The sequence below is a fragment of the Chlamydotis macqueenii genome, chromosome 1 (genome assembly GCF_036417535.1).
Source record: "Chlamydotis macqueenii isolate bChlMac1 chromosome 1, bChlMac1.mat, whole genome shotgun sequence".
Taxonomy (NCBI): Eukaryota; Metazoa; Chordata; class Aves; order Otidiformes; family Otididae; genus Chlamydotis; species Chlamydotis macqueenii.
Genome location: NC_141556.1, coordinates 33,405,026 through 33,549,204, shown reverse-complemented (window position 1 = coordinate 33,549,204; position 144,179 = coordinate 33,405,026). Strand labels below are relative to the sequence as shown.

Genomic DNA, 144,179 nt, shown 5'->3' with positions numbered 1-144,179 from the left:
GAATTAGATCATAGTTGTCTTCTAACTGGTGTTAATTCCCATTTCCAAACACTCTGCTTAATTTCAGCATTAGCAAAAATATATGAGAATGTGATGTTGCTGCACTCAGGTGTTGTGTAGGGCTGTATGCGGACCTCTGCATTACAAGAAGAATTGTATGAAAGGAAAAGTTGACTTCCATTAGCATCTTCCTGTTAAAAAGTATGCACATTCTAAACATAGTGCTTGGGAAAAAAAAGTCATCTATCTCCTCCCGACTGTGATCAAATTCTATACATTTTATAAGAAACAGTATGAACCTACTTTATGTCTCACTAAAAAATTAATATACGTGACACATATTTTAATAGAATATATGACTTTTCCTTCTTCTGGTGTAATCAGTCACAGTTTTGCCAAATTGATAGGGATGTCTGATTTGGCGGCAGCTTCTATAGGTATAGGTAACAGGACAAATACAAGGGAGTGGATAATCACAACCTTTACCTTAAAGAAAAATATCCATCATGTTTTTAACCTTTGATAACTAGAAAGTATTGCTTGTATTTTGTCTTAAATCTAGCATTTTACCATTAGTTTGATAATGCTTCTCTCTGTGTGACAAAATAGTTAGAATATAAAGCCTCTTCTCTTTTCCTCAATAGTATGGTAACAAATCCACATACTGGCTTATATTTTATTAGAAATACAGGGAAGGGGGAAATGGGATTTGCCAAATTGGGAAAGAAAAAAAAATATTTATCAGCTTTCAACACTTATTAAATTATATCATGCTCTGTTAGAAAAAAAATGTGGCTGTTCAGTCTTGTTTTAGAAGAGGTTCTATGATCCAAAAACGTTAGCATATTCAGCACATATAATAAAAGCATCTCTCACATGCTGGTCACAAGGATATACTTCTACAAAAGAAGTTGTAACTAATGAGTCTCTTTCTCCTTAGTTAAGAAAATAATTTCTATTTAAATACATTTGAACTTTCAAGATCTGCATCTTTTTATAAGCCATAGTTTAAAGCCTATGATGCAATCTGAAAACTATCAAACATACAATCTTCCTAGTGTGCCAGGACTTTGATTACATAAAAATACTTTGTTGGTTCACGATGAATATTCATAAATGGTATATACATGGAATGTATATGCACAGTATAAACATCATTGTGAAAAAAATAGCTCTATATTTATGGAATATTTAAAAAACCTGAATCATTCCTTTCTACCTCTTTTTATTTATTTTTTTTTTAAATAATGCCTGTTTTGGGTATATTATCTCAGTGTAATTTCTGCTGTGGTGATGTCTCTGTAGGATTGTAAATAGTTCCGCTGCAATGAGAACTGGGGAAGAGAGTCTATATTAGCTACTAGTTTACTTGATCATGTCCTGGAATATCCCTAGCCTTCAGTCAAACTCATTGAATTTCTCTCCTGTTTTAGAGTGGGTAGAGGCAGCTGATAGGCCTGGAGTCATAGTCAATGGGGATCTAGTCAAAACAGTCAATATTGTCCAGAAAGTGAGTCAACTAATTTTAAAGCAGGCATCTACTTTTAGTCAGATGAATCACTCTCTAGACTCCATTGATGTAGATACGTCAAGCTGGATGAGATGGATACCACCCTTACATTCCCTAGATGTTTCTGTTTGGGAGTGAACTGAAGCACTTGAAGTCTGTAGTGCATTTTGCATTACAGTTGCAATTGTGACAACTACTGTCTCAGCCTTACTGAGTTAGCTGTAAGTCATCAGCTTGGCATTGCCAGCTGCATACATGGACTCTACTATACATGAACTCTTCATGGTCCATACATGAGCATCTGGTGCATCATTTAAATGCAGTAAGTTCTTGTAGTGTCCTTACTAAAAACTGACTTTAATAAGAGCCACGCTTACACTTTAGAAAGCTTGCTTTTTAAATAGCTCCAAAACTTTTAAATTAAGTTGGCTGACTGATTCTAAAAAGTTTTCCAAGTGTTGTAAGGACTGTACCAGATCCGTATCAGAAACAAATTCTGGCGGAACATCATTATATAATGCATGCTAAATTCTGTCTGTGAATTTGTTTTCTGGCATGTGAATGGAGAAACAGCCTCATCTTCTTGTTCTGGACCTCCTACTACTATGCCCCTTCTCAGGAACAGAGAGAAGCATGGAAAGATTGGGTTGAAGCTGCTAAATATCTAAATAATATCTAATATCTGCTATATATCTAAATATCTAAAGCATATCTAAATATGCTTTAGATAGAAGAGGAAAGATAAGTCTGATGGATCAACAGGTAGAGCAAACGGGAAAATAATCCTGAACTTCTAAGTCCTTTGGCTTATTCCATGTTGTTTTCTCCAAACACTCTGCCCTTTTTTATCCCTATCCCCCATCACAACTGGGTTTTTTTGTCTAATGCCCAATTCCATACCTTCCCTAGCAGATTGCTGGCAGGTAGGGGAAAATCCTGGAACAGTGGATGGCCCAGAGCAGTGTCCCGCAATTCGTAGGTCCTTATATTGACCACCAGCACCGTGTTTCATCACAGACAGGGTAGCCCTTAAAGGCTTTACCTCCAGATTGGAAATGTGCCATAGGCATACAGAGGAGATATGAGCAGATATCCTCCACTGACATGTTTGCTTTGCAGGAATGAAGAACAGAGGAAAAAATTAGCAGAGGCATGAAATTTAAGGAATTGGTACACTGTATTTTTTTTTTGTTCATCATCTCTGAAGTAGCGTCATGTCTGGATGAGAGCTCCTCTTTCCTCCTGAGTTATGTCAACAGGCAGGTCATAATAGGGATGCTTCCACTCCCACTTACTCCAAGGCTGAAATCCTTGAGATGGGTTATTTATTCCTCTGCTCAGCATCCCTCTGCATAATTCTGGATGCCCTTTGCCTGGAGGAAGTCACAGCCCAGCTCAAGGTGCAGAGGCTTCCTTAATAGCATGGGAGGAGAAGTGGGAGTGGATTTCACAGAAACCTCTGATCAGGAAGCTGCCTGAGCAAGCCGGTGGGGAATGGCTGCATTCCAGGGATGTGCTGGGGAGCATATCCTGGCCAGTCCCAAACAGTATTTACTTCAGCTGCATTTGCCCAAGCACCGGACGGAGGGTTGTGCTTGAAGGCTGTTTCCGGATTTGGCCCCGCAGGTGAGGCAGGGAGGGAGCTTCCTGTTGTGGGAATATCATTCAGGCTTACGGGGTGAGCTAGCAGGTCTCAAGCTCTCTCAAAAATAATAAGGCTAGGATTCCTCGCCTTACGGCAGAAGTTTAGGTTCATATGGAGGTAAGTATTCCAGTCCCAACAGGTGCCTCACTGGAGACAGTGAAGCTCTGCAGTGCCTTTGAACCTTCTAAGAGCTGGTGCCAAGTAACAAAAATGTCTGGTATCTCTGCATTGTGCCCAAAATAACAGGCTAAAGCAGGTTTTACCCTTGCAGGGATATTTTTTTCACTGTGTGAATTCAGTAGTCTGGTTTTGCACCTGTGACAAGCTGAAGTGCTACTTGCCTTTTCCCTGGCCCTTGGCTAATTGTAGTTTGAAAATGTTGTTATACGATGTCCTTAACATGGGGGTTGTAATAAGTAAACAGTACATCCTGTTTACATGGTGACATTCATTAAAACACAAATATTGATGGTTTGTTCCACATTTTGTTCAGTTGTATTATATGCAGTCAATATATTTAAAGATTATTTCATGAAACCAGTTTGTTACTGCAATTTAAGGAAAACTTCACGGGTTCTCTGTCCACAATCTTGTCTACTTTAGGAATTTGTCCTATTCCTGGAAATAGATTTGAAAGCTAGAAAATGGCAGGGAATGTAAGTTTGCATCATCTTTGCTGACTGTCTGTCTATATACTTGTGTAATTAATTTTATGAAGATAGCAGCTTACTTACACCAAGTAAATACTTTTATCGAAAGAATGGAACTGTTAGATACATACATAGAAAAAAAAGGCATGCCAAGTGCCAGTGTTTGAAAAGGAAAGTCAAATTCAAATAGGAGAGGCTTCATCAATTTTAAATACTGTAACTACCAATAGTGTGTCCATCTTCAAATCAAGATGTCAAACATAAATTATCGCAGGTATTACCGAAGGAGAGTCTGTAGTGTTAGACGTGAGAACAAAGTAGATAACCTAGCAGCTTCTTCTAGCTCTAGAAACTTTGACAACATCTAGTCAGCGATGTCCCTGCTCCTTGCAGGGGGGTTGGACTAGATGACCTTTGAAGGTCCCTTCCAACCCTAACCATTCTATGATTCTATGATTCTATGACATGTCCAGCCAAGACCTATTACAAGGAGAAAATTCTCATAGCAAACAAGCTGTACCTTGCTGTGCTGTTTGTGGAGACACCACACTTCTGCTGGCTGGACCTACTGGAATAGCAGATAACCAGTAAGCTCCTCTTCTCACATTGCCAGCTTCAGTTTTGGCGAGACCTGCATCTTCTGACAATGAATAAATCTTGGGGCTGAGATGCCTTTTCTACCTTTTCCTACCAAGTGTGATTTATCTGCCCTATCCTTCCCAACTTTTGCCAGTCTGCTGTAATACCTGTCCCCATTTCTGTGTCCTGTTCCCATTCTCCTCAATTAGCCAATCCTAACTTAATTTATCAGGTTGCTCATCTGGGTCCTAATCTCTTTGTTTAGTAAAACCTTGTCCTAGGAGCTTAAGGCTCCAGTATTCTTGCCAATGACTTCCAGTTCCTTAACTCTGTTCTTACCTAGCCAAAACAAGCAAATTTTCTCTTTGCTCCCTGTCCTGCTTATCTCATTCCACCTGCTCCATCCTCCAGCCTCTCTTAGAAGTCTTAACTCTAGTCTTGCCCCTAGTCAAGTAGACTCCCTTGAAGAGGTGGTTCATAATAACAAAGACATCTGCTTGAAGTAGACAGTGTGAATACTCCATAGTATCAAAGTTATCAGAGGAACTATAAGCAAATATGACATTTCCTCAATAGGCTGAGGCAGGTTCTTAAAGCTAGTGGACTGCTGAAGTTTTCACTGTTCCTGAAATCTCTGGTATTCAACTTAACCTGAAATACCAGACAAATGGCTCTGCAAATAGTGACTGTGTAAAATGTTGCCTGCTGGAGAAGTTTTTTAAATGAATTCAAATATAAACACCTCTACTCTCTTACTTATTTATGACTGAAATCCTAGAGTCACAATCATAACTCTTTGCGGTGGAATTGATACCGTCACTGGTGACATAAGTAGTAGTCCTCCAGGAATGAATAAATAGACAGACCTTGTGTCTCGCATAATGAATATCCTATGTAATCTTTGAGTGACTCCACCTAGATACGTGGAATTTATTTCTAGAATCACTGTAAGAATGAAGTAAATGACACTGTGTTGAATGTCAGGATCCAGCTCTCAAAAGCATGGACCTTTTTCTCTTGGGAAAAGAGTAGAGCAGTTAAATGAAGGAGGACAGAAAAGACAAAAGAAAGGGAGTAGACATGTTCTCACCTGCGTGTCTCATTTAAAATTATATTACGTTTTAGTTAAGGGGGAGATCTAAAATCAATGTATCAAAATAGTATGTAATAAGGCATTGTTTATATAGCTCACAACAGTAGTAAGGAGACTCTTTAGCCTGGTCCCTTAAAGAAGCAAGGCTTATGAAATCATGCTGTTTGCCTTTCTCTGTCAGCTCACCCCCTGAAAACAGCATTTGGCCAGTTTCAACCATGAACCACAAGCAGGAGTCTCACAGCCACCAAGTTTCTAGAGGTTGTTCAGAATAGTGGGTGAGGTGGGCTTATGGGAGGGGCTGTTTTGTCAGAGTCCACAGAACTAGCTGTAAAATCACAGCCTAATTGCATCTACTCCAGCTGTCATTCAGAAACTTGTACCTCGGCAGCTTCCCTCCTCTTGTGTTCATGAGTTTGGAAATATGCTTTTATAGGCAGATAAACACCACTGAGAGAAAGGCTTCATATGAGTTTCTCTCTTACTGGACACCAAAAAATTCATATAAATAGTACGACACAAGAAAACTTGAATCAGCGTTTGTGCCTTCTTAGATGTTCAATCAGTTGGGCTTAAGACACAAATCCAAAAGGAAAACAAGTTTCCTTAGATTGATTTTCACTGAACTGTGGTTAATTAATCTAACTTTCAACTTTGGTTTCCAGCAGGACAATTACTATGTATTAGAATGATGGCTTTGGTGTCCTTCTCCAGGGAGATGATCAGCTTCATTATTTAAATAATCAGATGAAATCTGGGACTAGCAAATCATAATTTTATATTGAATTAGAATACCATGTCCAGTTTTAGACACCAGACTTGAAGAAAGAAGAGAATCAGCTGGAGACAGTCCAGGGGTGAGTGACAAGAAAGATCAGAAGTGTAGAAATTATAACCTGAAAGAAAAAATTGAATACATTATGTTAGTTTAGTCTGACTCAGAAAAGATAGAGCGAAGGCATTATAACAAAAGTGGTTGCTCCAAGGAGGAAGAGAACAATCTATTTTCCTTGCCTATGTTTGATAAAACGAGAAGTAATAGGCTCAAATTACAGCAAGGAAGATTTATTTTAGAAATTACAGAAAACTTCAATGGTGAGGATAGGGAATAGCTTGCTTGGCAAGCTTTTGGAGTTTCCATCTCCATCTGTAAGATCAGAGTACTGGAATAACTGTTTCCTGCAGGCAGGAGGATGTATTAGGTGTCTTCTAGAGGTCCCTTGTAGTTCTACTGTATGTTTTACTCTAGTAGTAACACTGTAGTTTAAAAGATAGGCTTCCTGTACTCTCCTTACACTATGTGATCCTTGTCTTCAAGCAGTGATAAAATCCTTCTGTAGAAAAGAGAGTAAACAATGCTGTTACTCCAGTAATCTTGTAATGAAAAATGGAAATACATCTTGAAATAAAGTACTTTTTGATATACCTTAATTTAGATAATTGTGCAGAAGTACTTGGAAAGTTGGCTGTAATAGGGGAAAAACATATAATGTGATAAAATCCATTTGTTTAAAATTACTTTTTCGGCACCTGTTACTGTTGTACTGAATGATATCACCGTAGATCACTCATGTGGGAACTTCAGAGATCAATTGAATAAAATTGCCGTAATTGCATTCAGAATACTATATATAGTTTTATATTTTTATATTATCATTCCTTCTATTTTAAAGATTTCGTTTAACTGGAAATATTGGAAGTAGTACTTTAGTTCTCAAAAATTATATGTATCACATGAAATCTATTAAAAAACTAAAAGGATAAAGTAAAGCATAGACATTTCAGTGATAACTTTAAAAATCCCTGTTACTGTCTTTGTGGTTGAATCCTCCAGAATAAAATGCCTGGGCCGAGGAGGCTATCTGCCAACTCACAATTCTCAAACACGTGCTCCTGACACAGACTGTTGAATCTATTTATTTATTTAATTCTGGACAGTCTTTATTTTTCAGACTTTGCATAATAACTTGAATGAGGTTTGGTTGCATTGACTGTAATATGACCAGGACGTAGCACTTCTACTGCAGAATGTCACAGAAATTTGACTCAGCTGTTCTATTTCTTGAATATTTGATTTTTAAATAGTTTAGTCCGTTCAATTGTGGAAAGTCTTCCTTGGACAAAACCAGCAGCAGAGAAGTTGGTTTAAATTCAGGGCAGCAATGCCCAACCCAAGGCACCTTGCCAGCTCCCTGGAACCTCTTTCCCCTTTAGCCTCTTAGGCCTCAGGAGAGCTTGGTCCCAAAGAAGGGCACCGTCAGCAGTCAGAGCGGTGCAACGAGCTGCCCCTGGTGCCACTGAGCTGGGCCTTGGGTCCTGGATCATAGGAAACACTGTCCTTCCTTGGGTTTCTCAGATGTAGACCCTGGGAGACCGGGTACCTACAGGTATTTATGGCACATGGACTGAATGTGGCTGCCAAGACACTTCATCTTGCCCCAGGCTGGCTTCAGACCTCCTTCCTCCCTTTTGCTTTCTTTTTTTTTTTGCTTTTTTTTTTTCCAGCAACACAAGTATAGATACATATGATGGGACTACATATGTACCATGGATACGTGTATATGATGTATAATCCTCTTCTGCCATTGAAATAGCTGTGGGACTTACTTGGTGGGTAAGGCTTAGCAACGTTGCCTGAAGCATAGGTAGGATGGATGGGAGACTTTGGTTCAAATGCTGCTCCAAATGAGGATGCAATTAGAAAACAGTTGTGTTACTCTACATGTCCCACTTATTGGGAACAAGGGTTCAGCTGGGGCTGAAGGCAAAGTAAGTAAGGAACGTACAGTTTAACACTACTTCCTAGATGTATCAGGAGTTTGGGTCCAGTGATACTAGAATTTAGGTGACTTTGTAGGGCTACAGCAGTGGAAATTGATGCACTTATTCAATGAATGGGAAGCTGAGCCAAAATTTTGGAGCCTTCACTAGAGTATAAGTGTTGGACTTGGATACCTATGCTCCTGCAGACATACCCTGTAGATTTCAGCACAAAGTAGAGTTATCTAGGTTAACTTTAAATAAAATTGGTCAGCTATTGGAAGCAGTCTGGCCTCAGTAATAGGCAGCTTTGTCCGTAGAAATTATTGGCAAGATGCTCTGGGTTCGCAAAACCATGTAGCTCCTACAGTTTTAAGTCGTTTTCTCAAGGCAAGCTCAATAGAACCTTGCCACTGGTATTTTAAAAACTGTCACCCGCTGCAGATTCCTGGAACATGTTAAAACACTGAGTGCTAACAAGACAAAAGTTCATGGTTGTCCATTAAAACAGGATAAACGGTGGCCTAGCCCACTGGGGATCTCTGCACCATTCAGCATCTTGTTGACGTGTTTAATTTCCTCATGGCTCTAACTCTTAAGAACATGTGTTCATATTAAAAATGCATTAAAATGAAAACAAGTTTAATAAACAGTCAATTTCTTAATTGAGAAGCTTCAGAGGAAATAGATAGTTGCAAGAAGCAAGAATCTTCACAGATTTTTGTTACATTTTTAAAACCAGCACCTCTATTCTGGGCATTCGTGTTCTCTAAAGGAGATGAGGCACATGTTCAAAGTGGTTTTACAGGTACATTTCCTTACATTCAATAGACACAATGGATTTTAAACAGTTTCATAGCAACGGATGATTCGTGATGGCCATTAACCTAGATAAGTGAGTAACAGTTTGGCACATCCTTAATGGTCCATAATGGTCTGTAGGTAAAAAATTCTTTCTCTTCATCTGTTCCTAAGAGGTGTTTTTTTGGTTTGGTTTGGGTTTTTTTTTCTTTCCCCTAGACTTCGTTGTACAAAGCAGATTCATGTTAATTTTTGCATTCAGAAAAAAAAAAATCATACCCAAAAGCTTTACGGTAAGAGTGTTTACCACAAAAAAAAAGGTACATGCTTCTCTGGAATGCAGTAGCCATAGTACATCCTAGCAGGTAATCAAAACTTTTTAGAGTTGAATATATACCTTGACAATAGCTAAACAGGCTTTCCTAAATAGTGGAGATATTTAAATGACTGTTGCTATACCTGTTGGAATTCAGAAAGGCAGTTTGACATTCTGTTTTTAATATTAAATTCCTTTATGCTGCTGGGACATGTCATATATCTTATGCAAGATAAAATACTGCTAATGCCATGGTAGAGGAGGAAAGAACTGCCATACCTGATGGATGGAGCTAGCCCAAAGCCCTGGGAAGTGCAGAACCCAAGTGCTCCAGGAAGTGCAGCATTGGGATGTAAGGATTAATGCTGGGGTGCTCCGTCCCCCTGAGCCGTAGGTGTTGCGGCACCGGAGCGGCTGTGTTGGCAGAGACTCCTGGTCGAGGCACAGTGCTTGCTGTGGGAGGAAGACAGTACATCTCGGAGGAAATTACACCACCTCTCAGAGTGGCATAATTTTGGCATAAGTACCTCACACCCCCCACTCACATGATTTACCTACCCTATGTGTGCCTTCAGTGGTGTAGCTACGTAGGAAGACTTTTGCAGCGCGTGCGTGGGCTGAATTCCATCCCCGAGACTCTACTAGGGTTTACTATATAGTAGCATAAAACTGTGTTTTAAAAATACCGCTTTAATACACTGTAATGTGCTACATGATATCTTGGATTGATTATATGTGATGCATATTTGCATGAACTTTAATTAGACTTACAAAAGTAAGAGAAATTTTAGAGAAAATTGGATTAAATCGTTTAATTCTCCATAGTTAAAGATTTTAAATTTTAATCAAGTCTTGAGTCTGAGACTAATAACTCTTAGACTGGATGTTTAAAATGATTAAAACCAAATATGTGTAGTCTAATGTGCACTATTACCAATATGTTTGTATAGCAGTAATTCCGAGAGGTATGAACAATAAAATTACAAATTTCAAAAGCCAGCCTAGGCCTTTCCCAAAACTGTGGGTTGGATTTTGCTGTGGCTTTGCCTAGCTGTATCGCGGGTGGTATCCTGTGCTGCTGCAAATCCAGATGGCTCTGTGCAAACTTCTCTAAGACACCCTTAGTGAACTGTATGGTGCGGTTCTTGTTCCCAGTGATGGGGCAATGCAATACCAGTCCTGGTGTTGCTTAATGTGTAGAACAGATTCTCTGTTATTTGCCTGAAATGCAGTCTTTATAGGAAAAACCATGAAAGAGGTGGTTTGGATTCTGTTCGGGTATTCACTGTGCCTGTGGTCACAATGCCTCCACACCTCAGGAGTGTTCCTGGCCCATATTTTGATGCCCAACATGGGGCATAAAAGGTTGAGATAACAAGAGATCTGACCAGAACGTGTTAAAGCTGTTACAAGCACTCATTATATTTATTTAAGATTCGCTGGTCACAATGTTGTATCATTTATTCGCATGGTGTGTTATGTCAATCCTACATATTATTATATTTTTCTTTGCTATCCTAATAAACTGTCTTTGTCTCAACCCACCAGTTTTGTTTTCTTCCTGATTCTCTTCCCCATCCCCCAGGGAGGGAGAGCGGGGAGCAAGCAGCTACATGGTACTCGGTTGCCAACTGGAGTTAAACCACTACAGGGACTTCATAAATTTTATAAAGTTTGTGGATTTCAAAGTTTTGTTCAGCTTGAGCTTCTTTTCCACCTGACTCCCACAGTTCTGGAGGACTTTGTGTTAGACTGAACATACAATTTATGGGTGGTGGAACTGCTGAGTCCCAGACCCTTTCAGGTAGTTCCCACCACCCTTTTAAGCCCCTTCTCACACAGGATTCATCTGGCAGATATTTTACATGAAGTGTCTTCTCACACACAGGTTTATCTGCTTGTCTGGGAATGGATGTGGCCATGTGTGGCTGGGATCAATTTTTTTTTCTCTTGTCTACTTACTAGTCACCATTCGTACCTGTTCATACCACATAGCAAGTTTTGATAGTAGCCATCATGTGCATGAAAATGATCTGGACTTTTAAGAAGCCTGCCTGTACTAGACATTTTGTTGATGGTCTTGAGGTAATGAGGGGTTGTCTTGGCCTAGCAAAAGGTATTTGTATTTGTTAATTGGAAAGAAGACAATAAAACCTTCTAAAAGTTGTTTTGTTGGATTTATGTATCTATAGAGAATCATGAGAATGCTTTGGTGATAAACAGTAATAAACTTTTAATATAATATTTTTGAAGTTAGGCAGTTGTGACTACAATTTTAATAACCTTAGTGAAGTCATCATTATTCTCAATCTAATAAGTTTGTTGTGACCTTAAGACATTACTAATATAGAATTATGTAAAAATAAATGAATTTAAGTTTGACTAATGAAATAAGATATTCTGGAAGTGCTGTGGAATACACAAGTATATAAACTAAACAGTTTGATTTTCAGTATGCTTAGGAAATAATTGTTCAAACCTTTTCCCAAGATGACATCTTTACTTTCTGTGGATCATCTTGTTCTGTCAGGGTAAAGATGCTGTTTCTACAGTGCTTTCAGTCCACTTTTGGAGTTATTTTCAGTCTGACTAGTCACATGTGAGACTAGGAAAGGTAGTAAGTGTCCATTAAACTTAATCCAATCTCAGTTGAATCTGGTGGTCAAAAGTCTTTAATATATCTAAGACTTCCACTGTTTTGCTAGATTTGGTTGAAATTGTCCAAGAGGTTGAAAAATTATCATGGAAAGTGGGGTTATAGTTGAGTGAATGGATAATGAGCCTGCTTAAACTTAATTTCCTTAGGACATTGTATAACAAAGTGAACAGTCTGCTGGATGGGGGCATCTTCAATATTTAGCATTGTAGATGTTTTGTTTCGGTTGTTAATCTTACTACCAGTTTGGGGAGAAAAAATTCAGTTTGCTTTACAGAAAAAAAAATACTACTTGGTCTTCATCGTGCTTGGCTTTTTCTTTGGAACACATGCAAGAGTTAAACTGAATATATTTTACCTCGAGTTAGCTGCAGTTAGCATTTCTGATCAGAACATCCAGTTCTTTCTTCTCTCTTTCCTTTAAAAATTATGTTTTTATTTCAACCACTTTCTACCAGCAGGCAAAGCTGCTGTTACACTCTACCCAGCTGTGAAATCAATATGATTTTCATTACAAAGATAACAGAAACTCTCTTAGAAAGACTGTGAATTGCCAAAGGTCAAATAACAGTCAGTGGCAGAGCTTAGAATTTAGATGTCCTAATTAAAAAATCTCGTGGTATAAATATATTAATGAAATGTACCCTGAGAAATGTTTGCATTTAAGATGGCAACAGTTTTAAACTATTACATTGTTTCTTTAATTACTGTAGTTCATGTAAGTCACATCAAAATATAAGGGATTCTTTCTCTGGTTTATGACCATTTTTTATAAAATAGGTATTAGCTCCTTCGTTTTTTTAGTTCACAATTATTTTAGTGTGATTAGATTAGAAAGTGTAACAGTCACAGAAGAGAGAACATATCTAGTGAGATTTCTGTCATATTGGACTCTAAAAATTACACATAAACCTAGTGAATGGGTGCATCAGTTATTTCTGTGATGTGTGACTTCATTAACAACAAGAGGAAGTGCACAGTCAAACTGAAAGCAGCACTTGAATCTTGCAGCCAGAGCAGCCAGTTCTGTTTAAATTAAAATCAGCGTTTTAAAATAAATGTTATTACTCTTCCTAAGATCATCCTTGATCTCTTGTTATTAAACCTTAATTTTTCCAGCAGTTAAGTTACATCTGCCTTATTATGGATGAAAATAACAGGAACTCAATTATTTTGTTACTTGAATTTGTTTGATATTCCTCTCTCCCATCTCTCTATTTTTATTGAAATTCTACCTTTTCCACCCCATATGCTAAAACAGTAATCTCAGATTGCCAAATACTGTGGGTTTTAATAGAAAAAGTTCTTCACCTTACAGCTGAAGGGTTTTTACGTTATTGTGCTCCCTCTGCTGGATAGTGCCTATTAATTTTTTAATCCCTGAGCTGCGCTAATATCCGTGTTCTGTGAGCAAGCGATCACGCTGCCTTAATGAAAGAGGTATAAAGTGGGAATGCCTCATTCTGGTCTCAGATGACATGGAAGGTGACAGTTGTAGGCTAGGAAAAATCCTGTTGCCTGGCAGCTCAGAGCAATTGCAAGCCTTTGGTGGACATTTGAGGAACATTTATTTACTATCTCTTGAACAAAACCAGATGGACGCTAAATAACCTTCTTTCATTTGTATAACTTAGAGAGCATGATGTTGATTCTTATACTCTGGTAAGTACACCAGTGTCCTCAGATGTCCCCATAATGTCATTAGCATCTCAGTCTTATTGGTGTGGTTCTCATACGTCGCTTCCTCCTTTGTGGAATCTTACAAAGTTGCGGCTGGGCCAGCATTTGCTCAGCGGAGGAAGCAAGCCCCAGCAAGGCAGGCGATGGCTCAGTCCTTTACCATTGCCACTGCAGCGAGGCGGAAAGGAGGAAGAGCAATACTCCAGTTTTGTTTCGTCCTGCTTTGCTTCTGTCCCAAGGGGCTGTGGCTGGTCTGAGCTCCCCGTGTAGCTGATCCCGTCCCACAGCTCTCTCTCAGGTGGCCTCCCGAGCCCCCACCATGGGGCACTGTCCAGACCAGTCAGCCCCTAGGTTCCAGAACGGCCTGACTCTTCTCTCTGGGCTGGCTGACACAATCAGACCTATGGAATGGGGATGGAAACTCAACGTCCACTTCATTTGCCCATCTGAGCTGCTTCTTTCCAGATCTTGTGCCATGGTTTTGCCAGGGAAGCTGGATACTTTTGCAGTCTCCTTCAGATTTAATGCGATAAAATGACGCTGCATATTAGTAACATTGAACTGGGAGTTATTTTTCAACTTAACTTGGCTGCACTTACAGATTAGCTCTCCCATATTTCAATATGGATCAGACTGGTAGCATATTCCTGAAAAGAAATAAAAAAAAAAACCCCAGTTGCTGGGAGCAATAACTTATTATGTAAAAACAGTAACTATTTGACTCCTGGTTTAGCTAGGGGACTCATTTTGGAAAAGGCATTATGGACAAATTCTAGTTAAGAATTTTTTCCTGAGATCAGTTTTAAATTTCAATTTCTGGATATATAAAGTAATATTCAAAGTCTTTGATTCTCCCAGACTGTCCTACAGTGAAGTAATCAGCATAATCATATTATCTATTACTCTAATAAGTAAATAAATAAAAACTACTTCCATGTGCATGTACACTTTCTTTTACAAAGAAGTTGCTTCTTCAAACCATTTCTGAAAGAACAAATTGGTTAAAAGAATAAATTTTCTGTTCCTAAAACCTTCAATTCATCCTGCTCAGATGAAAAGACAGACGTTTAATACATTTTGCTTTTGCTAAAATAATAAAAGCATGTGCTGTGGAATAAATATTCTACCTTAATTTAGCAGGGCCCAGACAAAATCAGCATCACCGTTTGCAGGACGGCTGGTCCTAGGATTAATCCCCTCCGTTGAACCAAGTTGGGGCGATAACGATTCTGCTGATGGTGGGGCTGGGCTGGGGCAGCTGGGAAGGGCTTCTGCAGAAAGGACCCTCTGTGGAGGAGCTTCCAGGATAGGGTTGAAAATCATTTGCCTCAGCTGCCTATTGAGTTATAGCAACTAAAACACTCGGCAGTGCTTGTCTCAGCAAGAGCACACACCATATGCTTTGGGAACATTCCCAAGCAGAATATTATCCTCCTAGCGCCCCGGTGAGCTCATTAATACTCCCGTTATCTCATTCAGTGGGACTAATCCAGCAGCCCCTGAAGTCGGTGAGGAGATTCAAGTTGTCTTTAGGATGCTTTGAATAAAACCTTAGATGAAGTTTGCATAATTTAAGTCACACCAGTGGAATTATTTTCTAAAGTTATAAATATTAGTTTATTTGCTGATTTCTTTATTCCAAGCTACCTGTTTTCCTCCATCTTTTGAAGAGCAGTGATGTGAAATTGAAAAAAAGAATGTGTTTTTATAGTAGGGTTTGAATTTGTGTACATTACTGCTATTTTCCTAAGGTTTTCCAGAGAAGGACGGGAATAATGTGTTGTCATTCCATATAACACTAATTCAAATGCACATTTATATGTTGGTCAGGTATTTTCTCCAAATATATGATCAATTCAATGGAAAAACTGTGAAAATTTTAAAGTTGATGTGGATAAAGGAAGTGCCAGATTAAGCTATTGTAGTTTTCAGTCAATTCCGGTCATTCTTTATTTCGTTCTGGTCACACAACAAATTTAATAGAAAAATAATCTTTTGCAAAATAACTTATTATATGTAAGAGAAGAATAATTGGGTTTTGACAAAAAGAACACCCTCTCAGATCCCAATATTTTTCCAGACTGTATTTCTTTATATGCTGGAAAATTTTATTTTCACTTCCATTCATTTTAACAGCAGGTTTTTATTTTTCTTTTGGGAAAAAAAGAAAAATAATAGTATGTGTGGGGAGTGAGGAAGAATGAAACGACGAACTAAACAGACAAAAGATACTATTTCAAATGAGTATATTTATGGTAGTGGGAGGGAAACTTAAACCAAACAAGAAGAAAAAACTGGAGAGGATCTCCTCTGGATTCCACTGATGTGGTAACAGCTGTTAGTACAGTATCTGGCCTTTTGAATTAAATATTGATAGAAATAAATTAATAAAACACCAAGTAAACTGAAATGTGTGTTCTGCCTTCCTAAAGCTCCTTTTCACTATCTGGAGTACCAATATCAACAGCCTTTTATACAATTAATAGTATTAAATAATGACATCAGCTGACAGGAAACAAGAAAGTTCCTATGGCAACTAAAAATAAGCACAGGAGGAAAAACGCATCAAATGCTGACACAGACAGCATGAAAGGTGGCTGTACGTAGATAATAGAGCAAGAGCATACACAGAAATCTTCCTTGTAAACATATGCATTTTGATAGCTTTTACTGGTAGGTTTTTTATTTGTTGCTTTTTTTTTTTTCCCAAAATGGGAATGTGATACCTTGGTTACAGCATCTACTTCTCGGTATCCCAGACTGTTTTGCCAAGATCAGCTCCTGGTTTATGACCTGTGAAAGGCAGGGACAGAGCCCCACATCTTCAGGAGAGCAGATGTATCCCCTCGGATTCATATACTGTTTAGAAAGCCTTTGGGTGCTTCAAATCTCGTGAACGCCTGACACTTTCTCTCAAGGTTACTCTTTGGTCCCTGCATATAAATAGTTTGAGAAAAGTTTTTTGTAGAAGCAGAAGTGCAAAATGTCTGGTAGAAATGTGACTTGTAGAAGAAGTAGGGCTGTCCACGTCACATAGGCACTGCTTAGGCATGCAACTGTGTTAATTTGAAGTTACACGGAGCTTGAGAAGGTGTAGATGGTGAAATCGGTGGTGGAGGGGAAGCCTGAGAGCGCAGCTGCAGCGCTGAGCCTACAGCTGGGCCACGTGCGAGCTGCTCCTTTCATCTCAGTGGGAGAACTAGTTTTGTAGACAATTTAACTCTTGAAATTCCTCAGTTATCTGCTTTTCCAGCCTATCTGATCTTCCTACCTTCACTTCTCTCATAAAAGGCAAAACCAACCCCCCTCTCTTCCCCACCAGACCTGTGCAGGGCAGAGAGCGCTGCACCCTTTCCCCTTTGCTCTCCGTGCTGTGTGGTTGTTATTGCCCCTGCAGACCCACCCATGCTCCCCCTTCTGATGCACAGATGTTGCTTTTTTCATAGTAAAACTCTTGTGCTGAGCAACACTGCGTCTCCACAGCAGGCCCTTGCCGGAGTGGCTCTGCTGGCCGGGGCTCAGTAGGGAGACAAAATCGCTCTTGGTATCTTGGCTGGCTCAAGATACTTGGTCTCTTATTGCAGGAGAACGTTCAGCCCTGCCCATAGGAATGGAATTGTATTTATCTCCTGTTAATTCTGTCCTGTTAAGTGATAAGAATGAGTTCGTTAGTGTTAACTCTGACATTATGAGGCGGCGTGGGAGAATGCCAAAGCAGGACCAAAAGCCAGGGCTGGGAGAAATGTGGTCGGACTGCCCTGATGCCGGTAAAGGTTTTTATCTTTACTCAGGGCTTTTGTGATTTCTGTTTTTTTATATGTCTCTGCTGATTGCTGACCCACATTTTGAATTCACCACTCCAATTGTAAAAGGCAACTCCATTGTTCCAAGGACAACTTAATTTTCAGTTTTAATACCACACAACTGAGAGGATCTCCTGGGGCAAGACTGGTGCTCAGCTATGGTGGACAACTGTATCATATAGTTGCTTCCATAGAATTGATTTGGATGTGCTCCTATATATATATATGTATTTATATATCCTTCCCACCCTGTTGTACCATGTTTATATGATACTGTATCGCAGATGTAACCCATCATTATGTGACTCAGTCTGCAAGTCAACACATGTAACCACAGGCATGTGGAGTATGAGTAGATACCGGCCGCCTGATGCTGTTACAGCTTACTCTGCAGTCTGGGTATGTACAGGCTGTTGTGAACAATACCCTGCCCCTGTGTGGACTGTACTTGCACTGCCTGTAAGTAACCACATGCACAGCTCCGGAGAAATTTAGGAACTGATCGTTAAGTGGTCCACAGCAAAACATCAGAAACTAGGTGATGGAGCCACTCAGAGAACCACATTGTCAAACTGGCTGACAAGAACAAGCGTGAACAGGCAATGTTTTGCACTGACATAATTAGCGCAGCAAAGAAATTAGCTGTCTTCTGATTGAGTAAAGGTGTATACTACACGTAAGTACTCCAGCAAACAAAATGCTTCTGAAATTATCTGAACCAGGGTACCACTGTAAAGGGAAATTGCACATTATATTGTAACAGAAATTCAGGGGATGGCAGCCGAGTGTTGGCAATTACCTCCGGATCCATAACAAACTCATTCTCATTCATGTCTTGGCTACTGGAGCAGCACAGCCTGCATCTGTGGGAGCTGCGGGTCTTGCGTTAGGGAACGTTCGGTCTCTGAACCGCGAGTTCCTGGTAGTGGTGTCGGGCAGGTACAGCCCAGAGCAGGAGACAAAGCAGATGGCACAACTCGTTCTGTCCTTCCCTCCTGCCTGCAAGTACCCTGTGCTCTTCAGCAGCTAGAGGAACTTATTGACCACTTCCCTGGTGCTGCTACAGAGCTGGGTAATTACAGTGATTACAATGATTAGATTACAATGCAGTTTTTCCTACCCTGCTTGTGAAATGCTACATCCCACCCTTTATTCATGGCAGATGGTAGATTTGCAGACTGTATGAATGGGTGTTGCAGGTGTAATCCTCTCCCCACCCCCCCCCACCCCCAGCTAGGATATATTCTTCACCTTGTGTGAACTCATAGGGCAGCAGAACAGACAGCACATCTACTTTGCGCAAGTCAGACTTCACATTTAATTTACCCTCTCATATTCAATAACTCTCTCTGATAACTGAGTTGAAAATAACAACAGACAACAGACAAATAGAACGTCGGTGACCTTATAATTCTTGTTCCTTGGGTGAATAGATAGTCTTGATTTACTGAAGAATCTTAAGACAAATACTAAGAAAGAAATAGAAGAAACTAAATATATAGTTTGAATGTTTGTACTAAACAAGCTCTAAAGAAGACATTGGGATTAAAAAGTTTAGGTTGGGTTATGTTGGTTTTTTTTTCCAAATACATTTTAAAAAGTAGAAAATGTGAAGGTATCTCTTAAATAATGGGTTTAGTGGTAACACGGAATGAAGTAAGGCATTGTCCCTAGCAGCTGTCAGACCTGTACTAAAGCCTGCTTTTAGTGGCTCAGTACGATTGCTGAAATGCTGACTGCTCAAAATGCCAAAATTTATGGAGGTTTAGATTTTAAAAACATCTGCAAAGCACACAAACCTATTTATATTTGAAAAATGTACTTCAAACAGTGCAAATGCTCAAAGAATTTCAGAAGTCTTGTTTGTGGAAGGGGTAAATGAAAGGCCATTCCTCTCTCCTGTGACATTTGTCATCTTTTGCTCTAATAAAGTCCAGTGCCATTGAACCTGGTGAACTTTTTGACAAAAGCATTTGGCTTGCCTACGCTGATGCAAAAATTTCTCCTCTAGCAACAGTGACAACTGTTTCGGCAAGTGCAACTCACTCAGATTAGTCGACCCAACACTGGCCACTGGGTAGACACAGAAGCTGAGAGGGAGCCTGTGTTGGTCATCGCTATTTCAGCAAAGTCAGTTGTTGGAACTGGTGTCAGATAGGGGAGGCAGAGGCACTCGCCCCGGGTCTGGAGCTCAGGTAACTCCTGCTGATCCAGTACATGAACAAACTCCTAAAAGAAAAACACTTCTCAGCTGGAGTGAAGTGAAAATGAGAAAAAGAAAGGGAAAACGGGAATGCCTTTGCGATATTAATGTATGGTGTAATGGATTTTTCCTTCATAGAGTGACTAGTGTTCTACTAAGAACTTTATGATAACAGATCTCTTGTTTCTTGGATCACTTGCAGATTATGAATGACAATTCTCTTTGCTTCAATGAATGTCTATATAATAAAGTTACATTGGTTTTTTTTTTGTGGATAGTATATTTGGAATAAAACACTTTACAGTGACTTTGTAAGCACTCGGAACAAAAACTTCAGAAACAAAATAAAATTGGACAGTGTACATACAACAAATCAGTCTATCTCTGTATGGGAGATCTCTCAGAAACTGAAATAAATTCTGAAATCAGCATCAAATGTTCTTTTGACGTAGCGGTCCTGTTGGAAAGAACTTTTTTCATTAAAAACAAATGTAAAATTTCACATGAAGCTGTTTCTCAGCTAATTTAGAGCAGGTTCTTTCATATGCTTATTCCTAAGGGATGCAAAACATTCTTGGCTACTATTGAAATGAAAGATCAAATTGTTTAGTACCTTGCAGGACTGTGCCACCAGTAATCAAGGCTGATTGCACGTTCGTGGGACCTCAGGCAATGCAGTAATGCTGTCTACTCAGTGACCTGCTATACTTAATAAATAAAGCCATCTCACTGGAAACTTATTGCATATGTTTAACCTGAAAATAATCAGAAATATTTTATTGCATTAGTAAATAAAAAATATTAATTCATTATACCTTCAAAATAGAGAGTACATTTCTTTTCACTTTCAGTACATTGGTTTTTTTTCCCTGTTCTTGACGTTTCTGTTTCTTCAGCAAGTGTAATTTGGAAGAGCAAGAGAAATATATGACTGATGAATTAAAATCAATCACAATAGCAAATTTAATATCCAAAAAGTTCTTCAGATATTTTGGAAAAAAAATCTGTAGTGATGACAAAATGTAGTGCAATGTTTAGTACTCATTTGCTATATTAAAGCCAGAAATGCACTGTAGCTTAATTTTCCTTGTGATTATAAATGGCTCTTAACTTTAATGGCAAGTCCAAACTATACCACAGCTTTTGAGATAACCAGGTTATCTTGCACATGCAGCTTAAAACGTACGTGGCAGAAGAATGTATGACATGCATAAGTCACTGTCCAGAGCCCAGCACAGGGCATAAATACCGTTCACATTGCACAGAACATATTTATAATGTTATGCTAATGTATGATAAGGAAATTTTTCAAAAAAGTCTAGCAGGAGTGTTTGAAATCTTCTTATTGTAAGTCACAGGATTAATTTATTAAGTGTGGGCTCCAAATCCCTGTTCCAAGTTGAGGCCCTTCAAGGCTTGGCATGCAGGGATGCATAGTGCCAGGGAATCTCCTGATCACAAAGGACACATGGCAGAGGAGAAGCTGCCAGAAACCTCCCTTTTGTTGAAGGGTGTGGTGGTAAGAAGGATGGAAACCTTCGAGGCTTGTATCCATAATCAATTGCTGGTGGTTTGAGCTGAGGAAAGGGACCTCCAAGAGTGCCAGCTTGCCTGGTGAGAGGCATGGACTGGAGGAGAGGAGCTAGGAAGCCCTCAGCAGAGCAGACTGATCCCTCAGAAGGGAGAGGTCCCTTTGGCTACCCCTGCGCTGCTAAATGAAGTGAGACCAGAGAGGCTCCTTGGACCTTTGGCCGCCAGGCATGGGCTGCCCACGTCCACCCTACACAGCCTGTGGTCCTGCGTCTCTTCCAGATGCACTGCGGCATCCCCATGACCCCAGCACAGAGCTGGTTTGCATTTGTGAGTTGGAAGTGATGCTGTTGCAAAGGTGTGAAGCTGAAGGTATGCATCGGGTTCCCCAGGCCACGGTGCGGGGCAGGGATGCCCGGGGATGCAGAATCTGCTGGGACAGCAATAGGGGTAGTGTCGGGCTGGGGGACATTGCAAAAATTCAATAGTATGGATGATCTCCAGCCTGGTACCTTGGCCCTCTTATTTACTAAGCAAGAGGCTCTAAACCGAAGTGACTGCCTCACCTAAAGGTTTAGCCTGACCTTTTTTTTTAGCTGTCACCCGGTGTTCATGGAAAAACTCCTGTTAAAGAGGACTGCTTTGTGAAATTGCATCAAAGAGGGATTTTTACTGTTTGTCATTGGATTGTATTTCAGTGCTAAACCACATCAACCCTAGAAAGATGTCAGGAAAAAAACCGAAAATGTGTCGCTTCTGTCATCCCTAGTTTTGTTTAAGTTTCTTTACATTAAAGCTCTGATTTCTGTAGGAGTTTTGAGGTTGATCTTGTTCTTCTCTCTTCTAGGTTTCAAGAATATAATGTTAGGTACTAAATCGGGTCTCAATGTTGCTTGTGTTATGTTAAGATACTGTAAAATAATATGGTCTAAATGATGCTCCTAGGAAAGCGTATCAGCACTTAAAGCCATAAGTTTGTAATTTTCAGTTTAGCCATCCTGCATTTTGTTATTATTTGCATGTGTTAACATTATGTATTAAAATAAATGTTAAAAGGACACCAAGCTTTGAAAGTCAAGCAGTAAAACATAATTCTGTGTGTGTGTGGGATGTTTCCTGGCTTTAATCTGTGCAATTTTAACTAGTTTCCTTTGGGTTTGTGCATCATGATCAGTCTTTAATAAAGAGAACACATACTGGGTTTTTTTTTTGCCCTTGCTGATGGACCTCTTCTGCTGAAAGTCTTTAGTGAGATACCTGGCATGGAAACATGCTTCATATAGATGGCCCATTAATGAACTCCCTATTTGGTTTTATCCTTGTTTTCACTTAGCATCCAATGCTGTATTCATTTCACATTGTGCAAACCTGCTGTAATGCAGAAGTATTTGTTTCCTTATGACTGTTCCTTTCATGTTCATCATTAGTGTACCCAGCTGTTTCACAAGCAGTAATGAACTTATTGCCGTACCCTTTTGCTGCAATGAGGAGTATTATTAGTCCCATTTTTCAGATAATAAACTGAAACAGAGGAACATAAATAATGACTTTAACCACAAATTTTGGACATTGAGGAAGACAACAATAGATAACTATTCCTCAGACTTATTTTTTGCAGAGCACAGCCCTCTCTGGTCTCAGATATGGGCATGAGAGCCCCGTGCTTGAGGCAGGTGTGCAGCAAAGGGGCCACAGAGGGATGACTTTGGGGAAAATGGCTTTGTGAGGTTAGCTAGGTAAAAGGGCTTGAAAGGGATGCCTTTCCCTTTCCCACTGCAGGGAGTGGTCCAATCAACACAGCCACCTTGTGTAACCTCCACCTTGGTTTCGTGTCTGGCTCCTGGGCCGGTGCAACTGGGAAAAGCAATTGCAGGGAAAGTCTTGTCTTTGCCTCCTTTTTCCTGGGATCAGAAAGAAATAGGCTTAGCATGGACAGACTCCTTGGAAATGCTATTTATCAACTGCTGCTAAGCATATGCAATCAGATATTTTCTCAATTATTTATGACTTGGCTACGTTTGAGCATTATACCCCTCCACACACATAGATGCACAACAAAAGGCTTATCCATCACACAAAGACTATTCAATGCCAAATTTCACTTCCTTGCCTCAAGTCGTCATACTGCCAGAAATTATTGACAGAACTGTTGTAGTAATCACTGGTAAATAGTATGATTGGCAAATAATATATTTTCTGCTGACTTTATTATTGGAAACAACTGGACAATTTATGCTGACACTCTTTTGGAAAACAGATATGGAACATTTCAGCCCCGACAGTTAAATTCTGGAAGAGTTTTGAACGACTGAAATGAAGGGTTACAATGGGAAGAGTTTGGCAGCATTAGCTACAAAGAGCTTTAGCCATTCAGTCTGCCATTTCTTTTCTGAAGTTGTGAATTGCAAATCACCTCTACCCCTAGTTCTCCCCAGAGTCATGGTCTCTGGTAAGACACCCAGGAATTTATTTGTTTCTTTTTAATATAAAACGTGGGAGTAGAGAGGTTGAGTAGCTCTAGTCTATAGTATGAAGACCACACTACTAAAAGCAGATATGGAAGTATATGAGGATAAAATAAAAAGTAGAAGTGAGTTTTATGTGCAATGTACTCAATGTATGTAATGAAATTTTTCAGTTTATTAATCTCTCTGGAATGAGTAGGAATAGTGTTATCGGTTATTTGCATAGCTGATAACTTCCAGTTGTAGACTCAGTGTAAGGTATTTACAATAGCAGTTTGGTTTTGTTTTGAGTTACGTGAATTTGATGTCAGAAAGATACAGACTGTAATATCTTATTAACATGAGTCTTGCCCACAAATGAAAAAAATCAGTATGTTCTTGTTAGGGCAAATAAGTTGCAGGGAGAGTACAGGGGGAGTATTGTGTGAGTACAGTACAAATGCTCTTTCTTTTACTTTACTTAAAGAAATCCCAATGCCATAACTTATTTTATAAGCTTGTAATTCTGGTAGCATGTGCTTAAAAAAAAAGCCAAAGGGCCTCATCTTTGAAGTGTTTCTTCGGCTTCGGGTAAAGACAATACTTTGTAGGATCTGTGCAGGAACTCTTTTAACAGCATGGGGTTAAAATGTGCTTATTTTTACATCTTTGGGAATTGTCAGTCATTTTGTACCTGTTTATTTCACAGTCAGATTCCAATTACAACCTGCTGCTAGGAAAGCTAGCCATGAAAGTTGGAAAATACAGCATAGAAGACATTATTATATACTGAGGTATCATCGGAATAGTTGGTGGGTGTATTTGGGAGGGGGTGAGGGAGAGCAGCAGCAAGGAGGTCTTTTTCATTTCACTTGCTAGGTGTGACCCAGTGAACTTCTTGTGACTGGGAAGATTACGCCAGCACGTTGCAGAAAACAGGTTTTCGCTATGCGGACATTCATTCCCTGACTGCATGTGTCAGGGGGAAATAAAAAAAGTTATGATTGATAATACAGAATTGATTGGACATGACAAAACTGTAAGAGTCAACAACCCGAGGCACGTTTTACCAATCTGGTGGTAAAATTAGTAATATTTAAGATTTGAGAGGTCTGTCTAAGAGGAGTCCATCCCTGCCGGAGATGGATACTTGGCTTTGCTAACATCAAAATTATTGATTTTCCTAATATCTTTCTTCCTTTTTTTTTTTTTTTCCTTTTATTTCCTGACACAGCCTATAGGCTGTGTCTCTGCAATCACTTGGCAGAGCACGGGGGAGCAGAGGGGTCAATGCTGTCCAAATGTCCTCTCACTGTGATCATGGTTAATAAAGCTCCTGTTTGACCTGTCCTAAATTGTACCTGTTATATTACACACTTACATTCTCCAGACCTCCAACACCAACCCGCAACACCAAAATTAGATGGTAACCAGGTTCTTATGATAGGATAACAAGAAAGTCAATTACATATTAAAAGAAAAATCTCCTTTTTTTCCCCCCCATCTTGTTATCTTCAGTTTAAAGACTTTTAGAGGTCTTTGCACAGTATTTCAGTAATCTTTATCTTCAAGAATTCAAGCAGCTTTTTTAGCCCAAAGGAACAACTTTTTAAGATATCTATTTTTAATAGCAAAACTACATCCACTTTCAACAGAAACATATTACTTGGAATTTATAATATAATATTGTTTCTCTGAGTCATCATAGTGAATCCACATTAGTTCATTATCACTTATGTTCAGGCTCAACACATTCTCTAAATGATGTTAGCTAGCTTGTGTATCTGAACATTGAAGTTTTACAAATGGTAGCTGCTACTCTGATGTAGAACTTGGATGGGGAGAATGGCCTTTGTAATTAGTATTTGTTTATTAAAAGTGATAAAGTCTTAGACAAGGCATTAAAGCAAGGTTAGGACAATAGAAACACACACTGAAAGGTTGTGAGAAATGAATATATTTCACTTTGTGTTGGAGCACCCATGATTGTCTTGAATGAGATCTGCCTAGATGCCACTTTCCTTGCTAATGCCACGTCCACACTGGCAGAAGGAGACTAAAGTGGCTGAAGATCTGCCTCAGCCTTTGGAGGGCCATGGACTATCCACCTGTTCTGCTCGTCCTGCTGTCTTCCCAAAACCTGAGGGCCTGGAGGAGACCCAGCTCCACCACCTGTGGTTTCTACCTGAGTGCCGGCAAGTCACTGACTGGCTGTGGCTTTTGTTGGGTTGAGCTCAACAGATGGGCACTCCCTCAGAATAACTTCATTTTAACCACTGAGGGGTTGTCTTCTTTTTACAGTTGTCTACCCCACTGCTTCTGCTGTCATGTCCTGTGTTCCTTCAGGTAATAGTTGCTGCTGCTGCTGGACAAGTGCTGCTGTCACTATACACATAGCTGTAACTACATAACATCATCTACTCAGACAGTGTGGAATTGAGTATATTTCAGATTTGTTGATATTAAGGCATATGATTAAAAGATTTTTAATCTCAAGGTACAATCGATAAACATCAGAGTTTATGTTCATGCTCATCAACATTAAAAAAACCCCATCATATTTTCCTTTAAATTGGAAGTCTCAATTGAAAATGAATATACTGGTCTTTAAAAATACTGTTTACATTCATGGCAATGACAGCCCGTTCTAAGGCCTAAATTTACACTGATTGTTCTATATATTAATGAGTTCCAATGGGAAAAATATCTTCTGTATCACCATGGCTAACCTGAGTTAAATAATTTTGTCCAATATTAGGTATCACATTGTATATGTCCCAACAATAGATCAAGATGTTTTCTGATTTTTTTAGAGATTTTTTTTTGCTTTGGAGCTTTTTCAGTTTCTGCTGGATGGAAGAAGCTTTTCTGAATTACTTCCAGTGGAATTTTTAGTTGTGAGATGCAAACATAATACTTTCTTCATTTGTGTTACTTCGTCTAAAGCTGAGAGACTGAGTTTTAAAAGCAGAATAACGTTTCTGTTTTGCAGTTTACAAACAAAACTCCAAATGAACAAGAAAAACATCAGCTGATTCTGAAAATTAAAGAATATCTGGATGCATTTACAAAGGTATTTTTGCATGTATGGCTGCTTTTCAGAAGTGGCTTGGCATCATCCTGTCACCGATTTTGACAGAGATGAAGCAGCTGGCCTACTGCAGTGTTTCTGAAATCCCAGAAGGTAATGAACTGCTTTATTAGGCACCAAATACCTTTGGAAATCAGGTGATGACCAGAAGCAATCTGTCAGTTCATTAATTACAATTAATATTTCTTTTATATAATAAACTAGTTTTAAATACAAAGCGTAGTTTAAAAAACGTAGGTTTTTTCCCTCTGTGTAAACAGCAGATAGAAGATCATGTATTTTGCCTGCAGAAACAATTTTAACAAGCTCTTTTTGTGCATTCTTAAAATTTTAGTTCTAACTTTCATCTGAATACTGCCTGGAAAAAATTCAAGACAAAATTTATCTCCAGAAAATGCACCCATCACTATTATCTGGCATAAATATATATATATACAACAAATCATCTGAATAAAGGTATGTGGGACAGATGAAAAAAATATAGAATCATAGAATCATAGAATCTTAAGGTTGGAAGAGACCTCCAAGATCATCAAGTCCAACCATCAACGTAATACCACTATGCCTACTAAACCATGTCCTGAAGTGCTACCTCCACATGTTCTTTGAACACCTCCAGGGAACATATGAACCGGTATTGTAAAAATACCAAATTTAGCGCAACTATAGCAAGAGTTGCAAATGATCATGCCAATCAATCTCACTGCAAACAGCGTGAAAGATGGTCTGCTTGCCTAGAGAGGGGTGAGAGCTCTTCGGGGAACAGCACAGCGTGCGGCACACCAGCGGCCCAGGGCATCATCTTGGTGGAGGGAGCAATGCCAACAGCAGCAGCATTGGAAAGCCTCATCAGGACAAAGGTAGGACCTGAGAGGGTTCGTTTTATGCCACAGGTTGCCGTGGCGGGGCAGTTACTGGGGCAGGACTGATGATGCCCAGTCTGTAGCTGTACTGGTTGCTGCCAACCCCATTTCAGCCCCTTCTGAAGGTTTTGTGTCACTGTTGCAGGGAAAACTTCCTCCATGGGAAAAAGAAGAGTCATGCAAACACTTACAGGGATGGAAAGCAGCACCATCCTCCTGGTGATTAATGCAGGGAGATCTCCCGTGAAATCCCTGTCTCTTATCACCTCCTCCCTCCTGCCAGCATCCTGCTGCTGCTCCCAGTGTGTTCTCAGGGCCTTCTCCAAGTCCTCACCTGATGCTTGCTGAAGCCACTGGAAATATTCCTGCCAACTTCAAGAGTCTTTTCCTTCCCCAAGTATGTGTACAGGGGCTGTAGCCTCTGAATCTCCGATTTCATGTATTATCCTGCATCTTTTTTTTTTTTTTTTTTTTTGAAGGCATGAGGTGGAAGAGACCCTGATTCCAAACAGCTGTAAGGAATTATTCTCTTCAGCAGGTCATGCCCTGATTTCACTCAGTCTTAAAATCAGCCTTTCTCACACTTCTCCTCTCCCAGCTCTGCTACATTTTCGAAAAAAGGTGGTCTGCTTCCCTGACATAGCAGAGGCTGTTTATCCCCAAAATGTTTAACACAAAAATGATTTGATTTGGGTAACACGATTTGGGCACACACAAGCTGTTGTATACACAGACATGTTGACTATCAGATCCATTTTCACTTTTTAGCTTCAAAAGGGACTTTCTTGTCAGTAAATCACATGGGATTTTTTTTTTCCAGCACTTTATTATTAGTGACACCTTTTGGGGGGCACAAAAAGGTAAAAATCTAGAGACATTTGCTATTTATACAAATACTCCATGCTTATTGCTCGTAAGGAGCAATTTAAAATGACAAATCACTATTCTATAAATCAGATACAGACAGACAACTTACTGGACTCCTTCCAAGGTACACTGAGACATGCATCAAAATATCAGCGTGTAATTACTTTCATTATGTATTCTAATTAATCTGAAAACAACTGAGGCTGTAAAGATTGCATCCTGCTAATTTTTACTGACATAAACCCCAATATTATTTATAGAATTGGTTGTCCTCTGTTTACTTGATTAAAATGTGGACTAATCAGGGACTGCTTTTCTAGAAATAGTTCTTGAATATTTGCCATCTTCTGAAATTTTCTTTATTTAGCCAAAACACAAGTGCATATTTTAATTCATAGTAATATTTTATACTTATGTCTGTTTTAGAACCAATGACTTAACTAAAAAGATTCCTAAACTAAAAGTCCAGTTTTTAACGTGTATCTGAAAGGTACGGTCTCTCCTATGAATGCATCTTCTACTTGTGGTATTCCTAAGGCATTTTGTTGTTTCACCACAGCCCTTTTCTAATAAGCACAAACAATTATTTTAAGTTGAAAATTATTTTGATAATGAACTCATCTTCACCTTTGACATTGCTTCATTGGGGGAAAGGATTTATGGCAGTTGTGGCCATATAACTATTTCTGACTCTGGATTGTCAACTAATTGAGACATCCTTCTTTGTCTGCAAATGCAATGATTTGACTGTCTTTATTATTTGTTCAAAACGTGCTTCCTTCTTCCTTTAAAATGGAGCTTCATTTTTCCATATCTGGAGTTCTGCATAAAAGGAAAAGAAATAGAATGAATCTTAAAATGTTGTAGATGTTAAAAACATTAGCTAATTAAATACTATTAAATAGCACATTTTAATAAAAAAAAATTAACTTTCACAAAAGATTGGGAAGTTAAAGGGAAAAGCTCGATCACAGCTTCTCGTAAGGGCAGCCCATGTTGTGAGTGGATTGAGGAGAAATCTGTTGCAAAACCTGAGCGCTGGGATTTGAAGCACACCAAGTGTCTTGCTGGCTGTCAGTGTCACCTGCCCGGCCTGAGGAGGACTTGGGGGCAGGAGGTGGCCTTTTGTTACTTCCTTTTTTTTTCCAACCTTGGGCAACAAGATATATTCATAGATTAATTAGAGAGAGAGCAAGTTGTCCATGCAGTGGATGAGTCCACAGTTCAAGGTTTCCTCCCAAGTCCTGCTGCTTTACTGGTCTGGAAGCTCCCCATCCTGTGTTGCGAGGGCACCCTGGCTTTGCCTTTGGGTTTCTACCTCTGGTGGCTGGGTGGGTGAAGTCACCTCCTCCTTTTTTTGAGGAGCTCTTCTGGCAGGCTGGTATCTCAGCCCTCTCCCGCTATTACTCTAGGCACACCGCTCTGTGTGTACCATCCAAAGTTTTTAAAAAGCTCTGATATGTTTCCTGATATGTACATCTCTGCTTTACAGATCAGTACACTTGAATTACATTTTCCACATAGTGATGTTTCCGATGATTCTTTGGGTTTTTTGTTTTTTGGCTTTTCTTTTTGCTAATAATCACAGTGGAGGCGACAAAGTTAAAGAATGAGGGGTTCCGGCTCTGACACCTGCCTGAGGTGAACATGATGCTGTATCAGAAATCTTCCAAGAAATCTCCACCCTTGGGGCACATCAGCTGGTGCAGACTTGCATGGAAGTTGAGTGCAGTAAGCGGGCTTGTGATGACCATGCTTTGGTGGGTTGGTTCTTCCTGGATGAGTACTGCTTGCACAGAGAAGACCACTGAAGACAAGGATGTCTTGCCTTAGTGGGCAGTGTACAGCAGGCCTCAGAACTCTTCTAGGGAGAGAGGAGGATATTGGTTTTGCCTACTTCTAATCCCGCAGTTTCTTAAACACTGAATTAATTATGTTTGTAATCCTTTCTTCCTGTATGAGTTTAAGTCTTCTCTTCTGCCCTCGTTCCTCCCTCTTGGCCCCTTCTTCAGTGCACCATGCTCCATTCAGGGCTTAATTACTCCACTGCACTTTGTGTTCCCTAATTTCAAGCCACTACTTTTTGTTTTGTTGTATTCTGGTAATGCGAATAATCCCCTTCCTTGGAAGGTATTTGTATTCTGTGATCTTGTCTCCCCTGAGCCTTCTCTTTAGCAGACTGTAGAAACTGAGTTTCTTCTGTCTGACCTAACTCGCTGGATACCTTGTAATGTTGTTTTCTCTGTGTGTGTTTTCTGTAGCTTCACAGCACTTCCAAGCCGTAGGGAGTGGAGTGTAGAGAATGGACCCAAACTGAGGTCCCAGTGCACTTACCCATATAAAGCACTCTATAGCCTGGATTACCTTTATGAAATAACAGTGTGCAATCACTCATCCCTCTTGACCCTTTTCTCCAACTCTTAAGGTGAAGGAAAGTATCAAGGAAAAGGGATATCCATTGACCGATCAACATATCGTTGATTTAAAATCTATGCCCAGTCTAAACCCCATAAGGTCATGATTCACCATGCAATGCCTATGTACTGTGACTGGATTACAGTTAAGCATCATTTTGGCTGAGCCTTATCTAAATTGCACTGGCTGAATACATTGATTCTAATTAAGTTATTAATGGCTTACATGGAGTGATTGAAAGCCTTTATCTTTCCTACGTGAATCTGTTCCTCCAGATGTAAGGTGGATGGGAAGTCTTGTGATCAACTGTAGTGAGGATACATTAGAGAACATAACAACCAGAAGTGTTGTGGCTCCCTCGTGTCTTGCATCCTTCTCAGCCAGGGACTGTGTGATAATTTACAAAACGACTTAATTGAAGAAGCTATGAATGTACAGTGATGAGAAAATTTACAGTGGTTTCTAATGTACAAAGGCACTGTCAGCAAGCACTAATGCCTCAGCTAGTTTTCCTTCATCATCTTGTTTGTGTTATTTATTTTTACACCGTGATGGTTAAATCAGTGCCGTGCGGGCTGAAGGCTCCACATACCTGGAGCTCACAGAGGGCTACAGCTGCAGGTTGCAAAAGCCTCACGGCAACGACTGCCATTCTGCCCTTTGCAATCTGGTTTTATTGGAAGATATTCATTAAAGGCAGTTATCTTGAATCATCCAACATTTTAAATCCCTCTTGCTCTGAGACACCTCGCATTTGCTAGTCATACTTCCACAAAAAAAAAAACAAAAAACAAAAAACTAAAACCCATGCAGAAAAACACCTCACAATGTTTAGTGAGTTTATCTGGAAAAGTAAAAGTAAACTTTTACTAAACTAAAAGTAATGCTTTTTTTTTTTTCTAGATTCCTTGTTTGTCTCGGGATATTTTCAGTACAGCACCTTCTCTTTTTGCTTTAATATAGTAAGTGATAATTGCACCCCTTGGGTACATCTTGGCTGATGCCTGAAACACATCTAGAGCTGTTTTCATATTACTATGAAAAACCGTTTGAAATAGCTACAAGCACTTTAATACCAGGAGCACAGAATGAGCCATCAATAAACCTCCTCTATCATTTAAAAAAGCTAAGTGGTGCTGAGGTTTATTAAATACCAAATATAATTGTATTGACATACAAAATACCATAGCCTCATTCTGTTACATTAAAAACAAAGGAGAAAATATAAAAATAATGAGGTTTATGCATTCAGAAATCTCACAGAGCCCAGATCATAACTCTGCTCTCGACTTTCTCCCTAAGAAAGTTACTTTCTCCTGCCATTATTGCAAAGGCAGTCCAAACCAAATAATATAATTAAAATTATATTGTCCTTTCTAGCACAAATGGTACTATATTTTGCAGACTTCTCCATAAGAGGTGAGCAGCGTGGATCTTGCCTCGGATGTGCATGAGAGAGTGGCTGGGAATCCCAGAAGGTGCAGTAGGCACAGTATGAGAAGTCACGGCCAACCATCTGACAAGCGGGAAGCCAAAGCAGACAAATAAACTGGAAAACGCCATTTGGATGTAACATGGGACCTCAGGGGACAGGTAGGGAAAAGATGAAGGTAAATTCATGTTTGCAAAGTGATCCTCTTCCAGGTCTGGATCTCATTTCATAATGCAGTTCAAGCTGTCCACAAGTACCCCACAGGCTTCGTGCAGGCTTCTGCACAGAGATGTGTTCAGTGTGAAGAAGTTACTCTAAAATATAGATACCAGTAATCATTCTCAGTCTATCTTTTCTAAAATTATAGACATTTCTAACTGAGCAGAGTCTCAATGTTCTTTATATGCTAGTCTAAATAAAATCAGATTTTATATGCAAAAAGGCACAGTAGCTTTTCCTTATGTACAAGACCTCTATGGATTTCAAGACAATGGGATCAATTTCCACAACAGTGATCTTTTAATTTCAAGACAACATTAATGTATTAATTAGATTAGTTTGTGCTCCAGAAGTTTTCTTTTATGCTATGAGTTCCCAAACCATTATTTATTTCAGAAAAAAATAAAAGCAAAAAAAAAAAGCATCCTAAAACACAATTAAGATTTTATATAAAATTTCACAACAAACATTAGGGCTTAGTATACTGAATTACCAGGAAATTTGTGGATTCTTGCCACTCATTTCTTATGCAAGAAGATAGAAACTTGCATGTATCTGATGGCAGCCTTTTAACAGGTTGCCTGGTGCAACAGGAAAACATCATTGACAGTGTCCCTGGTCACAAATCTCAAGAATGCAAAGAACAGTGCTAACAACCTGCAGCTGCGATGCAACAGCCCATTATCTGCTTGCTAAATAATTATATGCTTTAGAAACTAATCCCATGCATACAGCTCTAAGAGTATGAAAAGAAACAAAACAGGTACCGTATGAAATGTGTGCTACGCAGCCTTCTGAGAAGTGAGGAAAATGTAAAGAGAAAATACAATTTAGTATTCTGTGAAATCTGGTTCTTAAATGCTGTCTGAGCAAAATATCTACTGCTAGCTGCCCTATAAAGAAGAATGGGAAATGGGCAGCTGAAATATATTAAAGGAACAATAGACTAAAAGCTAATCGCTCTTATTTCCATATCATTCAAAAAGATAAAATTGCCTGAGCAATATGACAGAAGAAATAATTTACTCCCAGTCTGTGAATAATCTAAGGCTTACATGTTTCCCTATTTGAGAAAAACTTGTGTAGGGAGGTTGAAATAGTGAGCTCATGCATGCATTTCTTTCCAGGGTGAGGTTTGCCATTTAAAGACAGTATGTAGCTCTCGAGCCTGAGGAAGGCCAGGTCTCATCCAGAGAAGCACCCTTCCCCTGCACAGGCTCAGCTCCCTCACCGCGGCTCCCAGGTCAGCAGGCACGCTCTTTTTGTACCAGCAAGAACTCCTGCTGCCCCTGAAAGCCTCCTGGGAAGGGTCTTTGTGGTTCATAGTGCCTGACTCTCTCCCCACTGGAGGGGGACATGGGAGAGCTGAGAAGCAGAAGGTTTATAGTGCCAGAGCTGTGCTCAGCACTGGTCCATCAGCCTGAATTGCTGGATCTTTGCCTTGTCCCACAAGAGCAGAGGACAGCATCTCCTGCCTTAGCAGTAGACTCCAATAACAGGGGACTCTGTTGTAATTAGAAGTAGCGATTAAACTCCATACTCGCAGTGCTGCATAGTAGGACTTCCAGTTTAATAGCTTAAAAGTTAAGACAGTAAAAGTAATCATCATTCATACAAAAGCGCACATCAAAATGTATTTATTTGAAAAACTAAAGCAATTAATCTAAAATCACCAGGGTAGAAAAAAAAATCTACAGTACTGAGTGAAAGAAAGTATTGTCACTACTATCATAGTATCATAGGCTCACAGGATAATTCAGGCTGAAAAGGACCTCGGGAGGTCTCTAGTCCAACCTCCTACTCAAAGCAAGGTCACCTCTGAGCCCAGATCAGGTTGCTCAAGGATTTATCCAGTTAGGTCCTGAAAACCTCCAGGGATGGAGACTGCACAGCCTCTCTGGGTTGCCTCTTCCACTGCCTGAGAGGGAAAAAGTGTTTCCTTTCAATCCGTCTGAATGTCTCTTATTTCGATTTAAGCCCATTGTCTCATTCTCCTGCCATGCATCACTGTGAAGAGCCAGCTCTGTCTTCTTGCTAACCTCCTTGTAAAAACTGGGGGGCTGCTGTTGGGTTCCCCCAAATCTTCTTCTCCTCCAGGTTGACCAAGTTGGTTCCTTCAGCCTCTCCTCACTGGGCAAGTACTCCAGCCCCCAACCAGCCTAAGCCCCTGCTGAACTTGCTCCAGTTTGTCTATCTTATTCTTGGCTCGGTATCTAGATGTGGTCTAACAAGTGCTGAGAAACAGGGGATAATTCCTTCCCTCAATCTACTGGCTACAGGAGTATTTCCAGTCACCTTGTTCTCCCTTACATGCCCAGAAATGTACTCCAAGAGGACTCACTGCACAATTTTCCAAGGGAACAAAGTGAGGCTGACCAGCCTGCAGTTCCCTGGGTTGACCTTTGTGCCTTTTAGAAGGTGAATGAAACATTTGCCCTTCTCCAGTTTTGAGGACCCTGCAATGATCTCCATGACCTTCCAAAGACAGCAGAGAGCAGCCGTGCAAGGACATCAGCCAGTTCTCTCAGAAACCTTAGATGTAACCCATTTGGTCCCATGGACTTGTATGGGTGAAGTTCTCATAAGTAATCCCTGACTTGACCCTCAGTCGCTGGCAGTTTTCCCCTTTGAATCCTAGAAGACCTTGTTACTGAAGACTAAGGTGCAGAAGACACCTCACCCTTATCTGTCTGCTGTCACAGTTCACTCACCCAGGCAGCAATGGGCCTTTGTTTTCGTTATTCAGACTTCCATCAATAAAGTAGAGCCTGAAGCTCTTCCTGTTGCTCTTGATATCCCTTGCAAGTCTCAATTCTGGCTGAGCTTTGGGTTTCCTAGTATCATTGCCCGGGCAATATTTCTAAACTCCTCTATAGTCTGTCCCTTCCCCTTCCTGCTCTCCTGTATGCTGCTTTTCTGCATTGGAGCTCTGCCATGAGCCAGGCTGTCTTCTGTTACACCCACTTGTCTTCCCGAATACCAAGGTGGGCTCCACTTGTGGTTGGAGGATGCTGTTCTTAAAGGCTTGCCAGCTCTCCTGAGCATCTTTCAGAGCTGCCCCATGGATTCCCACCTACCAATTCCCTGAACAAGCAGCAGTCTGCTCACCTGGAGTCCAGGGTCTGTGCTGCGCTGTGCTCCTTCCTCGCTTCCTGCAGGATCTTGGACCCCACTGTTGCGTGGTCACTAAAACCATGGCTGTCACCAACTATCACGTCCCATATCAGCTCTTCCTTGTCAGTGAATAGCAGATGCTGGGGAACATCACCCTGCTTGGCTCACCCACTACCTGTATTAAGAAGCTCTCCCTTGTTCCAAAGCAAAACATTAAATATAGTTGTTGAAATTATAAAATTTTAGCAAGGTTTACAAGCTGGCATTCAATAAACCCTCTTCTGTTTTTCAAGCCATCTCTGAGTTTGACTGCAAGCCTGTTTTATGTACTAGGGGAAGAAAGAAAAAAAAACTTTTATGTGGAAGGAATAGAGTAGAAGAACGGACCATTTTAAACTTCAGTTTACTGCATGAGATTTTCAGCTATTGAAAGGCCAGAAGAACCCTGAAAGATCCTTGGATTGTGTTCTGAAATGTAAGAACAACCAAACTAGATCAAATTAAGGCTCTGTCACATAATGCTGAATCTAATAGTGATCAATATAGAATGCATAGGGTTTGAGTATTAGAAAGAAGACAAATGAAGGATGCACTTGTGTGGAACATCATTTGGTACTGCAGGACACCTTATCTTCAGCAGTTATTTGGTTTGGACTGTTGGGGCTGCAGATTGCTCCTAAACCATCCTGGTAAACAATCCTGGTAATCCCAACCTTTACGAACTCATCTAATTTCCTTTAGAGCTCATTTATAATTTTGGTAACAGTAAATTACACAATTAATTCTTGTGTTATGTCAGAAAAATGCTTCCATTTGTTTGTCTTAAGGATACAGTCAAGGCTGTCCTCTAGCTCCTGTGTAACAGGAAACAGTGGGAAACAAAGAACAACAATTCCCCGTTCACCTTCTTTCCACTGTACACAATTCTCATGGATCTCCATCAAAGCAGCTCTTGAGTGTTTTCTTTCCTGATGAACTGTCCATGGGATACATTTCATATGTCCCTCTGTCTCTTATCCCCTTCCATGTGTCTCTCCCACAAACACCCGTTCGAGAACAGTTTACAAAGCAGTCCACAGATCTCCTGGCAGACTCTTAAGCAAAATATGATCTCAAGCCAGAGTTTGTGTTTTGGAAACTGTTTCTTTAGTAAGTATAGTTTCATTTTTATTTTATCGTCTCCATTTGCTAAATGTGGTTATCTAGCATTTTACAACAGATATATTTCATCAGCTGGAAAGACAGAAGGGACTCTGCTGCCACATTTGGAAGTGGGAGATGTCAGGAATGGCCTTCACCAAGGTCTTTTATATATACAGAGCCCTCCCCGCATCCAGTGTCAAGGCAACTGCCTCGTGGAGGTCATCTCTGCCACTCAGGAATTCAGGTGGAAGGCTTTGGAGGAGGAATTGGAGATTGTCAGAGAGAGGCAGGATGAGGACACTGGGGTGTTTAGCCCCAGAGCACAGCGTGTGCTGGCGTTTGCCCCCTGGGCTGTGGGCATCCTACCAGAGCGGTGTCCCGCTCACCGTCCTGGCTGCCTTGTGCCCTCAGGAGTGGGTTTGTGCCCTTCACGCCACCACCCCAGTCAGTGGGATTTTGGGCGTTTTTACCTTGGCTTTAGTGACCTTAGGAGCAATAGTCTTACAAATCAGTCTACTTTTTTATGTCTAACTAACTTTTTTCTCAGTTTTGAGTTTGAGTCTTGCCTTCGTGGCAAGACACACACAGTGGTAGTTTGTGGATGGAGAGAACTGATGGGGAACTTCCTCACTTCCTCTGAATTTTTGGTTTAAAGAAGAGTCCTGCATTGTGTAACCTTTGTTCTAAGTAGTGTAGTAAAGCAAATCAACACTTGTGTTTTCTCTTACACAAATAAAGCCTTTTGTTTTCTAGCAGCTCCATTGCTGTAGCACACCACACAGATGCATACTTCTTTTTCTAACAATTTTCACATTACAGTAAAAGGAGTAACCCAAAGGTACTTACCAAAGTTGATGGGCATTTCATTTGGCAACCGTGTCAATCTTTTGAAGACTTTTCACTTTCCTTCTGTTTAACTGTTTTTTGGTTTTCTGTAGTACCATAACATGCTAAACTTTTTCCTCTGATCTATCCAGACTTCTCTGCTAATGACTACAAGCTTTAATTCTATAAAGTTATAAAAAGAAAAACATAAGCATTAGTTTTGCCAGTGCAGATAACAAACAGGAGATAACAGCATTTACCTATGACTTGCTCCAGCATAATCTCTTACAGAGTATACTGAAAATGTGCAGGCATGCAATCTGTGTAAGGTTTCTGTGAGTGCTCTGGACAATATTTCTGATTAGATCCTCAGCTGATTTAAGTTGGCATTAGGGTGTAGTCTACATTTACAAATGATTTCAGTTATGTGCACCGAACTTGTGCTTATCTCAAATTTAAGCAAAGTTTAAAGATGACTGAAGATCACAAACTTTTCTAACCAAGAGTCCATTTATTCCTACTTGAGTGATAGACATTTAAAGCTGGTTAAAGGCACTCTGCAGCCAAACATTTTTCACTGGGCAGACTGAATCCTGATTCAGAAAGGCTTCAGCATATGTTCAGTCTCTTTGATATTTCATGGGAAAGAGTTAAGATGGTACCAAAAAAGTTCCAGAAATTTTCAAGAAAAGAAAACAACCCTTTTTTATTCCAGTTAACTCATAGGAACAGAAAAAAAAAAAGTAGAATTAGATTCCATGTTTGTATTGTAACATCAGGTTAAATTCTGTTTCAGAACCCTACAGATACTCTTATTTTCATTTATGATTTAAAAATTTTGATGGTTTCTGTTTTCAACATTTTTTAAAGAAATAAATTGAATTTATATACCTTAGTTCATAGTACATCTTACTCTCAAATACTAAGTTTATAAATAATTAATTAAAATTAAATAATGTACATATTTATTTTACGTATTATGTAATTGCACTTTCTTGATTACACACGCTACTGTTTTTTTTTTCTTCGGGATATACATGCCATTTAGTTTCCACTTTGGCTTTAGTTAGCAAGTAACTATTGCAGATTTTATTGCTTCATTCCTCCGTTTTTTGTGAGGGTATTTTCCTTAGCCATTTTTCCATATGCAGCTGTAGATGGGCCTTTACTTCTGGAGAAATCAGAAAAGTTGTGGTGTTCTCCTTCATCGGCAATCTTGGTGGGCATACTTTATTTTTATAGGACTTGTAGGAAATGTGGATATAATTTAACAGGAAACTTTCAGTTTAGGATTTAGACTTTCAGTTAGACCTTGAAAAGAGTTTGAGGAAACTACAGTACCTCATCAAAGTACTTGAAGATTCTATTTCCTAAAGCACAAGGAAAAAAAAAATCAATATTTTATTAAATAAGCTGTTAACCACAAAGGTTTAGATCATCCAGCATGAGTTTTTGAACAAGGGAGAGGCCAAAAGAAAAAAGATGCAGAGACTTTGTGCTCTGTGTCCCCATGGAGGGGCTAGGAAAATTCCTGCCTATGTGCTGAATGTCAGCCAATGCCAATGTCAGCCGTGGCGCGGTGGGATCTGGGGAGAAGCGTAGCCACCGCAACCGGTGCCACTGCTGTCCCCCTGCCCAGCCTCCACTGCTGCTCCTGCCCCGAGAACAAGTATTGTTGCAAGGTTTCATAAGGAAAATTGAGCTTGTGCCTCTTTCCAGACAGGATTACCTCTGCGTTTCTCCAAACTTTGCAAAGGTTGTAGTTTAAACATTCTGTTTAAGCCCACATGAGTACAGGTCTGTCGATTATTGAGTCAGCTCTTTTGTCCTCTTTCATGCAGGACACAATATCATCTGATGCATTTCTAAGCGATCGCAACAGCTGGAAACACATCTGCTTTCTTTCCTGCATGGACCTGTTGTATACCTGTTGTGAAGGACATGGAAGAAGATTTCTACTTCTTTTAATTTTTCTTCTGCTGTTTGTCATGTTCTTATCTGAGTTTGGAAGGTCTCCAATACAGAAACTGCAATTCCGCAAAATTTGCAATTTTTTGTTGTGAGTTACTGAATTTGCAGTTTTGGCAGTTCTTAAGAATTGATCTTCGATCAGCAGCTTAGACATTTTCTGAAATGCCTATATTCAGACTCTTAAAAACAGTATATGTTTATATAACATATGCTACATATCATATATAATTCAGTTTTGCAGGGTTTTTCTGAGGTCGCTTGCTGTGGAAGGATCACAGTTCCGATAAATCTACTGGATCTCCCAGTTTTTCAGTGTTTCCTACCCTCTGTCACAGTTTTCTGTTTCATTGTGCATTGTTAGGACCCTTTTAAACTTTGTCCCTTAAATGCCATCCTAGGCGATTACTCACTGGCCTTGTGCTGGAGGCAGCTCTGGATAATCTACCTACAGCAAGGGAACATGCTTCCCTGGGATTCACAGTCGACAGCCCAACGAGTACACTGTCTTTCTACTTAGACACTACGCTGTCAGAGGATTAAGAAAGGTTTAAGAAACCACATGTTTATTTGACTTATCTTCCATTACGCACAGAGTTTCTCCAAGCTTTATGTTTCCCTCAGCACTCCGAATCCTTTACTCCGCACAGCCTCTCTCGACGGTCCCCTGCCTCCCCAGCTGTGTGTGGCAGGGCATGTGATGGCCCTTCTTTTTGCTCTTGGTTTGTTCTCTCATCTATAGTTTCCACTACAGGTCACCCCTGAACATCTTCCTTCTGCTGTTCCCACCCACACACTCCCTTGTGGGAGCTGGCTGCAGTGCAGTACAGTGCTTTATGGCTTTCACTACTGATGCTGTGGTCAACATACCTGTGATGATAAGCCAATTCTGAGACTAGATTTTTCTTCCTACCATTTATGTTGGTAGAATTACAACAGGCAAGCCCTGGTCATCTTCTCTACACCAGTCATGATTTTATTGACCTTAGATGTCTCTTTTCTGTATAATGAGTCCAACTGATTTAATTTTTTCCCATTCAGAAGGTGTTTCAACCTTTGAACCGTCCCTCTTGTCTTTCTCCTACAGCTGATTTTTCAAATGAAGGGACCTGAACTGTCACCAGTAAGACAGGGTAAATTCACATCATCTACACAATGCCATAATTTCACTTCTGGTTTGGTTTTTATTCCTTTCCTATATACTGACACAGTCTGTAGGCTGGATCTCTGCAATCACTCAACAGAGTACGATGCAGCAGAGAGGGCAGTGCTTTCCAAGTGTTATCTCCTTGTGATCATGATTAATAAATCTCCCTTCTGACCTGTCCTAAATTGTACTTATGTTATTATGCACTTCGAGTCCCCAGATCTCTGACACTTGACAAAGCCATGTGCCTTTCTGACCACTGTTAACAGTGAACTGAGAGCTTCCCACAGCCCTACCAGCAGTGATTCCTACTTCTCTTTTCTGAACCGTAATAGCCAATTTAAAATCCATTAAGTTATATATGTCTAGTTAAGGTTGTTTCCCTCCATATTCATTACTTTACATTTATTGACATTGAATTTTGTCTGCTATTTTACTGCCTGCATACTCAGAGTGTGTTCATCAGACTAAATGTAGATTAATGGCATCTGAGCCAGTCAACAAGTGCTCCTATTATAGGCAGTGGAGAGAAAGAGGTGTCTCTAGGGTTGTGATTCACAGAATCATAGAATAGTTTGGGTTGGAAGGGACCCTTAAAGGTCATCTAGTCCAATCCCCTGCAAGGACCAGGGAAATCTCCAACCAGATCAGGTTGCTCAGAGCCCCGTCCAACCTGGCCTTGAATGTTTCCAGGGATTGGGCATTCACCACCCCTCTGGGCAACCTGTTCCAGTGTTCCACCACCCTCAGTGTAAATAATTTCTTCCTTATATCTAGTCTAAATCTACCCTCTTTTAGTTTAAAACCATTACCCCCTTGTCCTATGGCTACAGGCCCAGCTAAAAAGTTTGTCTCCATCTTTCTTGTAAGCTGCCTTTAAGTACTGAAAGATCACAATAGCGTCTCCCCGGAGTCTTCTCTTCTCCAGGTTGAACAGCCCCAACTCTCTCAGCCTGTCCTCATAGGAGAGGTGCTCCAGCCCTCTGATCATCTTCGTGGCCCTCCTCTGGACCCCCTCTAACACGTCCTTCTTATGTTGGGCACTCCAGAGCTGGACGCAGTACTCCAGGCTGAGGTCTCACCAGAGCAGACTAGAGGGGGAGAATCACCTCCCTTGACCTTCTGACCACGCTTCTTTTGATGCAGCCCAGGATACGATTGGCCTTCTGGACTGTGAGCGCACATTGGTGGCTCATGTCCAACTTTTCATCCACCAGTATCCCCAAGTCCTCGGCAGGACTGCTCTCAATCCCTTCATCCCCCAGCCTATGTTGATACCAGGGGTTGCCCTGACACAGGTGCAGGACCTTGCACTTGGCCTTGTGCAAGATTCCTTGTCCTTATGCAAAATTTCTCCAATGCTAATGTATAAATCCCAAACAGACATGGGGAATCAAGCCTTAAAGGTGTCTGTTTCTCTCTACTGGATACAAAAGGAGCCTTGGGTAACTCTCAGTTTCTCTAACAGCTATGTTGTAAGTGTCCGTGCTTAGGTAAGATGATTCCCATGTTTGTCGTATTGTAAGCTGTCTCTGTCACATTGCAGTCACCTTTTGTTTATATTGCCCTAAACTATTTTGTATCATCAACAAACTCTGCCAGGCTGCTGAGTTTCACTGCAGAGTATCCACTTTTCTCAGATGATTTATTGGTAAATGGAACACACGGCTTCATACATGCTGGTGGGACTCCTCTGGAAATCTCTCTTTTTTTTAAAAAATGACCTTTTGTTCCTACCCTTTCTTTTTGACTACAAGAGCTTTATTTATTTTAAAACCTTTTGGCAGGGACCTTGTCAAAACCTTTTTGGAAACACAAATACGCTACATTGACAGCACCACCGCGGTCTATGCTCTCGCTGGCTCTTTCTGAGGAGCTCAGTGGGTTTATGAGGTAAGATTTTCTCCCTGCAGAAGTCACAGTACTTTTTTCCAATTGTATCATGTTTGCCTAGTGTCTCTTAGTTCTGCACTTTATCATAAGTTTCCCAGATTAGCATTCCCAAATCAGAATTACAGGTCTGTAGATCTCTGGACCTTCTCTAATTTTCTTTTCCGAAACTGGGATCACATCTGCCTTTTTATTCCCTTTTGAGTGGTGGATTGTGCACTGCAGTTAGTGGTTCTTTTACAGTCCCAGGGAAATACTATACAGTCCTGCTGATTCATTACTACCTATTTTATTGATCTGCCCTAAATTTTCCCCTACTACTTTTGAGCCGCTCCTATTTTTTCTCACCAGGGAAGCCCGTGCAATAGGAATCTCCCTGAGATCCTCTTTCACGGTTACTGAGTCCACTTATATTTCTCTTTCTGGAAGCCCTGTGGGCCTTATTGATCACCCGGCAGGCTGCCAGCTTGCAGCGTGTTTGAGAAAGGTTTGACTACTTTTATTTTGATTCTTTTAGCCAGTTGTTTCTCAAAATGTCTTTTTTTTCTGACCTGCCTCCTTAAGATTTCGCCTTTTGCTTACTAGAACTTACTCTTTACCAGCCTCCTAGCAATTTGTCCTGTATGTTGTTTATATTGATCAAATATTTTTCTTTAGTTTTGTGCTGTAAAAGAAGAACAGTATTCTGTTCATAGCAGATTAGATTAAGTGAAGGAATGACCTTCTTTAGGCACATATTATTTCCCAGTTTTTGTGGTGAAGAGATAGTTTGCCCATTTCTACTCACAATCTATACTTTCAGTAACAAGAAAGAGAATAATTTCCATTAGTCTGAGATGGCTGAATGTGGGCAGCACAGGCATTTGTGCTCTGGTATCCTTCCTTTCTATGCCATTTTTAGAAAGCTCTCAGCTCTGTTAAGAAAGGAAGAAACACCTTCCATTTTAAAATTAATTGAGTTAATACTGTTCTCAGAAGAGAGGAACTTCCTCAGAGGAAGGTCAATAACATAATTAACAAAACATAATTAAGAAAGTGGTGCTGAAGAACCAAGTTACTGGCCACATACTTCCCGCAGTACAGCTGGTGGACCTGTGGGGCTGTGTGCGAGGTGGATGTATCCCTGACACCAAAGGCCAAAATCTGCCCTTCGAGAGCACAGTGATGCAGGGTGAGAGGCAAGGCTGTCCTTTGGCTAAGCTTGTGGAAAAGACAGAATTTGGCAAAAAAAGCTTTCGGAGCTGAATATCTGGCACTTGAATTTCAACACACACTGCGATTTGTTTTTATAAGCACTTGATCTTCTGCAACTTTGCATCACAAGTGTGCACAAAAGGCATAATTTATGTTCTTTGTTTCAAAAGTTAGCTTTTCATCATATATTCATTTTTAATATTCAATGTTTTCCATTTGTACTTAAATGTTCATTTGCAGATATGAGCCTATCTGAAGCCTGAAACAACATAGAACCTACTAATTCACTCCACACTCTTGAATTTTTGGTCTTAATGAACCCTCTGATCTCTGGGAGGATTTTATAGAGGGAATCACAACTAATTTGGAATAATAGACATATCTGAAAGTTTGGACCTTTGTCTGCATGGTTCATAAAGAGAAAAATCAACAATTATCCAGTAAATTACTGACAATGAATTGTTTCCTTTGCTCTATTAGATAGCACAGGAACAGAAGAATTGCCGTGTTTTAACAGACCTGATGAGTCTGATGAGTCCATTACAATGTCTTGTGCAGTGGCCAGTACTGTGTGATTCGAAGAAAGAAAGGTTCAACAAATCCTCTGAAAATATTTTGTAGTAGCCTACTCACAGGAACAGTCTTTGACTTCTGATAGCTAGTGCCTTATTTATGGCCTCAAGCATGGCAACAATAATCCTAAGTGATTTCATACGTCTTTTCCCACTTCCCCTTTGAGTACCTGAAAGACTACAGACCAACACTTGGGTTCCACTTGCACACTGTGATTTCGTTTTGGTTTTTTTTGTGTTTTATTTTTTAAAGAAGTGTTAATGACATTTCTGATATTTTTTTGGTACCTTCAGAAGAAGGACACTTGTATTTATCTCTGTAACAGATACTGGAAAGGCAGTGGAAAAGGGAATTTCCTCATACTATTCTATGGGGACAATTTAACCACATCATTAACAGAAGGAATGACATCTACCTTACCTCCTTATTTTGGCTTCTCAAACTCCAGCCCATGTTCCATCAGAGCACAACAGGGTTTAGTAATACAGACACCTTCTCACTGCTGCTAACTGAATTAAGACCAACAACTAATTTTACATACAGGAATGTCATTTGCCAACTGCTAAGCACTATTATCTTTCAGTCACTACTACACAGAGCCATTTTCATTAACAAGTCAAAATCATAAGGGAATTTTTATTGCTTGTGACCCTTTTTCCTCTTATGATTCAGTTCTCACCTGAGTACGTAATACCAGTGAGACTGTAAACTCTAACCATTTGATCGTGCAGAGTGTGTTTTTAGATGTTTGAATGCTCTAAGCATGGTTTTCCTGATGGTCATTGACTAATGTGTGACTTCAGATTTTATTTAGTGGCCTATGATTGTTTCTATAAATACATGTTTGGGCATGGATTGAATTCATTTGGCAACACTGCTTAGGCATGGATGACTGACGGACCATTACAAGTCGTTGACTGTAGAGAAGATTAATCAGACAAATGTTCTCATTAACCTGAATCTGATTCTCCTCTTCATTATTGAAAATCAGATAATTTTCATTTTCGCTGTGAAGTTAAGCAATGAGTTATCTTATTATAAAATATGTTTAGGTACATATTAAGTGTGTGTGTAGTTTCTATGAGAGCTTTATAAAATAAGGAATATGTTGTGCAAAAGAATTTTGTAGTGCTCTGTAATCAGAAAAAAAATCCCAGTACATGTAAATGAACAGAAGACTGTTCTTTTCCAGTGCACAAATGCATGAAAATGCTTTTTAGAGACTTCTTTTGTCAGCTGATGACCTTGATGGTTCTTTTTCTTTTCTATAATTTTTCTGTTATCTGTGTTCTTGGGTTTTTGGTTGTTTTTTTTTTTTATCCTGCCCAATTTTTCTTCATTGTTTTATGTTGATGATTCATTTTTCTTGGGCTGCTTCGTTGCTTAAAATACATGATTTGCCATTCTTGTCAGTGGTGGTCCTCATATTAATTTGTCTAGCCTCTTCCCAGACTTACACACAACCTTAGTTAGCATTTTCATAGGTCACATACATTTTTCTCCTAGTAATGTATGTATTTTTTTAAAACAGAGCTAGTCATTGTGAGCTTTATTTCTCAGACAACTGGGTAAAACCCTATTTATTTATCTTACTTGGCAAACATGCTATGCCAATATTGCATGGTGAGTAGCATGTAGACAGCAGGCCAACTCATTCCTTGTGTGATTCAAAAATGACCTAGTTATTTGTATAATTTAGAGTTATTAATGGCAGTGGGCTGTGTGTATGCCTCCATCTACATGTGAGAGAAGGAATAGGACTAAATGAATCCAGGGTGTCCTCCTTTGCAGTTGGACTTCCCCATTAGATTCATGTTGTAGAGAAAGCTGGAAGCAGTAGTATCTCTAGCACATCCTACATGCATATGGGGATGTCAGACCATAATTTAAATACTTGAAATCTTCTCTCTGCTGCTAGCTGACCCTGGCAGGATCTTAAGTATCTAGGCACCTACATTTCTGCCAGTAACATCCTTAATTTCTTGAATGATAGGTTGGGAACATGACCAGCACTGTCTCATTGCTGAGAGTAACTAGGTAGTCTCAGATATCCACTAAACATAACATCTTCAATCAGATCAAGGTTTTGATTTCTTCTCCAATTAATGTTTCATATCAAATAACTGAATAATCATGAGAGCAGAAACCAGAATGTAGTCCTCTTCCACTCCTACTGCAAGTGACTAGATTAGAGAGTAATTTTCTGGCTTGCTAGCCAAACAGACATGTAATTGTGTCATAAAACTTGGAACAATTTACCGGGAGAAACTGGAAGAACGGCATCCAGTTATATGCTGGTGGCCACAACAAGATCTAGGTTTAAATTGCCTTGGGCAGAGAGGGGAGTGGAGCCAAGGCTCTCACAGACCTGTATGAGTGTCCTCACTGCTCCTAGAAAGTGAGAAGTTTGCATCAGCATCTTCCTGGGGCTGAGGGAGAAGAGGATTTCACTGCCAGCCCCCTAGTGCTAGCCAGGTAAGAGGATTCCCCGTTCCTTCTGGTGGCTGTCCTAGATCCCATTCAGAGGCATTTGGCTGTCTCCAGGTATTCAGCAGGGAGCCTAGGTACCATAACCCAGGGCTGAATATTTCTGTGTGGGCCAAGACTTTGGATTAATCTCCTGTAAAAGCCAGCCTAAATTATTGTCTGGAGTTCTCCATTGACTTCAGAGGTGCCTAGCAAGATTTTTGTTCCTCACTAAGGTTCCCAAAGTTAGTGGGACGAAGCCGGTTGAAAGAGCCAAAAGTTCAGAATTGCAACATTCGATATTGCAACATCTAAAGCCTTTTGTGGACCGATCTGCTGGGGAAATTCTGGTTAGGTAAATGCAGTGGTGTTTTACAATTGACTTTCATGGCCCTAGAAGTCATTTAAAGAATTCTGTACAAAAGCTAATGCTGCTACTCTAGAAGTAGATATTAACTGCCTTTGCTCCAATAATATTGAGGGATCAAAGCCATTCCTCCTAGGTCTTGCTGTAATGAAAGATGGGTTTTAACTGTTCTTTAAAAGCAGTGAATCTTTTCAATTCTTTTTCTCCTAAAAGCTCTTTCTATCAGATGTATTTCGATAGAGTTAGAATCATGTCCCTGTTTTCTTACTAAATGCTCCTATTTATATGTTAAAAAACCTGGCAGGTTTGCAAGTACTGAAAAAAAATCTCAAGGGGACAGCATTTTTGAAATGGAATGGGATTTAAAGTGAGAATTCATGAATATCCCTTTTGCTGGGTATGACTGCAAATCTTACAGATATCTGTGACACGCTCTTATTCAGCAGAGTCCATCTGGGAAGCAGCAGGTTGGGTCTGTGCAACCCTTTGCTCTCTACAGGTCGGCTCTGGAGCCCAGCTCAGCCCAGCCCCGTGGTGAAGAAGGAGGTGGGTGCTCCGGTGCAGGCTGGACAAGGGGCTGGTGCTTGCATGTGGCTGTGGTTTTAGCTGGAGAGCAGGCTGTCTGCACAGGTCCATAAAACCTGGATCACTTTCATGAAACTGGGCTACTGTCAACCTTTTGATTTGGTCCTTGGTGAAGAAATTCAAGACTACGGAAACCTCTCTGAGCTCAGCACTAACACACATATTGCTAGACATCTGTTTTGGCTTTTGCTGGTTACTTCTCTATTAATCCTGACTCTACAGATGTCTTCAGAATTCAAATCATCATATTGCACCATGCATCCTTAATACAGAATGAAATTATAGTCACTGCCAAGTCAAAAACATCTGCCTGAGGAAAGATCTTGCAGGCTCGGGGCATGAAGGTGTCGCTGTGAGATAGACCAGTGATGAGTTATTCCAGCACTGCCCTGTTAGATGGCTCAGCTCAGTTCACTTCCTCTGATTGTGCCTCCATCTTACTTTTTTTTTCTACAATACTCTTAAACCGATGGATGAAAAGGACCCCAGGAGCTGAGAAGGGCTGGAAGAACTGCTGTCAGCTGCTGTGGGATTAGATCAAGCACTGCCAGGGCTGTAGGGTGGTAGGAAGGATGGCACCACTCAAGATACTGGTCCAGATTTCTATGCTGATTGAAAGTCACTGAAGCCCAAGAACATACACGAAGGTAACTCATTATTATACTTAACAGGAGGCTAGCTGTAGTGCATCATGTTTCCTTTGTGCTACAGAGTAGTTGGACAAAGCAGGGTCTTGTTGCACCGACAGGCATAATCTGAAAGCCTGGAAATACTTCTGTGAAAAGAGAGATGGAGGGACCACAGCTGCTTGATTCAGAGAGCAGATAAAAAAGTAAGTGTATGAATAGAGTCAATATGGAGTGGAAGATGCACAGAATAATAAATGTTACAGAAAATCAAGGTCTCCTGTTTATTCTTGAGCATAATGCCAAAACAAGGCAATTTGAAATGGAAGTGAAAAGCAGCATATCCCGAGTGGTGCATTATTAATTTATAGTTTTGACTGATGCATCAAAGTGAAAGATTTAGTAAAAATAAAAACAGGGAAATGTCTCTGTATGGAGACTGAGAAGATATAAACCCGATCAGACAGCACTGGATGACATAAGCCATAGGAACAAAAGGCAGACCTCTAATTAATTGGTAGTGTGTTTCTTGTCCCTTCATTTTTGGCAGTGATCCGAACAGGAGTCTGAGATGGCCAGATCATTTCTCTGGTCAGGTGTTGCAATCCTGTGCAGACAGGTTTAGGCATGATTTTGCTAAATTGCTTGATAGAGCTTGTGTGTATCCACATTTCCAGTTAAAATAGGTTTGACGTGACTTCAGTTGAGTGCACTAGGGACAACCTGTTGTCAGCAACAGTTGCTTTTCACAGCCTAAGCAGTACTAAGGAAATGGAATTTGGCAAGAAACTTAACTGAAAAGGAGTACACTCATTCCTGAGGTAACTGCACTGACCTTGCTAGAGCGGCTCCAGAGTTCAGCCTAGCCTTGACCTGTTTTTCTGCAGTTCACAAGTTGTGCAGCTGGAGAACTACTTCTGCTTCTGCTGTTCCATCCATCTTTGTTCAAAGTAATAACAAGAGAATTAAAAAGGGTTCAGGGAAGGGTGACAAACACGATTGCAGCAGAGGAAAACTCTCATATCAAGGGAGATTGATAAGGTTGGAGTTGTTCCCCTTAGAGAAGAGACAAATAAAAAGGAGACATAAAAAAGGAGACAAAATAGGAAGTAGTCTAGAAGGACTCATCCACACACCCCTTGTGATCTGCTAAAGGACCTTTAGAGGTCCATGACAACGTAATCAAATTAAGCTGCTGCTACCTGCCTTTCCCTGCTGGCTGGATGCACAGTGCCTCTTTTGCCTTTTGGGGCACAAAGGCTGAAAACCATTAATATAGGGATGGTAGGACAGGGGCAGCTGTTGTCTCTGTTTCCCACCCATGAAAATAGGGATAGTCACAGGAAGTCACAGAATATTCCAAGCCAGAGGAAAGGGAGACTCTTTTCCACATCATACACAAACATCCATGGAGCCAGACAATAAATAATGTTTGAAGAGATTTTGCTTTGTAACAAGACTTTCCTGGGTTATAAGAGTCACTGGTAAAGCTGGGTGCAGCTGTGCATGCTGGGGGAGGCTGCACGCTGGTCTCTCCATCCTGTGAGCCAGACTGGGTGCTGCGGTGGGTGGTAGCAGTTAGAGGGCTACTGCCCTCCTAGCCTCTTGCTGTAAATCTGCCCCTGGTTACTGCTGACAGGTATGCTAGCATGCTTTCAACAGCTTCCAGCAGTTGGGTTTTAGAAGGAATCCTGCTGTGGCATAGTCAGTTGTCTGCTGGGATGGTGAGCTAAACTGGCTGATTGCAACTGAAGTGAGTGATGACTAGGGTTTGGGTTTGGTTTTTTTTTTTTCTGCTTGAGATAATTTACAATTTTTTGCGTAACTGTCCTCTACAAGCACTTTGAGAAGCAGGTAGGTGATAAGGCATTGTGCGATGGAGCTTTCTCAGCTGCCACTAGTCCACTCTTCGTGTTTAAAACATGCATCCGTCCCAATGGAGCACACACAGCCCAGAGCAGGTTGATGGTACCTGCTGGCTGGGGCACTCACCTGGGCTGGCAGAGGTCTAGACTACTGTTTCTGTATCAGTATTTCAATATTATACAGTAAGTTGCTTTTATTTGGATGAGCGATTTGATAATTGATGAACTGATTAAGAATCTCTGCCTTATTGGCGCTGCTTGCTTTCCAAGAATGAATTTTGGACTTGCTCACTCTTTTACAGCTGGGAGTACCCTGTTTCTTGATGAAGGGAAGAGTTCATTTCCCTTAATCATCTCTTGCTTATGGAGAGCCTGTGCCACCACGTGGGAAGACGCCTGGCTGCTCCTGAGGGATGCATGGTTGCCTGTGCAGGAGAGTGGACAAACAAAGGCGGGCAGCAAACGTGCTTCCCAGGGAAAGACAAGGCTGAGATGTCTGAGGCTTCAGCCACACTAGGGAGTTAGCTGCCACCAAGCCATTATCCTGCATCATCTGAGCCGTGAGAGTCGCCCTCCTGTGTGTATGTACCCCGTGGTCAGTGTGGTAAGCAGTGTCTCGCGGTGTGATGAAAGTGGGTCAGAGCGAACGTGGTTTCTCACACATTTGCAGTAGACTGGCAGCAGCAATGTATAATCAGTTACCACGGTCCAGTTGATGTTTGGTAACTCTGAGTGATGGTGAGATATCACAAGACGAAGACCTAAAAACACACCACCTCGTGCCTCTGTATTTCATAGGAAACAACCATCGTAACAGTCTCTGGGGACGCACTCAAATGAGTTCCCTAAGCAGTCGATGATAGCTCTGTACTTCTCAGTAAATTCAATTTCGCGTCAGTGTACTTCATTCTATGAATTTTTCATTTTTTGCTGCACGGCTTCAGCAGCAGCGGGGCCATGTCCTCGCTTTTTGCTTGATGCTTTGCTCACAGCATGCATGGGTTTGTAACCTGGCAAGCCCCAGAAATTGTAAAGATGCATCTCTCCTGCCTGGGCTGGGTACTCCAACTGGTCCCTTTGCCCAGCAAACATCCACAGGCACAGCTGCAGGGAGAAATGCAGTTATTTGGGAAATGGGAAGGGCCGAGGCAGGTGCCAGGGCATCAGGACCCACTTTCAGGGATGGAGCTTGGAGATCAGCAGTGGATCCCCGCTCCCAGCCTGCTGCAGTTTGTCTCTGGGGCTTTTCTTTGTAGCTTCTCGTTCTTCCTTAGAGAGTCTTCGAATTCCATGAGTTTATTCTTGTCTTAGTATGCAGAGATTTACATTGATTACTCTTGTTAACAGCTGCTAATGGGAATTTTTTTCTTAAATCTTCTGTGTTTTGAAGTACCATTTAGTTTTCAAAGCTAAGTCAAATTTGTAGGCATTCATGGCAAGAAAAAAACTACAGACTAGCCTCTGCACTGCCTAGCTGATGATATACAGCCTTCTCTGATTAGTTTTTAAAAATTATTTTTAGCTTAAGTATGTAGTGTAGAGCCCTAGACACAGAGCTTTATGGTGCTTATCACTTCAAACAAGGTATCAACAACCTCCTCCCAGAAAAGAACAGACTGTAGGTGTGTAAGGGGCTCCCTTTTTCCCTCCTGCAGAGAATCTTTATTTTTCCTATCTGAAGGCCACAGCGGTTCCCTCAGCTGCTTCAGCCTGACTCCAGCAATGGCTGAGGCTGCAGGTGAGCCCCCTGCAAAAACCAAGGCACCCTCAAAGTTCAAAGCAAAGCAGCTGGAGCTGGATGGGATGTGCTCTGCAGACACATTTCCTTTCATTATTTTAAAGAAATCTCTTTACTATATTGTTTTACTATTTTTCTATTCTATTTTTCTTATTTTTTTTTCTGACCCAATTAACGTTGTTTCACTTGAAATGGTTTGTACCGTCCTTAGAGGGGATTTGGGGAGAGACAGCAGCTGTAAAGTAGGTGCTGGGGCGCTGTATCTGATAGCCCCCTGTGACTGCTCCTCTTTGTGTTCTGGAGGCCTTTGTAATGCTGGCCCAGCTTAGGAGAGTTTATCTAAGGAATTTAGGCAGTTGTACAGATCTCAGTTTATGGGGGATTGGGTGGATTTGGGATGCTTATGTGAAAATTGAGCATATATATGGACAAAAATGATAGTAGAATAGAAGATTATCTAAAGGAATTGCCTTCCTAAGACCCAGACAAAATTAGCAGGTTTGTGTAACCTAAAGCACATAGGATGAGCTTTCTGATGACTGAGTGTAGGAATGCTCATTTAGGCCCCAAATATCAGGTTGTCAGGTTGTTTTTTTTTTTATTTTAATGTATGTGAAAAAGTGAAAGATCGTTTGCTAAGTCAAGTGTAAAAATAATAGAGTCAGGCAACAATTGCAATATTTTTTCAGGTGAACTTCTGAAATTTAGTGTTGGGTTTTTTTAAAAAAGCTATATTTAAGCATATATAAGGTTTTCCATCTTAACCTCTGGCTCACATCTATTGAGCTGATGTCTTGCATATTTGTTCTTTTCTAGAACAAAAGTCACTTGCTTTTAGTTTGAACAAAATTTTCTTAAGGGATCTTCAGTAGGAAAAGATGGCATAATCGTCCTGTATATTGTGAGATTTTTCCAAGTTGAAAGACTCTTAAGCCACTCTTCAGAATATGCATGCAAAGGTTAATGTATAACCCGATTCGATATCTGTCGAATTAGTTTTATAATGGCGACGGCTATTTACAATTCCTGCCGTACCAGCCAATCTCTAGAAATGTGTCTGGCCAAAACAAAAGAAGGAAGACAAGTGTAACAATCTGTATTTGTATTCTATTAACATTCAAAGTAGGTTACCTTTTAATGTTAATAGGCTTTTAATGATTTTGCATGGGAGAATGTTCTGTTGTAGCTCGTTGGATGGTGGGGCTGGACTGCTGAAGAGTGGGCAGGTGGCTGTGCCTGCTCACTGTCAAGAGCAGTGGTGGGGCCCTTGGCAGAAGGGGTTCTCCTCGCATACCCCCGGGGAACAGCCACTGGCAGGTCCTGCCCTGCTGGCATTTGGGAACGTGCTGGTCGTTGATGGCAGGTTTACATCCGACCTCATCTGACATCTCACTGGAAAGGAAGTACCTGAAATCAGAAGCACGCTAGGTACAAGAAAAATAATTCAGTTGCTGCCTTGTGCCTGTTTGTCTTGTCTTTGAAAGAGAAGCCAAACTCCATACCGCACCTTCAGATGAAGATCAGAGTGGTATGTGACTTACAGGCCTTACCTTACATAAGGAGGAATTGCTCTCCTGATCCCTCAGACAGGTAAATTGCATTGCATTTAGCCAGTAAAAGGTGGATATTGGAGGAAACAGCCCATTAAATTAACATTTACTAGTCTTAGAGAGATGTTTCTAAAGAAACAGATCACAAAGGTGTGGGAGAGCAACCAAGTCTCTCATCAGCTCCTGGTTTTCACTTTGGAAAAAAGATGACGGCACCTGGCTCTGGGTAAGTCACACAGCTTAGAATAAGTCCCTGTAAAATCTTCTTATTCGTCACACACAGGCATGAGCCACCTGTGCTACATGTGTTGTGTGTTACCTGCATATGATGTTGTGGATGCTGGAGAGGACTTTTCCACAGCCGAACCCCCAAAATGGCCCCTGGTAAGTGGGGTCAGACCTGAGGGCAGAGGAGAGGCTGCCTCCACCCCAGGACAGCCTACAGCAAGTGCATGTGCTCTCAACGACCCCTTCACCAGCCCTGGAAATAAAGTGGGATTATCTACTCCTTTTATTCCTATTTCTGGTTTTGCTGGTGTTTCAAATCCTAGAACAGGCTGGGTGAGGCAGTAAGGCCATTGCGCGGCACGGCAAAGGCTTAGGGTTGTGGAAGGTCCAGAGCTGGGCTGGCAGCATGGAGCTGCCTTCACACCAAGAGGTTTTGGTCCTGGGAGCGCCCTGGCCCTCTGACCCTCTTTGCCTCTTCCTGGCCCCTTCATGGACTGCTTAGCTCATTAGCACAGCAGAAGACTAATCAAGCAGCAGCACTGACTACTTTTCCAGCTGTAAGGAAAAAAACCTCCTAATCTGGGTTCTTGTTGGGGGGACGTAACCTCAGGCTGCCTCTTCTGGATGCAGTTGCACAGCATGGAGCTGACGGCTGTTGCAGGTGAGGGTGTTGTGTGCGGGGCTGGGGCTGTCTGTCTCTTGGGATTTCAGCAGAAATCCCACATTCTCAAGAGAAAAAAACATGGTTTGTTTTTTTCTTTGTCCAGTTTCTTCCGCTCTGGTCCCACGAACAGGTTTCTGCTCCAGGTTTCCCTTTTGATGAACTGGTGGTTTTTTTTTCATGAAGAGAAATAGATTTTGTTGAAAAATTCTCAACTAACTGAAGGCAGGTCCATTGAAAAACTTCCCAGAGAGCCAGCCTTGGTATCAGTGTGGCATGAGGTTAGAAAACCAGCTTGCAGACACGATCCCTGGGACTGGAGCGAGCCTTCAGAAACAGCTCAGGGGTGCCGCAGATATGGCAGGCGAGCTGAGTGAAGGGAAACCCAAGGGCTGGATATCAGCAGTGGTGCCATACGGGGATCCCACTCATCTGCCAGGGGAAATGGGGGGGTCATGTTGCGTTTTTGGTTCATGGCAGGAGCAGGGAGGGGCATTGGCTGAAGGGTGGCTTCCAGTGCTAGAGTTTGGGGCTCTGACATATGAGCCCTTACTGGCCGTAAGCTGATGATTATGAGTTTGCAGGGTGGGACCCTAAGTTTGTAAAAGGAAAGAAAAAAAAAACTAAAGAGAGGAAAAATGGTATACAATTGAAAGCTTGACTTTGGATGGCAATATCTCGTGGAGAGAAAATTTGGCCAGTGGAGCACTCCCCTTCTGCTTTTCCTCATTTAAAAATGCAACTTGGAGTGGGAGCTGGCAGTTCACTTGCTCTGCAGGCTGTTCCACGTAGCGGGACCACGCTCTGCCCTGGGGCCTCCCAAAGTGGTGAGAATACTTGTGCCAGTATTAGTGAAATCAGTCTGGTTTTACAAAGAAGAAAGCAGTTCTAAAATAAATCCAGGCTTTTAAAAGCACTGTGAATCAGTATTTCATTTCATGCAACATCATACATCTCATCTTATTTCTAAGTTAAAATATCAGTAACAAACATAAACTGTATATCATAAAATATTGCATACCTTTGTAACTGATGTAAATATCCAAGTTGTTTTTTTTTTAAGTCACAAGATTCTGTGCTTTTTCCTAATTTACAGTCCTGAAAATTTGTTCAGTCACGTTTGGTACATACCGAAGATCCAGATACAAAAGCACTCAGGTGTCTTAACTAAAATTTCCTCTAACACTTAAGTTTACAAATGTGAATTTTAAAAACTATATAGGATCTATGTAGCTTTTCTACTGATTGATATAAAAGTGCTTTTTCCACCCCTCTGCAAGTTATAATAAACATATAAAGCACTGATCAGGGTGTCATCAAACCTCCCAGCAAGGATAAAAACCAAACACACTTATTGACAGATACAGAGCACTGAAAATCAGCCTAAAAGTGAAATGAAAGCAATCTTGAAATCAACTCTGTTTGACAACGAAAATTCGGTCTTAGCCAGTATCAGCTTTCGGACTATACATGGTGTCAAGATATATGTTAATGTCACTAATGGAAAAGGGTCTCATAAATCTGGATTTTTTTTAATTTCAGTTAAATTGCATGACAAAGCCAGGAAAAGTTAAGTCTCTTGTGTTACCTGCTCTGTGTTACAGACTTAGATGTGTTTTAGCAGCAATACTTCAGTTTTAGGACTTCGTAGAATTATGTTCATTTTCACACTGTGAGATCTATAGATCAATGTGAAAACACATATGTGTATATTTCCTTATTCACACATTTTCTATGGAATGAACATCTTTCACTTTTTTTTGGTCGTCACTAAGCTGTTTAAATTGAATCTGTTAATGCCAAATATTTTTTTTCTATCAACATACACAAATCCTTGCAGAAATGTTATTGGCTAAAGTACAGTGTTTCTGGTCCAAGCTGAGGGGAAAGAGGACAAGGAAGAGGAGAGAAAGAAGAGCAGGGAGGGACATTTCTCCTCTTCCTCCTGCCATGGGTGAGTATCTGGGGCCCATCCTGGGATGCTGAAGGCTTTGACTCAAATGAAACCTCCCCGGCTTCAAACTTGGCAGGACTATGCCCAAATATTGGGTGGTAGCTGAGATAAGAGTTAGCTGGGAAGGACTCTCTGAGTTTCTTCTAATGAAATTATTTGATTCTGTCCTTTTAGATGATTACACATTGGCACAGGGACCTCAGTCTGCTTTTCCCAAATCCCTGGTGAAAATGCTTTACTCCAGCCTTTTACAAGCTTTTAAATCTGTTTGTGGAAAACTTCCCAAGGTCTTGGGTTTGCCTTGTGTTGTGGAATATAAAGCAATTTGGACCTTTAGAAACTCTCTGAGGAGGGAAAATATTTCCCATTCAGCTCTAGTAAAAAAAAAATACTCAATTTTAAAGGTAGCTAAGAGATAGATAATTCATTCCTTAAAGTTGCCTTTTCATGGAGCAATTGCTGTACAAATGTTAGCAGATTAAACAAGCTGATCTTGCTATATTGAAAAGCTCTGCAGACAGCAGGCCCGTAAATAGTTTGACAAGAAAAAAATGCTTGGAAGTGCTTACCATGAAATTTATTAGGTGTTTAAATAGGAGGAGCTGATTTCTGTGAAACCAAGAGTGCTTTTTAATTTTTCAGAGTGGTTCAGAGATTCAGTCTTCAAGTGGAAGAAGTCCTAGAGGGTAGCTCTAATGCGTTCATAAGCAAAGGACATGGACCAGTGCATAAGAAGGCAATATCTGTTTTATAAATACAGAGAGACAGCTTCATCTCCGTAATGTATGCATCATGCAACCGTAAAAGCACTTTGGCCCCATGTCTTGAGGAACATTCAAGTTATACTGTTATTGCAGTGTGTTGCATGTCCTACTTGGTGTCGCTGCACACTCAATACATCTTCTGGGCTTGTAATTGGGGTGTGTTGGGGAGATATTTCTTTATACTTAAATAATCACGGGCCAGATTTTCGAGGACCGTCAATATGTGTGGCTGAAATAGAGTCAATGGGCCCAAACTCCTTTATACCAGCTAAGTATCTTGTCCTTTGTGCTTAAAAGGATCTTAATGAGGAAAGGACCCACCTACCTACTGAGAGATTTCATGACCTACTTCAGCAGCTCTCCTCCGTATTGTTTGGGAAAGCTCTGCTGGGCCTCTGCTTCTTCGTCTCCTTAGTCTCCCCCAAATCACTCATAAAAGCAAATGCCCCCAGAGAGGGACAGCTGCTTCTGCATATATTAATAATACGCAGCTCCATACATGCTTAATAAAAGATACCACTGACTTTGATTTATGGTGCAGTAATTCACACTTAGCTGTTTAGATGGCTCTCAGCCTTCATCCCAGCGTTGCACAAGGCACCTGGGATGAATGATTACCCTGACATGCAGGCTGTTGTTTCTAGTTGCTTAAATTGAGCGCTGCACGTATCGGACAGGATCATACAGCTGATTACGGCACAGCAGAGAGACCTTGCCCACCACACGGATGGTCAAAATCTAAATGGTCAATTTTTCAAATTGCTTAATGATGCATCTGTGGGAATGCTGTTAGGCATAGACTGCAAGGGCTCTGTCCTTTGGCGTGCTGGGGACCTAGAGCTGGTCCAGAGAGGTGTTTAAACTTGTGATCATATCTAATCACATGTGCAGAGATTTTGATGGATCCTGTGAAGCGTCTAGTGCAGAGCGAGGTCCTGCTGCTCCTCTGGTGATGGATGTGGTCACATTGCCTTTTTCCAGCTGTTCACTCCACAGGAAGTCACGGCACTGTCTGCTGTGCCTCTCTGTGTTCTCCATGACGTTTGGGTTTGTGTGAGATCTATCCCTAAAAAGGGAATATTTCATTTTTTAAAAGCTTTGCAAAGATGTGGTTGTGATTAAAAAAAAAATAAAATAAAATTGAGAAAACAAGGGCTTAGTAAATTAAGTTGTCCATGTGCGATAAGAGAACAGAAGCAGAAATACAACCTTGCCTGGTCACCTGCAGAGAACTGAGTCAGTTCCCATTTACCTGTGGGTGATTCGCCACATCCCAATGTCAATCAAAATGGATCAGAAGGATCACAACTGAAAAGTGCCAGTTTTTCTCTGTTAATTACAAAGGGATCCTATGGTAGCTTGCTCAGATATGATCCTACGGTAGGTTGCTCCAGAGCCCTAAAACTTGAGGAGGTGAGGCTTAACTTTTAGATCCCTGTTTTTCCCATCCTCTATCACATTCTGTTGGAGTGGCAGCACACGGGAGATGGTTTATACGCTGTCTCCTTAGCACAGGTGAGCGAAAGGCCACAGTCATCCCTAAGATCCTGTTCTTCAAATAATATTAATTGTTAAAATGCTGTAGTTAAAAAGTGACTCTGCTGATGTGGAGCTCCGTAGGGCTCTAAAATCCCCACATAAACCTGCAAATGATGATAGTCTGCAAATGGGAGGTGGAAATTCTGGTTATGTTGTCTTAGATGGAAGGATAAACTCTGAAGTGTTTAGACCCCAAATCGAAGCCCCAGTCCTCTTCAGAGGAGAAAATGGGGCCTCAGGAAAGGGTTTGGTGCCTTTGTGCTGGTTTCTGAGTCAAACAAACCTTTCAGGGGAAACAATGCTAATAGAGTCATCGCTTTGGCACATGAGCCCTGCTGGAAAGAAAGTCTGTTAATCCCCTCTATAGTCTCTCTATTTATACCCTTAGGCTGCACATAAACTGTCCAAGTACAAGAACAAAAGCTGACTAGAAGTATCTCCTCTGACTGTTGTTCTCACGAGCTATTATCCCCTTTATTAAGGATCAGGCTAAGAACAACCTCTGTTAAGGACACTGTTCTGCGAAGAAATGTGATTATCATGCTGATTTAGGTGAAACTTGGCCCTGTGGCTTGCCTCTCCCTCTGCCCTCACTGCCCATTTTTCTTATTGTGCTTTTAAGTGGTGGTGCCATCAGCTAGGCTGGAGGAACGTCCCGACCCCCCGCTGTGTCCCCTGCTCCAGGACTAGGGGCGGCTGGGCTTGCACATGCACCAAGATCAGTATCAGCCTGGAAGTACAGTTTATCTTCTCAGCCATTACTTTAAGACATTTGGTAAGATAATTTTTACAACAAAAAGGGGAAAAAAGTATCTTGGACTACATAGTTGTGTGTCACCTCAGAGACAGGATCTTCTAGAGAAGGGCAGGTCATGGGACTCTTCATCATGTTACTGGTGTCCTTTGTTGTGTTTCTCTGCTTAGAATCATTTTAGCAATTAATGCAATTGAAATTTCATTTGTTTCTTTAATATATGTGAAGTTCATTAATAAGTATGATTATCTCCTCTGCATTTTTTTTATTTCATGAAAATAAAAATTCATGCCAACATCGTGTTTCACCGTGACTGAAGTAAGATGGACCAAATTGACCTGGAAGGCAGTATAGCCCTTGTTCCTTTGCATCAGTCAAATCCAAAAACAAAATTAAACCAAAGGTGGCTTTTCTGATCTTCCTGCCAAGAACATTTCCAGACACTTTTGGAGAACTTCATGCTTCATGGAAATGCACCATTGATTGGTGCATTTGGTGCTTTGGACCTGTAGAGTGTAAGCAACTCCAGTGGTTTTGCTAGAGAAAAAGCAGAGGGGGGAATTCATCTTACTTGGCTGTACTGAAGATGAGATTTCCTCTTTGGAAAGCTGTTTGTCTCCACCAAGAACAGCTGTGATGTACCTTGGTTTCCTGCAGTTAGAATTGTTGAAAAGATTTTATTAGACTTATCTGTAACAGTTTTTAAAACTGTAACCAAATGTAATATTTTCATTCACATATTAGAAGTATGACTGAGGATAAATCATTTGGTAATGTGGACTTAATGAGTGTACGAACTGAATGATGGAGATTCTTGAAATAAAATAGTAAGTTACTTTTTCAGACTACGTGGTTACAATTTTCTAACCTTTCCAATACTGGACAATCAAAAATTTTATCTATAGGATACCCTGACCTTTCAAGTCATAATCCCATTGAAAGCCAGAGAACAGGAATAAATGAAATAATTAATGCAAAGAGCGACACATTAATTTGTGGGATTTTTGTACTTGTTAAGCTATGATACTCATTTGTGAGATGAAGGTAAGCTACTCTAATAATGGCTTAATTATAGATAGGCCAGATGAGACTGTTGGTATTTAAAGACGGGATGTTTATATTAAAAGGATGAAACTCCTCTCACAGTAGAAAGATAGAGCAAAAAAAGGATAATGTGATAAACAGTGGTGTTTAGGCTTATGTCTGAGGCTGACTGAGGCCAGATGTTGGACTCAGATGTGGTGGTGCACAATTCTTACGAGCATGCTGCTGTTTTAGGATGTCAGCCTGAGAAAGCCCACCAGTGCGGGCTGACCAGAGAAGAAGAACTGCCCTGATGCCATTTTGATCATAAGCTACAAAGTACAAGCACAATCAGTCCTCTTTCTTGGCAAGATAAAGTGAAAACCAGAAGCAATAGGAGAAAACAAAGATTTAGGAATTTTTGAGTCATCCTGGGATTTGAAAGTGGGTATTTCTATTTTTTATAAAAGCAGGACAAATTGGAGTATGTTTATTAGATGTGCACAAATCAAACAGTCCTGAACCTGGAGGAGGGAAAAGCAATCCACCTTGGTCAAGGATGAGGCATGCATATATCTTATTCCTGACTGAAGAAGAGAGAAGCTGGAGAGCCTATTGTCCACCACACCGAAGACTGGCCGTTTGGACCTGACTGTCTGAATCCACAGCTTGTCTCCTGCCCATTAAATCAGGAATGAGCTCCTGGGAGGGTGTTGTACTGAGCCTCTAACACCCAAGTAGGAGCTACAGTAGCAAACATGCGAGAAGAACCACTAGGAGTGTCCTGACTGGTTATTGTAAGAATTCCTTTATTAAAAAAAAAAAAGACTATTTAAATATTTAATAAGTTTTTTTTTCTTTTCCTGAGAATTCAGCTTTGTCTGAAGACAGATATCTGGAAAATAGAAGTGGTCTTCCTGAGCCAGCTGTTTGCACCAGCATTGTTAGTGTCTTTGAGAAGCCACTTCTGAGAACAGGCCTCACTCCTTTGCAGGTCCTCCAGCATCCTCCTGGCCAAGCCTTGGTGGATGTTCAACTTGCTCAGGGGCTTTGAATTCAACTGCCTTTCACCTTCCTTCTGGCCTTGCCTCTACATTTTGAAGATGCATACTCACAAGTTAAGACATCACATATTGCTCACTCCTGCTCTAGCAAGTATTAACCTTTACTCAACAATAAACATTGTATTTAATCTAAGACATTTAAAATTTAATACTGATAAATCAAGCGCTTTCTTAATGTGTGTTCACATTCTGTCTTAGTCTATTATATATGTGCTGTACAAATGTGATGCATTGGCATTGTAAACACACAAATAAAGGCAAGGAGAAAAAAAAAAACATTTGCAAGCCAAGTTACTTTTCTCTGAAGTAATGGAGCTGTGAGAGCTACAGTTCATCCTGTGCAAGGCTGAGGATGGCTCAACTGATCTGATACATGCCCCTGGAAGGGCAGGTCCGATCCCCCAGCTTCTGGCTGTGTGCTCCCTCACCCCTTGCACTGGTTCTGATGCTGGCTGGATCTGTAGCAAGCAAATTTGACTCGCTGATCTAGAATATAATAGAATAGGTAAAAATGGGGATAATTTTCTGCTGGGTTGGTGAGTTGAGTCATCTTCACATAGGATCTGAGGAATGCTGTGCAGAAGTGCATGGTGAAGGTTGATGGAGGGGGGAGCGAGGACCTTTTTGGTAGCAGAGATCTGTCAAACCCACTCAGCTGCCTCTTCCACCTTCCCAGCCAGGATGTGGGTCCACAAGAGTTTAAAGCAATCCAAGTGGATCCTGCTGTCCTGCCCTGCTGTGCCATGACACGACGTCCCACTCTTTCCGTGGACCACCAATTGTGTCCATCTGGCCCTGTGATGAGCTGGTTCAGTATGCTAGACTGGCAGAAAAACATTCAGTATTTGTATGGTTTTAGATAGGTCTCTCCCAGCTTTGCATCTTGAGCTGGTTCTCCAGGATGTCAAATGAAGACAAGTGATAGCAGAGAAATATGCAGGAAAACTTGCTTGGGGACACAGGAGGTGGCTGAACTATGGCAGGGGTGGCTAAGATTAGTTGAAATTGTAGTCTGCAGTTCTACAATGTCCTTGTTTTCTGTATTTCTATTTCTCCTTTGCTTGGAGGAATTTGAGAGGCAATTACATTTTCTGTCTGACTGATTTTTCACCTGTACAAAGCCATATGTATACAATGGACCTAACTCTGATACCTGGTTTGCAAAAATCTCTTCTTACCCACAGGATACTGAGAGGAGCCTACAAGAAGGAGAATCTAGCTAAAGAACAAAGGTACATTAATAATTTTAATAAGATCATACACAGACATGAAAAACAGACCCCGAATACCAACTCATGTTCAGTCGTCAAAAGTGTCCACAACTGGTCCAATTAATTTGATGAGGTACAGAAATTAGCAAATTACTTACCTTAGGCTCTGCTAAGGCTAAACCTGGTTGTAAGAAATGGATGGACCTTTAGTTCCAGGCCCATCCATAAGTCAAGCACAGCGGCGAGGAAAAGTTTCAGCATTGTTCCCATAGGTACTGTAGATCATACGTTAACTGCTGGCTACTTTGGGCATCCTTCTTGTAGTAAGGTCTCTGTACTTGATTGAGTGCAGGTGATACCTGGGTGAGCTACGCACACTTTCTGTGTTCCTGGGACAGAACTGGAGCAGTCATTGTCTTTGATTTAGAAGCAAAACCTGTTTTCATTACTTGGTCTCAGGTCCTGAGGACAGCCCAAATCCTCCAGCACTGGAGCTTTCAATAAGACATTGTTTGTTCTGCTGGGCTGTCAATAAGATGTCATTACTTTAGCTGCAAGATAAGAAAGGATTTGTTAATGGCTTCTCTTGGGGGATGGTGACTTTTTTCCCCCCCTTATAGATCACTGGGGAAAAAATAGGGGAGCAGGCTGACAAGGAAATAAAATCAGTTTGGCTTTTTTTTTTTTGTTTTTATGCCTCCCAGTTAAATCTTGTAGTTACGAAGAGCACAAATGCAGCCTTTTGCTTGTAGTCGTGTGTGAAAACAGTGATATAATATGCATAATCGTATATACCCTTTAACAGAAAAAAAAAAGATACTTTAGCATATCTTTAAAAGAAAACTGCTATGAGCTGTAACAGGTCTATAACCTATTGTTAGTCTGGAAGTACAGTATTCATGAGAGGCAGATCAGTTTTTGCCTTTCCCAGACCTAACTGAGTAGTTACTTATTAACAGCAGATACGGCAAGAATTCTTCAGCTCTTGCTTTGGCATAGCTGTCAGCGCTGTAATCTGGGGGCTGTGTGGCTGGGGCTGGAGCTACCCTCACCCTCGCCCCCCTGACCTCTGCCTCTGGCTGAAACCTCCAGCAAATATCCCTGTCTGGTGTCACCTCTGCCCCCAGCTCACAGCAGGCATCTGCAGGTCACAAAACTCCCTGGTCCTCCTGGGGTATTCAGAGACCAGGTGACATTTTGGCAACCTCAGAAATAGCAACGCTGTGTTCTTTGCAAAAGGCATTTGAGACAACAGCTAAGGGCCCGATTCTGCCCATTTTCAGCCACCTGTGTAATCTTTTGTATAAAGTTATGAGCACCCAGTGGGCACGTCTGAACTTGAGGAAAAAAAAATCCCTTGGCTTCAGGTGAAGCCTGAGCTGAAGGCACAATAGCTACCCCTGAATGGAGATATTCAGAGGAGCCAGGCCAGCTGCCAAGCCCTGCCTGTTCACGGTTGTGCAGGGGACCCTTAAAGGCCCAGCCTGGCCTGGTTAGCTGGATAACCAGCTCAGGTGGGCAAGGAAGTCCCTTTTTTAACTCATTAAAATAATCATGGGATGAGGAGCACATTTTGGTAGATTCTTTGTGCCACAGAGGTGAGCCCAGGCTGCACTGGTCCCTGGCAGGGGCTGCCCAGTTGCTGGGCTGCCTCTCCCACTGCCCCGTCCCTCACTTTCCGCCCGGTGTGACCCTCCACCAGACTGGCCATCCTAGCACAGCCACCCATGCCAGCCCGGCCACCCGTGCCACCACACTCCCCGGCCCGGTGCACAGCTGCACAAACAGAGGGGGTGGCACGAGACAGCCCCCGGGGTGGCTGGGAGGAGGTAGGGCCCCTGCCTGCATACGCTGGCACGGCCACTGAAATACTGAAATGTTTTCATGGGACAAGTAACCTTAACCCCTGGCTCAGCTCTTGGTAGCCAGGCTGCTCTCAGCTCTGTAAAATCCAAGAACATGACAAACCTCATCGTGCCATCAACTTTTGGTGGAGGGGATGGATATTCAGGGCTGAATGCTGAGTTGGGGGTATTGTGGGCTCTGGCAAGTGAAGATTATGCAGTGCCCTTGCCACAGAGGCTTACACGTAGCTCTGTTTGCTCTGAGCAGCCTGACCGGTTTAGAAAATGACTGCATGAATGAGCACAATACGGCTGTAACAGGAGACCAGTTGCTGGGAGCAGAATGGGATCCCAGAGAATGGAGAGGTAAGGTGATAGCCGCAGGTGGCTGTGGATCCCAGGACAGCTTATTTAGCCACTTGTTGTTTGACGTCCGCTCAGAAGCAAAGAAATTATGTGAGAGGCTTACATGGGTACTACATGAATATCTGAAAAAAAAAAAACAAAACCCACCACCTGATATTATGTTAATGCTGTCAGAGTTGGCTGCAATTTCCCTCATGTTGCACAATTTAAGAATTCTCCTGTAAACTCTTTATACCTATGCTTGAGGTGGCTTTTTGGTGTCCTGGCCTGTGCTCCCTGCATCATGGAACGCAGTGGGATTTTCTCCATGGTTTGTATCACACGCTTTTTCTTCTTCTCCAGCATTTAGGAGATTGACATAGCCTATGTATTTACAGAGAATAAAATGTCTTGATACAATTGGATGGAAGACTTTTTTTCTTTACCGGAAAGAGCATCTTGCAGTGTGAGGCAGGCTGGGAGTTACGTTCCTTATAGCTGACAGAACACCCATCAGTGTGTGCATGCGTGTTTGAAAGAGGGTAGAGGATACGTGTTCACATGTGCACTTCCATACCCTGTGCTAGGACTGCCTGGAATAACCAGAGAATTGATGAATCTGTTCTAAAAGTAGGAGAAGTTATTTAATTTCGTTGTAGTTTTGCTGACTGATAAACTGTAACTTTAATCCCAGTGATTAGTATTGCTTTTACAGCAGAATTGTATCAGAGAACACAATAATTGTAGAAAACAACTTTAAAAGGCTCTTGTTTTGATGTACTTCCAGTTTGTAAAAAACCCTCACTTTCTTCAGTTTTCCCAGAAATAATTTGTTACTCTTATTGGGCTATTAAGACACATTATTTTCTTATGAGGAAAATATTGCCCTAAGGCATGTGGAGGTTATTTATGGCTAACTACATACTTACTTTTCAGCATTTTGTGTACCTGTTACTGATCCAGGGTTGAGGTCCATATAAATGCAAATAGAAATAAAGCCTGCAGCCGCCAGTGCTGCTTCCCTGTATATGAAACGCAGCCTTATTTAGTAGATTAGAAATGACAGGTGGGCATACCAGAGATAAATCTAGACTTGGTGTGAACTCTCTGGTGATGTGCAGGTGGAGCGCAGTGATGAGGTGGGGTGTACCAAGTGGGGCAGAGCACAGCTTGTGTTCGTCTGGCACATACTGGGTATCCAAAATCTGTGCAATTCATCTGCTCAGTGACAGAAAGAGTTAAAATTAAGCAGGCAACACCAGAAGTAATATGTTACTTTGGCTATTTGTGTATTAAGTAGAAAAATACTAAATCCTGTTTTTTGAAGGGTTTTAAATGTGTCAGTCAATTTAAAAACATACTGTCCTCATACAGATTTGGCCTAGGATGACACTATATCCTTCTGCTTGTAGGAAAATAACCCTCGTTACGCTTCATCATGAAGTTCCTTTTGTTCTCCCTCTGACAAAGCCAAATTGATGCCAGAGCGGCGAAACAGCTTGGGTACTGGCATCTGGAGACACATAGCCCTTAGTCAGCAGAAAACAGGTTGGAAGCGGTGGTACCTCTGCTTCTGCAGATCTTGGGAATCCCTAAGCGGAAAAAAACCCAAGACATCTCAATGCAAAGAAAGTCTCTGTTTAAAAGTACTCTTGAACCTCACTGTTCTCTAAGTCTCAGAAAAGGATTTCCTCGAAGTAGAGAGGAAAAGCCAGAGCAGAAGCAGAAGAGAATTGATGGATGGACGGATGGATGGATGGCAGGGAGAGACGACGACAGTGAACTGCCTGGAGGTGGGAGCATCACAGACTCAATCCAGATGAAGAAATAAATGATGACTCTGGAACATAACACAGGTTTTATCATGACAGGAGTGAAAGGGTATAAAGACCTAATGTGTTTGTGTGAGAACATAATGGTCCTTGTCATCGACTTGGTGTTGAAAGGAATGACTTCCATCTAGAGGATGCAGAAAAAACAGGAGATAAATTTCAGTTCTAGTAACAGTTTAATGTAAAAAGATTGAAAAAGAGGAGGAATATGGAAATTAGACAGGGATGACATTCTAAGAATTTAAATGTGGTATTTGGCAGCAGCAGTATCATTCATGGAAAAACAAACAATGCTAATCAACATCAGATGTATTGTTATTTTAAAATAGACTTTATTTAATGACAATAAATATAAAGAGATCTTATATTCAGAAACTAATAGCAAACATTCTTAGAAAAAATACAAAAAATACATTCTTACATTCTGAATTTTATCAACATACACAGAGTCTAAAACAGTGGCAACGGTCTGTAATTCCTGGTGCTTGTTAAAGCAATGAAATGGTCACCGGTCCAAACTCACTCTGGCTTCAACAAATCTGTATAAAGTAAGAGTCTGGCCTACATATAAAGTGTAAAAAAGAGTAAAATTGATTCATTGTTGAAAACAAATGTTAATTTTCCCTTCAAGCAGATCTTTAAATATTATTAAAGTGACCTAGCCTAAAAAAAATAAAAAAGGAAGTTACAAATACTCATATGTTGGCAACTGCCCCCCCAGCCTTTTGTCCCAATGCCTGTGCAGAACTCCCTGTGTACAAGCAGAGCACATTTCAGCAGCTGGAGGTAGAAGCTACAGAAATTGCACAGCTTGAGAGATCCAACTATTAAAATGCAATTATTAGGCACTCTGTTGGTTTTCCTCCTCTTTCTCTCTCATTCAGAACTGTGCCATGAGTAACGCTGTGCATATGGCAAACTGAACTGAATTCCTGATGTAATGTCTTCTGAAATGAAATGTTACAGCTACATTAGCAAGGAATAGGGCACTTCAGAAGCAAATCACTGAAGCAAAAAGTTGATGTTGACTTGCTGATGCCCACGCTGTACTCACTGCTCTTTCCAGCCTAGATCTGGTTTTAGCTCTCTGGACTAAGTGCCTGTCAGAGACCATTAAGTGCATATCTAAAACCTGCCTTCTGGTGCAGTTTAAACCAAGAGGAATCCAGTCCATGTGCCCTGAGACCAGTCTGTGATGGGAAGCATCACCCAGAAAATGGGGACAAGTAGAAGATTAGTTTCAAAAGCATACTCTTGACCTGAACAAAAATGGTAATGTAGAAACACACCCGAAGCTGATTGCAATTATATTATGTGAGGAGCCCAAGTCACAGATATGTATGCTTTGTTGATGTAGCAAGATTTTTAAAATCATTATTTTAAGGGTAGGAATATAAACGTTCGATGACACTGAGGGCCAACTCCCCCTTTAGGAAAGGCTGCCAACTCGTGTAAAAAGAGGCAACTGAGAGAGGCCACAGGAATCAAACAAGGAGCAGATGACCAGGCACTCCTGAAAATCAGCCCTGAGCTCTGCCACTGGTCACACTGTGGCCTCAGGCAAGGCTCTTAATTCCTTTGTTTCCTAGTCTCTTTACCTTTCAAAGAGGGCATTAAGACCAAATAATTACCTGAAATGGTCCACTCTGTGCTGCAATTTTTTTTTTCCTTTATCACAGGATGCCTCCTTGCCTGTCCCAGGCCTCCAACACTGCACCTGAAAGGGTGTTTAAGGCACGTTGGCACTGTCATCACTGATGGGAGTATGAAAATGGCATTTCACCTGAACACAACTGCAGACAGTGAAGAGCCAGTTCAAAGCTAAAATCAAAAGCTCCAAGTCTGCAAGGAGGTGACTGGCCTTTCTAACGACACTTGTTTTGCACAGGCAAATCCTGAGTACCTCACTAAAATAGTTCCATGAAACAGTTTTTTGGACAAAAAAAAGTTTTAAACAGAAGTTTGATATACTGTGAAGTGACAGGACCAGGAGCAACGTGCACAAACTGAAACACGGGAGGTTCCCTCTGAACATCTGGAAACACTTTTTCACTGTGAGGGTGACTGAGTACTGGTGCAGGTTGCCCAGGGAGGTTCTGGAGTCTCCATCCTTGGAGATATTCAAACGCTGTCTGGACATGGTTCTGGGCAACAAGCTCTAGGTGGTCCTACCTGTGCAAGAAAGGGTTGGACCAGATGACCTCCAGAAGTCCTTTCCAACCCCAACCATCCTGTGATCTGGGGAAAAGGCCAAACCAGTGTTGAGAGGATATATATTGATAAGAAATTATGTCTTGTTTAGAAACTTCTGAGTCTTTGTCCATTTCCCTAATTTATATTTTCTTCCTGGTAAATTAAAGACTTGTCATGATTTTGATAAAACCAAAACAAATGACAGACTGTAGAATTCCCTGTACAAAGAAGGATTGCTTCCCTTGCTGCTCGGGTTGACTGTCATTTATTCTTACAGTTTATCTTGGTTTTCTGTCCTGCGTCTTTTTTTTTTGTCCTCAGGTGGTGTCTACACAAAGTTTTCTGGGCATTATAATAAGTAAGGCTCAGTCCTTCAGTGTCAGAAATGCAACTGGTTCTCTGGAACCCGTGTGTTTCTTTCTTTCATCTTTTCTTGATTTTTGAACCAAGCTTTCCTTTTCACGTTCTTCCATGCAATCACGCAAAGTCTTACTGAGTGAAACCTCATGTATCGTGACTGCTGAAAGGACTTCCCTCCTGTGCTACCTCTTCTGTTTTAAATGTTACCGTTTCAAAGGATAGGCTTGAGGTACACAGCAGTCAGTATTTGGAAGTTTTGCTACAAAATTCACGTTTGATTCCTTCTGATTATTAATGAGATAAAATACATCTCCTACATGCTACTTAGTTTCTGCAAATGAATTCCTTAATGTGTAAAAAGCTATATGAATAATCTGCCTAAAAATTCTGCATATCTATTACATCTACAAAGAGTACAAAATTACAAATGCAACAGTAATCATCTAAGTTACAGAGTACAGGCACACTTTTGCTTTTTTAACAAGATTTTGGCTTTCAGAATTTGCAGAAATTGGTTCACTAAAACTGTTAAGAGAGAAAATAAGTTAATAACCTTGAATATCACTGCTGCAGACACAAAGCAGAGCTCTACATACAACTTAATATGTAATTACCTAACCTCCAGTTTGCAACTGGAGCCAAAATAGCCAAATAGGTCCGCAGCCTAATTTGAAGATGACTGATGGCTCTAGCACATGCATCCGCACCTCTAACATCCTTCCTAGTTATTTAAAACTTCGTAACATGGTTAAGGCATATTAAATGGTTTATTCCAACCTCCAGTTTCAATAGATTCATGGTCTTTTCAGAATTTACTTTATCACGCAATGTTGTATCACAACAGGTCCAGCTGTACATTCTTCCTACGTCAAAATCTATCAGGGAAGAGCACGGTGCCTCTGGTGTGGGAGAAATGCAAAAGACAGCCCTCCACAAATATTGATTTAGTACGTGAAAAGACTTTTAACACTCATTATCCTTACACGTAGGAGACCATCAAGGCTACGGTCATTCAGAGCAGAATGGGCAAGTGAACTAATGAAAGTACATTGACTGGGGGAAGATAAAATGCCTGAGTTTTCTACTCACTCGGAGTGCTGTAAAGTCAGTTTGTATGCATTGATTTAAAAGGCAATTCTTCTGTTTACACAGAGATTGATGAACAGGATGGGCTTACAGTCCTGCTGCTTCTTGTGATCCAAGTCCATGATTAATTGAAATATCTTGTTATCATTTAAGTCTCAGTATGCATAGCTAATTCAGTGTAGCACACAACAGCGCTTAGTATGTCAATTCCAATGGCTTAACAACATGATTTTCAATTGTATTTTCCTTCTGTTTCCTTCATGTTTTGGCTTTTCCCCTTCATTTTATAGTTGGGGTTTGCATTAACAAGTAATCAAAACTCCTTCAGAAGACGTGATGGTATTATTACAACTAATCATTCGGGTTCTTAAGGTTTTATTCAAGTCAAACAAGAGATCTAATAGCTGATGCCTAAATAAAGTGGAAAGCACTCTATGTATTTGAGAATTAATCTTCATCGTCTTAAGATGATAAACAATCTTTGTCTTCATGTGTTAAAAAAATATGTTCTACTAAGGCTGTTTAAAAAATGCATAACTGTTATCTGAGTCACAGTGGTTGCATTTCTCCAAGGGAAACAGGTAAATGAGCAGGTAACAGTTGCAAGAAACAATGTTTAGTAAAGGGAATTAATCCAAAGCGTTCGATTAACTATTGGTAATATCTGGAGAGGCATTAGTTGGCTAAATACTGTTATTCCATATAAAAAAGTACTTATTCAGCTTTAGGTCGGAAAGTGCCGTCTACTCCTTTGATAATTTTGTCGGCTATTTTCCCCATAGTTTTTTTCACAACTTTGAGATCGTTCTCATGCAAGAGTTTCTGTGTGAGGTACTTCTCTCTTTCAACCTTGCTCTTGGTCTTTTGTGATACATCCGGAATTACGTATGAAATAATAAACTTCACAAAGTAAATGACATGCTGGGGAAGGTGAAAATGAAAAAAAAAGTCAGTCAGGCTGAACAAGACATTATTATTATTAAAAATGAAATGTCACATTATCTCTTAAGACTCTGAGCTGGTCTGTATCAGTATCTATCACAGTGGAACAGTATTTCAAAATGCAGACATGACTAATGAATAGAATAATCATTTGATAAAGAAGAATTTCTGATTTTCTAATCCTGATTTTAACAAGGACTTCCCTGCCTGCTTTGGGGGAACCCTGATACCCTGTGCTTCCTCCCTGCATAGAAATATTGGTTACAGTTTTTTTCTAAAATTGTTTTAGTTTTGTTCAAGTGACTCTGGGGTCATGGACTTTTCTCTGCTACGAGAACTCTTATCTAACCGGTTGCATGTTTGCAATCAGTTCAGTAGTCCCTGGATCAGGCCCTAAGTACATTTGATAATGAAATAATATCTAATATTCCTCTCCCTTCATCTTGGACATACGCCCATCTTTTGTAAGACCAGACTGAGCTGCAGAGGACGAAGCAATTGTTTTTTGATGCTCATCTGGAGACTCACCCCTTGCAGTGACTGACTGTACACACTTCACTCTGCTGGTGCACATGAATTATGGGTATGCATTCATGAAGCTGTGCACAAACTTCCTTTAAGTAAACGTAAAAATATTTCTGGTGTAACTGTCCCTTCTATTTCTGATACTAAGAATAATTTTACAGTTCTTGGGAAAAGAAACTGCAAACGTGGGGCAATCCTTTGCTGATGTCCTGACTTCAGAGACTTCTTTTCCTAATGGTGCTACACTTATTCACATCTCCCAAGCTCTTGCCCATGCTAGCACATATCGCCAGCTCTGATAGCTGTGCATGGACAGAACGTCTTTGAAGGACTTTCTTCATGGAGGGAAGAGAAGTTTAAACAAGCAATGCTCAAAACCCCGTACGCTTACCTCCATGACAATGACGAAAGCCAGCTTGGCTGCAATGACATGCCAGTAATATATGTTATGCTCGTATTGGTGCTGGTGACCAGGAGGGTAGCGGAGATCCCGGTATCTGAAAGCAATAGAGAAACGTCAGGAACTGGTCTCGGGCATCTCTGCAGTAAGGCACTGTGGCCAGAGGATGGAGCAAGACATGTCCCTGCTATATGCATCTAGGAACAGCTAGCTGAACGTAGCTACAGGAGTGGCTTCGTATCTGCAGAATACGCTGTATTTGGCCAAAATGTCCTCTTTTTTTTTGCCACTATATTGAGAATTACTCAGAAAAATTTAAAGTACTTTTTTTTTTCCTGAAGACTATAAATTATAAGAAAGACAAAATAAAGTATGAATTTTCTGAATAGCACAAACTTATCGGTGAATACTTCAACTCAAAATACACTGGCTTCTGCTGTTTTTAAACATTTCTTACTCAATATTGTTAACTGAATTAGACCACTTAGATATTAAAAAAATATACTTATTCTTCTCATTGGAAAATAACAGTTATTTGACACTTGCCTGCATATCATTTGGTTCCCAAGCCAAGGGGAAAATGGCTTGCTTGCATTCTTGAAGTCTGATGTATTGAAGACAGAAAGCGTACTGTTTATATACCCTTTCATAGTGTGACTGCTGTGACTCCCGTAAGGAGGGACTGAAAAGGACCAGTAATAAACCAGACGAGGAATCATGTCAGATGTGAAAGCAATTATCATAGCCTGCATTTCAGAAAAAAAGAAGACAAAAAAGTAGAGTAGTATTTAAGAAATAAGCCTTAATATGTATGGCTTTGCCATATACTTAGTATCTCAAAGTTACAGTAGGAGCTAAAAATAGAAAATCTGTGCTTTTCCAGGCTGTGGTTCCCCCTGTAAATGAGCATGTAGTCACTCATGGGCATAAAACAATCTCCTCTGGAATGTGCACTCTGTATGGTTTTTAAATTATGCTAGCTCTGCTGGATGGCTTAAAAAAGTTATACTGTAATGCACTGTTTTCCTCATGAGCATGCAGCGGAGGTCAGCAGCCAAACTCATCTTAAAGTACTGTAAGGTAACTTTCAGCAAACATGCTTGCTATCAGATGTACTTAGGAGTTGCTTAAAGAAATCTTGCCTGATGAAACTCATGGAAACAACAGAAGAGCCCTTCAGTAATAGAAAATTAAATTTCACCAGGAAGCCTGAGGTTTGAGTAAAAGAATTAAATAAATTATATATATAGCTGATCCATCTCTGACCCTAGAAACATCCCACTCTTTCTGAGGTGCTAGCCAGCCCAAATTCATCTTGGCAGTTGCTGCCTCCTAAGTTTCAGTGTCAGTACATGTGGAAACTGCTCTTGATGCCAAGAAAATTTTTTTAGTAGCAGCTGCATAGTGCTATTTTACATATGACGTGACTATTTGTTTTTATCATGCTCCCAAGAGAGTCCCTGTCCTACTCAGTCTGCTAGTCACAAACTGGGTAGGAAATTGGATCTGTGGGTTTGTTGTGGGAAGTCTTTTCTAAACCCATGAACTTCCCAAAACAACCTATTCTGCAGGACAGTTAACTATGTTTAATCCAATCTCCTCCTCTGCTATTGTAAATTCAAAAGGTTTCCCTGTGAGGAAGACTTTCCACTGGCAAGATGTGAAGCTGAGTGCCCAGCAAGAGGCTGCCTGGGCAGCTCATGACAACAGGCGTCTCTGGTACCCAGCACCCAGGAAGGAGTGATGAGCTGCACTCCAGGGCTGACAGAAGAGTCTTTTTTGTTCCATGGTAGGGGAAAAAAAAACACTTGACAACATGGATGGAAAGAACCAGGGCAGAGACATGGAGCAGAAAGGTGTGAAGCAGGGATCTAATAGAATTGGAGGGAGAGAGGCATAGGCAGAGGTACATAAAAGGGGCAGAAAAAAAGCTGTAGTAAAGGCGTGGGACAGAGGAAGGGACAAAGTTAAGCAGTAGTGGGTATCAGAGAAGCATAAGAGCTGCTTAATATCTGTATTTTATTCCCACTCATGCCAGACTGCAATTTCCTTATTTTCATGAGATGGGGCAAAAACGGTCCACCTTCATGCGGTGTTCCCAGCAAGAGAGCGCCAACCTGAGGAGGTATTAGTAACAGTTGTAAAAAAAGGGAAGGGGAGAAAGGAGAAACGGTGAAAAAAAAAATGTGGACACCTCTTCTACAGTTCCTCAAACGACACTTTGGTGGCAGTGCTCGCTAAAACAACCACCGTGCCTCCTGCCTCTGCCCCTTGCAGTCACTTGTGCTTTCATGCGGCTGTACAGCAGATCAAATGAGATCATGGCACTGATTTGGGGGGGAATCCCAGCTGGATCCGCTCCCTGATCTGGTTCGCCATGTGTTTGTCAAGGCGCTGGTGCCAGCACAGTGCAAGAGACAGCAACAGGGGAAAAGGCAAGGGAAAGGGCAAGGAGCTGGAAAGGGTGCAAAACCCACCCCACCTCAGGTAGAACCACTGCCAAATGTTGAATGCTATCCTAATGAGTATCCTTACCTTGAGTTGGCCTACTTTGAAGTACCGAGCAGCTGAACTCCAGTTAAGACAATAGTTGCAGAAAAAAGATTGAGACTGTGGTCCAAAACTCTATATTTGGTCACAATTGAGTACAGTTGAGAGAAAGTGAATTTGCTTGATGAGAAAGAAAAGGGAGGCATCCTAAGACTAAAATAAACTTGTTTAAAATTTTCAAGGATAAGAATTTTTTTTTTGTAGTATACTCTGGCTTAAATCAAATGTAGTTGGCATGCACTTTTAAAAACTGTTTTTAAGAATTACATGACAGTGTGCACTGAAGTGAAAATTATGTGTTGTTTATATTTACACGCAGAGTAGGTGTTTTTGGCTGACAAGAAATATATATTACTGTGTCTTGCAGTTGCAGGGAGAAGACCTCACAACTAAATTATTCTGTTTTTAACTGAAGTACAAGCACAGAAAGTTTTAGCTAAATATAATTTCTTTCTGTTCATTAGCTCATCCAGTCAGACCGTAAATGAACTAACAGCAACCGAACAGTAAGGCAAAAAAACCCTTCTCCATTTGGACCAAAGGAGTTTGATGCTGCTTCTGTGTATAATTTGGAAAGATGCTGGGATATGCCATTTACACAACTTAATATTTCTTCTTACTGAATTTTTTTTTCAAGGCTCCAAGTCTCTCATCATCCTAAGTCTGAACCCTGTCCCATTCTCTTCCCTCTCTCGGAATGATCTCCAGATGTGCTCCAGAGAGCTGCAAGGACAGAAATACAAAAGCTAATCCTACAGCATTCTCTCAAAGGAAAAAAACTTTTTCCTCCTGAATTATGGGCTGCATTTCAGAGTATTGCACTGGAGAACAACAAACAAATAGTACATTCTCTACTCTCAAGCTTTACTGTACACAGTTTTCCATTTATAACTAATTAAAATCAGTCTTCAAATCAACAACAGATGCTTTGGTATCATGCAACAGCAAGTCCAGTGCCTGAGCAGCCACTTGCAAAACTGATAGTTTTGTGCAAAAGTTGCATGCAAGCTACCAGCAGGTGTTACAAAGGTAATGCATGAAGGAAAAGATGATACACTACTGTCCTGGTTTCAGCAGGGATGGAGTTAATTTTCTTCTCAGTAGCCAGTGTGTTTTGGATTTTGTGTGTGAAGAATGTTGATAAAAACATACTGATGATACGAGTTGTTGTTAATGAGACCAAGGACACTGTCTGGCTTTCCAAGTTTCGTTAAGGTTGCGTTAACGTGCAGATGCGGGAAGCTGGGCGAAAGACAGACAGAATAATTGATCCAAACTGGCCAAAGAGAGTATTCCATGCCATAAATGTCATGCTCAGTATATAAGTGGGGGTTGCCCATGGGAGTGGGCATCATTTTCAGTTATTCCTTTTCTTGTCGGGTATCCATTCGGGCACCCTTGGCATTCTTTTCTTCTCTCTTGCTTGCTGGCATCATTCCCTCTACCTTGCTAGCTTGCTCTCCCCCTTTGCTTGCTGCTCGGTGTTGTTCCTGTGATCGCTGCTCAGGACGGGCTGCGTCGGTCATTCGGACATTGGGTGGTGAGAAGTTGTACATTGTTCATTTTGTATATTTTGTATATATTAATATCCTTATATCCTGTTAGCTTTGTAGTTTTTAGTATTTTCAGTAAACTGTTTTTATCTCAACCCACGAGTTTTCCTTTCTTCCCAATTTCTCTCCCCTGTCCCACTGGGTAGGGGCAGGGTGAATAAGAAAACTGTGTGGTGATCCGGGCTAAACCACCACAACTACTCAAGTTTACTACTCAAGTTTAACCAGCTGTAACAAGTCACACAGAGAAGAAGAAAAAGTTTCTGTGTACTAAGGAAAAAATCAAGGAAGGGAAGACAAAGCAAAGGCTGGTGGCCTATTCTAGATCCTGGATGTCAAACAAGAAAAAAACCACACTTAAAGGCAGAAAAGAGCTTCTAGCATTTGATCTAGTATATGGCTTTATAGCCCACGCTTCATTAGCAAGAAATATTGATCTCTCTGAGGTCCTTACAAGACCTGCAGCAGGGCCTTTTGAACATGACAGTCTCTGGTGCTGTGCCCCTTGCACGCCAATCGCCCCACTGATGTCAGTGGCAAAGGCACTACAGTCACACTGACATTAACTCTGTCTAATGTATGAGACCTCCAAAAAGGGTGACTCTGAAAGAAACATGCCTGCAGTTAACAGTCACATGAACATAAGGATTGAGTGCCTGTCAAGGAGAGGACAGAGAGTAAAACCAAGCTGTCAATACGTTCCGCACATTCAGGACTCCGTGTTTTCAGCAATGCCTTGAGGAGTACAGCACAAAAGGAGGATTTCGGAGTTAAAAATGGTTGCAACGCACCAACTAGCCTCAGGTGGGTTGTGGATGGGTAGGGATAGGCACCTAAAACTATTCCTGGGTCATTTTTCTGCAGAATCTAGAGCAGGGCATGAATACATTCCTAACAGAAGCCTACACATGTCTGAGTCACCATAAGGTCACCAAAGTCACTTTAACTCTGCCCTGAATATCATAAGGACTATGACTAAGGTACTCATATCAATATTTTAAAGTAATCTTAACGTGTATATCCAACTTTTTATTTCATAGTGGTACTACTAGACCCAGCTGGATTGACTAGGAAAGGCAGTTAGCTTATCCAAGAGAATAACATAATTGTTTTTCTTCCAGGGCACCAGAAACTTCTTCGCCTTTTATTTTATAAGTTTTGTAGCAGAATGGTTCAAAAAAGGATATTGATGCACCATCAATGTTATGTCTCCTTTCCTACAGCTATGCTTCATCTGGGAATTTGTGCTAGCTCTATAATTTGCTGGGAGAATTATCATTAACAGTTTTTTTACACAGGCACTAAAACAAAAGAGCCCCGAAGTATCTCTGGTGCCACCTGACATTTCTAACAATCTGAACATGTGTTACCGAAGATGCATCATTTTTGTTTTAAATTTTAACACCAGATTTACTAGTAGGCCTTGGATGTTTCACATGCCTATGGAACAGCTGGATTTATGTTTGGCTTGCCTCAGCAGAGCAGTGCGAAACAGCTGGAGCATATGCTGTAGCTTGTTGTCTGTCTTCCAGATTCTCTTGCAAATTTTCCATCTTCAAGTTCCATTTTCTCTTCTGACTTTTCTCTCTGCTTAATTCTCTGCCTTTATGTCCTCCTGAGTCTTCTCTCTACATCCTAGCTATGTTTACCATACCTGTTGAATTGTTATAGTGTGAAATAAAGTTCTGAAAAAAATAATGGCCGTTTTGGGAAACCTTCAAATACCTGAAAATACATCTGGGAGCTCAGGCTAATCACTGAAATCCATTCTAGACTCCTATTTCTACAGGAGCCCCCAAAATAACAAAAAGAAGCTACTGAGAAGATGATAACCCAATAGGCAGTCGGGTCGTGGAAGCTTATCTTCCCGTTCTTTGAAAACTGCCTCATTCTTCCAGGGACAAAACGAAGACTTTTAAAAGTGGGGGAAAAAAGATAGAGCAATATGCAGGGACACTCACCTGGGTGTGGGAAAAGAAGATGCACGTACTTGTCCCATTATTTATGAAAAGCAGAATCTCTGGGGTTGAGATCTCGGATCAGCCAAGCACCTAACGACTACAGAAGGTGCTTGAGATATAGGAAAATAAGTTCATGCCCTTATTTAAATTTGAATTGCTCTTTTATTTGAAATAAGTCCTCTAACTATGAGGTTAGTATCAATGGTAGAGTGCTCAGCTCTGTCTCCCTCGTCTTACCCAAAGTCCACTATTCTCCAAACAGGCAGAGCCTCCTGTGAAAGCTTGGACTACGATGAACTCTTGTCTTCAGACTCTACTGCTTTCTCCAGAAACTCTGACTGAGTGCAATAAGGTACTGTTACTGCAAGGACAAGGTCTTGGAGGAAGTGATTACCTTTAAGAGTGTCAGACAGAATCCCTGATCTCACTGATAACAGTAGAAAATGGTGACCTTGTTGAAAAAGGCCATTAACCATGGGCAGTCTGTGGTGTTACTGTCCCTGCAGAGCAAACCAGTGGTCATTGCTCTTTTGAGAAAGGTCAGCAGTGGGAATTTTTTGAAAGATTATACATATTAGCTACTGTTTAAGAATAAGCAATCAAATAATCCACAGTGGTAGAGTTCAATGGATTATTTTTCTCACCACAATGCAGCCCATATAGAAGATCTTGGTGAATTAATGACATGGGAAATTTGGATGGTCTGAATTTCATTGTTAGGAGTATGTTCACCAGAAAATTTTTTTTTTCTAAATATTTTAAAGAAATTCTTTAAAATTGATTTTAAATTCAACTGAAACAGTTTAATTTGCAAATTACCAGAAAATTAATTCTGCTGCAATTTTGAACACACATTGTATTTTTAAGTACACAAGAAAGAAGGTGAATTTCTGTTTAAGTGCAAAATTGCTTAAAGCCAAATTCAAATATGAAGGCATGACCACAAGAATTGTAAAAATTAGAAAAAAACAATCAGTTATAACTTAGCTAAGCTGCAACCTAATTTTTTCAGAATTCACGAATTCAGCTGTAGACTGTCTGAAAAGATCTCTGTACTATGCGCTATAATTTTAGGAAAGATGTGCTACAGTCTTCATATGTAACAATTTTTTCTGAAGACTCTAGCAACTCTAAATAATTTTTTTTTCTTTAGATATAATATTTTAGACAGTAGCCATATTCTGTTTCCAAAACGTCTGGAAAGTAACAAAGAGCCTGTTTCACAGGGGCTGAACTCTTAAGGGACTGATGGTTGTAATTCATTTAGGATCATTTCAGTGCTACATTGCCACATGTGGTGCACGTCTCCAGTGAGGAGAGGCTGAGAGAGCTGGGGCTGTTCAGCCTTGGAGAAGAGGAGGCTCCGGGGAGACCTTATAGTGGTCTTCCAGTACCTAAAGGGGGCCTACAAGAAAGATGGGGAGAAACTCTTCAGCAGGGCCTGTTGTGATAGGACGAGAGGTAATGGTTTTAAAATAGAGGGAGGTAGATTCAGATTAGACATCAGGAAACATTTTTTTACAATGAGGGTGGTAGAACACCAGAGCAGGTTGCCCAGAGAGGTGGTGGATGCCCCATCCCCGGAAACATTCAAGGCCAGGTTGGATGGGGCTCTGAGCAACCTGATCTGGTTGGAGATGTCCCTGCTCCTTGCAGGGGCGTTGGACTAGATGGCTTTTAAAGGTCCCTTCCAACCCAAACCATTCTATGATTCTATGATTCCCATGACTGGATGTACCACCTGCAGTGAAGGCATTTTACCTTTTGCAACTGTTGGCCTAGTACTTACATTGGTGACCACCGCCAGGATGGCTATGCCTTGCATGATGGGCTGCCAGGCGCCTATGTCTTGTGCCTTCTGTGGAACCATGCGCCTAGACTGGGTCGTCAGCTTCCACGCATCCAATCGGATTTCCAACATGTTGTTAATAAGAGCCAGGAGAGGAGCCAGGGGGAATGATGCCACAAACAGAGTGACAAAACCAAACTGTATAACTGTCAAAGGGAGAGGTTACATATGTTGACGGGGTTTTCTTACTGAAGATAAGGACATACAAGTACGTATACTTTATATACTGCAACTCTGGGAGAGTGAGACAAGAAAGAGCACCTGAATTCCTAGCAAATCTTATATATGACAAGACAGAAGGACAACAGTACTGAAAACACCTGCTAAGTGGAGAGATAGGAAGATGTTACAAGTCACAACACACCAAGAGGAACTATTCAGGGTACTTAAACATCCATTTCTTTCTTATGTCTTCATCATGAAGACTTGGAAATCTAATGACTGTCTCAGTGTTGTGCTGGAAAGCCCGAACTAAAAATCATCTTATCGGTGTCTGGGCACTGCCACAAGTACGCTGGCAATGCTGTGACAGAATGGATGATGGCAACAAACCGGAGATCCGGCAGCTCCCAGGAGACTAGTGACAAGTATTGCTGAGTGCAGATCCCTGGCAGAGCAGTGTGACACCGGGCTCTGCTGGACAACACCAGAACATGGCAGTTCTCTGCCTTCTGGATGCATTTCTCAGAGGACAGGGCAAAGAAGCAGCAGTTCTCCTTGTACAATCATGTGCTGTTTCCTAGTTATAAATTGGATTGAGGCGCAGCTGCTTAATAAAAGCTTGCAAAACTACCTATAATGGCTCATCAAAACTTGGAAAACATTCATGTCTCCTCTGTCTATAAACTTATCAAGCATTGCTTGTATGAAGATTTTCTTTAGAGCACGTTTGTATCCAGCAGTGACAGCTAAGCCGAACAGAATGGCCACTTACCCATTTCAAGATACTCATAAAACAGTCCAAGTTTTCCAATGGGCTGCAGGTGGTAGTCCTCTTCCCAGCGTGGAACAAGTTTTTCTGATCTAGCAGCTGCACAGTATCTTCCCAGTAGATTCTTAACCCAACTATCAGCCAGGGAGAAAAAGACCACTAACATTGGTAAAATGACCTAAAAAGTTCAGTAAATGGAAAAAATGGATATTTGTGCTGTTATAGCTTTTAACAGTGGATTTAGTTATTCTTGAACTACTGAAAACTTCCTTCAAACATGAGTATAATCTTCTGTTGCCTTATCCTGAAAGCAGTTATTTACAACCATAAGTAGAGTCTAAAAGGGCAACAGATCAGAATCATAATGATTTATACTTATGTTGTACAGGTGGATGACCACATAAAATTCAAGGTAACAAAAAATCAAGTTAAATGTAGGCCTGTGGTTAGACATATTAATTCCTCCTGATCACAAAATTCACAGAGTCATAGAATGGTTGAGGCATTCAGGAGGGCATAAGCAAACTGGGAGTTTCCTACTCCAGCCAACATAACAGCCACCAAAATTTCACAGTGTGAAATAAAGAACAAGTCCTGGGACCAAGAACAGAGTCCTGGATTGTATCTTAACCTAAATCAAAGGGAAGGCATTTGTGGTTAGCACTTTGCATATTCTTTACATTAAAACATGACCTTCCAGAGATCTGCCCCACTGAAAGAGAACCTATAGGCACTATAAATGTCAAGTATAACTGTAAAACTAAATGAGTTCAATTCAACTAGTAATTTATGCATGATTTTTAAAAGCCCAGTGTATAACAACAAATGATTCCACTCAATATTAAGCAACACTATTTAGTTTAACATTTTCAGAGCTTCTGTTGCCTCAGTTTTAAGTATCTGACTTGAAACACATTGAGTCTGATGTGCAGAGGAAGGAAGCATTTCTGATTACAACTAAAATCAATCAGAACAACAGAGACAGGAGCTCAGAGCTACCAGACTGAAAATAGCCAAACTGTCTAAAAAGGCCGCAAAAGACTAGTCTTATTCTTTTAGAGTACAAAATGTACCCATCAAATCTAGTGACCAAATGCCTGAACGCATCAAGCAAAAGCAGTATCTCTCAAATACGAAAGAGCAGATTACTTAATCATTTGAACTTACGGAACAAGCACTTCCTGAATGTTGTTCCAGATTGCTTTACCTCCTACTATGATGGCAAGCTGAGTTGTGAGTTCAAGGAGACATCCACCTGGATCACACTGAAGGTTGGGAGAGACACGAAAAAATTTTGAAGTTGGGTAACTTTTCAGGTGTGAATGAAGCATTTAAAATAATACATTCCTGTTTTATTATGATAAACTTTTTTAAAGCAATGCTGTAAGACTATGTATAGCATCAGAGAATGGAGACTGGATTTAAAGCAGCCCTGAGGAGAAGGACTTGGGAGTGATGGTCAATGAGAAGCTCAACATGGGCCAGCAATGTGCGCTTGCAGCTCAGAAAGCCAACTGTATGCTGGGCTGCATCAAAAGAAGTGTGACCAGCAGGTTGAGGGAAGTGATTGTGCCTCTCTGTTCCGCTCTCGTGAGACCCCACCTGGAGTACTGCGTCCAGCTCTGGAGCCCCCAATGTAAGAACGACATGGATCTGTTGGAAAGAGTCCAGAGGAGGGCCATGAAGATGATCAGAGAGCTGGAGCACCTCTCCTATAAGGAAAGGCTGAGAGAGTTGGGGCTGATCAGCCCCCCCTCCTGAAGAAGAGGAGGCTCCAGGGAGACCTTATAGCGGCCTTCCAGTACCTAAAGGGGGCCTACAGGAAAGATGGGGAGAAACTCTTCAGCAGGGCCTGTTGTGATAGGACGACAGGTAATGGTTTTAAAATAGGGGGAGGTAGACTCAGATTAGACATTAGGAAAAAATGTTTTACAATAAGAGTGATGGAACAGTGGAACAGATTGACCAGAGAGGTGGTAGATGTCTTATCCTTGGAATCATTCAAGGCCAGGTTGGATGAGGTTCTGAGCAACCTGATCTGGTTGGCAATGTCCCTGCTCCTTGCAGGTGGGTTGGACTAGATGACCTTTAAAGGTCACTTCCAACCCTAACTATTCTATGATTCTACGATTTAGGCAAACCTTTCCAGTAATGTGTGCAAAAGACAATTCCAGGCCACACATGGTCATATATGGTATGTTGACAGGACACTAGTGAAAAAGTGAAACACCAGGTGAAGTCATGCAGCTTTGTACTGTGCTGTCACTAGGTGATGGTCACCCAGCAGAACAGGAATGCTTTTACTGATGTTCTCCCTTTCCCCTCTGTACTGATTCACAGGCTGTTGGACCATGGGAGAACAAGCTTCTCTGGGTATGCGCAATACCTTCCTATGGCCAACTGGTCTCGTGTCACGTTAATTTGTGCTAGGGGTTGCTAAGGAGGTAATTGGCTTGGGAGGCAGTCACTTTTTGAACCCCTGTGTTAAATATGTACAACTATGTTATACACTCTAATTGCAGCAGAATACCTGGACTAATGGCTTCTGCTGTTTAAAAACAAACACTATTACACATTCTTACCTCTTCAGTGCGATACTTTCCTAGCCAGTAAACCCGACTTCCAGGGTGACCTACAAATTTACCCTTAAAGAAGGCTATGTAGAAGCATGAAGAATAGTAGTTGACAAACTGGAACAAGAACATTTTTGTGGTCAGGCTGTTTTCATAATCGGTCTGTGTCCTTGGAAGCTCTGCAATTAAAAATAAATAAAGAAATATATGAATAAATGAAGCCAACCTACAAGTAACCTACCAGCTGCTTTAGAGCCTCAACTGGAAAAGTATGTGTATGCCTTGTATTCCTTAATATGACTGAGAACATTACGAATTAGATTGTATGTAATCCCCATATATACTGTAACCATTATGCTAGTTGTAAAACTACATATTATAAAAAGGAAAGAACTTGTTCTCTGACAATAAGAACAAGCAAAAATTCTGATAACTGAAGGGAAAAACAAAGCACTCAAATCCAGCACACTCAGGAAAGATGTAAATGCAACACTTTGAGCTGATGAAACAGTATTAAATGAAACTATATTAAAACACCACACTACTTCACACATCTGAAGTAAAATAGCTAATTTAATGTTGATGGCCTGGATATAAAAAATAATAATATTTGTGACTGTTTATCTATTTAATAACATGGGCATTGTATCTAGCTTTGGAACAGTGACCTTATTTAATTTATTTACAAGAAAACAGTTATTCTCCCCATAAACAAAAGCTAATGTAATTGAATGTGTTATGCGTTACTGATCTGTTTTCATAAAGCTTGGTTATTATAGTAATTTTCTTTGCTTTGTCTGCTTCACAAGCACAAAACTGTAAACAATTGATCTTTCATGCTGGCTATACAAGGAGTTTTCAGGCGAAGAGCTGAATATCATATTCTTTTGATATTGAGAAGATCTGTAGTTGAAAATTTCTAGATGATATTGTATCATTTGGTGGGAAAATTCTGAAATATGAGGTACAGGTGTTCATTTATTGGAGCTCTTATTATACACACAAATGCTATTTTTTTCTTGCCATTTTACCACAAGTTTCTAGCGGAGGTATAGCAGTGGCATACCAAAGTCAGTAATCAGGATTGCCACTTTTTCATAGACGACATTGAGAACCATAATGATTATAAAGCTGATGAGCGAAGCGGTTACTGTCGTTGCTGTCTGTGGAGTCAGGTACTTGCGGATCGCTTCCGCTCCACTAATGTGCTGTGGCAATGTTGCAGAAAACACCAGGAAAACTGAGAGTCTGTAGACAATTATTCCAATAACTGAAGCAATAATCAAAAGAATCTGCCAAGGGAAAGCAAGAAAGATGTTAATATTGAACCAGTGGCTCTGCGAGAAAGTGAGTTTTAAATACTTTTTACAATAGGCATAAGAAAATGGATTGTGTGCCTGTCATTCCATCACATAAGATGAGTACAAGAAGACGCTCAAATAAGATAGAAAGCAATAAATTTAGAATCCATAAAAGAAGCCTTTTTTTTTTTCATGCAGCATAGTTAATCTTTAGGAAAGAAAATAGATGGTCTGCTTTATGACTAATAACAAGGTTTGTACCAATGCGAGCTAAGATAATGAGATGCATAATCAAATCGTAGCTCAAGGCATGTGATGGTTCCAGGAGTTAGGAAGAAACCTCCCTCTTTTGACATTGGGCAATTGGCAGGATGGCAAATGTACTGCATTTATTATGAAGGGGGCTGTACCTTCTCTTTCACATGCTAATATTACAGACTAGAGACCCCTCAAAGGAACAGACAAACCTTAAGCCAAGTAATCTGCAGGAGTTGTAATAATGATCCATGTATCTCATCTTGCTTGCCATCTCCTCTCTTTCTGCTTCTCCTCCTGCTTTTATTTCTTGCTAGTTCTCTAGTTGTTATTCAGATTAAGGTCCTCAGAGCCACACAGCTTTTTTTTCACTACCCACAAACTGCCATGAATCCGCCTGCCTCCCCCCTCCCTGCACGTAATAAAAGAGTGGATAATACAAATTATAAACCCAGACCAAATCTTTTCCCTTCAAGCTTAAGTCTGCCTAGTTAAATCCAACAGCCAGCCAGTATTCTTTCCTTTGTGTTTCAGGCGTGTTAACGCTGAAGCTCTCCTGGGCTGCCAGACACCACTCCATTTCTTATCTGTCCATTATCACCTAAATGAGGTCTTTTCCAGTTGCAAGGACGACATGCAGCATGCTAAAACACTGAGCTTTTCAAGGCAACCTCTCTGGGCATGCTCACCATGTTATATATTATAGAATCATAGAACAGTTAGGGTTGGAAGGGACCTTTAAAGGTCATCTAGTCCAACCCCCCTGCAAGCAGCAGGGACATCTCAGAGCCCCATCCAACCTGGCATTGAATGCTTCCAGGGATGGGGATCTACCGTCTCTCTGGGCAACCTGTTCCAGTGTTCCACTACTCTCATTGTGAAAATTTTTTTCCTAATGTCTAATCCGAATCTACCTCCTTCTATTTAAAAACCATTGTCCAAATGAACCTGTTTGATTGTTACCTTCTGTTCAGTTCAGAAGGATCTTTTTTCAGACACTTACTAGAGAAGTGAATTCATGAGGTGAAAGAATAAGAGGAGAACTTTACCCAGAAGATGACTGCACTTGTACAGAAAGCCATCCGTATGCACTTCCCACAGGCAGTGTACGGCACATGTTCTTCCTGCTGTAAAAGATTTAGAAACAGATCAAGGATGCACTCAATCTTTTATTCATATTTTTTTCTATGCTCCAATTAAACCTTTACAATATTGAGGGCAGAAAAAAAAAGGAAAAAGTCCCTGGTTTTGTTTCCTTTCTTGCTTTTGTTATTCTGGAAATTCACATTTATTCATTATTTCAAAAGTCTTGCCTGATTACATGTGTCTTTTTTTTTCCCCGCCCATTCTAAGATAAAAATGACTTCCACAGAGGCTGAGCGTCCTCAGCTCTTGCTGACTTCAGCTATGACAGGGTGCAGAGTCCTTTTCAACAGACCCATCCTTCTTGGCTGATCATGGGATCCAAGGTCATTATCTTTCAAATCTCATTGGCTAAAATTAGCAGGCACTAAAATTGTGGTCTGTGATCTCCATATTTCTCAATTTATCCTATAGGAACAATGGGATGGCTTTCCCAAGGAAAATGCTAATCCCAGTGTGATCTTTATAGGATCTCTAAGGATCAAAATAATTATGTTTTAGCATATTCTTCACTCTTTGAACTGTTTGAAAAGAACATTCTAGCCATGACTTTATACATTAAAGCTGGCATAGGTTTATAAGCTTTTAAACAGAACCAGGTTTTTTTATAGTAAAAGATATTAAAAGAAGATCTGCACAGGATAGTTTCAACTAGGGCAGCTAATTTTGAAACTTTTCAAGTGCCCTCTAATAGACATTAGTATGATGTGGATGGAATGTGAAAGCAATGCAAATGATTAGATAAATGCCAGAGGAATATATTGACAGGGAATAATAAAAAGCGAAGCTGAGCTGGAGTGAGCTGCAGAAGCTAAAGCTACTAAAAATGTTTAGTAAATAGAGATCTAAACTAAGATACTCGTAAATATGAAACCTATTTCATTGAAATGAGGATTATCCTTGTCCCTGTGAGTTTGCTGTTATTGATCATAATTGCCTCCACATGCACTTAGCAACCAGACCTATTTATATGTTTCAAACAGAAATATCTTTGGTTAAAAAAACAGTCTTGACATGATACATAATTTAACATCTTTCCCTCTATTTCACCCTTTTTTCCTCATGCATTCTTAGGCAAAGATAGCAAATGGTCTGTGATTTTGGCCTCTGGCAGCAACACTGAATCATTTATTGGGGGATTTAATAAAATAGACTTATTCTCCTAGGCTTGGGATGATGCCTACTTCTGTTTATTTATGACACAGGAATCTCAACAATGCAAGCTCCTCAGACAGGTAATACTTTAAAGTGCCTACAGTTAGGTATAAATTCCCTCCCATACACCTGTACTTTATAACTTCACTATTTCCAGGCCAGCTTATCAGCTCTCCTTGCAGCTTTGCTGATCTATACCGCTCCAGTCCAGATTCACCATTTTCACAGGGTCCTCTCACAACATGTCTTTTGCTGTAGCCATCACCAGTGACCAGAATATTCCTTACCTGTGTGATTTCATTCATTACTACATGAGTGCATCGAGCTTCATACTCTGGGCGGACTTGTTCTTCTTGCTCCAAGTATTCAACTGTGTCCCATTCATACTCCAGTTCAGCTTGCCGTCGCTTCCAAAACTCCAAAAACAAAGTAACTATTCAGAAGATAAACAAAGTGAGCAATAGCATGTGAGTGCTGGACACTGCTTGACCCCCTGGGCTATAATAATTCCATACAGATTTCCACAGACATGGAATAAAACCCTTATTGGCTATTGTAATGGTGAAAATAACCGGATCTACTTCTTTATGTGATTGTTGCTTTGGATATATCGAATCATAGAATGGTGTGGGTTGGAAGGGACCTTCAAAGGTCATCTAGTCCAACCCCCCTGCAAGAAGCAGGGACATCTCCAATCAGATCAGGTTGCTCAGAGCCTCATCCAACCTGACCTTGAATGTTTCCACGGATGGGGCTTTCACCAGCTCTCTGGGCAACCTGTTCTAGTGCTCTACCACCCTCATTGTAAAAAAATTTTTCCTAATATCTAATCTAAATATAGGTAGTTTATTAAAAGAAACCTGAGGCAAATGGTGTTGTAAGCACATGCTAGAGAATATAGATAAATTTATTTCCTTTCTGTCTAAGGCTAGAATATGAACACTTAGGATTTCATAATACAGACTGGTCTTGAAAAAGTTTCTCACAGGATGCGTAAGAAAGCAAGCTGGTTGGATAGGGGAAGACAAAATGCTGGAGAGTGCAGGACTTCTAGAAAAGGAAAACTCAGTAGGCCAAAAATTGTCCCAGGGCAAAGCTCATGTTCATTCAGCCTGCAATTTTTGTTTTGTCTGCAAAATTATCAGTTTGCAGACTACAAGAATCAATGGTGGTTCAGGTAAAGAGGCTAAAACACAGCTGTCTTTTGTCCTCTGCTAGCATGAATCTGGAGAGGCTGCAGCTCTTTTTGCATGGCCTGGAGCTTAGAAACTCTCTGGGTTGGGTCAACCGTTCCCCTGAGCTGTGCTCCTACAACTGGTAGCACTAGGGGACCAGGTACAGAGAAGCCTAAGTGGTGCTAGTTAGACATCAATCCAGCCACACTCATTACCTTGGCCTGAGGCATGATGCTGGTAGATCTGGCAGCAGAGGCAATGACAGGCCCAGCTGAGAAGGCTGGGAGGAGCTCAGGACCACGCTCCCCAGTGCATTGGGATGCTTTATTACTGAAGACAGAGGGTCCTCAGAGTAAATGAGTAGTGGTGTGGGTCTGCAGCACTGACTCCAGGAGGAGTCAGCATCCCCCAGCATCCCCCCACTGTGCTCCTCATACTCGGGCTGTCTGGGAGTAATTAACGCTAAAAGTGTTTTGTTTAATTGTTTGGTACCTTGTCCTGAATGATGAAACATCAATGGCAGGCAGTTACAAGTCCAAACATTAAAGGTTATTTCCAAAATCAAGTGTGGTCAATTAGCCCCAAATGGAAGCATTTAAAACCAGAAAACTCCATGGGCTGGGCTGCGACATGACCTTGGCATTTGCACACAGGCAAAACCCCAGGAAACTCTCCACCTCCAATTATCTAGGGGCCTCTTTCACAAGGATTTCTCCACTACTTCATGCTTAGAAGCACAAAGACCATTCCAAGCAGTGGGCCAGAGGATCACACCTGTCGTCTCCTGGGGAGAAAGGAGATGAGTCTTCCATGAACCTCAACTGCTGCCCAGTCCAAGTCGCAGAAAGCTACAGGCTATATTGATTTGCTCCAGTTGCAAATCCAGCTGCTGCTGGGAAGTCCAGAAGTGCAGGGCCTCCTTCTGTGATAGCCTCTGCGCTAACACCGAAGGAAGGGCCCATAACATGGGGAGAGCCCTCTCAGCCCCAATACAAAGCAAACTTCTACTAGCTAAAGTAAGCCAGCAGCCAAGTTGCATCTTTCAGATCAAGGAAGGAGCTGCTGCTGGATTTGACATTTCGCTTTTACTTTGAAAGCATTTTTTTAACAGTGGAAAGAAATTATGTTTTAGAATCAGGAGAGCCCAAGTGCTAATTCCAAAGTAACTTGTGGTGTCCCTTTTCGTGTGTTCCTCAACACTGCCATTCAGCACAGCCCAGGTATTCTGCCTCTGAAGGAGTGTCACCAAGGACTGAAAAGAAATGCCTCAGTTGGAGAATATTTGTTTGTTTAACGGATCTTGTTCAGGGAGGGGATCCAGTGATGGCAGCAAGTGAAGTGAAAGCTGCTTCCTCAGAAGCTTTGCCACTCTACTCATGCCGTCATGGGAGAACTGGCAGAAGTGTTGGTCCAGCATTAACGTATAGAGGGCTCATTCCTGAGGCCAAATTCCCTGATGTTTTATAGTGCTTTGAGATCTTTGAAGGGAATACATTAAAAAAAATTTGTAATTATTAAAAGTATATTGATGATAATGATGCAATAATATATCTAAAAATCTAATATTTTAAAAAATGGTTTTGGACCAAGAAGTCTACAAAAGAATGAGAATAAGATGAAAATTACAGATGGAATTGCACCAGGACCATGGGTCATTTGGATTCAGTACAATTTTGACTGAATTGCTCTAACACAATTCACCTCCGTATATAGTGGACTTATGATAAGAATACTAATAGACCTTGCAGCCATCACTATAACCACACAGCTTAACTTTCTAATTATCACTCTTGGAACCATTATTCAAAACAGGAAACACAATCTTAATTTAAAAGCAAATTGCAAATAAGTTAACTATTCAGATGACAGGAGAAGATTACATTAGTATCAAACTTCTAATTTTCTTTTATTTAGAGAATTTCTTGCTGGTATTTTGATTTTAGTGTACATTTTGAAATAAATATTCTTTTAGAAATTATATGTTTCATCCTATATTTCTTTAAAGCAGTAGCTATTTTGAAGCACTTTAGGTCATCACAGCAAAATAAAAATACAATGTGTTTCACAAAGAAAGCAAATTATATATTCTTGTTAGCCTACATAGGAATCCAAAATGTTATACGAGTTACTTTCTCTATAGTACCCTGTACATAGACCTAACATATAACTTATTTTGGTAATTTGTGGATAAGAGAGTGCAATAAAAGCTGGTTAACACAGTTGCCAATATGAACACAAACCATTTCTGGGAAAATAAACCTTGTCTAATCCCTTGAATATAGTACCAAGTGGTTTCACCTATAGGAAACATCCTGGTTTCAGATACATTTTCTGCTAAAAGATAAATCAAGTGCTTGTAACTTATATACTTTCTACAATCAGTTTCTTAAATAAAAACAGGAGGAAAAAATTCCTGGGAAATACAACAAATGACTATTTTTCAACTGCCTTGCACAGTCACACAGCTGTTAATAGGCACAGGCAGCTCCAAAACTCTTTGGAAAAAACCCAGCTCCTCTGCCAGAGATACTTAAGCATATGGCTGGCTTCTGCTGGCTGAACATGAGGCAGCTCTAATCACTTCTCCTGGACTTTTCTCCAAGTCAAATGAAACAAAACAGACACTGAAGACCAACTTTTATGTTCTACATTTTTTTTCTTATGATGCTAAAAAGGAGTTTTTTGTGAATGTATGTATCTTCTATGGAACTACCTACTGGTGAATTTCTGAGTGCTAGAAAATGAAGTGGTTGCAAATCTACCCATGTTTTCTTGGCTGATGCTGGAGCCTTGGCTGAAATTAGATGACAAACCACAGTTGTTGAAATCAGCTTACCCCATATTCCCATAAATACTGCAAACACCAGTGTTCCAAAGCTATCAAATATGCAGAGTTTCTGGAAAAAAATGGTAAAGAAAAAAAAGGCTTAAAATATAATTGACCCAGATTAATTCTTCTATATTGACCCAGAGCAGAAGCTGCTTACTGAACATGTTGATTTTTAGCTTTTATGTTGTTTAATGAACAATCTTTATTGATAGCATTTCCTCCATTTCTGTCAATGTAGTACACCCTCCAGTAAATTAAGGAAATTAAATGCAAAGCCCAGAATTAAAAATACAAGCCAAATATGCAACAAGAGGATAGTAAAATGGTGTACTATCAAACATCCTCCCATCTGTTGCATAGGAAGAGGAAAAACAGTACTTCTGCTTTGGGAACTCAGTATGGAATTATGTGTTTTTAATACAGCCCCAAAAAGGCAATGGACACATCTGGTTTTCATGAGCAGGATGACAACAAAGCAAGCTGGTTAGTAAAAACACATTCTGATGAGATACCTCTGTGGACACAATTTGCCTTTTCTTGCCATTGTAACCTTTTCCCTGTATTCTTATTCCTTTTACTCTTTAAGTGCGCTGCAGCAACACATTAAAGCTGGGCAAAACATTTTTGATGAATAGCTGAAATACTGCAGTTTTGGGACTGACTGAGTGTATGGAAAAGAATGGAAAAGGCTAACATCAGCCTAGTGAGGCAAGTTAGTGGAGGGAGACAGACAGGCTCCTCTTGTTAGGAACTCAGAGCAAGAGTCTGGCTGTGTCACAGCTCACAGGACATGACTGTGTCACAGCTTCCGTCACGGCCCGCATCAGCCTCTCCACGTACCCATCTCCTCCTTGACAATGTGCGTCAAATTCAAGGCACAAATCCAGATACCTTCTTTGGGGACAGAGGGGGCAGAATTTAGAAATGTCAAAACATGCTTTAAATATTTCCTTAGCAAAATTGAATCAGAGCCACTGAATCAAGATTTTAGTAACTGAGCATGGGTTTTATTTTTTTTCCCCTAAAAGGAAGAAGTACCCCAAAATGAAACCACAGAGTTTAATTTTTGATTAAAACTCCCTGTTATTCCCATATAGAGTATTTGGGGGCTATGTAAAATTAAAAAAAAAAAAAACCAACTAATTTTTTCATCTTAGATCAAAGCGGAGCAATTACTGTCGTTTCTACTTTTCAAAATTCAGTCGCTGCATCAAGAGGCAGAACTATTTGCACAGTTTTAGCAATTCTGCAGGACATTAGTGGAGGAACAACACTGTTTTACACGTAGTACTAGAGAAACTGCAACTAAAGTCCAACGTCTGTAAGTTGTAAATGTAGTTACCTTGGATGATTCACAAGTGATGCTGAGGTTCCAGTAGGTACATACTTTATCACACTGAGGGCACATTATGATATTACCTCCTATGTTGGGATCACATACTTCTTGGCTAAAAAAAAAAGTAGTTAGTTACCCACCAACACTACATTCTTTAGTCCTTCTTTGCACATAAGGACAGTGCAATAATCTCAGCAAAATGAGAAACAATTTACCATTGATCTGCTCTCAGAAATTCCCCCCGCTCCGCCTTCAACATATCGCCATTTCCAAACACTTTTATCTTGCCTTTTTTTATTATGCAGTGTCTTGCAAGCCCTATACAGCCCCTCTCTGTAGGGGACTGATCAAAATTGCATGTAATATTAACATAGGCCTGATCGGGTACCTCCATGTGCAGTTGTCCTTTGTCAGGAATCCATACAGAAAACAGCCAACTCCTATAACGGCAGCCACGATCAGCATATTAGTGTAAAAGCCCAGCCAAGCAAAGTAGATTCCAATTTTCTCTCCATAGTATTTCCTGTAGAGGGGAAAGGTTTTTTTTTGGTTTTTTTTTTCTGCAAGTAAATTCGCATTTCTGTTTCAAATGGCTCATCATTTCAGACATTTTGCGCCATCTCCTATTGTCATATTCCTCTGGTTTGAACTTTGGGATTGCAGAAGCATCATAGCTGGGTATTTCTATCACCACTTTTACGCTTTTATAAGAGGATAAGAAGGGGAGGAAAAATAAAGGAAAAAGAGAGAAAGATCATACCTTGCAAAGAAAAATTTTAAGTGGTTGCCTTTTCATGAACTGGTTTATCATGAAACCATCTTCTAAAAATGCTCCCATGCATGAGCTGATATAAGTGTAGGTACCTGCCCTCAGTACTGAGCTGTGCCTCTTTGATATCCCCAAAACTGGACCTGTGATGTAAATTCCCAGTTTCCCCTGCATTAGTCCAGCCCCAGTCACACCAACCTGATGAAATCCAGGGGTTGTAGTTTGAAAATATTTTTAGGATGAGCCCATTCTCTGTAGAGAAGATATCGTTCATTTGGGCAGTCAGGGTCTGTTGACAGGTGCGTAAAACTAGACTGCAAAACAGAAAGAGCATGAGAAGAAGACACTATTAATCTAACCAGCACAAATCAGCTCTCATCTCCATGCCATGAAGCCAGAGCCTGGAGGAACAGCCTTTTTGCCCAGTCTCACTGCAAGCCAGAAAATGGAGCAGGAAGGCAGCTCTGGGAGGGCACCAGGATTCAGAACAGAAGGTTGTCAGAAAAGCACCGAGTGCAAAAGCGAACCATAGAACCATAGAACAGTTAGGGTTGGAAGGGACCTTTAAAGGTCATCTAGCCCAACTCCTCTGCAAGGAGCAGGGACATCTCCAACCAGATCAGGTTGCTCAGACGCTTTACATACATAAGCTGAAAATAACAGAGACTCATCATGAGATGAGTCAGAGAACTTAGATCTAAGCATATATCAGTGTCTTGGCACTTAGGAACAAGTGCCATTCTTGTTAGAGAAGAGGACTGAATTAAAGTGGATTTTAAGTAGCTCTAACATGCTAACATGCTTTGCTTCAAAATAATATTGTACTGCAATGAAGGCTGGAAAGTCTGAGGGATAAATCCAGGGCTTCTAGTCTCTGTTTTAAATTTAAAAGGGAGTTCACATGGAGACAATCTTTGTGTTTTTTTACTAGCTTATTTGAAAATCTATTTCAATAAAGTCTATCTTATTTGAGAGAATTTTCCATTCTATATCTGTGATGCAAGAAGACAAGTGGCATTTCTAGAGATCTATAGGCTACTTTTGATTTTCAGAGTAGCTGTGATATATAATTTTAATTGTGTAAAAAGACAGTCATTAATTACTAGGCATACTGAGCCCAAATTCCCCAAGCCATGATAGAAATAGACTGCAAGGCACATTTTAAATCTTTAAAAGGAAACTAAAAATGAATAGCCACGAATGATATTAACGCTATTCTGTAAAGCTTTGGGTTACTCACAAGAAACATGATTTGTCTTGATTCTGCCTTAAAGATTTCCTTGAAAACCTTGGAGGTCTCCTGCATATTTTAAGTAGAGTTCAAACAGCTGGAGCAGTTACCATTCCTGACCTTCTGTATTCTCAGTGTCTTCTCAACAGAACACACCTCACACACAGAGCAGTGGCTTTGATGGGGAGGAGGTGTGTGTGGGGGGTGGGTATATAATAGATATAACGTAGAAAACCAGCCCTCAGTCTTTGCTTACTGCATCCTATTTTCAGCCTCACACAGAATTTTTCCTTACTCAGATAGTCTGAAATCTGATTTTTTTTTTCTCCTTCATTTTCTTTTTCTGCGCTATTGCTAGACTTTGTATACAAAACAATTTTCAGATAACTTACTTTTTTAAATTATATTTTTTAAAAGTTTCAGAAGTGTAGCTACAAAAGCTCTGGATTTCTTACTGCAAGATGAAAGTCAGCCTAGTCAAACTTTTCTCCACATGACTCTGGCATCACCTGTGAGGTGTTGGACTGGCCGGACAAAGCCTTCCTGCAGAAACATGAGCTTCCCTGCATGTATGTTACAATGTTTGGGAACTGTGGGAATATTTCTCACTGTGTGAGACTGTAGCCCACCCTAAGATGAGATTTGTATTCTACATTTTTATTAAAAATGTTCATATTTGATATGAATTTTAATACTGAAAAATTGAATACTACAAAAGGGGACAATGTTAAAATTGATTTAGAATTGATGATAAAGTGCATCATGGGAACTATCACTCAGGCCAGGCACTTTACTGAACTACATCTTCCAGAGAATACAAAGTTAACACCTCCTAAATGAAATAAACTGTTTTTCAGTTATGGAGCTACATTTTTAACTAACAGTGCTTTGGAATAAAATATCTTTAGCCGAAGTATGTCCTATTCTATATCTATGTTGATATAACAACCTGTCAAGGAATAAGGCAATCAATAGTGCTTGGATCTTTTGATATAAACCCCACAGATATGATTCAGACCTCTATTTCAAAGAATATTTTAGCTACAAGCACCATACTTACATCATGAAGGGGAAATGCCGCTTTGTAGATCCCAGTGTCCAGTAATTTGTTAATGCCAAACTTTTTCACATTGTTTTTGGTTGCATATTCCACACGAGACAGGATGAAATGAACCTGAAATTTATAAAATATTTTTGTGTCTCTTGCAACCTGAAAGTAATCACACACAGCTATACCTGTCTCAGCTTATAATGGAGTTAGGGTAACCAGTGCAGAAAAATTAATTAATTGCGCAGACTAAATGAACCATTCAAATCTCCCTTTAAATTCAGGTGGAACAGAAATGGGACAAATGTAAGGAATGTTTTCCTTCTGGATTGTCCAGGCTGTTTCACAAATGACACAAGACTACTGCATCCCAAATACTTCTCCAAATATTTCTAATTTTTCAGGATGCTTTCATGAAGGTAATTGCACTGATTTGGCTACAAGAATATTTTCTTTTTAAGATTAAATGCTAGAAATACTCCATGGACTTACAATTCGGCTTCTGGTTGCAGGATTGAAAAATGTGTCTTTGTCTTGAATATAAAAGTTGGACAAACGCTCCTTTTGAAAAGGGGCAGTGAAAAACTCTTGCTCAGGTTTGATGATATTTTCGTCCACTCTGAAGAGTCTACTAAACCAGTTGAAAGCTGAGTCTCGAGTTTTCAGGTCATTGGGTTGCAGAGGCAATTTGATGTGCATAACCTCGGCATATGTGCACAGCACTTCCCAAGGTGCATGCACTTTCACAAAAATAAGCTTTTCATCCAAAACCTAAAATGAAAGAATATTAAAAATAAGTGTGTGAGAAAATGAAAGCAGAGGATATTTCACAACACTTCTTAAACTGTTCAGAACTTTCTTGCTCTTTACAGCTCATAGATGACCTATTTAAAGTTGCATTCTTTGCCCACCTCAGCAAATGTATTTGTAAAAGCACCGACATGAGGTGGAAACACTTGGGCATAAGAAGGCATATAAAGGTACATAGAGAAAGACAGCTAAATGGTCCCTTAATGCTTAATGTTTACATCTCTGCAAACTATTTTACTAGAGTACTTTAAGTTTAGCAAAGCTTCCCCCATCTGGGTTAATTAGGAGTGTGCGTACTTGCAGCCTGGCAGGGCAGCTGTGGTTTTGCAGCTGTTGGTGCAACCCCAGGCTGACATGACTTGATGGGAGCAGGCTAAGCACCCATGGGTGCTCCTGGCCAACATGAATTCCCAGCTTTGTAGGGAGAATGGGGAGAGGGGACGGGGAATCAGCCAAGATTACTGAGGAAGGCAGCATGTTTGCTCCCAGTTGCATGCCCAAGCTAGCACCAGTATGTAGCAGGAACCTTGACAGCCACTCTTGTCTCCTGTCTACACATTGCCTGTAGGCCTTCTACTGATGCCCTGCATTAGTGAGTCTCAGCCACATAAAATTACATTTTGCAGCCTGTTGGCTAAGGAATGTCAGTTAGATACCCGATCTAGCCTGGAGAAACTTCCAGTTTGTCGTAGTTCAGCCCCGATCGGACCAGACTACGCAGTCTCTCTCTCACTCCCCCCACCTTCCGAGAGAACAGGGAGAGAAAATATAAGGAAAAACGGCTCGAGGTTTGAGATAAGGACAGGGAGAAATCCTTAAAGTTACCGTCACGGGCAAAACAGACTCAACTTGGGGAAAACTATTCATTTATTACTACAAACAGCAGGATAATGAGACAGAGAACAAGATAACCTCCCTCCACCCCTCCGTCTTCCCAAGCTTAACATTATCTCTACCAACTTCCCCTCCCGAGTGGCACAGGGTGGGGAAGAGGGAATGGGGGTTGCAGTCAGTTCATCATACGTTGTTTCACACCGCTGCTTCATGGTTGGGGGAAGAACTCCTCACATTCCTCCCCTGCTCCATTGTGGGGTCCCTCCCACGGGCCACAGTCCTTTGTGGAACTGCTCCGGCGTGGGTCATCTCTTCCACGGGTGCAGTCTCTCCAGAACAGCTGTCCCAGCGGGCCCTCCACGGGCCACAGCTGCCTTCAGGCATCCACCTCCCCCGGTATGGGGTCCTTCACGGGCTCCAAGTGGATCTCTGCTCCTCCGTGGACCTCCATGGGCTGCAGGGGGACAACCTGCTCCACCATGGTCGTCACCACAGGCTGCAGGGGAATCTTGGCCAGGAGCCGCATTACTCCTCCCCCTCCTTCTGAACTGACCTTGGCGTCTGCAGCCGTTCCTCACAACAGGCTGGTAGATGTCTCTCAGGATCTTTTTTTGCATCTCATTCACTTCTCATCTCCTCTCCACTTCTTGCAGCCGGGCTGGACCGAGTCGGGCCCAGTCGGCTGCCTGGCAAGAGGCCAGAGGGTGAGGCCTGCAAGGCCCATGAGGCCTGCGCCTCCCCCTCTGCGCCTCTGCCCCCGCTCAGCTTCTTCACATCTTCTCTTCTCTCTCTCTTTTGTTTTCTGTTTTCCCCTTCTTAAATACGTTATCGCAGAGGCGTTATCACGGGACATTCTGCTACCAATCGGCTTGGCCTTGGCCAGCAGCAGGTCCGCCCTAGGCCCGGCCAAGTCCACTGAACAAAGGGGAGCGACTTCTAGCAGTTTCCTACAGAAGCTACCACCTTAAGCCCCCCCTTACTAACAAAACCACGACACAGTTTCAAAAGTTTTTCAGTCATGAATTATTGAAAACTGCAAAACGTAAATATAGCAACAGGTCTGTGTTGGACTTCCAGCAAGCAGTTTACTTTCTTATGAATGTGAAAAGCCAGACAGCATCCTTGGATGTGCAGCAGGAGCTCTTACTGCAGAAACCAAATAAATACCATGATGCCATGGATTCTGAGTCTAATTTGGGAGGAAAGGGCAAAATGACCTTTTCTGGAGCCCACTATAGACTACCAAATGACAGTAAATTCAGACTGGAAGTGGTTGTCCTGAACGGGGACACCTGGACAGAGAGCTGCAGCCCTACAGGGCAGGAAGGAAAGGCGCTCTCAGGGGCTCCAACCCTCCCTGCAAGAAACAGCAGCTCCAGCAGCTGGTGTGCATTATTACCGTGCTCATCACCTGCCCGCAGGCAACTTCACAGCCCAAAATATACAAAGCAGGATAGTTACAACTCTGCACTGTGCCAGGCTCTGCGAGGAGCAGGGTCACGTGCAGGAGCCCTGTGCTGCTCTCCTGGCAGGAGAATTCTGCCTTGGACACCCACTGGCTTCCCACATGTCTTACACAGCCAGGGTAGGGGGACAACCTCTCCTCACAGTGTAGCAGTAATTTTTATCTTCCAATCTGAGCAAACACAATCTATTTAATCTCCTCACTTTCCATGTTTTACTTTGCAGAGGAAGGAACAGACACAAAGTTTAAGAGATCTTGTGTAAGATCACAGAGATGCTACTGATGGAAAAAATGGTGTGCCGCCTTCTCCTGAGAGGAGAAAAGTTACAGTCAGTTCATATATCCGGTTTCCTTATTCCCACAGAGGCAGCTTTGCTCTCAGATACAGCTGACCACATGGAGAAGAGCACTCACCGATCTCGTTGCTTCAAGTTGCAGGCCATTGTTTATCAGGTTTGATTCGTATACTTGTCTCTTCCTCTGTTAAAAGGCATTGAGCACTGTAAAACATCTAGATCATTTTGATTTCACTTCACGGCACCAGCACTTGTCAGGTAGCGAGTTACAAAAAATCTGAAATGTCCTTGCAATCTTGAATTTGCTTCTCTACAGACATGACCTCCCCCCAAAAAAACACATCAAGAGAAGCAGCCCCTCTCCCCTTAAAATATGAAATATACAACTCCATAAGGGATTTATAAGAAATTTTGAAACTTCATGTGAAGTAATCCAATTTAAAAGCTATCTGCATCAAATGGATAGTTCCCCAACAAGCTATTTGTTAAGGTTAGCCAGCTCTCCTCAGACTACAGACTGCATGCCAAAATATCAACATGGGTAAAGGGGGGCACCTGTAGGCAGCTGAGGCTGGCGGGGAGGGTCCTGTGAGCACTTTGCCAGAAGGAGATGACATTAACACACCAGGGACTGACGGTGTTGTTCCTGAACCAGGCTAGGCATGCAGTGAGGTTCTCAGCATGACTTGGTGATACTACTTTTTTACTCCCACATTGCTTTCATGCCACTGGCCAATTTTTTGATTGCTCATATGCCCTGTGCTTAAGGGATTTTTCCCTACCACTACTGGAACTTTGAGCTTTTAAAATAATGGTCCAATGGTTTCTATCACCTGGTCCTGTATAGCTAGACTAACTGCCTTAAGATCTGTGCTTAAGGGGCAAAAGCCAGACTCTATCTCTTTTGGGGTTTCTGCCTTTTTATTGCAGTGAATATCAGCTTATTCTCCGCTTAAGGACAAGAAAAGCCAAATCTTTCAATGTTTTCTTTTCACTAATACTCATCACATTTCTCCTTATTCCTTTCTTTTCTCAAGATAAAGCCACAATCCCAAACTTTGAAAGTACTCTTCATGAAAGAATCTCTCCATGTCCCATTAATCTACTTGTTTATTGGTGACAGTATAAAGCTCTTTATATTTTTTGTTGTATAGATAACATTGTGTGTATATATATATAATATATGGACATTTATAATATGTTGTATTTATGTAATACATTATATTATCTAGAATGTTGCTGGTAGCTGTACCTTGAAAATGACACTTAATATAGCTGTGTCCTGTGACATCTAAGTCTCCTTGTACTAACAGCACTGACCTTTGAATCCCAAATGTGAATGAGTTTTTTCCTTGCAGTAACATATTTCCTTGCATTCTTCAACATTTCATGGGTAATAATGCTGTCCGTTCTCCTTCAAAGCTAAAGGTTCACAGTCATCTTGGCTTCTGAGTAAACTACAGAATTATTTCCTCTGCAATTTTTGTTGTATCATAACTCAATCCCCTTACCAGATCATTAACACATAGTACACAACATAGGAGTTGTTTGTTACTCCACTATTAACTCTTGCACCATTTCATCCTACCTCTTTGCTTCTTCCATATTCACATGCTTTTTGTAAGGTGAACAATACTGAATCACAGAAATATTTCAACTTGATTTCTGCTTTGTTTCAGCAGAGAAAAAAGGCAGAGGGCTAAATACCTGTTTTGTTTCTTCCTAAATAGCACAAAGAAGGATGCAGGGCAGCTCTTATTTGTAGGAGTCTAATATATATATATATTTAATCTTACCATTCAAGTTGCTTTAATAATTTATTATGGCAAGGAGCTCCCCAGATTAATTTTGCCTTCAAAATCTTAGAGGAATGTTGACAATATTAAGGTCTCTAATAACGCATTAATGTAAGTAGTGAGAAACAAAGCCCCTGGGAGCCCTTGCTAATTAGGGGCTTTGCTATTTTATATAAATGATTGAATTATGCATATGATGATCTATGGAGGAGCTAGACTTTTACCCAGAGGAGTCTATAGTGGTTTTGCACTGACTGGGGAATACAGCGTGAAGTTATGATAGCTTATTACGCTGGAAGGTGGAGATTGTTCGAAGTTTAGTGTCTGGCATTTTGCTCAGCTACCCACAAAGCTAACTTGTAATAATAATGTAACCATGGTAATGCTGCTGATCTAAACCTGACACAGATTTGGATGACTGAATGGCTAGCCAATAGACTAGAACACTATGGGATGCATAATGACATACAATCTTAAGGAAGTGAAAGCATAGTGTATGTAAATGCCAAGTATTACCGGCATGTAGAAGGCTTAGCTCCTGGGAGCTGCTTTCTCACCTTAATGCTTTCAATATCTGATTGTGACCGTCTTGCCAGGCTGAGGAGACCTACAAGACTGTGGGTCTGGAAACTGCTAACAGATCACTAGCAGTATTTTCTTCTGTGTTTTGTAAATGGTAGGGAGCACTTGCTTTGTTTACAGTGATAAAGGAACGCTAACTCCTACCTTTGTATAGTTTCTTTTGGGCAAAGAGAAAAGTTCCCCACAACAATATCTGTGTAGCTTCAGGGGAAAAATCTTAACAAGGAAGGAGTGCTTGAATAGCCACCCCTGCCTTACCTGACAGGCAACAGATAAATCACTGTCAATAAGAGAAAGAGCATCGGGCCCGAAGCCTCCCCCATGGAAATCAGCTAAAGGGAGTGGAGAGGATCACTGTATCAATATTAGCTGCCCACTCTCACAAATTTTTTGATGGTATTTGGAAGCTTTTCTGAAAGTCCCAGCTGTCAAGACCAGGAAATTAATTGATTGGGAAGCTCTACTTCTGTAAGCTTCCTTCCCTTATGCTTGAAGGTAATCATAAAAATGTGAACCAGAATATGCTATAAAGGATGACACACAAAAAAAAAACCAAAACAACCCCAAAACCCAAAGAACTCCAAATACATATTTTCTGAGATAATATCTGATTTTAAGCCAGCCTCATGATTTTCTGGAACCTGATTCATGACCACACAGAACTGGCAATACTGAGGTCTAGCCCTGCTCTCAACAGTGGCTTCTAGATGTTCTCTTTGGAAAGATGCATTTCCAGTCCTATGAACGTGTGAAGTTACTTCAGAGTAACTCCCCCCTTCCATTTGTCTTCCCACCCTTCTGTCAACCTTCCTTCCATCCATTAGCCAGAGAAGTAAAATTTGGGTTTGGGGTTGCCTCAGAAACAGAGATTTTATTTCAGTGAGTTCCTGCTTCAAAACCCATCCACCCAGCAAGGACCAGGGCAGGTGTGGTTGCCCTCCTCCCAGTTTCAAAGGTCCCTTTCATTCTTGTTATCAGACTTCTTGGGTAGGTCCGCTGGCCACACCGCGGGCATGTAGAGCCTGCTATCCTCTCCTGCCACAAATCACTGCATAAAATGGCACCAAGGTACCCCTCTTTCTGTAAACCTGAGTATTGTTCTGTCATTGGAAGTGTGATGCATGCTAAACAGTGGGAGAAGTACAATTAGTTTTTTAAGTTATCCAAACTTTTTTTTTTTTCATCAGCTATCTAAACTAAACAAGTCTAGGGACAGGAACTGTTCATTGCTTATAAAGACAAACTTCTCTAGCCTTGCTGAAGTTCTCCGTAAGACCATACTTAGAAAAATGATGAGTGTAATACTCTCTGTGAATTATAGTTTTCATTTAATTTGAAAAAAAAAACCAACCCCAAACTGTCTATTTCTGTGAAGCACGGATTACTTCATGGCTGGCAATGAAAGTTTTGCCCACATTATTAAATTACTGACAGTCTTTCTGTTTATTTCTGTTGGGGGAAGCAGATAGACTAGAATGACATTCTGCATTGATCTATTTTTAATTCGCCTTTCTGGCGCTGACCCTTCAACTTTCAACAATGTTTGAAATGTTTTTGGGGTCCTTGAGGACCCCAAAAGATAAAATTGGCATTTTGGAGCATTTCTGGAAAGACTGGTGATATTTAATTTCTATTCTGATGGTAACCTATCCTGACAAATAGAATACATAAATTAGAATCATAGAATGGTTTAGAGTTGGAAGGGACCTTCAAAGGTCGTCTAGTCCAACCCCCCTGCAAGGAGCAGGGACATCCCCAACTAGATCAGGTTGCTGAGAGCCTCATCCAGCCTGGCCTTGAATGTTTCCGGGGATGGGGCATCCACCAGCTCTCTGGGCAACCTGTTCCAGTGTTCTACAACTCTCATTGTTAATTGTCTCCTGGGCATTCCAAGGATGCAAAACTGTACATAAATGTCATTTTCCTCCCCATCTCAAACATAAGGTATATGTGTTCTGTTTCTTTTTTTCAAAAATTCTATCCACGTTTATTTATTTTTTACTTCTTAGTTTCTCTCCTTTCACTCCTAGTATGAGTGTGAGGTCAGTCCCAAGGCAGCGTCCTGCATCCCGCTCAGGAGGAGGTACAGGAAGAAAAAATGTTATCAGTACTGCCAATGTCTGTGCAGCATTTGCTTGGGGAATGAAGATTTGGAGCACACACAGATTCCTCCACTTGCACAGAAAGTGATCTCAAGAGAGATAAAGGACCCCTCTGTCTTTGAGGTGACTAAAGTGTTTGTGCGCTTGGAGCTGACCTGTATCTATCCCTTTGAAAAAGTTAGAAAGCTTACATCTATTCACATTTTAAAAGCCTGTTCCTCCAACAACAGATAAAGGAAATGCATTTCTAAACTGATGATACCTGTACGGGAGGCAGGGAGCCGGTACTTCTGAGTTGTATCACAGGAGCTTGGCTAGGACCAGGTGACTCATTTCAGCACACATGACAGACTCATTGAACAAAATCCCCTGTTCTTCCCTCTTCTCCTTCCTCCATCTTTTAGTGCCCTCTGGTTCTGTACTCTATGTGTAATGTTTTGTCTGTTTCATGGTCAGCTTTGGATTTTTTTCATTACTTCTCCAGCTCAGTGTCATCACTATTATAACCTTTGTTCTTGTCCTTGGAAGTGCTCTGTAACTGCCACTTCTTCATCCTTGTCTCTTTCTACCGCCCTTTCAGCACCGTATGCATTCTCAGTATGAAAATTCTTGCCTATGCCTTCCACAGTACCCCTACAGCTTAAAATTCCCAGTAAATCCTGGCTCTGAAAACTGCTATCACCACTGTTTTCAGCTTCCTTCTGACACATCCATGTCACCCCAATCACGTATCTCAAACTCCTGGCCGTACCTCTGTCCACACAGCTGTCGTTGGCCACTTTGCTACCAGGCCACAAAAGCTGGCTCTTGTTCAGCTTGCTGTCCACCAAGACCATGAAGGCCTCTTCCACAGAGCTGCTCCCCAGCCACTGTCTTCCCCTTATCTGATCGTTAGTCTAACATACTCTCGTTCTCGTATTTGTTGCGTGCAGGCAGACTGCTTCCCCTTCCTCAGCACACCACAGATTCAGTGTGGCTGCAGATCTTTGTGGGACTGAGACCTTTGAAAGAAAACTTCTTTTGCAAGCACCTAGTGCATTACCTACAATCTGCTGATCTAATTATTCATGGTTTTGTTATGGCTAATGTCCTAATATTAATGCTGCACTAAAAATAGGACTCCATTGCTCACATTTAATTGCCATCAATGTTTGGAAAAGACACTCATTATATTTTTAAGTACATTTGGGCAATGGCCAAATATTACAAATATAAATGTAAAATGTAAAATGTTCCAATTGTTTCCAAAGGGGCAGCTTTTTGTTTCTAATTACCTCTTTCAATTAATTTTTATTGCTGATCCTATGATCATGTGTAATGCAACATCCCCCCACTGCAGGACTCCCTCAGACCCTACAAATGATATTCCTTATAGCTGCCCCGTTAATGCCAACAACAACACTCTGTAATGAATATCAGCCGACTTAGCTACAGGCCTTTTTACTCCTACTCTTCTCTTTCCTAAATGCAAATCATTATTTGTTTATGAGCTGTTTTCAATTGTATCTTTGTCCTTGCTTGTCTTTACCAGAGGCTGCTGCTGGAACATGGAATTGCTAAATCAGAAGAAAGTGGGTGGGTGGGAGAGTGCAGATGCCAAGAGGACTACAATCCCATGGATGGATATTTCTCAGATAGCTCACAATTAAAATAGCTCAGTGGCATGGCAGAGCTTGTTTTTGTGGCCCTGGGTGTCATAATGAATGCAGTCCAGTGATAGAATTACTGAAATAATTAAAAAACATTAGTTAAAAAAAAAAAGTCTGTAATTGTCGTTCATCATTGTTAAGGAGCATCAAGCAGTCACTGGCTTGAGTCAGAATTTTTTTGTAAGGTCCCTAGGGAGGGCCAAGCTGTTGAAATGTCAAGGGAAGGAGTGGTACAGGGAGAAATTCTGGTGGCAAAGTGACATACATTTATGCAACTGCCATTCTGGGTGAGGGCACTGTTCTTTCTGCTCACTGCTCTAACACCCAACGAGTCATTCAGATTTATGCTGATAATAACCTACCTTTTGTTTTTTACGATCACTCCTCTTATGAGTAATTTTTTTGCTTTCATCTTCATACACCAAAACAAAGTCAATTCTTCGTTGCCCATCGCTGAAGAACAAGGTGTCAGGCTCATTGTCAAAATCAGCCTGGAAGGCAAGTAGGATAGCTTAATATGAAGAACTTCACTTGTTGGCTCCTTACTTGCTTCCTGTTACACAGTACGCCAGTGAACAGAGGAATTCAACACATCTCAGACTCTAATTAACATGAAGACCAAAGTGAGAACAAAAGTAGCATGGAGTAGAATGGAGGAAAAAAAAAGTTTGTGAGGCCTCTGCATCACATAAGAACAGCAGAACCTTGACCTAATTTTGTTCTTTAAAAATAGCATAATAGCTTTTGGCAATGGGAGGAGCATTGAGATGCAGCACCATTCCCAAATAACGCATCTGTCAAGTAATTTGCATGCCATCACGGATACAATGTTAGATAGTCTGTCTACAAGATAAGTTGTTGCCTGATGGGAGTCTCAGAATTAGTGTGTTCCCATCTGTCCCCTTACTTGTTAGAAGTTTAAGCATCTCTGAAATTAAAACCAAAATGAAACAAAACAAAAAGCCCAGTAGTTTCATGCACCCTAATACCCAAAGCCACTATTGCCCCGAGAACAAAGAACATGACCAGGCTGCAGGTGAACTCTCAAAATGGACACATGCTGTGTGGATTTATTTCTCTTTTTATTCACAATATCTCAGCAAGCAAAAACATTGTTCTATGCCACACATCCATCATGTTATAATATATGCCAAAACCAAAAGGATTAATATATCCATTAAGCCATTATCTAGTCCTTGGAGGAAAGTAGGAGATTGTCCTATCCACTAATAACATGTTAACATGTTACTTCATGTGTGAAATGATACAGACACATTGATGATGGGGGAACCTGAATCCTTGAGTAATGATTTTGTAGTTTCTTAGTGTACTCTGAGGGCACTATCACATGTAACAACCCCTCCTTTCAGGTAATGTTACCCTTTCATTCAGCTATAATGTTATCAGAATTGTCATGTAATGAGCACCAAACTCTCAGGTTCTTGGCCAAATCCATCCATGGTGTTAATGAGGGCACTGCCACCGAAGTTGATGGGTACCAAATGTCTGAAATGGGACTCAGCATTGTATTAGAGATGGTAAGATCTCCAAAGCTGGCAAGGTTCCCATACAGAACTGCAGAGGAGCCTTGGGTTCCAGACAGCTGGGCATGCAGGGTGGCCCAGGGCAGGATCAGGCCAGGCAAAACGACCCAGAATAAACTCTTGCACATGTTCTGCCTTTGGGGACATGGAAAACATTCCCAGATATCCTATCCTTCAAATTTCCCTGTCAGTGCAGACCAAACTTCATGAGGGATACCAGGTCCAGTTTTGGGATCTCTGTGATATCTGGTCCACTGAAAGGCACATGGAAATGTGGTTATGGTGTCAGAGACCCCTTAAATACAGACTGAAATAGTAGTTCTTCAACTGTGATTAAACTGAGAAGAACGCCAGTCTTCAGTCAGGAGCCCCCCGGTTCCAGGGAGCATACAGTGTTTTAGGAAGCACATGTGTCAGTGTTTCCAAAACAAAATTTTCCAGGAGTTTTATTCTAAACCTCTCCCTGTAGACTATTTTGTTACTGTTTATTGGCTGAGTCAAAACAGTCGACCAAGATGTGTCTCCCCATAATTATGACAACATTTCCATATTTTAAATAAACTCAGGGGAGTTTAAACTCACTTTTTTTTTTCTTTTTTATGTTGTGTGTGCAACGGCTAGGAGCTGCTGCAAAGAGGTCCTGTTAACTTAGTTGATTCAAACAGTCTGAGCAGAGTCTTGGTTAGATTATCTGAATCCCACTTGTGCCTAGAGATTTGTGACAAACATACATATACGCATATATATATTCATATGGCCGATATACACATATATTCTACACTGATTTCACAACCCAGCCTAGGACTCAGAACTACCTAGGCAACCACCAAATCAACATACAACTGCACACTGTGCATAAAGTTTTAGGGAAAAATAAGTCACAGATACGAATTTCTAAATTCTTGAGAGCTAGAGTTGGCATAGCCCCATCAAGCAATCAGACTTGACCCTGACAAGCTTCCCTCTGCTGAGGACTAGCCATGGGTGTAAAATGAGACCATTGCCAGTCTCATTTAAGACATAATCACAATGATTTCATGTTGACTAGATTCCCATCGGGAAGAAAGTATCAACAAACCACAGCCTGGCACAGGGCCCAGCCCTGCAGCCTCTGCTCTCCCCCGGGACCCCAGCAGGCTCTGGCCTGGGCTAAAACTGCCCCGCGTCGCAATGTGGGAAACACAGAACCCGGACCTTGTGATAATGAATAGGGCGGGGAAGTGTTGCCAGTGTGTAAAGCAGAAGGTTTTTTAATTGGGCTTCTTTGTCATTTGAATCTTAGAAACAGCATTGTAATAACTTCTGTTTAAAGAGACAGAGTTTGGTTGTGAAATTCAAGCACTTGAAAGCATAAAAGCAGTAACAGCTTTGAGGCTTTTTTCGCTACCACTTTTAGGTTTTTCCTATATGACCTTTTCATAGGATAGAGAAGAAAGAAATGGCAGACAGCAAACATTAGACCAAGTTTTGATCATAATTTGTGATTGCATAATTTCACAGTCTAAATAATTTTCCTTTAAACGTAGCCTCTGTTAAGCTTATAAAACCAATATGTAACAGCGATAATTGGCTTAACTGGATTGTTGATAACCAGATGCAAAGATTGCCTGTTAATCAGTATTCTAATTCATTAATTTACTTACATATGTGATTTCATTCACATGAGTATATACATGTCAGCATAAACATACACCTTTATATATATATATATGAGAAACTCTCTCCATATATCAAACTATGTATATATATAATGGAATACAGCTGAAAGATTAGTCAATATTGGATTTCATGAATTCAAGTACAGAGGAGTTCGTACTTACGAAGCTAACTTCTTAAATGCAATCTCTATTGCTTTTAATCACAAGGACATTGTTCAATTGACCTATCCATAGGAACTTTATGTATCAATAAAATAATAAAGAATTGACTCATTAAGCCTGAATACTTAAGTGATCAAGATTAAGACGCACACAAATAAATTGTAATGTAACATTAAATGTTGCTCAATTAAAAGTAAGAAGTAAAACGCAAAACAGACTGTAATAGTCACGGTTCCGACCACTGCATTAACTTAGATGTGTAGTGTATCTTGTAATCCCTACTGGATAGTTTGTAATGAAAAATCATATATTATTCAACATAATTATCAGGGGAAAAACAGGACCAGAAACCAAAAAGATGTGCTGTACTCTGAAGTTAATAATTCCTTTGAGACACTGTTTGTTTTTTTTAAAAATATGTAATATTATTTGACAGTATTACAAATGTTATTATCATACAAATGCACACAAGCTTGTGTGCATAGTCACATAAGTTAATGGGGCTGAAATTCCAAGACATAATTTTTCTTAAGTATCAGTAGCAAATTATAACCCAAAATAATGAACAGGCCCGTTGGTACCTTTTTGTTTTGAAAGAAACAAACACGGGGTCTATTTACTGCACTATCTAATTTTCTCAGCCTCAGCATAATCACATTTTAAGTACTGATGGAGGCAACTGGTTGTGCACTCTAATGTTATAATAATACCCCAGTGGACAGGAGGTTAATATTGATTAACACCGTTAATAAATTAAAAAAATATAATACCTTTAGCTGTAAAATACTAATTATATTTAGCACATATTCTGCAGCGCTTCTGAACTCTCCAAGTGCTGTACAATCAACTGCTTGCTACCATGGAGAGACAGGGAACTATTAGCTGCTTTATGAACAGAAGGAATCTGAAGCAGAGGAGGGCCTGGCCGTGGACAAAGCTTTTTGGAACACTTAGGTCACACCTGCGTGGGCTAGCCTAGGGGCAACATGGCCAAGTTCAGGAATGTGTTCCTCTGCATTTCACCTCAGAGCAAGATCAGAGCAGGTGAGCATCAGTGGCTCTTCATTGCAGGGAAGGAGACTGGAGGTAGCCCAGAAGCATGTATGATGGAGCTACCACCTCCTCAGCACCAAATGTGTTGTCCTACAGACCCACTGCTTGGGTCCTCACTACCAGCAGATGTACACACAACTGGTGGGATCCTGCCGCAGCTGGAAAGGGCTGCATTGATGCAGTCACACTGAAGGTCCTGGGTCAGCCCTGAGCAGCTCTCTGCCATGCACACCCCCTTGCTTATGCATCTTCTCTTCATCCTCCCTGACTCTGGCCCCCCGCGGTTACCTCAGCAAAGGAATAAGGAGCTTCCTGCGCTCTTTGCTAATCCAGCACAAGAAGTTGTTGGTAAACAGCATCTGCTCTCCCAGCCCGCGGGATAGAGTGGCACTGGGAGAAGGGACAAGTGGGACATGAAGACAAGCTTGCCCCTCCACACAGGTCTGTCAAGGTCGAGGTAACCGATTTGGCTCCAAGTGACCATCCCATGGAACCGACCCTGAGCCCCTTGACTCAGTGCTCCTCAGGAGGGAGACTACCGTGTGCTCCTCCTCACATACAATTAGGCTCGCCAGTATCTAAGGGGAGCTGCTGCATCTCACTCTTGAGACCATTCCTGTAGTCATGGCTACATGTGATGCCTGCAGCAGAAGATGAAAGGAGACCACGCTAGTGAAAAGCTCCCTTCAGCAACAGTGATGCTCCATGCCAGGGGAAGAAAAACGGTGGCATGACAAAGAAACCCATCTTCAGTTTTCCATGCTTCTCTGGGCATTATATTGTTAAGCACCCAGTGGGGATAATGGTCGGAAGGGCAGCATGGAGACGAGCATGAAGAAAAATATGTGCACAGGATTTACAGTTATTTATTGTTTACTACACTCTGAACAAGCATAGTATTGTAAGCTGAGTTTTTTTAAATAACAAGAGATTCTGCAGGAATGACTTATCTTACTGGAAGGATAAAATAAGTGCTTTATTTTGTCCACACAAACCTTTGGTGTGACCGTCAATAGCACCAAATGTAATCATTACTGTAGGGATAAACTACGTGTTTGTAACCTCACATAATTTTCAGATATGCTTCCGAACAGCTTCCTGCAGCACGCCAGGGAATAAATCAGCACTGGGCAACACGAGAGCAGAGCCAAGCCTGTGTAACATCTCCTCTGCTGACAGGCACCTGCGAAAAAACCCCCGGCTGGAGCAGGATGACAGTCTTGCGGGGGACCCACAGGTTACACTTCAGTTGTGGGTTTTACGTAGGTGAAAATTTCAGAGTGCCTGTTTAGGAGCACAGTTATTTCTCTCTACAGGCCTCAGGAAACTTCAAATCAAGTAAATAAAAAGGAAACAAATTATATTACCAGGATATCATGGAGCATAATTGTCTGTAAAGTGCTTTGAGATCATCTGGAGAAAATGTTACAGAAATATGAAGTTATTCTTACTATCACAGCTATATAACAAGATCTTTTATTACTTTATGTTCTAAATGACCAAAAGAGACAACTTTCTGACATTAATACCAACACGAGCATTTACTTCTGGAAAACATAAGATATATATAATATATAAGATACTTCAGGAAGTTACACGTTTATTTGCAGACCACATACTAATGTTCGTCTGTCTCCATAGGGCCATAAAACTGTTGTGCCTTTAACAGTTTTCCTTGTGACTCATATTTGCTAATAACAACAGAGGACTGGTTTCATTCTGTTTTTAGCAACAATGAGGTTATTAGCAAGCACTTAATCAGAGGAAGGAGCTGTTTGTTTTGTTTTTTTTTTCATTTCCTCTACATGTAAATAAAGTTTTGATTTGTAACAAACTGAAATAAACTGAGACTAAAGACACAGTAGAAAAATACGAGGCATCATGACAGTCATACATTCCTGTCAGCAGAAAGCGTTTGGTAACCGGCCAGGCATTGGGATGCCTCGTCCCCTGAGCTAAGTTTGGACCAGACACCCACTTGACTTCCTGCCTGAGCGTCATGTCGCTGCTGGCCAAGGGAGTTCCAGTCACTCCTGATTAGAGAGAGACCAAACAGCCTTACTATTAAAGAAAGGTGAAGACAGTACTCTGCTAAAACCTGCTTTTCAGCACTCTCATCTTTCTTGGGATGCAGACGCTGGAAAATTCACTCTTTCGGACTTCCCTGAAGCCTTTTCACTGCAGAAATTGTATTTGAGGGGCAGTAGTAATAGACAATTTGAAGATGTTATCCTCCCCTCTGCAGATGCTGACTCTCAAAAAAAAAATCTTACTGTTTCATCCAAATTCAAACTATCTACTTAAAAAGCAGGTTAAGACTGCAAAATGCAACATCTGAGAGCTGGAAAAGGCTTGAATTAATGCTGTCTATGCAGTTTTGTCTTCCTTGTACATACTGTTTATGATACATGGATTAATTGCACAACCACATGCCATACTTCTACGCTCCTTGTAGTAGTCAGGGAATACTCCTTATTATCTTTTATCTTTTTTTATTCAACTTCTCTTTTTGTTATACCTCATATAAATAGCTCAAAAACTTAAAAGATGGATTTCCTTCTGACTATGCCTGTGGTACTGTTCTCATAGAATCTCAATGTTCTACAAATGTTGAGAAATTTAGTTTTACAAGATCCCCTAGGAGAGAAAGTAACAGTAGAACCCTCGTTTTAACAGTGATCACAGAAGGCATCTAGAAACCAATGCCAAAATCTGTTGAGATGTCTCCTAAATTTGGAGTTCTAGCTTGAGATACCAGGACAGTGACATCTTTCCAGAGAGCTTAGAATTCTCTCTTGACAGAGCAATACACTCTCTTGCAGGTCCGTATGTGACTATCTTGAACTAATGCAAACAGGGTCACAGATGTTCCCCTTTGACACTCAGGAAATAAACAAAACCTGGATGGGACTTTGTAAATCTTACACAGACACCTATAGCAGAAGCAGGGATAAAATTGAGTTGTCTAGGGCTGCACTCAGTTTCTCTAGTTACAAGAACCTTTCATTTTTTCCCTGCAATTTGCTGCCACATTTACTCCTTGCTGAAGTACTACAAACAACACCCTCACAGAATTTGGGCTTTTTGGAGATCTATGTCATGTGCTGAATGAGGCAGGGATCTTGCTGCAAACTTAGCATGTGAGCCTATAATCAGAGACAGCACCAGAAGAGAAACAGGACCACTTCTATTAGCCAATAGCTTACTCAGTTCTGGCTATTCCAGGATGACTTGCTAAATCAAATCAAATTTCCAGAACACTTCAGCTGCAAAGCATGATCTAAGTTTAGACAACAGGCGCAGTACTTCTACTCAATCATTTTAAGGTTAGGCTTCCTATTCAGTTTCCATTTCTAGCTACAGTTAGCGCTCATCCACTTCACAGACAGGCTCAGCAGACCTCAGTTTTATCTTTCTGGCCCCTCCAACCCACTGAAACTGCCCGGTGGCCAACAAGGAGGACCTGACATGAAAGGAGCAGTGCAGAAAAGATGCTAAAACTGAGCAGAAGTTACAACTGCTGGTAAACACGAGTAACCAAAAGTAAAAATTGATTTTGACAGCTGATTTTCAGTAGAAATAAAAATAAGTTCTACCAAGACTGCTCAGAAGAGTCTGTTCTAACCACAAGGTATATGACATTCTGGCTGGTTTGACGCTATTTCATTTCATATAAATACATAAAAAAAAAATTTAATTAAACCACAAGGAGAGTCCAGGAAGAGTTTTTATAACATCCTGGTCAGGACAAGGACACTCAGTTGGCAAGTGGAAGCTCTTGGTTCCGCATCATGCTAAAAAAAATGTTTAAATCTTTTTCTAGAGGCTGAAACAGCTTCAAATGAAGACTATTCTGGCAACAAAAGGCAGGGGCAGGGGCAGGGGAGGTGAAGGTATACAGCTCCCAGAAGGAAACTAATTTCCTGGTAGTTTGGGTATTTGTTTCCTACAGCAAAGGCAGGAAAAAATCCCTCTGACCCATAACTATCACAAGTACTTTGCCACCTAAGCTGCTACAGCAGCTCCCCAAGGCTCTGGTGTACCTTGGAGCAATGAAGACTGAATCTATCCCTTCATTTACACTGCTTTTGAAATGCACTACCACTACAGGTAATCCTTTCTCTCTTTCTTTTATGATTCTGTTTCCCAATTCAGTTTGCTATGAATGAAAATAGCTTTCAGTTTGGTGGCCTGGTGGAAAAATAAATTATTTAAACAGCTCTGGTCATAATATCTACATATAAGAGAGGGAAGGCTTAATTCGACCCCCTGAATTTGAATGCTTGATTTGCATCTTTTAACTTTTTGGCTCATTTTTCATTGCATTGTAGTTCTCCTAGTCCTATTAAAAAAACAGCGTACTTCCCTATAGGCAGAGAAGTCAGTAGGAGCTGGACCTCCAGTTATAACAGACCTCCTCTGTGCAAGCTGAAAGGATAACTGGTAGCAGCGGTAGCAGGCTGGAGTAGGATCTAGTAAACAGTGATAAAGAAATGCACAGGCAGGTTCAGTTATTTGTAAATAGATGATGGTTTAAATGTCAGTGTCTTGGACAGGGCTGACTGGGAACAGCTCCAGCGCTCATTACTTGATGGCACCATTACAGTACTTTCTTGAATGATTCCCCTACGTGAAAACCATCATGAAGCTCTTAGGTGCCCAAAATTAATTGGTCCAATGAGCAATTCCTGACACTGTTGAACCTGTTTCTTTATGCCATGTTCTCCTGTAACACTGATCCACTTGTAGAAGTAGCTTAACTAGAAAAGACAACCTATACACACCAAAAGCCAGTGACACTAACCGCTGTCATTAGAGTAACGAAACACAGAACAGGCTTTTTTGATTTATATGGAGTTGCTCTATTAGCTTTAGGATAAGTATATGATTTTACATCTTTTTAAATCCAGGATTATAGCTATCTCCTTGTGCAACTGCAGACCCCACTTGTACCATTCTAGAGGAAAAAATAAAATTGGACTCATCAATATGCCAGGTGGGCATCAGGTTGGCAAAGCATATGCCATGGCAGGGCTTTTTGGGGTCAACTGGCCAGCCCTTAGAGAGAAACGAGATCTGAGGCAGGGGATCTTGAGCTGGAGCCAGAAGCCTGGTAGCTGCAGAAAACATTAGGCAAGCTGGGGAACTTTAATTTTGGACAAAGGGAATGGACATCTCCAGGTCTTTTTCTTTTAATTGAGTCTGGTGCCTGTGTCAATCTGCTCCTTCACATCTGAGTCAATGACTTCAGGTACCTTTAGGGAAACAGAGATACAGCAACTCAGATTCAGTCACAAAGATGAATGGCATATGCTGCGAAGGCAAAGGATTGCTGTTCATTTGGAACAGCTACTGACTGTTGCACACCTATACAAGAAGAAATCACAGGTAGTCATAGTTAAAGTAAAGAAATACTCACCCATTCAGGAGTATGAAGGTTTTGCTGATCTGGTACAGTTCCATAAGTGGGAATAATAATTTGGTTTAGTTCCAAGACTAAAAATAAATGGAAAAAAATAAAGCATTTTAGCATTTTGTATGGCAGTTGTTTTTTTTTAAAAAAAATTATTAATGGTTTGTGGACAAGGTACTTTATTGCACTTATTTAGTGTTTCAGAAATAGAATGTTTGTGTCTCTTACTTCAGTCATAATGAACAGGTGGCAAGAGAGTAAAACATTAATTTCACCAGGATGACAAGCTAATGCTGGGAGATCATCCTGACCAAGCTACAGTGATGCAAGGCATCCCTTCGCTAGTATGTGTCATTTAGCATTTCAGAAAATTCTATCCATGGTCTAGCAGTAGTTATCTTCAATGTCTTCAATACCTTTCAATGAATAAGGGTACCAGAACTGGCTCCACCTACACAAATAACCCTAGCTCATGATTGACTGTACTTGTTACAAATAACAGTACCAGGGAATTGTTCAGAAATTCTGGAATGGGTGTGATACAGGCAGTGATGCTGCAACATTCACTCTATAACATGAATGATTTTCACATAACCTAATAACACACCTACAAGCTCAATGCGTATTGGTGCCCCAGTGAGTCCTCACCCATTTCCCTTGCAATATCTGTTAAAAACTAACAACCTGCAAACTGGATTTGTTTCCTGAAAATGTAGCATAAAATTAAAATTGTCTTGTGAAATATGCTACTCCATTACACCATTATCAAGCACAGTGGGAAAACCGTCCACCAGACCAAGCACTGGATAACACACAAATTCATACTAATAAAGTTGCTGGAAATAAGATACAGAAGGTCTGCAATTGCTGCAACACATTGGTTTTAGTTTCTTAAGAAATGTTTTTGGGCCTTAAGAAGAAGTCATATAATATTCTGAGGCTGAAGATAACATCAAGCGGCTGAAGAGAGAAGGGTGCTTTCTGGCTATGTGTGGCAGGCAGATAGACCCCATGTGTTATTTTTAGATCCTTAAAATAGAGAAGTGTCGTAGCCAAGTCTGTCCTGCACTGAGGAAAGGGTCATGGATATCAATGCCAGTGCTAAATGGAAATGCCATTTAGCTAAATGCCAGTGCTGTGTGGAAAGAATAGCTTCAACTTATCAAAAAATACTATAATACTAAAAAAAAAAATCCGCAAATGCTAAAATCATCTAATCTATAGTATTCTTAGAAGGACAGCTAAACACCCATTAGATACAATGCCAGGACAAACATAACTGATATGCCTGATTTTTTTTTTTTTTGGCTAAAAAACTTCATTGATACATGGCCAAATTCTCAAGAATCTTTAAGAAGCTTTTTTTTTCACTGACGATGCTGATTTATACCAGCTGAGGATATGTCAAAACACTTTGAAATGGAGCACAAGACTGCTCTTTACAAATCGGCAGAGTTCTCTCAAGGCCTCTAAGCAGCTGAATTCCCTGGTTTAAATACTCTTTCATAGAGCTTAGGTAGGGACTTCGTTCCAGATGTTGAGCTATCAGTTTCTAGATCTCTAGTGTGGTGATAGTGTATACTCTAGGGAGGAGACAAAAGTAAGTCCATGAATTTTTCCATCAACATCGCTTCAGAAACACTTGAGTCATAACACAAATGTTGGTCCAGTTGAATAATCAAAGTCCATGAGGTCTTGAAAACATCAACATCTTCAGAAACATTTGACCGCATTTAAAAAGAGAGGAGGAAAATGTGGACTAGTGCGGCACACAAACATCACATGCTGAGACCATAATATGAGGACTCAGAAAACATGAGCTGCTGCAAGATTGCGGTATATATACATCATTATATTTTAATGGGTTCAGCTCAGACTAGTGTGAGAAGGGCAAATACAAATCCTTGATGTCAGTGCAATGGGCATCACCCTACATTCCTTAGGGTGTTCTTTATTCTCTGTCTGGACACAAAGATACCCAGATACAAAGTGCTTCTGAAAGCCCACAGAAGGGGGAATGTTTCTGCCCACATATAATGGGCAGGGTGAAGGAGAAATATAAGCATCTTGCTTTGAAATATAAGCATCTGCTCTGAAATGCTGTGTGCCATTACACAAAACAAGCAGATGTGGACACAAACACAAAGACTTCTGCCAGCCACTGAACTGCAGTAACAAGAATCGAGAGTTAAAATGGCTTTTTTGCTAAATCCTCACAGTGTGTAACTACACACCCCTCATCAGTGCTGTCTAGAAATCCCTTCAGCCAGAACTGAAGAGAAGGGAGACACATGGCATTCATAACAGGAAGGATAACTCCAGGTCTCCCAAATCCTGATCTATCTGGGGCTGGCCAGGAATATCCTCTGGAGAAATTTTGTGAGTGCAATGTGCTTGTGCCTCGGTGTCTCTGGCCAGCATATCTTCCCCGTGATACGCTGAGTATCATGCACACTTTATGATTTTATGACTCAGAACAGCCTCTGGGCCATTGGTCCAAGGAAAGGACTCATGCAAAAGGGACCTGCCACTCTCACTTCTTACAGGACATTAGCCCAGAACTTCTCTCAAATTGAACAGAGATTCATGTTTGTGTGAAGCCAAAAATACAAAGCCTTGACACTACCTGGATCCATGCTTAGATAAAATTTGTTCTGGCAGTGGTTTTCAAGGACAGCTGTGCCGATTTGTGCAGTTTTTAGCTGGAAGAGACCATTCTTGTCTCTCAGGTATACAAACATGGTACCTGCAAAAACCCAGCTTTGCTAGAAAAGCTGCACCCATACAAAGTGCTTTTCCTACCCCCAAAATAACTTAATTTCTTCCACCTCCCTTCCAGCATTATAGTAAGGTCACTTTTAAGTATAGAGGACAAGAAAGAAAATTGCAGCACAGAAGTTTGGGGCTGGACTTTAGGAAAAGCTTTCTAACAGTGAGATGAGTAGAAGAGACCTAGGGAAGCAGGTGAGGTCATGTGAGGTCTTCAGCATCAGAGATTCTTCAGTACAGATTAATTAAATATCCTGAATATTCAGGCCACGCTGAAGCTGGCATGGACCTTAGGAGGATGACCTGAACATGAGCTTTTGAGGTCTTTTTCAGACCCAGTTTCCTCTGAGTACGTCTGGTCATAGTGTTCTAACAGTTATGACCAAAAAAGACCACTGCACTGAGGTTTTATATTAAAGTGGCAGTTCTGCTTACCTATTTCTTCTTCTTCAGCATTATCACTCCTGTTAATGTTCCGTTCAGAGCACATCAAGTGTAGATGATCATGTTCTACCACTCAGCCAAGTAAAGCAAAGAAGGTGTAAGTGAACAAAGCAATCTACCTAATTTGTGCTGGCATGCTTTGATTTTAATTGACTGATACATCAAGTTCTATCTTCAAGTAATCCTGACAACATAAAATTTTGTCAGAACATTTTATCTGATTTCTTTGAACTGTAATCACAGATTTGGAGTTCCTCATCAATGATACCAGTTGGTCCTTGATCTAGTCCTTAAAAAAGATGTTGTAAAAATTTTAAGTACTGAATATGTACATGCTACTTTAGAAGAACATCTCAGTGTTATCTGAGCTGTTAACATATCAGTGATATTTCCAGCTGCCTAGATATCATTCTGCAATGTAGGACACTGAATTGTGCTGTCAATGTTTCACACCTTACCTCAAATATGCCTATACACAAGTATTAAGAAGTCTATGTTAATCCCATGCTGCTTCTTTATAACCTGCGTATATCCCATGCTTTGGGCCAGGCCCAAAGGGAGATGAATCTTTTTGATTCCACCAGTCATTTGTTTTACGAGATTTCTCTATGGTTTTACTTTCTATAGGTCAGTCAGCATTTCTGACTGGATTGAATAAAGGTCCTAGAATTCCTTGAGAGTTAATGAAAACTGCTCAGTCCATTAGTTAATGGATATTGACAGCAAATGGTTTTGAAAGTTGAATGATCATCCCATTGAACAATTCAATTTTAAAGGCTTTCATGAACATTACTACTAGCAATCTCTACTTACTGCTAGAGCAGAGGTGAGAGGCTACGGCACACTGATAGGCATGGAAGCTGCTATCCCTCTGGAATAAATATAAAGAACAATTAAACCTTTCCTTGGAGTCTGAATAGTGAACTAACAGGAGTTGCCCAAAGCCCAAGCAGTTGGGATGAAATAGTTTTTTGAGACTGTAAACTAAGAGGTCTTTTTTCTAATGGAAAAAACCCCAACCAGTATCCAGAAGAGAAAAAAAAAAGATGCTGCCCAAAAAAATATTGACAAGAAAACTGCAAAGATATTGGATAAGCTGATGTTTGAAAAGACCACTAGTCTTGGCTCTGTAAGCAAGGACATTGCCAAACATGCCTGAAGTTGCCAAACTTTTTGTGCCAGAGAAATTCTTAGCTGTCATCAATTTCCTCTCTAATGGAAACAATCAAAGGTGAAAAGGGGCAGCAGCACTCTTTAAGCTTGCAAAGCACCAGCATAAGCCAAATTAATAGGCACAGAGTTATTCTTAGAAGTCACAAAGGTTTTACAGCACCAAACTCATAGTACCTGGTACTTCACTTCCCTCAACAAACCTGTGAGACATTGCAAATGACAAGATCTCAGCCCAGGCACTGAACATGGTACCTCAGGAGCAATCCTGAATGTAAAGCCAGAAAGTGATGTCCGGAATCCCTGGGCATTGCTGCTTTGCTATAGATATCATAGAATCATAGAATGGTTAGAGTTGGAAGGGACCTTCAAAGGTCATCTAGTCCAACTCCCCTGCAAGGAGCAGGGACATCTCCAACCAGATCAGGTTGCTCAGAGCCCCATCCAGCCTGGCCTTGAATGTTTCCAGGGATGGGGCATCTATCACCCCTCTGGGCAACCTGTTCCAGTGTTCCACCACCCTCATTGTAAAAATTTTTTTCCTAATATCTAATCTGATTGTACCTCCCTCTATTTTAAAACCATTACCCCTCCACTATTGCAACAGGCCCTGCTGAAGAGTTTCTCCTCAAAATCATACCACTTCTCACTTCCTTCATAGTATTTTGTAAGAATTGTGACTGTCTGTCACAGAAGTTTTAAAAAGTGTAAGTCACAAATTCTCTTCTTAGAGGGGAAAAAATAAATTAATAGCATATTGTGCTCTCCTAATGCAAAACTCATGTGTACAAGAATATCTGCTCAGCCCTGTGGTGGGATTTGACTGCTGCACAGGGTGACTCCTCCATAAGCAGGGAAGTTGACACTATGGTTACAGAAAATTAGTTGCTTTAAAGCTAGACTGCCATGCTGGGGCACGTCAACTTATCTGCAATACCTGGCTGTGGGCACAGTGCTGTCCCACAGCAAATGCAGGTGGAAAGCATGGGAGGGAAGGGTAGCAGGCTTTTACTGAAGGAGAACACTGAATGGATGGCATGTTTCAAAGCCACACTCTACCTTAGCTCACAGTACTGCCCTCGTGCAGCCATGCCTTAGACAATAACCTTCACTGCCTATAAAAATGTAAAAACATAGACACACTTCAGTCTTTCAGACTCAAATAGATCACAAAGAAAACTAACATAATAACAAAACATTTCACTGACCTGAAAAGATCAGGAAATATTTACAGGCAATTTTTATCTGAATCGACACATTCCCCAAAACATTTGTTTGACAGCCCCGGCACCACATTAGAACAGAAAAAATAGTCATTAGTAAAGTCTATTTGCCCTAACAAAAATTAAATGAAAAGATCATACCAGGTTTGCCCCCCTGAGGCTCAGAATACTGGATGGAGTCAGATTGTTCCCATCTGCTGGGATAGACAAGAAGATTCAAAGATGGTGGACTTTGCCCAAATACTGCTTTCCAAGTAGAGCAGATCCTGCATCACACAGCTCCTCAGAAAACAGACCAATGTTGTGGTCATGTCTTCCCATCTTGGCATGCTGCAGTCGTGCCAGCAGAAGATCAGTTTCATGATACCGTCATACACACACGTCTGAGAGGCAGTCAAGCAAAAACCACCCTCACAAGCAAAAACCCCACCTCACAGGTGCTGTCTCAGAAGCCACGAGAAGGCATGGTAAAATACTGGAGATGAGCTGAGTCTTGAAATGAATGAAAACTACTCTGAATCCTATCATCTAATCAAGTCAAATTACTTTCATCTTATTTAATATAAAAGAACAAACTACCACTGTTTGAAATAAAGCTAATTCATCTTCTGAAAAAGGATAAGTACTGACACATCAAAGACAGAGTATCATGTGAGGAAATGGCAATCACTGTCTATATCAAAACGGAGGAAATAATAATGAGGGGAGAGCATCATTTTCAGGTGAATCAGTCTAAAGGTCCAGAGTCGTCCCTGAACACCAACTAGGGACTGCAGTCCTAAAAGGGACTTTATATAAAGAATGTCCGTCTCTCTGTCTCTTGGTCCAAAAATAGTAAAATTATGGTACTGAAGTATAAGATTCTGTCCTATCTTTTGAGAGGGAAGGGGGGAAGAGGGGGACAAACTTATGCCATGTTGCTTTAAATGCCCCAGAGGATCTTAAAGGTGGAGAACTGACAATGCAAAGGATTTTCCCTACTGTGCAAAGATTTTGCTTTTCTAAAGTATAACACTTACTCAGAAAGTAAAGAAATTGTTGTAAACATGACTCCAAGCTCTGGAGCTATGAACAAAGAAAGCTCTGAATATGTGCTATTTAGACTAGACAAAACCATTGCTTTTCTTCCTTCTAATTTATATCAGAGTATATGTGTGTATAAACACACACCCATATACACATAAACATAAAAATTAATCTAATAGGTGTATTAAAAAAGCCTATTAGAGCAGACCACAACCTGTTATAAGGGCTGATCATAGAACAAATTATTTTTTTAGTTAAACGTAAACTATTCAAGCTGTATGTAATACTTGCTGAAATTTGAAGCAAAAGAAAACCATAGCACCAGTCAAATTTTTCTGGAAAGAGAAACTCTTGGACTGATACACTACTTTTTGGCAGCCACAATTTCTTTTGCTAGTGCAGAATATTTCTTCATTGTAGTTTATTTCATATGTTCTCTTTATCATACAGGAGTACTCGCAGACGTGAGAAACTATTTAAGAGTTGAAAAAATTGAAAAAGCAAGAATATGTTTTTTCTTTGTTAAACCTATGAATCAAATAAAGAAGGAGACAATGACATCCATAGCTCTAAACTAGAATAAATCAGGGCTGTTAACTTCCTTGAGCTTCGTCCTTTGTTAAAAAATCAGTTTTAAAGATAAAATATCCTTGATAGTCTTGATCTTTAAATATTGTCACATATAAAACAGTTGTGTTTAATCACCTAAATAATTTTAAACAAAAACACCTTAATCAAATTCTCCTTAGCTAGGATGATATGTTAATCTTATTTCTTTCACTTCACGGAGAACATGTATAAACACAAAGAGTTATGAAAAGAATGTCTGAGGTTATCCTTCCAAAATGTAAGTCTGAGCTTTCGACCTTGCTCCTTGCTAGGTGGAGACATTTTTATCAGGATCTTTTTGCCTGTTAAAGGTCTGCCTGGGTTGAGGGGACTCTTGCAGATTAGCTCTTCTCTGGGATACAGTCTCCTCTCCACTCACACATACGGACAGCCATTACGATCACAAATTTTCAACGGTTTCACCTCAGTTCATCAAAATACTATTATAGAATCATAGAATCATAGAACGGTTAGAGTTGGAAGGGACCTTCAAAGGTCATCTAGTCCAACCCTCTGGCAAGGAGCAGGGACATCTCCCACTAGATCAGGTTGCTCAGAGCCTCATCCAACCTGGCCTTGAATGTTTCCAGGGATGGGGCATCCACCACCTCTCTGGGCCACCTGTCCCAGTGTTCTTGCATTATATAACTTGCATTATAAAATTTTTTTTCCTAATATCCAATCTAAATCTACCCCCCTCTATTTTAAAACCATTACCCCTCGTCCTATCACAACAGGCCCTACTAAACAGCCTTTCCCCATCTTTCCTGTAGGCCCCCTTGAGGTACTGGAAGACCGCTATCAGGTCTCCCCGGAGCCTCCTCTTCTCCAGGCTGAACAGCCCCAACTCTCTCAGCCTGTCCTCATAGGAAAGGTGCTCCAGCCCTCTGATCATCTTTGTGGCCCTCCTCTGGCCCTTCTCCAACTGGTCCATGTCCTTCTTATGTTGGGGGCTCCAGAACTGGACACGGTACTCCAGGTGGGGTCTCACCAGGGCAGAGTAGAGGGGGAGAATCACCTCCCTTGACCTGCTGGCCACGCTTCTCTTGATGCAGCCCAGGATGAGGTTGGCCTTCTGGGCCACAAGAGCACATTGCTAGCTCATGTTGAGCTTCTCGTCCACCAGCACTCCCAAGTCCTTCTCCTCAGGGCTGGTCTCAATCCATTCTCCGCCCAGCCTGTGTTTGTGCCTGGGATTGCCATGACCCAGGTGCAGGACCTTACACTTGGCCTGGTTGAACTTCATGAGGTTGGCACGGGCCCACCTCTCCAGCCTGTCAAGGTCCCTCTGGATGGCACCCCTCCTTTCCAGCGTGTCAACGGCACCACACAGCTTGGTCTGTCCATGTCGCTGACAAAGATATTGAACAGGGCTGGGCCCAACACGGACCCCTGAGGGACGCCACTCATGACTGGTCTCCACTTGGACATCGAGCCGTTGACCACCACTCTCTGAGTGCGGCCATCCAGCCAACTCCTTATCCACCGAGTGGTCTGTCCATCAAACCTATGTCTCTCTAGTTTAGAGAGAAGGATGTTGTGCGGGACAGTGTCAAAAGCTTTGCACAAGTCCAGGTAGATTATATCCGTTGCTCGTCCCTTGTCCACTGATGCTGTCACCCCATCATAGAAGGCCACCAAGTTGGTCAGGCACGATCTGCCCTTGGTGAAGCCATGTTGGCTGTCACCAACCACCTCCTTGCTCTCCATGTGCCTTAGCATGGTTTCCACTTAGTAGAATTTATTATTTTAAGTTCAGTTATTGGACAGAAATGTGTTTAAATTACTTTTATTTCATACCTGGAGTCTTTATTTGCAGTATACATGCTACTAAACTCCATATTCTTGACTTTCTGAGAAGTTATGTATTTGAAGTGAAATTGAATTATTTTTATAACATATTATTTATAACCTATTATTTATAGTTAATAAGAGATCTATACAGCTGCCTTTTGTGTGAAAGTCTTGCTCTCTCCTTATGGTTACCTGCAGTCTTACAGCACATGAGAAAACTGATCGCAATTAGTAATGCCAAAATGGCTTTTCAAGCTGTTAATAAATTATGTTCTTTGTGCACTCACACTGAGCAGATTGGCAGGTATCGTCAACCCAAAACCTAATCTATGCCACATAATAAGAAAAACATTGATTTTAATTTCAGATGCCCAGGCATACCCAATATGAAGCTATAGATGCTGGTGGACCACAGAGGCAGTGAAATGTCTGTCTTGGAAGATGATTCTTTCTTTTTGAAAGACTATTCTTTCCAGTAAGTTATCTTCTCTTACAGCTGTGCAAACAAACGATTGGGAACATGTGGTATGACTTTCAAAAATAAATACTCTTTCATGACTAACCCTAAACAGGAAAACATTCAGTTGGGAATATAACACAGAATCTTGCTAGGCTAACAAGCCACATCCTGAAACAGCCAGAGTCAGGGTAGCTCACCAAAAATAATAAAGTAATCAGCAGGCAGTTATAGAACAAGAAATTAGACTTGATGGAAATTATTCTGCTGATAGCAGTGCCTAAATATTTAAGATGCGCTGAGCTGGAAGGTTTAAGGGGCTCAGTAACCAAATTGTCAAACAATTCTTATCTGTCCAAAGCTCAAAGTGGAACTCTTGCCCAAAACCTGTGGCAAAAATCCTAAATCATTCCAGTGAGACCTGGACTAGCCCAAACTTCAGTTTCGAAAACAAACCCTGGGCTAATGACTTTTTAGTTACAGCTCTGCGAATCCAGAATAATCCTCTGAAACACAAATGCTGGCTCCTGGTTTTCACCGCTGCAACGCATGCCAAAACCAACCTGCCTGCATCCAGTCTGCACATCAGACCCCAGCTGACTGCAAATCACTGCAGAAATCCAGTTGCTCATTAGGCAATGCTAAACGCTTTTTCTGAAGCTAAACAATGTATCCACCTTCATCTGAAATGGATGTCAGAAAGAATTATTTTGGCTTTCATCTGTCAGTAGGGAATATATAGATATAGAAACAATTTTTGGTTTTAGAATGTATTAATGTGCTTACCTGCTATAATTTTAAATAATATTTGCTATGCTTTTTGGTTGTATACTGAACGCATACATGTCAAACAGCTAGCTGGCATTATCAGAGTATAAAATAATGGAATAAACTGATTAAGTCAGAAGGCTTCAGATTGATAATCTTTTCAGGCACCAATCTCAGGTTGGAATACAAGTTTGAATAATTCTCTGTTCTCCACATACACCTTCTTATAATCTATTAATTAATTTAAATATATTAAAATGATGCAACAAATGAGCATTCATACATTTTTCAATTATATATGGAATCAGGAATGTCTGTCAAATAAGTCTCCTTCAGTATCGATTCAAACGATGTCCCATTGTTACATACAGAAGCACAAATACATACGCAGTTTTCTTTCTTTCATTTTTATCAATAGTGCAAACATTGTCATTCCTCCTGTCAAAAATGCAAGTTCTTAGTTTCTAGGGTTAAGAAAAATAACTACCTCAGTCACATTAAGAACATAACACATAAGGGATCAGCTGGGTCACTGAGTCCAGCTCCAGTTTACAGAAAACCTTGGTTTTTAGTTTTGTTAGTAGGATTGGAGAGAAAATTTTCTTTACTTGGAATAATCTGTTCAAGTCTGAAAAAGAGATCAAGAAGAACAGGCTGCTGTTTTTCTCTTCCAGTAAATAAAATCCAGGTGGCAGGCAGAGGATGAGATCCACTAATTCTAAAAACCCAAAGTGCATTAGGACAGATTTGCAGAAGGTGTTAGGCATATAAAGTTACAGATAAATTTCTGCTGATGTATTCAGAAGTGTCCAAGCAGACTGACAGGTTTTTATGCCAGATTATATCAAACACAGCATATGGCCCTTAGTGACCAGAATTAATCTATCCATTTCCTTAATTGATCCATCAATTTCATTAGCTGCAGTCCTTGCTTAATAAATTATTATAAATGCAAAATATTTTATGAAAGCACTTGGTTCTTAAGTATACAGCATATTTAGGATAACTAATAAACATCCTTGCACATTGTTTTTCTCTATCATTAATAAACTCTCCTTACCAACAAGATGCAGCTAAATATTGTCTGGAGGAGCTGGCCTATGCCCCAGCTTTGGAATCTAAGATATATGATGCCGAGCAAGCTACTTAAACACATTTTTGCCCAGCTTTCCATGGCAGAGTTTTCAAGCTAACTGGCCAGGGCGTTACAGCAGGCAGCTGAGCACTGTTACAGCAGAGCTGGTCATTTGTCACTAAGTTAGCTGGAGAAGTATGGGGTGGTACTTGGAATAGCAAGATTGAGAGGCGCTCTTATTTCTGAAAAATCAGTCTTTTTGGACAACTTTGTTATTGGCCATAAACCCAGAATGGCATTAATACTTGATTGTAGAAAAGTGCTTGAAAATTATTTTCTTGAGGCCCTGCATAGATGCGTTCTAGGGAGGCCTACCGGCAGGACGCAGGTCTCTCTGTTCGGCGTCCTGTCCCTGCACAACCCACTCAGAAGTGTTTCACATTCCCCACATCTTATCACTTCAGCAGCCTGCATTCCTATCACAGAAGTCTGGATTCCTGAAACTCCAGCTCTCTCTAAAAAGGGAGTTGCACAACCTGACACTCGCATCCTTGTTGGATACAGTGCTCAGATACGGTAAGAGCATGATAGAAACACAGAGGAGGAAAGGAATGAACATACACGCTGTGCAAGGCTTGGATAATTTGAGTTAAACAAGGCTTGGAGACATGCTCTTAACGAGGAAGATAAAAAGAAATCTGCAATTACTACCAGTTTAGTGAATGAGGCAGTGGACTTAAGAGGAAAAAAGAGCAATGTGATTGTGTAATTAAAAACTGTTACATGTATGTAAACAAATGAGAGGAAAATTGAAGTTGCCTGGGCAACATTAATGCTGACATTGCCCAACTTCTAAGTGTTTGACTTTATAATCTTAATGTTAACGTTTTTTAGCCATAATATATAATTAGCCGCAGCCAATTAGGGATGCCACAGCTCCTTTAGTAACCGGTAATATTTACATTTAAATATGGAGAAAGATTACTGCTGGCTATACTGTATTATTTAATTATACAGTCACTTTAGAAATGAAATTATATCTGAAGCATTTGAGAGATTCCCTTGAGCAGAAGTGATGGAACAATTATTACTGCAATTTGGCATGAGGAAACTTTGCTGAAAGTCTAGAATTTCACCCAATCAGACAATTTGATTAGTGGTCCGTGTGTAGGGGCACTCTGCACTGCTGATGAGGAATTTGAAAATGCACTGTAAGAAAAGTAATCGTAATAACTCTGGACACTTTTCCTTAGTAACTCACATATCAAATTTATTAAGTCTTAAAAGTCAGTTCAGAATAATGTAATTAGTGCAAATTCAGTTCCATGATGGAAAAAAAAGAACAGTGTGTTCTAGCTGATTGCAATCACTCTGAATAAAAAGTTCTGGATTCTGCTGACAATTCAATTCATGATGACCAGCAACTACAGCTGGGCAAGGTCTGACAGCATCATGCCAAGCAGTTGTGGCTTTGAAGACACTGAGGTTTCTAAATTACTTTCCAGGAAAAGAGACATTAACAAGAAGGATGGACGTGTGGACATAGCTTTCTAGTAACAGTAACGTGGGCAGACTGATGGAAAATCGGAATATGCTCTCTCTGCCGGGTATTGAAAAGTCCACTATACAACTAAAGAAAAATAAATAGACGCATGTGAAAACACCAACTCAAGAAAGGTATATACAAACACATCTGGAAAATATAAAGGCGATAAAAACAAACTCCAAAGTGATCACAAACGTTTCCCCCAGACTTGGAGAACCTGGAGGCAGAAGGAGGTAAGATCTCAACAGCCGCTACAGTCCTCTTACAAGACAAGAATGGAAAAATACAGTAGATTCCTTTGGAGAGAGAATGTCATGCTGAAGATCCTAGTTTGGTGATGTGTATGCACAGATCAGGCATTGCACATTTACCAGAGCAAGCCTTGGGCTTATGCAGGGTTGGTAAAACTGCAAGCTTCCCAAGGTCACGCCACCATCAGACCACACCTTTGGCTGCAATCAGCCTCCTTTTGGGATGGGTGATCTGTGATCTGACTGGTGCCTTGTCTTATCTATTAGATGTAAGAAGGAAACTCAGCACTTGCCTGTGGTCATCCAGCTGCAGGCCTTGGAGCTAGCTAGCTCCTGGCTTTTGTCCTTGGACAGACTGTCTGCTCCCAGTCCTCAACTTCATGTTATCACGGAGTCTTTGGCCTATAGCTTGCCTTCTGTCCATGTTCCTGCCTTGCCTTTTAACTGTAAGGCTGTTCACTGGTTTTGCACAACGTCAGTGATTTTTAAGTGTATGTGCAGCCAAAGAATAACAAGGGCACACGAGAACACAAGAATGTGCCTATGGCTCAACAAAATGGTCCACCTAGCCCAGCCTCCTGTCCCCAAGAGCGGCCAATGCAGCTCTGTGTTAAAACTGCCATTCAATGTCTTCCAGCGTGAGATGAGGGCACAGAGGCAGCGAAGCTCCCACAGTGTATGAGCAGACAGGAGCAGTATCTTTTGGTTTTAGATCACCTCATGGCTTTTTGATTAATGAATTTCTCTCTATACCTTTTGATGCTGCAATTGCTACTTACAGTTCTTGGCACTGGGAAGAGTAAGGGCCAGTAAGTTTTGATTCCCTTCCACTCCATGAGGTGGCACAGTAGAAATCTTCTCAGGTATATCACATATTACAACACACTCTGAAGCAGACACCATAGATACATGAGGAAAAGTATCAACAGCCCTGTCCATGGGATAGCAAGAGTATTTTGAGTGCTTGATATGCAAGTTTGTTAATAATGTATTGAGTATCTATATATTACGTCACCTTAAGATTTGTGCTTATAAGCAACACATATAGAAGTATCATTTCCTGGTTAATGCCATATTTCAGACTTCAGCACAGTCACCCACTACCGTTGTGAACAGGTCTTTCAAAGCAGGAACAGTGGTGGCAGCTTCAGACCCACCAAAGTAAGCACATAATAATGTGGCGCAAAGCGCCATTTCTAGACTTCTCTAACAATTGTTACACCTTCCTAGAAAATTATCCATCCCAGAGTGAGGAAATTCAGTCTAAGGACCCATCAAGAAAGAATGCCGATGAATTTAAAAGTACAAGTCTCCTTGTACTTTTAAAGCATAAAAATATGGAAAATAGGTATTTTGATAGCTTATCTCAGGAGGAAGCAAAAAGAAGCCAGGACTATACACTAATGACGCTGATGAAAAATAATTGGCTTTGAATCTCAGATACCATTCAGCTGTAACAAAATCAAGCAGCAAGAACAATAAGGAGTAAAAAGCCAAACAGAAATTCTCTTTTTTTCCTCCTGTCTCTCCTATACCACAGTGCAATTCCATGAAATCTTAAAAAACAAAAAGCCCACAAAAGAGGAGATGCAAACTTTGCTTTGGAAAGCATGGAAGGACATTTTACTTTGGCATCTACAAAGTCCTGCTAAATCATTTTACGATGGTATGAACATACCAGACGGCAGTAACACAGGAACAACCATGGGGCTTGCTCCTTTCATACAACAGTGCAGATCTTCATGAAACCTCAAACAGTGCTAAGGGGCCCAGCCATACCCCTCTTCACAAACCCATTTCCACTGAGATTCTAACCCATTTCTTTAAAACTGTGGAATTGAGAGGATATTAAAAAAAAAAAAAAGTTTTCAGATAAAAAGTTAAGGAGCCTCTACAAAGTTGTTTTTCATTTAAGCTTAGGTAAGATTGCTTACACATCTCATTATAACGCTAGGGAAAAAGCGACTCTGATGGGCTGTTAGGAGGCTAGTCATAATCCCTTGACATTGGCTATGCTGAATTTTGTTTTATTTTTAAGGAGAGACCACAGTGGTTTCACTATAGATTCATTTTTTTGTGTGTGTGTGGAGGGGAGGAAAAATGACCTTTCAAAATGTGCGGATCCAGCTCACAGACTGTAAGGCGAGAAGGTACCAACAAGGTCATCCAGCCTGATCCCTGTAACACAAGCCAGAGGATTTCACCTCCTACTTCTTGTGAAAGCTCCAGCTTCTGGCTGAAGGTGAACAAACTTCTCAGTTTGAAAAATATTACTGAATTGCAGACTGACAGAGTGAGATCAAGGAGAGCTCTTAAAACAAGCAACAGATTAGGATTCAGTAAGTCCATCAAGAAAATCTTCTCTTTGCACTTTATCCTAAGTGTAGACTTAAAAAAATCAATAACTTGCCATATGGACATACTAATTTATAACTCACTGAAAAAACACAGAAGCTATGAAACAAATGTTGCAAGCAATCGTACAGAAACAAAAGACTCCAAAGACAAACCACATCCACTTTCTCTATACTGTGTTTTTTTCAGGCCTACCTGTATTTATAAACCAAAGCTCACAGTGCCATTTTATCTAGAGCTCTAAGTTTCAATGCAGACTTCATTTTGGAGGGATTTAGCACTCAGCCCTTCTATCTGTTTATTAGTTATTTTGGAAGTCCTTAGAGTAACAGGTTGATGGAGATGTTGCATGAGATGTTAGACAAGGGTCCACAGATATGGAAAACCCTACATTTAGGAATGTACTGTCACTTTCATTTTTTAAAATGAAATTAAGTAAATGTTCAGCTGAAAAAAAAAAGTAGAAAATTTTGCTTATACATGTTCAGAGACAAAGACAAAAAGGGCAGTGATGACTCCTAGAAACATGTATAAATAAGCATTTCAACCTCCCTGAAAGTAAACTTTGCTCAATAGACTCAATATTTTTTTTTAATATCGTATATATATTCTCACGTCTGTAGACTTCAGTTCCCTACGTTAGCACAGTTAGAAAGCTGCCCAACCATGTAAAATAAAAGCTTTTTAATCTTACTTATTGTCTTATTTTTGATCTGTGTTCTACATAGACAAGACCTTAAAGGTTGTAAGTAGTCACGTATCAGTCCCCTGCTGCACATAGCACTGATGGGATATGTCTGTGCAGAACTCACACAGTCAGGATTTCAACGGTCACCTTTCCTGTAGCCGCAGGCTTTGCTTTAGTTTAGTATCTGCAAAGTGGAGTGATCCTGGAATGTGAAATCACCAAATTTTGTATCCTGGACCCTGAGAGCACCTTATGCCACTTCTGAGTGACATTTCTCTTCTACATGAGCCAGATCTGCTCATATGGAGTCAAAGTCAGCACTCTGAAAGCCAAGAGAATCACTGATCCGAAAGATGACAGAATAAAACAGTGAACGAAATAGTGAAGGTGATGAAAAAGAATGGAAAGACTCATTCTGAAAGGAAACAGGATTTCTCTGGAGTTTTTTTTTGCATGCAAGGCGTTTCTGAGGAACATTCTGTTGAGGAGAACGGTCAGCGGCTTGTTCAGTGAACTGTAGGCAGTGAGAGATGCAGAAACTCCTCTGACAGACATATTTAATCTTAAGAGTGCAGGATAAACATCTATCCCCCAAACATTTAATTAAACTCAGAGGAAACAAAGAAAGAAAGAAAGATGAGGATACACTAGCCACAACTGATAAATGGAAGACCGTTTTTTAGACAGGTATTCATGCTTCCATCATGGATAGCTTTGGAAGATAAACCACTGAAAAAAACCCACCCTGAACAGCAATATACAGTCTCTGGGGGCTGAGACTGCAACATTTACACACTTAAATGGCTTCATGGATGCTGACAGTTCCACTTAACTGAAAAGGATTGTTCTCATGTTTGTGTCATGTTTGTCTCATAATACGTCCCTACTTGGACTGGTGCACAGAGATGAGCAGCAGCCTGCTATCTCAGAAGTTTATGCTGTTGAATGAAGACTTACAGGAGCAAATTACAGGTTAATGCTGTAAAAATCAGGATTTCTACCATGCACTGAGAGGAGTCAGTGAAATTTTGGCAATGTAACAGCTATCAGAAGCACTGCACTACTTGGGTCCAAACATCATAAAATGTCACTGTTCATACGTATTTTCTTTACTTGAGAAATTTCAGATGACTTGTTAGTGAGATCTGACTTAAATCAGCTCTGTCAAACTACAATACTGCTGATATTATAAGAGGTACAAATGATAAAATCAAGAAGCAGCATAAGCTGTTTATCATTTTTGTGTAAGCACTCTGCCTTCCCTGCCTGGAACACGCCTGTGCCCAGAACCTGGCCTAATAAACATGCACATCTCTGAAGGCTGATTTGCTGAAGGACTGTGACCTAACGCATCAGTGAGGTCTGCAGAATTAACCCTCTGGTCAAGAGTATGATAAGCTGTTTTTTCATCTGATCCAGCACTGAAGCACATCATTGCACGATGCACCTGGACCTCTGCCAGTCCCTGAGAGCCTTCTTAAACCTGAAGGAGTTTTCTTCATTGCTTAAAATAATGGGAGCTTGGGGTTTTTTTTCCTACCCTGATCAACTAACCCAAATCAGTTGTCCTTAGGCAGGAAACATAAAGAAGACAAGCCATTTTTGCTTTTGCCGCAAGACAGACTTCCCAAGATGAACTCCGAGCACACTGTCAAAATTACTCTCCAATTACATGGAGAACGAGTGTACCCTGCCTTCGGTGTGCTTTACAGGAGGGCAGCCCATGCGCAGCCATTGCCCCAAGCGACAAACACAGCTTTTTTAGTAGCCAAGCTGATCCCGTGGTGCTCCTCACCAATGCCAAGCCTCCAGGCAGCTGTGGAGCCTTTTCACAGGGAACTGAAATGATTAATCAAATTGTAATTGCAGATGGCTGTTTGGTTAGACTTCAGTGCCTATGGATCAATGAGCTACCTAATTAGAAATCTTAAGTTTGAAATAGGTTTCTAAAATTATGCCCATTGCTCTTAAATTTGCATGTCTCCAAGGAAAGAGATTTGAATTTCTGTAATGAGTGTCTCAGAACATGTGCTTTAAAGTATTTCCTACACTCAGTTGTTATACAGTGTGTTTACAGGAGGGTCCCAAAAAGACACTTTTAATTACTTTGACTATGAAAATATTAACTTTAAAGTAAAAATCTATAGTCGTTTTTGAGCTACTTTATGTGTGTAGATGCAAAGGCTCATGCCTGTCAGAGTTCCCAGTGCTGGACCCAGAGTTCAGAAATAAATGCCATACTTCTGTTTCCTCATCAGGAAATACTTTGTAGTTTGAGCAATTGAAGGGCTCTTCAGATTTTTCTTCTAGCAGCTGCAGCTTAATAACCAACTTCTACCTAATCTCACCTTCTTCTGTGCATAAGTGGTCTAAAAGAGAGCTATGGTCTTCTTGTAAACACCAATAAATTTACAAAAACATCTGGAGCTCTATTTGGCTGGAGCTCATCGCCCCTGAAGCTTCTTTGCTCCTCACTTGATTATCAGCAAGGAGCAAGTTAAAAAAAAAACTAAAAATTCCTTAGGTCGTATTGATTTCCTCCTTCTTTTTTTTTTTTTTTTTTTTTAATAATAATACATAACATGTTTAAGTCTTACCAAATATTGTAGGCGTTTTTGCTGGGCTGTTTGTCTTAAGCATAGCCATCAGTTTATAGATTAAACTGTCCTTTTGTGCAAATTCTTTCTTGTCTTTTATAGACAGCAGAATAATTAAGTGAATTTAATTATTTTTCCTAGAATAAATCAGTATATACGGCGATGATGAAAGATTTAATAAAGATATTTCCTCCATTAGGGACTAGTTCTGCATTCTCTACTATGCATAGCATTTACAAAAATGATGCTATTCCCATTCTAGTCAATGGGACTGCTCACAGGGGTAAAGTGTGCATTGTTTGACCTCATCCTTGTTCATTAATGCCGATAAAAACACCATTAGACTACTTAAGGAAAAACCACATAGCAAGAGAACACTAATAATTTTACTAATATTGCACAAACACTAATAAAACTCGCTGACAATGCTGGAGCTCTCTGGATCATCTCAGTCTTGTTAAGTGTTATTATCTCTAACTGCAGTGCCAAACCTAGAGCAGTGGAAATTTTTTGCAAATAATTAATGGTATAAATATAGTATTTTTTTTCCTGCTGGATAAATTACCTATGAACACATTGTGATTTTTACTATATATTAAAAATATGCATGAAGACACCACAGATCAATTATTTACATTCACTGCACCTACAGTTATACTACCTCAGTCCCTCGATTTTCCTGATGAACTGACTTGGAAGAATCTTTATGCCACTGCTTATGAGTTCCTGACCAGATAAATAGGTGTAGAGCTGCGCTGGTCAGCTTTCCCCTTATGAGTACTGCCAAGAGTTCTTCCTCTTTCACTTTTGCTCACTTTCTTAGTCTGTACCCACCTCTCAACAGATGTTTTGCCTTTACTTCCATCTCCTTACCCTTTCCACCTCTTCAACACTTCCTATTTTACCAGACCCTTCAGTCAAGACCCGGATCTGTGCTACAGGAGTCTCTCCACTGATGTGAGTTCTGGTCTTTGGTGCTTATCTCAGACACCATCCACTGACAGCAACAGACTCCAGCTTCTCCACAGGCAGGACGTGGCTCTTCTTCCACTGTGCCAGATCACAGCAGCTGTCCTTGGATCACTCCTATCAGTTCCCAGCACCGTTAGCAGGGTTCCTACACTGATAGCGTTTTACAATCGGCTCTCATATTTTCCACCCTGATATGCAATCCAGATTCTCAGTTAATGCAATCCATTTTCTCAGTTAAATATTCCTCCCACAAAGGATGGAAAGAATCCACATTGTTTCATCCACTGGAAAGTCACTAATCTCATCCCCTTCTCTGGACCAAAACGTATTAACTCTGGCACCACCACAGCACAGAAGACTCAGTGCATCTTAACACAAGTGCTTCCTGCTCCCACTCTTCATCCCAAATTCTCTCCCCTGCCCAGTTAAGATTACTCATCTGACTGCAATTTCCCAAACTAGTAACAGTTGAGGGACAGGTCAGGAGTCTCTGCTGCAGTAGTGGAGCAAGAACCAAGAGCTTCCTGTAGACTCTCTCAAAGTCAAGTGCCTTAGCAAAAGATCCACCCAAGATAGAAGCCCACAGGACAGAAACACACCACAGTCACTCAAGTTATCAGACATTTATCCTGCAACTGCTCTCAAATAGCACTTGAACAAAACAGAGGTGGTGGCTGTTTCCTACAGAATAACACCAGAGCAGCACCTCATTCTGATGACTGTACTGTAAGCAATCTCCTATGCAAATATTTAATCTCCCATGACAAATCACATCTAAAAAATGCCAGAGAACCTGACTAACCAGGTGAATGGAGCCAGGGGAAATCCACCAACAAAAAAAATGAAAGGAAGGCAAACTATAAAAGCAAAGTAAAATCTGCTAGTGGTGGCAGTTCCTACAGAACTTTGATTTTCAGCTATGTCTAAAGAATATTGATGATTAGTGGGTTAGTTGGAAATTATTTAACATAAACACTAAATTGAAGGGTTCAGTCTTATTCAGCTTTTATACAATATTTTGAAACTAAGCAGAAATTTCAATGACATGAGGCATAAAATCAATTAAAGAACGTTTATGTTCCAGTAGACTTGTAACTACATTGCTTAAAGTTCAGTCAGTTTGTGTTTTAAGACATTTTTGTTAATTTTCCAATATGAATCTGGTATTCATTAAAGATGCTTAAATGTGGTCTCTTTCCAGAACTATTTGGTCTTCTTGGTTCTTCCTGATACCAGGGCCTATGCTGGTCTGAGTCTTACCCTTTTACAAACATAACACATATATTTTATTAATATGGCTATTGCCATCAGCAAAACCATCTAGGCTCTGCCTATTTTGCATTTAGTAACATTATGCCCTTCAACAGGTCAAGTGCTGTATGGAAGGTGGACCATCTACATTGACAAGGTTTGGAATTGAAGGCTTGTGAACAGGAAGCGGCTCTGACATGGATGCAGGACAGCAACGGGTAAAAGGGATTATACTCCCATTTGATAGTATCATGCAACGGGAGAATATATGCCCGGCTGCCTGATGCTAATGAAAGTGTAAGTCTTCCCCAGTCTTCACTTTTTGCCACTGAGCAGCCCATCCCTGATAAATCAACAACTGCTTTAGGTGAGTTATCTTTGTATAGGCAGAGTACTAAATCATGTATATACAAATGCGAGGCTTGAGTACACCTCTTGGCTTCCTTGGGAAGGGTGTCCCATGTGTATATAAGGAGGTTGGGGAGTGAGTCTAAATCCTGCTGAGGAGTGGGGACTGCTCAAATATTAAATCAAGCCATCTTGAGGCTCAGGACTTTTAAAAAAATAATCTTTAGTGATGCTTCAGGATCTCACTTGTGAAGTCCATGCAGGGAATCGTGCCTGCATGTCTACTGTTGTGATCATATGCTGAGGCTGGGACAGGTGAGAACAAGGGGTAGAAATAATTCCATTGAACCCAGCAAAACAGACACCCATATAATTCCTCAGGAAGCAATCAAGACACTCATCCTGTCACAAAGACTTCCAATTGATGCAGGATACCTGAGTAAAGTGTGAAGGGTGGGAAAGACAAAGGATTCTGTGCTCAGATGTTTGCTTTCTTACGCTGATTATCAAACAAAATCCATTGTTTGACGGCAATTCGCATGGTTGCCCATTTTCATTCCCCATAGAAGACACTGGCAATAAGAAAATAAAGCATTCAGTGTCCTTCATTACAGGTTTGCATTTCTACCACACTGCAACTGATACAACCCCAATGAAAAACAAGGCCAAAATGCCATGAAGACTAAAGCTGCCACTGTAAGGTGGTTGTAGGGGGAATACTTCTTTTGGCAGCCAAGCCAATTTGTGCTGGCTTGACGTGTTTGTGACATTACGGCTTACGGTTTTCATTTTGACTTCAATATTCATCAGACCTGAACCTGAACACAAAATGTTAACAACGTCCCAGTGGGCTCTCACCGTGGCCAGTGCAGTAGATGAACACATACGCTCTTCGATGGGAAAACTGTTCTGCCTGCATTCACAGGGAGCCTGGATTTGAGTCAAAACCCCCTAAAAAGTGACAAGTAATACTAGGCCCATGCCTTGGTGAATTTCTTTTTTAATTTTATATTAAAAACATCAATCAAGTATCAGTTTAATAACATATATTTTCTGCAGAGTGATACTTCAGACCATTAGAAAGGATCCTGCACTGAAGCAATAGCGACAGCCCACCAAAGCAAGCTTATTTTTTCTATTCATTGAGAGACAGAGCTCAACACTTGCACAATATTTCTGTCCCCACCTTTGTTTTCTGAATATAAGAACAATCAACAATCCAAACCGGTGGCATCATTTTTCAGTGCCCTCCTCCTTGACATTCACACCCTGTTAAATGCATTATCTCGTTAAACACACACCTGCAGCAGCTCCATATGATTAAGGCCCGCAGCACCTTTCTCATGTCAGGCACAGGATATTTAGTTTTATTAGTTGTGCATTTTTTATCATGCACAAAACCAAGCAACTATTTTTCCTGACCTGCCCCTCTTAATCTCAAACTGAGGCTAATGCTTTTTTTACTTGACCTTTTTTTTTTAGGGAGAGTATAATAATGTATTATCTCAAACTGAAAATAAACAAAAAAAAAAAAGAAAAAAATCCATTGTTCTTTATAAGGGATAAGCTGGAAGGCATTACAAAGACTATTTAATTTATGACAGTCAATTGCACTCATACAAAATCACTGTTGTGCTTTGTATTTTTTTTTACCATGGCAGAAACCATCAGTTTTAGTATCAGTTCCCCCCTGGGGTTTGCCACATGTCTAGTGGCAAACTAGACCTTAATTCCACAGCATGCAACCCATCATTTCCTAGGAAATGGCAGGTACCAAGAAATGAAGTGATTTAAATGATAACAACTTTATTGAACTTTCCATGCATATAGTAACTGATCTTATTCATGATCCTTCTCTAGTTACTTTTGAAAGGTCTATTTGTGTGACCCACGGACTGACACGACATCTGTTATGGCATACGTAGATCACTCCTTCCAAGTCTCTGGTCTCCTGAAATTCAAGCTCTCTACCAGCAATTTGATATACTGCATGAACTGCAAACTACCTAATGCTAGGACATTTCTGTGATTTTTTAATTGCATTACTTTCAATAACTTTAACACCACAGAACTGCTGGAGTTCTGTACCATGTAACACAAGTCTGGCTGTTTCCTACATATCAATTTCAATAAGTTTTCTTTTTTACAAATGACAATGCCTAAAAAGTCATTAAAAAAATCTAAGGTGTTTATCATAAATGTGTACAGGGTGTTTTTCCTTTTAAAAGAAATTGTAGACTGTGTAAACAAAGCAAAAACTTTAAGAAAACACCTCCGATAAGTATCTGAAATAAAATTAACGACTTAATAACCAGGAAAAGAAAGAAAACTATTACTATTAAAGTTGTGCACATGGCACAAGTTGATGCAACGGCTGGTAACAAGTCTGTCTACAGATTGCAGACTAACCTGTCAACCACACTTCTATGTTCAGTACAACTAAATCTAAAATACAGGCACAGAAAAAACTTTCAAAGTACAAGAAGTTTCTAATGGACAACTGGGAATTCTGCTATAGTATAAAAACTTAAAAAAGAGAAAGATCTGGTACATTTGTGAAGTTTATCAATTCCCTAAATTCCTGCCTGATTCTTGAAATACTCTGATCTCCTCCAGAGTTTATGCATTATAAATAGCTGCAAAACAGTAATTATATTGTAGTTAAATATTTATACTCTCACTATGTGTTTTTTAGTACTTTTGTAGAAAAAAAACATTAAATCAGAATTAAGAAGTGAGTGGCACCAGCAGTGAAGAGTTTGAATGCAACCATACTCAGTGACAAGGCTGTTACTCCTGCGTGACTTGGATTCGGTGAAAGCTAAGTGGGCAGAAAGTCAGAAAATAAAATTACTGAAGTATGAAGAAAGGAAGAAACATAGGTAAACCATCCGGGTAACAGATAGAAGAGGAAGGACATAAAGGCATGAAAGGTAGTTTATATTTTGACCAGTATCACAGGACAAGTACAAGACCTGTACAAGTCCCGGCTCACCACGAAGAGTCTCTTGCTGTCTCAATAGCAAATCAGAATAAATGAGACCATGTGTCTACATTCCTGCTTACTCCTGTTCCTTGTCTCCTAGATGCACATGTACAAGAATGGTGTAGCAAACAGAGCACAGAATCCCCGGGGAGCAGGAATTCTTGATTCTCAGCTTATCAGATGTATCCATCCCCCAGTCTTCTTCAGGACAGCGGGCGACTGAAATATGCCCCGGTAATTTTGAGGTTGATTATGACAAAGAGAAGAAACAGAGGAGAAAGCCAGGTGTGACAGGAGTGGACTGGGGCAGTCCTACTCAGTACTGTAGGTAGAATGAAAGGCAATTTATTGTCCTTGCAGAAACAGAATTACATATTTTTAAAGAATTTGCTTATAAAGCTTTGCATGTTATACATTTATCAGATCTGATCCCTGCACCTACTGCCGGGTAGGCCATTTTTAAATTTCTCACAGTGTTGGGATTACAGTTAATAAATTGCAGAACAAAGCCACATTTTTCAATCAAGGAGTCTAACTGTCCAGACTTTCCATTGCCTTTAGAAGACTTCTATAGAGAATTGGCCATTTCACATCATCATAAAAGCAAACACTGGAGTAATTTGGAGAACGCTGTTGGTATACTGTACATTCATACTGGAGTACAGTATATGATACAACAATATTTGTAGGGTCATATGAGAGGCAGGTCAACTTAATGAAGCTATTGAATAGGAAAAAATAGAAGCTCTAGGCAGACAATATTATAAAATTCAATATATGCCATGAGAAAACAAGCAGAGAACAGAACAGTGGGCAAAACATTCAAGGCCAGGCTGGATGGGGCTCTGAGCAAACTGATCTGGTTGGAGATGTCCCTGCTCTTTGCAGGGGTGTTGGACTAGATGACTTTTAAAGGTCCCTTCCAACCCAAACTATTATGTGATTCTATGATGCTATGAAAAGTAATGAGGTGAAGAATAGCTACATCTGCTCTTCACCATTGGCATTACAGGGTTCCAGTTGTACAATGGGTTGTACAAAATTGGTTATTTTAGGTTGCAACTCCACAAATAACGTTGCTTGAATAAGCTGGTACTATTGTACATTTTTATTGTAGTTGGTAAAAACGTGTGCTGAAAAACAGCATGAAATACTTTTCAGAACGAAGAGCTAGTTATCCCCATCAGCACAGTGTCTACATCGTGTGATGTTAAAAGGTTAACATCCATTTCTTGGTCATCTATGAAGTACGGCTTGATGATTATTGCATCAAGCAAGATGCAATAATGATGGGAAGGTGGTCTACACTCAAGGAACAACTAGGTGACACATGTGAGCAAAACCAAGACAACAGAGCGAGCAAGATGTTAACATAGCCCAGTGAAAAGTATTTCAATGCAGAATGGTTAGTCAGAGCAGCATCTGGATACTGTCTGCAGAAGTTAATTTTTCTGGAAAGCACACTCAGATATTCTGTAAATCCAAAAACACAAGCAAACTAATTTAGATATAGTATGAGGTTTGGCACCAGGGAAAGAAAAACTTCACAGTTTATGGAACTGTCTGACGGCTTCTAGGCAGAAAATAATGGGTTTGGAGAATTTTAAATGATGTGGCAACCACAGGTCAATGTCCTTCCCACCATTTCTGCCTGGTAACAAGATATCTCAGAAACAAATTGATGTCACTAACTCAACAATCCTCTTGAAAACAGTCCGACTCCAAAAGAAAAAGTTGCCCGTCATGTTTAAGCACTGGAAAAAAAGGTTTTCAACTTGTCAAAAAAGCCTAACTTCAGGACAAGACTTTCTTCCTTAAGCACAAGTCTGCCCGGAACAACCCATTTCAAAGCTATGCGTGGCCAGCAGCACGGTTGTGGTAGCTTCCTGTGGATTGGGACTCCTGAGCCCAGGTCTTTCTCTGGACTCCTGCCTAAGTCTGCTTCTGACGTGAGTGGTTTGCTAGTCGTCAGCGTGGATAACCAAACCCAACTACATATCAATATGACCTAGAGCGCTCCCTTTATGAGCCATGACTACAAACTCTGATGCACCATAATAATGCTTTCCTGATGAGCTAGAAATACTTGGGATTGATCTTGAATAGGACTGGAAAGAGTTCAGAAGTCCTGCCTCCTTGCTAAAGCAGGGATGGCTTTCTTGGGAACAATGCAGATGCAAGTGGTACAATATATCTGGAGGTAAATGGATGATTTATAAGTTTCTCGGACTAATAAAATAGCTCTCCTGTAATTATACCTAACACAAAAGCCTTGAGACTGTTACCCATGCATTTTGCAAGGCGGCATAGCAAATGTGACAGAGCTGTGTGCTGCGTAACAGGCTTTGCATAACAACTCCCGAAATCGTCACCGCTCCATTTTTAGTAAATTTGGCCACATAGCATGTGTTGTTCCAAGCGGCTCTATCCTGCAAGCAGAACACGCAGCTCGTGATTTGCTGGCTCTGAGAGCTGAACTAACACCAAATTTGACAGAGAGCCATGAGTAGGAAACAATTGAGTTGTTCTCTGGGGTAAGAAATGGAAAGTAAAAGGCATGTGTTGATTAATACATCGCAGTGCTGATTCATCTTTTAATTCAGGGAGTGGAGTCAAACAATTCCTCTGCCTCTCTCATCTGGAAAACTGAATTTGTCTTTGGACTGTTACTATAAAGCAAAGGATACTCCCACAGCATCTGAAACAAAGGTCAGTAATGTTGGAGGAAAGATGTTCCCCCATTTCCACAGGCACTGGGTGAGGCTCAAACTTTAATACACTTTCGAAGTGAACTAACTGAATAAATGAGGCAAATTGTATTGGCCATTATTAAGGATTAGTGTTTAAAGGCAACAACAGTATCAGAGAGAGTTGGTGTCACCAGAACTTTTTACAAACGCAGAAATTCAGCCCCAATATTAAAAAATTATCAAAATGCTATATTTCTCAGTAAAAAATATTCACAACCTTTTGAACAATAATGAGCAGGAACCCTTTTTATTTGATAAAATTTATATATATACAAACCTATCTTCTACTTTCTTGTCTAATTGACATTTGCCTGCATTCCTTCTTTGTTGTCAACAAATTTTAACCAGTTAAGTAGAAATAAAAGACTTCAGAGTATCTGGGATATTGCAGCAGAAATCAGCTTCTGAACGGAAGTAAATCTGTGTCTCTTTAGTGAAATGAATAGAGCCCTTCAGTCTGAACCAGCTGAGAACCAGCCCCTTCTGGGCTGTTTTCTGGAAATACTTTAACGGAATTCATTCTCACAGTAAATACAAATGTCATTGTTGTGGACTGCTGCCGTTGGGACAAGGCTAATATACGTTGTCTTTGAATTTAAAACTCTCCGGTCATTTTGCTGTCTGTATTTCTGGCAGACACAATATGCTCCTCGCCTCCCCCCCCCCCAGTAAAATGACTATCTTTCCATGCTTTGGCATTTTTTTCCCTTGTCTCGTTTTTTTTTTTCTTTTTTTTTTTTTTTTTTGGGGGGGGGGGGTGTGGGGGGCGGGGTGGCGGTGTGTGTCATTTTCCCCTTCCTTTGCCTGGCTGTCAAATTAAGGCACGCAAGTCAGGCAGTGCGGGGAGAAAGCGCCGCTGTCCCTGGAAGCCGATGCCAGCCCCAGGGCTCAGCCCTGGGGGATGATGCATGGGGGGGGGGGGGGGGGGGGGGGGGGTGCGGAGGAGATGGCATTCTTCCCATTTTCCTAGGGAACTAAGCAGCCTGGCACAGGAGATCACTGGGACACCCAGGGTCTCCAGCATCACACTTTGCTGCTTCTGTGCCACCTGACGCCGTTCCCTCCCATGAGGGGGAAAGGACCAGAGCAAGTTTTCGGTGCTTCTCTGCCACCTAAGCCCGTGCCGGTGCCGTGGCAGCCGGAGCCGCTTCACGGGGAAGCCCCACCTGCCCGGCACCGCCGGCGCGGACAAAGAGACCACGGATTCTCCACGGGAACATCACCAGAAGTTGTAGCAGAAGGAGGTGAGCTGTGGTGCCTGCCAGCACCCCCGCCTCCCCGGTCACCGCCCGCAGGTGCCCTCCCCACTCGCGACAACCGGTTCCGCGTGGAACTTCCCCGGGCTGCAGCCCTGGCTCGAGGGGCGAACCCGCGCTCCCGTCCCGGCGTCGTCCCGAGGGGGGACCCTCCCCGCGCCGGCCCCCTACTCACCGATCTCTCCATCATCATCTTCCTCTTCCTCCTCCTCCTCGTCCTCCCCCTCCAGATCCAGCAGCACGTCCTGGTTCTGCGCATTCATCTTCCCGAAGTGGCGGGACCCTCTCCCGCTCCCCCGCCGCCGGGCAGCCCCGCCCTGTCCCGGGGGCGGAGCTGCGGGCCGGCCCCAGGTGGGATCCCCGACGGGCAGGGCTCCGTCATTCCCTCGTCCTTATGTCGTCATCGCCTTCGAAACGTGGGGTTTGCTGGAGCGGGCGGTGCGGGGAGAAGGCAGCGGCCCTTGCCAAAAGCTGTTCTCTGTTAGGA

At 40.9% G+C, this 144,179-nt stretch overlaps 1 protein-coding gene across 2 annotated transcripts; it reads right to left on the bottom strand.

The window, feature by feature from the left end:
- Positions 1-66,984: 66,984 nt before the first annotated feature.
- Positions 66,985-143,966, bottom strand: ANO6 (anoctamin 6). Of its 2 annotated transcripts, none has more exons than XM_086748343.1 (20): positions 143,868-143,966; positions 115,364-115,440; positions 105,890-106,018; positions 99,517-99,582; positions 96,486-96,764; positions 96,006-96,119; positions 93,913-94,028; positions 93,334-93,468; positions 92,952-93,057; positions 91,616-91,676; positions 87,892-88,037; positions 86,356-86,433; positions 84,817-85,042; positions 83,760-83,929; positions 82,345-82,442; positions 81,181-81,311; positions 80,187-80,392; positions 72,880-73,079; positions 72,325-72,430; positions 66,985-71,387 (listed from the first exon to the last, which is right to left on the bottom strand). In XM_086748343.1, the coding sequence occupies exons 1-20, from the start codon at positions 143,953-143,955 to the stop codon at positions 71,181-71,183; spliced, it is 2,739 nt and encodes a 912-aa protein (XP_086604469.1). In that variant the 5' UTR covers positions 143,956-143,966; the 3' UTR covers positions 66,985-71,180. The 2 variants fall into 2 exon arrangements, with proteins under 2 accessions (XP_086604469.1, XP_086604480.1); XM_086748354.1 differs by having other exon boundaries at positions 86,356-86,430.
- Between the last annotated feature and the right edge of the window lie 213 nt (positions 143,967-144,179).

Excerpts from the sequence above, each read along its gene's own strand:
- ANO6 (XM_086748343.1), bottom strand. The coding sequence starts at position 143,955 with ATGAATGCGCAGAACCAGGACGTGCTGCTGGATCTGGAGGGGGAGGAC. Across the intron at positions 93,058-93,333 it reads AAGGACAACTGCACATGGAG|CCAAGAAGTATGTGATCCCA; the intron begins GTACCCGATCAG and ends TTTTTTTTTTAG. Across the intron at positions 80,393-81,180 it reads TTATGAGTATCTTGAAATGG|TTATACAGTTTGGTTTTGTC; the intron begins GTAAGTGGCCAT and ends TCCCTTTGACAG.